Genomic DNA, 123,646 nt, shown 5'->3' with positions numbered 1-123,646 from the left:
GAAGCTCCATTCATAGTAACTGTGGCCTGCACTTGTAATCATTGTGCACACTGAGAATGTGTGTGCGTGTGTGTGTGTGTGTGTGTGAGAGTGTGTGTGTGTGCGACAACCTGTACTGGATATTTGCTTCAAAATTGCATTGATTCAGGAAGTCTTGTGTTTCTCCACATAACAATTAACATTGTTAATGGCTGTTCAAGAATATGCAGACAGTGAAAAAACTGTTGTTATTGTTAACTAAAACTACTAAAAATTGTTTTTAGTAATTGAAGCTGAAATAAAATATAAATATTAGATAAAAAACTTAAAGATTAAAAATGTTGCCTTGGTAACTAATTAAAAGTAATATGTATTAAAATTATAAAAACTAAAGCCATATAGAAATACTATAAAAAACTAATAAAAATAACAAAAGCACATAACAAAATAACTAATACCTGAACTAAAATTAAAATAAAAAATATAAAATCTTAATAAATAGGCCTACTATAATAGTATAGAAATAATACTAAAATAACAATAATAATGATGCTCGCAACGATGATGCTCATGGGTTCGAATCCCAGAAAACACACAAACGCAAAGCTTTATGCCAAATGCATAAATGTAAATAAATACACAGGAAAAGTATGAATTCTAGTTGACATTGCAGATTTAGAGAGGAAATCGAAGCGAATACATCTTGCCAGAATTTGATGTAACTGTCAGCGAAACAGACGGGACGCAGAACGGAAACGAACAGAATGTACGCTGGTTGTTGTATCAACTCACTTTGAGATTGTGTGACATTTCAGGCCTTTCCTTCTCTTTCTCTCTCTCTTGCTCCCACAGAATGGGGGTGTGCAAGGAGGGGAGGGAGCGTATCAGAGGGGGGTCTGTCTGTCTGCGTGTGTGAAGGCACAGACGGTTCAGTAGTAATGTGATGTGTGTCCCGAGGGATGTTTGATGGATTAATGCTGAGCAGCTTCATTGCGATGTACCACCTGATCTCACTCCCACCGTCTGCCTCTATAAAACCTGCCTGACTGCTGATCTCAGCTAGTCTCACAGTCTCTTCTCTCTCTGTCTGTCTGTCTCTCTCTCTCTCTCTCTCTGTCTCTCTCTCTCTCTCTCTCTCTCTCCCCTCTCCATCTCTTCCTCCTCTCAGCCGCCTCCGCTGCAGGCCAGGAGCTATCCAGTGCTGAACAAGTGAATTTTTTTTTTTTCAGCAGCGTAAGCGGGTGTGTGTGTGTGTACAGTAGCAGTCACACACACACACACACACAGTATTGTACCATCAGACATCTCTCTCCTCCTGCGTGCTCTTCATTTTTCCTTTATCTACAATCACTGGGTTTTTCTTTTAGTTTCTGGGACGTGGATCTTTTTTTACGTGACGGATTTCATTCGGGACGATTTTCTCCAGGGTTTTTTTGTCCGTCTGCGGCCGATGTGAAGGATTTTCTGCTGCGTCTGTGCGTGTGCGACCGTGTGTGAACCATGCCTCGCTCATTTCTTGTGAAGAAAATCAAACTGGATGATTTTTCCTCATCTCCCGTTTCAGCGTCTAATCATCATCACCATCATCATCCCGATGACTCCTTTACACGTTCTCGCTCAAACCTGGGCGTCCGACTCTGTGAAAATGGTGAGTATGGTGCCTAAATATATTGTTTACATACAGATACAGTAGCTTCACTATATGTGCTTGATGTTCAACAATGTTCCCAAATGGTTAGCCTATGAAAAATATCTGCTAGGGCATAATTCAGATTTGATGCTGTGTTTTTTGAACATTGTACGTAGTCCAACAGATGTTACATAAATCTTCCCATTCTGTCGCGAACTAATCCGTAAAACCCTCCATCCTTTCACCCCCAACCTCGTCCTCCATTGTGCCCCCCAGACTTTGTTTTTTGACTCATGCTGACACAAATCAGGTCACGCAGCGCGATCAGCTTATGCGAATAAAGCCGTACGAAAGTGTACATACAGGAGCTTGATACCAGTTTGTTGTGCGTAGCTCATGCTAACGCTAGCACTTTGCTTTGTGGGGCTGATGTGTTTGTCCTTAGCTGATACTGCCCTTGAGTTTCGGTCCAAACCCTCCCCCCCCACCCACCCACCAACAGCACTCTCTCTTTCTCGCTCTCCTCCCCCATCCTTCTTTTCTGCCTCATCTCACTATTTCTCTTTCACTCTCCTGCTTCCGGGTACATGAATCTAAGTGGTGGAGGAGGAGGAGGTAGGGTTTCAGCCATCATTGACGCCACAGGAGACATCCGAGTACTGTACTGTACAGCTCGAAGGACAACGAGGGAGATGAAAGGAAAGAGAAGCTTGAGGCAGTGCTGACTTTTGTCACATGATGCAGCAGCACGCACTCGCACAATAGGGCAAATAGCATCACGCACAGAGCAAGCCCAGCATCCCTGAGCGGACATGATGGGACAGGCTGAGCTAAACTGAGCTATTCTACAGAGACTAAAGGGAGTCCAGAGAGCTCTGTGTGTCCTCACAGACAGATTTCGGTAGCAGATGTGTGGCTCTCTCTGTCCTGCTGTGGTGTTTTTCACAGATAAGCGAGATAAGACATGAGGGATATCTTCCCACCTGTTATAAAAATTAAAAAAACACAACAGACTGTTTATCTGTTTTTGGGTCATTGTAAGATTATATGAACTTATAAGCTGCGCTGCTCCTTTTAAAATTAGGTTTATGCTTTTACAATATTGTTTTGTATTGCATTGTATTTTCATATGAAATCCCAAAATCGAAAGCATGCATTTTTTCTTCATTTTATAAATAATAATAATTTATTTCCCCTAATTCCCCTATCGGTTTTGTATAATAATTCGCAAACAGTTGCTGTAATTATTGTAGAAGACATTTTTCTTTATTCTTCATCTTGAAGGTCGAGCACAAAGAACAAACAACTCCATCTCGTCTGTCAGTCAATGGACTAACCCCCCCAAAAAATTTATCCACATTAACATTTCTGTTCCTACAAGTATTGTTGCATCTGCAAAATCATAATGAAATGATAATAATAATATATTTTTTCTTTTTATATATAAGAAAATTGTTTCTTATATTACCAAAACCATTATAATTATATTTGCAATATTAATCCAATTATATGATTAAATTTATTTTATTTTTCTATCACAGTTATATTCATGCTATTTGTTCAAACTGTGCAAGTTTTCATAATCTTTTTCTTTCTTTTTTTTCATGGCTAATACCACAGGTTTAGTTTGGTAGGGGAACAATACCTATTCTGACAGAAAATATAGTTACCAATTTTTTTTTATAATATTATATTATATTATATTATATTATATATTTATATATATATATATATATATATATATATATATATATATATATATCTCCTAATAACCTCTGAACAGCCTTTTGTGGACAGCACAGTTATATCCCCAAATAACATTCTCTCTCTACTGATCCTGTTGACTTTTTCCCCTGGTTAGCTCCACCATTATTGCGCATCGCTTTCTTTAATTTCACTGTATAACTCGCCCAAACTGATACTGCACTGCATAAAATGCCTTTTGGGTTTCCCTTTTAGCAAGCAGATTGAATTAGAAACATTTTGTCAAAGACATGGCACCTTGGAAGGGGTATTATGTCGGTGAAATTCCAATGGCAATAAACGCGTCTGAGCCCCACGGCTGCCAGAAATCCTTTTAGCAGCTACTGAATGACCCTCACGATGCATTAAGACTCGCTCTTCGCGGTCAGAGGGCTCCATAATCAGTTTAGAGAAGTTACGAGGGAGTTTATTTGTTTCAGCAGATAGAGAGGAAGCAAGACATCCTGTATTAAGGAGTATATTTTCATATTTGTAATATACTTCAATGTTTGAAACTATTTCAGGAGGTTTTGAAATCTGGGAAATAGTTTTGGTTATCTTCTAACAGAAGTGAAAATGCTTTGTAAAGTCCTGATTTCCTTAAAATGGTTTTTAAGGACCATTCATAACATCATCCTCCATTTACTTCCACTTTTAAAAGATTACGTTGTGCGTAATAGACAAATAAACACCAAACTCTACAGGAGCCCTCGGCTAATCTCATCAAAGAAAAAGAGAGTCTGAGTGGCTTCTTCATCTCAAGGAGGGAAAGAGAGACACTTGTGCTTCCACCACAGTTAACCTGCTTAATTAGCTATTAACCATGTTAAAACCCTCTGGGTCTCAATCACACACACACACACACACTTACATGAATGAGGTATGCAGAAGGAACTATGGAAGCCTGTTTCAATTGTGTGAAATAAAGTCATACTATGAAATATAAAGTCTCACTGCGAGACACAAATGTGAACATTAATAAAAAAATATGAGAAAATTAATGAATGAATAGATAAATAAATTAAAAAGTAGCCATTTTTTAAAAAATTTAAGCAAAACAGACTTCCATATAGCATAGCACAAAATATAGTCAAATTGGTTTCCAGTATTATTTTACCAAAGACTTTTAAACTAAAGACTTGCAACTTAAGGCAGATATGATGTGAGGTGTTTTAGGAAAGTCTCATGGAAACTTAAAGGTTCCAAGAGAGCATTTTCGCATGATGCCAGCTATCCCCAAATAAACTTTCAGTGAACAGTTCTTAAAAAGAACCTTTTTTTTTCTTCATGTGAACAACATTTTAATAATCTAAAGAACACATACACCATAAATAACCTTTTGTGGAATGGAAAGGTTTTATGATGGAAAGGTTAAAGGTTTTTGATGGAACCGTATTCGTTGTCAATAAAGAACCTTTGTTTTTAGGTGTGTTATTGTCATTTGTTGTACTTCTATTTTGTTGTGTCTGACAGTAAACTTAACATTGTGGGCCCTATCATACACCCGGTGCAATGTGGCGCCAGGCATGATGCAAGTGTTTTTTGCTAGTTTCAGCCCGACACAGTTATCATTTTCACGTCCTGCGGCACGTTGGTTAAATAGCAAACGCATTTGCGCCCATTAGTGCGCCCATGGGAGAGCTGATCTGAAATCGAGGCATTCAGGCGCATTGTTGGCGCGTTGCTATTTTAAGGTAACTGAAATAGACTGCACAATATTTTTTTTGTTATTTAAAGAGCACGTTAGCAATATCCGTCCACAACGAGCATACACTTTGTCCTGTAGATGGTCTGCTTGCGCGCTTTCACCTTGCGCACGAGCAGATCCGTTTCCTTGCTAGAGAAGCGTTCAATTTTCTGCTTGCAAATTCCGCCATGTAAATAGCGAATCCGCCATGGCGCGAGCGCAACTGGCTTTTAAAGGGAATTGGAGATGAGACTCTGATTGGTTTATTTTATGTTACTCCCAAAACACACCCATTACTCATTAAGAGAATAGGGACAACCCTTTAGACCATGCGGCTGGTGCGCCGACCATTTTTCCCGTCGGAAAACTAGCAAAAGTGGATTTGGACACGCCCTAAGTGCGCTTGCGCCGTGCACTTTAGACCATGCACTTAGATTGTTAAAATAGGGCCCTGTGTCTTTAGTGTAATCACATTCTGTGTCTTTAATTGCTTTACACCTGGACTTCAGAGAATCAGTGAATGAGTTAATAACCAGTTCATGTTCTCTGTCCTGCTGCAGGCTACATCCAAGATTACATCAGCTCTTCTGAGTACACAGAGGAGAAGCAGGCCGACATGAAACCGAGCTCGGATCCGCTGTACTCCCCCGTCAGCAGCGGAGGTGGGGAGTACTGCCAACCGGACCTGGAGCACCCGGACAGCCCTCAGTCTGGCCTCACGGCCCGCGGATACTTCAGCAGTGAGAGCGAATCTCTCAGCGAGGGCTACACCATGGATGCGTTCTTCATATCTGACGGCCGCTCGAGGAGGAAGGGCGAGGTCGCGGAAACGAAAAATGTTGAAGCAGAGGAGAAAGAAATGGCCGGGGCGAACAACGGAGGTCCACGACACACCTGCAACGAGTGCGGAAAGACCTACGCCACTTCATCCAACCTGAGCAGACACAAGCAGACCCACCGCAGCCTCGACAGCAAGATGGCGCGCAAGTGTCCCACCTGCGACAAGGTTTACGTGTCCATGCCGGCGCTGGCCATGCACATCCTCACTCACGACCTCAAGCACAAATGTCACGTGTGTAGTAAAGCCTTCAGTCGGCCCTGGCTGCTGCAGGGGCACATGCGATCGCATACGGGAGAAAAACCCTTCGCCTGCGCCCACTGCGGGAAAGCCTTCGCCGACCGATCCAACCTACGAGCGCACATGCAGACACATTCGGCCTTCAAACACTACAGCTGCAAGCGCTGCAATAAGACCTTCGCGCTGAAGTCCTACCTGAACAAGCACTACGAGTCCGCCTGCTTCAGAGGCTCCGGAGACGAGGACGAGTCTGGCTCCGAGAATTAACAAGAGAAAAGATGAAGATGAGTTCACGCTCTCAAAAATCCCCCCCCCCCCTACAGACTCCCCATTCACAGACCCCACTATCCCTTTTTTAGAAAGCAATATTTTCACCAAGAAAAAAGCCCAAACCAACCCAATAATAATAAGACAATAATGAATAGATGCTGGATTTTTTTTCTTTGGTAAAAAAAAAAAGAAAAAAAAAGACCCTCTCATATAGACACGTACAATTATGAGGCCTGGCATGCAAATTTTTATGAACATAATCCTATTAATAACGATAGTAATAATATTTAGATTACTGATGTTTTATAGCAAATCATAAAAAAGACATAAAAAAAGACAGCAACAGGTTTGTGCTTTTTGAGAAATGAAAATCAATTTGTATTTTTATGCTGCTCTTTTATTTTGAATTCTTTTGCAACTGCCAACATAAACTTTTTATGAAAATGTGAATAACGACAGTATTTGCAAAAAAAAAGAACAAAAAAAAGATTGTAGACCTCTGAAAAGGTGCAAACTTTTGTTACACTTTTGGTATTTTATTTATAATTGTTATTTTTATATTCAATGTTTCCTGCAGTTTCATTATTTATTTGTTTATTTATTTGTGCCAATCGTGTCCTGTAACTGTTCGAGCAGAGCGACCATCACTTTTGTTTTACCATATGGAGGAAACAGCACTCAAGACAATGATCACCAAACATTCGAAACACGACAGGGACTTTCAACGACTTCTTTCGTGCATCTCTGCTCGCTCTGCTGGGCTTCCTCACATTAAAACAGACTGCATGTGCTCCAGATGCCTGGGGCTCCGCCCCTTGTCTTCCTGCTCCATGATTACCTCACCCAGAGGCAGGTATGACCTCTAACCTCTGCTCTGTCCAAGCTCTCAAAGCATCCATCATACAAACCTCATTTCTACCATTCCAGTATTGTTGAGTACTTATGTATTTATTTATGCACTATTTTCATTTCCCTATTTATTTAATGTGTATTTATTTATTTATGTACCTATCTATCTATTTATTTATTTATTTGGTTGACTATTCTCTGTGTTATCGGATACTGAACTGCCGTTGACCTTTTAAAATGCTGCTCTTTAATGAAAATCTTTATATGCATGATTCAGCTGTAGAGGGATTTTATTCTTTTTCGAGAGGGACGGTATGCAGTGTTTAAAAGCAGATGAATTCAGGTGATGATGCTTTGTTTAATGGGCAATAATTCTTCTAAGGTACAGCAACTTGTATAATCACAGCTGTCCTGTTAGCAGTCAATGTAGGGCAATAAACAGAAATCTCCTTAATATCTCAAAGGTCATATCTCATTTCGTCGTTTCTAGAACTCCATTTCCTGCTGAGACCATTCAAAATGTCTAGGGCTGCATCTGAAATCGCATACTTCCCTACTATATAGTACGTGACTAAACAAGTATGTCCGACACTTTACTATCCCATAAGGCCACGAGAGAGGATTTATGAATGGCGGTGACGCAACTGATGCAGTAGGTCACGTGATAAGGGCAACATGCCGAATGAAGTGCATCCAGATTACATTCATACCACACACATTAATACTAAATAGAACACACTTTTTTAGCGCTCACAAAATACTTAAATCAAAATAAGTACCTACTCAAGATACTATGCAATTTCGGATGCAGCCTATGTCTATGGTGTGTTTGTGTGACTCCACCCACATTTGTGACATCACAATTCATCTCATTGCTCAAATGCCAAACAATTTAGTATTCCAGAAATGTATTTTACATCTAAACACTAATAAAAACAAAGCAAAATCAATCCCGGAAGGTGCAAATCGAACAGATATTAAAACCCCTTTTTTTGTTGTTCTTACAAATTTAAATGAAATTTTAATAACAAAATCAGCAGCAATAAGCCTTTTTCTACCAATATTTTTTACTATTACTATTATCACAAATTTAATATAACTGTCTTGCATCTCAGTAGTTTTGAATGTAATTATAAAAAGACTAACCCACAGCATGACATATTTCAAGCATTTGGCTTTAGCTGTCCAAATAAATCCCATCATAAGCTGCGGCCGCCAGACGATGACATGAATATGACAGAGTTTCAGTGACATGTGAAATAGAAGTCCCAAATCCTAGACCCAGAAATAATGACCCCCCTGAAATGCCAATCAGGATGGATTATTCAGTGTTTGAGTGAAAGGAGTGCTGGGTTCAGGACAGAGATGAAACAAAATAGAGGCTTAATGGCAGCATTGATGGAAATAGCTGAGCATATGGCGCCAATGTGCCACTGCCTGTATAATAAAGATCTGAGAGATGTTAGGAGATGAAAGGATGAGAAGTGCAATCATAAAATGCGACGGTGTAAATCAGCTGTCTCTTTGCCGTCAGTCCTATGAAGCAGAAAAAGCGGAAACTGCTTGTTTCATAATGAAAATACATTTAGCACCATCATGAGGAATGAAACCTTGCATAAGAAAATATGCATCAGCATATATGATGCAGCTCATGTCAAAATGAATAGAGGCAGTGTCCACTCCCCTAAAGGGTTAACAGGTGTTGGTGGACAGACAGTAGTCTGAGAGCATAATTGAGTCTGAGTTTGACCTTGTGAGGAAGGTCGAGCAGCAGCAGCCAAAGGCTCTGTCAGCGTTTTGCATATTGTAAAAAGGACGGCACAATCTCAGTAATGGGCCAAAACCTGCGGGGAATAGATAATGAGTTTCTCCTCCCACTTTTCTTCTGCTCTTCGCCTCTTATCCACCCATTCCTGACCTCGTACACTGGAACGCTGTGTCCTAGCAGATTTCTGTATTGTATTTCACTCTCATTGCTGATGGACATCAGTGTCAGAAATATAATAACTACAGTTAAAATTAAAAATTAATACATGATCCCTGATACAATGATCACTATTTAAAATGTTTAAAGTGTTAAATATTCAAAATATATCAAATAAATTGATATATTTTATAGTACCTTGTTAGATAGGCCAATAGAATAAAATATTATGTACTATATACACTGCCATTCAAAAGTGTGGGGTCAGTAAGATGGGTTTTTTTTTAAAGAAATGTATACTTTTATTCAGTAAGTATACATTACATTTATCAAAATTGACAGAAAAGACATGTATAATGTTATAAAATATTTATATTTCAAATAAATCAATCTGTTTTCAACACTGATAATAATAAATGTTTCTTGAACAGCAAATCAGCATATTAGAATGATTTCGTAAGGATCATGTGACACTGAAGACTGATGTAATCTGGCAGCTGAAAATCACAGGAATAAATTACATTTTAAAATATATTAAAAACAGAAAACAGTTATTTTAAATTGTAATACTATTTCACAATATTACTGTTTATAATGTATTTTTGATCAAATAAATGCAGCCTTGGTGCACATAAGAGACCTTTATTAAAAAGTCTTACTTTTGAACGGTAGTGTATATAAAATAGAAAGAGATGTTATCTAACAGATATACTATGTAGAAATCTTTGTCATTTTAAATATTTGGAGCACATTTGGTGGCACTGATTCATTTCTGACCCTGATGGACATTCATCCTGCTTTTATTCCTCATCCCCTCATATTTCTGACACACCCACAGCTGTGAAGAATCAACAGACTATCTGTTATGAATTTCCATCTGGATATTTTCCATATTAATAAGGCTTGAATTCAGAGTCAGTTCAAATTATGCAAAGCTTGATGTAATGATGAGCTCTTCTAAAGGCTATTCCAAAGGACTACCATAATCTCTTTGTTTTCAGAAAAATCATTTTCCACAAATGTTCAGAAATGTGAGATAACTGAAGAGACTGAGAAAGTGAACGCGTTTTAAACAAATGTAAATATGTGTGTATATATATCTCAGCAATAATGAGACACCGCATGTGAGCCGATCCCTTTTGCTTTTACCTTTTCTGAGCCGTTTAACCCTGGACAGGCTGAACAGGATCAGGGACTTCATTAGCTCATTACCTGCTGTACTAGCTACCAGCAATATTAACAATGCTAATCACTCTCTCTCTGTTCACCAGGATCTACCGATATTTCTTTGTCTCTCTCTCTCTTTCTCTCTATTTCTCTCCTGTTATTTTTTTCTTCTTTTGTGGAAGTGCCCAGCCTGGCTGAACAATAATATGAAGTGCCAAAAAATTAAAGAGTTATTTCCATGACAAAAGCCTTCAGCATATGGTAGGCAACTCACAGCCCTCCATATGGTCCTTGAGAGATTTCAGATTGTCTCTCTTCTTTTCCCTTGCCTTCTCTCTCTATCTTCCTTCCTTCCTTCCTTCCTCCCTGTGTAAAAACATAAAGATTTTTCCACTTCTGATATTACATTTTGCCTGTTATGAAGGGTAAAGCCAATAGTGATGTTTATGAACAATAAAATCAATAGCACAAGCAGTCCGTTGTCATTTTTTTTAACTGACTTAATGTTTTACTTCCATTTCTCTCAAACACAGAGCATGAAATGTACACTGAAAGTGCTTTTAGATTCCTCTCACGGACCCCTGACCCTTGTTTAAAGCCCCTGCATTAGCAGAACTGTATATTCTGAGTTTCCAACTTGTAGTCTGGACTTCTTACAGTTAGACAGACATCAATTCTGATCACAACACAAGAGTCACAGATCAGAATGCCTGAGCGACTTCTTCCTGTGCTCCTCCCTGACAACGCCCACCTATCTCACCAATGGCGCTGCTGAACTGGGATCAGCCTTCCCTGCATGCATCAGTGCTATAACTCTCACCGAAAGAACATCCAAACTGTAATCAAGTCAGCAGCTAAAGTCACTCTGAAACCTGACGCACAAGCATCTGTCCTGGAGCTGTTAAGCCAGTCCAAGTCATTAAATGTTAATGAAACATTGATTTTATGTTACACTCTGGCCTTACCAAGATGCAGCACTCAGAGCTGAATGAGACCGATTACTGATGCTGAGGGAGAGACACTGTCATCAGGATAGAGGAGGACTGATGTCCAAGAAACCAGAAACACGAGTCAGGCTCAACCATTATGTCCTTCACTGTCCTACAGTGTTTTAGTTCGGCTTAGTTTTCTGTCTGTTTGACTGATTTAATGGATTACACTGCTTGATATTGATTAACTGGTGTATTTAAAAATGTAAAGTCCGACTCTCCAATTTCTACTTTATGCCAAAACTACCATAAACATTGATGAAGACAAGCACCCCAGAATAGTCTAATAGAATTCGGGACAATGTATAGTTGATATTTGATTGGATTAATAATGTATTTTTTAATTAAAATCATATGTAATTTAATTAATCTTGAATATAATTGAATTAATCTTAAAGTATTCTAGTATTCCTTAAAAGTCCCCTTAGGAATACAAAAAACAACAACCTTCAGTTAGATTTCGTGTGTACCAGAAACATAAAAAAATTATTAGTTAATTTTTGAGAGTAAATCCATATAATAGATATGTATATTTATATATTATACTGTATATTACATTATCTTATTATATACTGTATCTAAATAAATTATATTTAGTTTAAATTAGATGTCATTGTTTATATATGTTTAATGTTATTTATATATTAAAGATAAAATTATAAAAATGTATTATTTCACTTATTACATTATATATTCTAATTCAGTAAACATAATCAAAGCTTAGTGGTTACAGTGCGCATTCATATATAAAATGTAAATTTTCATTTTCCTTCTGAAAGAACATATTTTCCAGGTTTAGTAGTGAATATCACCATGAATAAAGAGGTCACTGTAACTGAAGTGGCAGTGTGGTGATGCTACCATTAGATTTCATAAGAATAAATAATTAAACACTATCATCTGCAATATTGAACATGCAACCCTAAACCACTCAACTCTCAGAGCCCTGATAACATGCTGTCCTACTGAGCTTTACCCTTTACTGGCACATGACGTTAAGGTTTAACTTGCTATCATTGATCCTAATACAAGAAACAAGAACAAGTTCAAAAGAGAATCGCAGCGTTCCAGCACATTCAAGATAAAATCCATGTGGAGTCAACACACACAGTACGTGTAAGAGCAGTGTGTGTGTGTGTGCATGTGCTCTGGGCATGGATGCGTTTAGTAGGCTACAGTAGTTACTGATTACACTTTAAGAGATAAGACCACCTAATTCTCCCCTCACTTGTAGATGTGGCGAATGGAAATTGACCAACACAATGATAATGCTCAGTGGTTCTCAATCCTGCTCCCAACACTTCACATTTAAGAAGTGTTATTTGAAACAACTCATAGGTAAAATGAGTTAGGTAAAACAACGCATAGGTAAAATTATAGTAAAATACCTCAGAAGGTAAAATGCTCCAACAAGGCGTTAGAGTTTGGTGGTGAGAAGTACACCAGTCAACACCAGTCACCACCAAAATAAGTACTGTATTACTACCATGTGTTTTTGGACATGATGTGCCATATAAATGCCTTTTGTAAGCTGCTTGTTAAATGCAAAAATGTGAATGGTATGTGACAGTATCATCACTATCTGATGTAATCACTGTGCAATGGTACCACCATAGTCATTTTGTAAGGGACTAATAATGATATTTGTGCTGCATATTTGGATGTCAGTACTTACTCAGTATTGTCCTTTGCGTTCAAAACTTCATGGTGTGTGTGGTTTTGATACCTTAATATCAACAGGATTCTGAGGTTTGCCCGCCATCTGCTGGTGTTTATATTTCACTGCAGTCTGATTTAGAGTAACAATATTAGTATTTGCCATATATATAATTAATATTGTGCTTTAACAATACATGAATGAAAATGAATGAAATTCATATTTTCTAAATGTATGTTTTTGATTTAATCCATACATATATTTTCATGTTTATTTCATAACTTATTCCAGTGGAAGGACAGATCTCTGGTGACATGCTCATATAGATCTGACTTCATCCAATCAAAAACCAGTGAATAAAAGTCCCTGTCCTATTTTTTTTTCTTTACTGTTAATCCAGTTTACTTGGATGTACGTCACAATATGAAAGAAAAGATCTGTCACTATTTCCATTTCATTGTGGCTTTAACAATTTTGTATGAAATTGTTATTTCCTTCAAAACCCTATATATTTTATAAAACCTGATGGCGCACTAAATCAAATTAAAATAAGACAACTCACTAAATCATATTAGTGAACTCACCATATGGCTTTGTAACTGTGGAGTTGAACTCTAAATGGAGTGGACAGTTTGTCTTCTCACAGCACAGAGTGAATTATCATCTCCTGCTAGCAGTGCCTCATTATCCAGACTTTCTTCCCTTTGCTGATTCTTCTGTGTGTGCCAGCCTGACTGCTCTTGATGTTTTCTGTTGTTTGTGTGAAAACCCATCTGTCTGTTACAGCCTGCTGGCAGTAGGTCCAAACGTCCCTTCTGCTCCTGTCAGAAGAATCAGTTCACAGCATTTAGAGATCCAAATGTTCATTTTCCTTTCCATTAATGATCCACAGTGAGAGACAGAGTGAGCCGAGCTCCAAAAAACCTCACCTACTGTAGACAGATCTCATTCCTTCTCATGCCAAATGTCCAGTGTACTGCAGGGACAAATTTGCTGTAAATTGTCTTGGCATGTGGCAATGGCCTATGTTGTCAGGCCAACTTTTACACAAATGATTGATCATTTCTGGGGAGACTTTTTTGGGGGGCCAGCTGAGAAATAAAATCAGAAATGACAGAACAAGCTTCAGACGTCTTATACTAGGTGAGAAGTAGGCTATGTTATTTTTTTAAATACCTCATATTTTAATATCTTTATTGCCAACAAAAGTGAGGAGAAATGTGCATATATATATATATATATATATATATATATATATATACACATATACATACATATATATATATATATATATATATATATATATGCTCAGTTCTCATAAAATGTCCAAAATACACAATATGTACCGTGCATTGTCAAAGTCCCTTTGGCACTGCACTTTTACTGTTTATATAAAGCAATATTTGTCATAACTAAACATAATTTTCCCATCTCTGAGGAGAAAAAGAGACGGTAAACTAAGCTCATACATGGATCTTAAACGTTTTCCTCTGTATCTATATCATAGAAGCAACAAGTTCATTATACAATAAGTTAAAACTTACATTTTAGACACAATATTGCCAGTTACTTTGTCCATTTCTTTCTCCGCCAACGAAAAAAATTCAAGCGAAGCCGAAGCTACAGTCGTTTGTTTTAATGTTTTGAATCAGTAAGTTTTGAATGAATCGTTTCAGTGAATGATTCAGCTACTCATTATGAATCATTATTATGGATGAATCGGTTGAATGAAGATTTAAAATGACTCACTCAAATACAGTTGTTGATTTCTGCATGAATCTGTGTTATGAATAAATTATTTAATGACAGTCACGTAGGGCCTGTTTACACCTGACCACTTCGTGCGTTATCTCAGGATAGCTATCTGATTTATCAAAACGATTCCATTTAGGCCTAACGTTACACCTGGTCACATAAATGTGTTTTCCCAAAACGGATATAAAACCGATTTTCAGTTCCCGCGCTATATGCAAATTTAATGGAGTGAGTGCACGTCACCGAAAGCAACAGATATGACCTGCATTTTATTGATTATCAGCTCATTTCAAAATCAAAGACCGCAATAGAAAAGAGCGGCAACAGCACTGGTAATATAATTTCGCTTTACTTTTAATGAAGATGATTGTGTGTTAAAGGAGACATATCATGCTTTTAAATCGTTCCTTTTTACATATAAATCATACATTTGTAGTCTATATAAAGCGGAACTGCAATGCTTGGGTCTGAATTCCTCATTATTATAGCTCCACAGGCCCCTTTTCTACCCCTTTTCTGATGTGCGTCTGAGAGCAACTCGTTTTGGTGCGGTCTCTTTAAATGCAATTGAGACACTTCATACCCCGCCCCCTCTCCAGGTTGTAGCGGTGACACTCGGTTCAACTCCACCCCGTTCGGCCATTTTTGTAGTTTGATAGCAGAGATACGATTATCTAGTGGCACAGAAAGGTTTTATTTACACGATATTAACAAAATGTCAACAACGGAAGACTTGTCCAGCCAGCCTTACATGTTCGAGCCAGAGTCGGAGCCGGAGCGAGATGAAAATGAAGACGACGAACCTGCAGAACAACGTCTTCATATGGATGTATCGCAATGGTATGTTACTGTATTTACACATGAAACTTTGGTCTTCCGACCTTTTACCACCGTGTCGATTTATTTTGATTAATATGTGCGAGGGAGAGAGAGCAAGACAGCGTCTAGTTTGGAGACGGTGAAGTCTTGTTTACACTTTCGCCTGACTCCGAAGAGAGAGAGAGTGCGCGCGCGCGACAGGTGTGATGAACAATCGGGTCCGGTGTGCGATATTTTTTTTCCCAGGATGGTAGGGGAAGACTCATGAATATTAATTAGGGAAGTCATCCCTGATTGGTCTTAACCCCAGTGACGGGTAGGTTTAGGGCAGGGTTAGGGCAGAGCCATAGAGAGAGAGAGTTGCGACATCTCCATTGACTACAATGGCCCTGTCCCAAATGGCGCACTTCATGCGGACTTTCGGTCTCGTGGACTTGAATTGCGCGTGCTCGCTGAGTCTACGAGTCCGTAGGCCGTCCCATTCAGCATTTTACCGCTCTGAAGTGTGCTCAGCAGCGCCCCCTTTGTACCCTTGAAGCGGTCTTCCGCGAAGCCCGCATAGAAGCAGGCTCCACGCACTTTAACTACCCAGGAATCCTTGCGAAAGGCCAATCAGACAACGGATGGGAGGAGATTTCACTCATGGATAATTGTTGACATGGCTGAGAAGAAAATATTACGGTTTTTATGACCTAAATGTACATTTTACCAGTTGTTACCTACAGTTTATACAAACATTATGGTCATCATAAGTTGATGTGGTTGATGTCTCAAACATAATAATAGCACGTTTAATAATACGATCGCATTATGATTCATTAAATAAATAGAACCGAATGTCAGGGCTTTACTGAGTCATATATAAACATAGTATGAATATTGAAACCTGTAAATTGAAAAAAATTGGTTTAAATTATGTTTTAAAATTGTAATCTTAGTTCAAATGGAACATTATGTAGCCTATTATTATGTACAACTGTATACATCATTTAAATAAGCATGATATATCTATTGTCTAATGCCCAGGTGATATGCACAATATCAAAATATAGAACTGTAAAATTAGGATGTGTAGTTGACATGCAGATAAGACGTCGGAGTGCAAAAATGTGATTTCTCCTGTCCAACAACAATCAGGCCGTTATTTCCGGCGTGCCGATCGAGTCTGTCCCAAAAATACCTCTCAATGCGCCCTCGTGGACTCGCACCAAGGGCCCTATAGGTCTGCACTACATGACGTCACCAAAGTGTGGACTCTGAGGAAGTCCACAAGTCCGGAGTGTGCCATTTGGGACAGGGCCAATGGAACGCTTTTTTTACAGCAATGGCGGCTCGTGGAGCCTCTCAATAGTTCCCGGAAGTAGCAGCAGCGCGGTAGAACAGACCGTTTGTGATGGACTTTTATAAAAGGTAAGACGTTTAAAGAATACGTTTGTATCAGTACATCTGAATAAAATTTACTTGTATTAAAGCATGCTAGTTGATTATTGATCTCTAAATTAGTAGTTTTAGGGGACGTTATCAGATAAAAGATAGGTCATTGGATAAAGTTAGTAGCGCATAACAAACCACGAACAGCCTATTAATGGTTAAACCCGTTCTATTAATGCAGTTTTATCCTTTGTTGTGTAATAAGAGGGAAAGGCTTCTAAACAGGGGTTAAATATAACATTGGGGAGTGTGATATGTGGAAGTGATAAAATGAGAATATCTGTTTCATTCCTCATTAAATGTACAACAACAACAAAATCCTTATTTTAGATTGCATTTTTGAGTAACAAAAACATATGGGTGGAGTTTTTTAGACATTGTGTTTCTGCTGACTATTAGGCTGTCTATATTATGTTTCAGCTCAGCTGATTTTTGGATTGATGGGAAAGGGAAATGGAAGTTTATTTGTGAGATTAAAAACAATGCTTAAAAGCAGCAAGCCATTTTAAAAAACAAATCACACTAGACTAAATGGGGAATAATACTAAATACCACAACATGTAATATATACTACTACTGTATATAATTTGTCCCGTTTTTGTCTCCTTTATCTCTTTCAACACAAGAAGCTCAAAGGGATTCAGTGGATCATGAAGACTCCCTGCACTGACGCTGTACCCTCACCTTCAGTTTCAGCATATTTTCTCCTCTCTGTGTCAGACACCACAAGAACAACATAGAGGAAATGACAGACAACATGCTTGACGTGCAGTTTATTAGACATTAATAAATCCCATTGTGCTAAATCAATGCAAAAGTATATATAATATATAATATATATATATATATATATATATATATATATATATATATAGTTATATATATATAAACTGATGTAATGTATATTTTTGAGTCATGAACTTTGAAATACTTGAATACTTGAAAGCAGTTTTTACCAGTATTTGAGAGAGATCTACAACCCTTTGCACTCATCATTAAGGCTCCTCTGGACGATGCAGTATACTGTAATTACTATAATAAAATAACCAAATAAATAGATTTTTATAGATTAAAGAAATGTAGGTAATAAATTTATCAAATTATGTTAAAAGTAAATAATGCACATGGACACTAATGAAATAATGTGTGTGTATAATCATGTTTTGTTTGAAAATGTAATATTATACATTAATATATTATACATTAATATATAATATATGTATTAATTTATACAGTAATAAGTGCATGGGGTGCATAAGCATTGTAAACATTAAGATTAATGAAATATCATTTAATAAATTCTACATTTTACTTGTTTGCAATGGATTTAAGACAATTACCTGTTACCTGCAAGTCTCTGTCCTTGTGAAACCATAGTGAACATTATTTACGTGATACCTTTAAATAACATTCTAGTTTAAGAACAAAAAATAGTCAAGTCAAGTCATCTTCATTTATATAGCACTTTTAACAATGTAGATTGTTTCAAAGCAGCTTTACAGAGATACACGTGTAATGTATGGTAACAGAGATTGTTTTGGCTTTATAGCGGTTCTTTAATAAAGTTATTTTCCAGCTAAAGTTATTGTTCATTGATTCGCTTCCGTCGGAACGATCATTTGTTATTAAATTAGGGGCCGCTAAGACGACACCATTCTCTCTACAGACTTTAAACGCGAACCTAAATGAAATACTTGAAATACTTCAAAACAACTGCAACACGGTCTTTAACCAAGGTAACGTTAGCCAGAAATATGTTAACAAACGGCAGGCAACGCTGGTTGACCACTATAAACATTAAATACTAGCAGATTTTTATCTTTTAAAAATAACATTTCTGTAACTACAAACACATACTACATTCACATATCAGTGTATTATATACATATTGTAAATCAATTAATTTACTGACTACAAACTACCAGAAATCAAAGTTCTGCTCTCTAACTCCATCGATTTGAATTGGCGCTGAAGCACTTCCTGGAACTATCTGAGGTCTACGCGAATCACGTGACAACTAAGCATTTCGAACTTCCGTTGTCGCAACTCTCTCTCTCTACGGCTCTGGGTTAGGGGTAGATCATCAGACCCCCAGTGGCGGGTAGGTTTAGGGGTGGGGTTAGGGGTAGGTCATCAGACCAATCAGGGATGACTTCCCTAATTAATATTCATGAGTCTTCCCCTACCATCCTGGGAAAAAAAATATCACGTCCGGTGTGGTGAAGTATCCGGTCACTCCGGGCTGAGGACCCAATTAGTATGCCAGTAGTATGCCTGATCTAAATCTGTTCTCGCGATACGGTAAGGCAGTATCAGTGCAGTAATATCAGGTAAAGCTCATAGCACGATCATCGGATAACGTTAGCTGTATGCTATGCTACTATCTAAGCTAACTAAAAAACACACTAACAACGAGAAATGTTTAATTTCACAATCTATAGCTTCGGTTAAATACTAGTATATGAAACGTATAATAATCATCTACATTAGACGGTGTAATGAAGCGTGTGGGTTATTACATCCAACAACCGAACATTTTAACTTACCCTCTTGTAACTTCTGCATCCTTTAGCTTGGACTACAAAATTGCAGCGAGAAATAAAAATGGCGGATTGCTCGAAGTGGTGGGCCGAAGTCAATGTCCTTATTTGGCAGTTCCGCTGCAAATACTGTGACGCAATAGTTCAAAAAACGTCACAGAGAACAGAAAAATCGGAACAGGTTGAAAAATATGACCAAAACAGAATATAAAGATATCAACGAAGCACCTGAAGAGAATAATGTCAACTTTTCTGTACTTCTAAACACTCCAAATATACAACTTCTGCAACTTACTTTCACTTTGATTTGCTATAGTTTGCACATTGGCTTGATGAATAGATGCTCGTCTGTGGTGATGCGTAAGCCTACGTTACAGTAGCGCCGTCATATATCTGTCTAAAACATGATATAGATGAATATCAGATGATGTCACCAACGTCTCCTCACTGACGTCACTCACTTCTAAAACTTGTCTGCCGCCATTTTGAGTACCTGATTCACGTCAGTCGCAAAGGAACTAAATAGCTATATCTTCAATATGTTGTGCGGTGGGGTGCAACAACAAAAAAGGAGACCCCAAAATATCCTTTTACAGGCGAAAAAAGACGCCGTAATTTGCGGGTGGGGCGAGTGGGACATATCCCCACCACTTTTGAAACAGCTCGCGGCACGAATGTACCAATACAAATAAACAAAACATCTCCAGTTAACTAGCAGAGCATTCATTTCGTTTGTTTGTTAAATAAGAGGCGATCTAGCGCTGAAATGTGTTGTTTCTGAAATCAAGTGATCAAAGTGCTCGTTGCCGCTGCGATCAGTGGCACGGATAACTGACTGTGTTTGTTTGTGGCTCGCGCACAGTCTTCACTCTGACGCACGCTTCAATGTGGAGAGACTCTCTATTCGTTCCGGTGAAATTACAAAACAAACTGAACACAAATTCATAGTTTTGATGAGAAAAAAAAAAAGTAATAAAAACTCGTTGAGTGTTTTAGCGCAATTTTCTGACCTCATGGGATCACAACACTAAGAGATAGTAAATCTTTTCCTGGATTTTTTTTGTGCGTTCCCGAGATTAGACCTTCCTTAACATAATGCCGAAAACCCGAAGTCTCTAGGTGGTCTGGTTGAGGAGTAGATAGAAGTGCAAGATTGGTGCGCACAGACAGAACAGAAATCATGAGTTAACAATCGCAATTTTGTCCGGTGGAAAATTGCGCTAAAAACCTATACGAGTGCGGATTAAAACCCATAACCTCTGACACGCTTGGCAAAAGTTCTGCCCCTGGACCATTTAAATACACACTTAAAATAGTCGGATCAGCATATAATATCATTGAATGCCAGGATTGGTAGTTCGGTAGCAGCGGACAGAGACTGTAAGTACATATCAGGTATCGCGTAGGGATCACACCCAAACGATATTATTTTTTGAAAGTAGCGTTTCTTTTCATGGCAGTCAAGGTGCGAAATGTTGTCTTTCATAGCCATTTACTGTATCCGTACGAAGCTGTAAATAGTAGCAAGCTAGCTAGTTAATGCTTGTCGGTACCATAGACAGTACTCGGTAGGTACTCAAGATGGCGGCAGTCAACTAGAAAAAGAGCGGATGACGTAAGAGGTCACGTGACTGATATTCATGTATAGCCTATAACACGCTCTCACACGTTTATTTTTTAGCATTGTTGGGAGGAGTACAATTCACATATGTGGTTTCAACAACCAGATGCATTTACACTTGTCCAGTTTCGTCTGGAATGCGGCCCAGACCTCCTCCTGAAGTGGTTTCTGCGATAGGATTTAAATCCGTCTCAAATGCGCTTCGGAGGGCATTTAGGTCTTTCCACGATCGGATAGCGCATGAAGTGGCCAGGTCAGGTGTAAACAGCCCCTTGTTGCCACCTACTGGTGTAACAATGTAACCGTTTTCGTGTTTTTTGTTGTTGTTTTTTTGTTGTTGTTTTTTTTTTTTTTTTCGGAAAGGATCAGTGTTGAATCACAGGATTGAATAGCACTCTTGGTACATCACACTCAGGGGCGTGTCTAGAGCATTTTCAGTGGGGGGGCCATGCTGGGCACTGCCTCCAAACGGGGTGGCCGCCAGTGACCAAAAAAAAAAAAAAAAAAAGCTAAATTTTACAGTATATTACGTAAATCCTATTGATTTTATTATTTTTTTAACTTGAATAAAGTTACTTGTAAACAAATGTAGTAATAAAGCACATTTTTGATTAATTTAGTTTTTTGTCATCCCTGTATATATCCATTAAGTTAAATTTGAGAGCCAGTGTTTATTATTTTTAGTGTTTTCATAAAACTAACAAGTTTATAAAATAAAAGCAATTTTAATAATGAGAAATTTTAAAAACCCAGAAGCAGAAACGATGTCAACTATTTTCTTTTAATAAGTAGTTTGGCCATTACAATACAGTAGTTTTATTCACAATCTCTTTCAAATAATAATAAATAAATAAATAAAAAATTCCCCCAACTGTAATAATTCAAATGGTTTGGCCAAAACATCATAGTGTTTCATTCAACATTTCTTTCAGATTAATTTACAAAAAAGCTGAGTAAAAGAGTTAAAGTTTTAGCACTGTAACAGTTCAAATGAAAACACCACAGTTTAAAAATAAAATATGGAACCATTACATTGTGCTCTGCTAATATATTAAAGAACAGTCTTTAGTTTAGAAACAATAAAAACAGTAGCAGAAAGAGAGGAAAACAGTCGAAAAAGAAAGAAGGCAGACCTCAACTAAAACAGCTGGATTTTTCTGTTTCGGTGGTGACCATAGACTGTAAAAAAAGATGGACATATTGAACTTGAGTCTGCGCAGTAGCGATCTCGGGACCAGACCTGCGCAGTAGTGAGCAGGAAGTAAAGCCGCGAAATCAACGCTCCGCCCTCACTCTCGCAGAATGCACTCAGGGAGAGTGGATTCTGCACACTTTTTTAAAAATTGATTGCAGTACGTCAAGAGGCTTGTTAAAATAATGTAAATACTATCTCCTCAGTCCTCCGAAGATCCCGAAAAAAATGTCCGTTGGTGCTTCAGTGACTACTTCGCTCAGAGAACCTGTCAATCACAGCTGCCAATCATGATGTTACACCACCGCATCACGTAACTAACTAAAAAACAACTTATTTTTGAAACAGACACTTGAACTAACATCAGCGTGATAAAAACGACAGCAAATGAAAGAAACCACCTTTGGAAAAAAGATATTTGAAGTGTAATTTAATTGTTTAGTTGGTCTCACGTCCCGTTGAATAACATGGGGAGGCGGGGCTTATGACCTATAGAGCTCGGGATCGTTGCGTCACGCCGCAATGCATTGTGGGAATCACGGTACGGAAGTAGATGTACTGTATAGTAGCGTATAGTAGGCAGTAGGTAACGTTGATCATTTGGTCATTAATTTAGGTTATTTTTTGGAAAATCGTTCAGTATTGCTGTATTGTGAACTGCTGTAATCGGTCTCATGATCGACAGGGCAAACGCCTCATAAATCATATGGGTCGCCGCTGGTCGTCAACCGGACGAAAACAGTGGATTATTGCACGTATAATAAATAACTCCTGAAGTGTAACAAACCCACATAGACAAGCTTCGTAGCTCACAGAATCTGACAAGTGTGTGTGTGTGTGTGTGTGTCACCACTGATGCTTGGTTCACGGTGCGAACGATTGTTTTCTCCGCGTTTACTTTGTAGATCTGCAGATCTTGCACTCATCCATTTGTGAACTGCAAGTGAGCCTCCAGTGACAAGTTTCTACTTTTCTAAAAGTGTCTACTTTTAAACAAACAATTCAAAACGAAAGAAAACAGACAGCTCTCTGCTTATGTAAGTTAATCGTATGCAATTTGCATTTCTCTCTGGCGCGTTCACTTAATTTACAGCGAAGATCGCCAATCAGCATCGTCAACCTCATCTTTGCAGCCGACTGTGACAAAAAAAACCCATTTGTTTATTAAACAATTAAAATGTGTGTGTGAATGTTGTTGCCGAGGGCACAGGAAATTGTAAATCCGGCTCTGGATCGGAGGTGTAAGCGCTCACTCCACAGACCAGGTAGGAAAATATCAGGGAAACTGAGGCTTGGTATAGCCTACTCCAGACTTCATATGGATCGATTCGCCTATAATCTAATTTTTTTTTTTTTAAGTAGCGTTGTTTGGCTTCATTATTAAGTTTGTCAGTATACGGTATAGCCAACTTTTTTTGTCACGGCCCATAACTTTTTCTCTTTCTTTCTCGGTGCCGGTGGAGACCGGTCGGCTACGCTATTACTTTATTCCGAACGCTTCTGCGTTGCCTCTAAAATGGCCGCCGTTACCCACAATGCATCATTCCATAACGTCTACGCCCGAGCTCTATACTAGGACCAGTCACCGGGGGGCGATCGAGACGTTTTGGCTTCACTTTTCAGGGCTTATGCGGCACGCTTGGTGGTGACTGGCAGCTCTTTGTTTGGTGTCTTGACTTCCCACACTAGATTGATAAAGTAAGGCCTTGTCAACACGGACACGGGTATTTTTATAACCGTGACTTTTTTTTACGCGGTTCGGCCGTTCGTCCACACGGAAACGCGGTATCAGGTCACTGAAACCGAACATTTTTGAAAACCCCTGCCAGTGCCAGGGTGAGGATTTTCAGAAACGCCGGTTGCAGTGTTGTCGTGGAGATAGTAAAACCGGGGTTTTTGCTTCTGATTCAGGCTTCTGATTGGCCAACGTGGCTTCACTGGCGCTGCACTTCTTTGAATCGCGAACTTCAGTAGAGTCTATAAACTGATTGGCCGTAAAATGAACCAATCACAAGACATCTTATAGGGGGGGCACCTGGGGTGGCCAATCGAATTTCAGGGGGGGGCGGTGCCGGGCCACGTAGACCCGCCCCTGATCACACTTACTTAGTAAAATACAACTTTTATTATTATTTTATTAATAATAATTAATTTAATATATAGGCCTAGCCTATTTATATATGTATATTTTATACATATTATCAATATCCGTAATTAATATGATTTATATAATTTTTAATGACTAATAGATATAGATACAAGATTTAAAGAAAACCTTTTAATTATAATACTCTGACTATTATTTTGTTCTGCTGATAAAACAGACAGGAAGGGGAAAAGATTAGGACCAGAAGGAAATATTACTCGCGCATGCGCAGACACAGTACTTCCCTGACGTCTGGTAAAACTTTTTCTGGTGATGTTTCAAACTCTGAGCGGTGTTTTCCGGAAGCACGTCGGTACCTCAAGCGTGAATCCATTCACGATTTTCAGTCGAAAAATGGGCAGTTTACGCAGCGAAAACCGCTCGATCCATTCAGACAACATCCAAGACGTCCATAACATCCCAATGGACGTAATCATACGACCCATTCCGCCTGTTTTAGACGAGCAGAAGGTCCAAAGCCTCATGACCAGCATAAAGGTTAGAATAATTAGTACTGACTACATTTAACGTTTAAATGTGCTTAATCAGTTTGTGACATTATATAAGGTCGCCGTAGAAAATGTTGTGATGCGATGATTTTCCAGGAGGGCTCAGATATCTCCGATGTGCCTCCCATAGACGTGCTTTGGATCACTGGAGAAAAGGGGGGCAATTATTACTATTCTTTTGGAGGCTGTCATCGATTTGCTGCCTATCAGAGATTAAAGATGAAATCCATACCAGCCAAGATCATAAAATCTAACATCTCAGACCTGCGCACCTACCTGGGAGCATCCACGCCGAATCTACTGTGAGTGATACGGCACTGATCTAGATAGATCTATATAGATCAGTGGACATACGACACGCATAAGAGACAAGCACTGAGGTTGGCAAACCTTCACTGACAGCCATCTGGATGATGTTCAGGCACATTTATCCTGGATGATTGTGTTTTCTATAACTCTGAAATGTGGATTCTGATGAAAATGGCACTGATGTTCCTGCAGCTTAAGTTTCAAGATGTGTCAGTTATATCTCTTAAGGTGTTTCATTCTTATGAATGAGCTATGAGTTTTGCATCATCCAAAACAAATGTCATATGCATATTTATATTCCTTTTGCCCAACATCCTTTTGCTTGGTCACTGTGTGATTCAGGTCATGATGACTAAACAAGTCTCCATTCATCTGTCAGTTCTTAGCCTGACCAGCAGATGGCAGCATTATAACACTGATGGATTAGAGCTAGGCTTCCCAAACTTTTTTTGACCAGTTATTTAACAACACATTCGTGTTTGGTTCTGTTATTGGTTAATATTATATAAAGGTAAACAAATAAAATATTTCATCTTTTTTAGTAAGTATTTTAAAACTATTATTTTTATTTTATTTTACTTTTCGGCCCCCCTCCAGTTCTCTTGGGGAAAACTTTGAGCAGAGTATGAGATTTTGTCCAATGTTATGTCCCCTATAGAGCTATTCAGTCACAAAATCAGTTTGTAGAACAACCTAAAGGCTATTTAACTTTATTAAATTAGCTACAGATCTTATTAAAAAAAAAAAAAAGCGAAAAATGTTCTGTTTGCATTAATGCATTTAATTGGTTAAAATAAAATGCAGATTTGTATTGTATGCTTCCATTCGATGCTCAGGCTTATCTGACCTTTGATGATTGTTTTCATTTTGTTACATTCACATTCCTATGCCAAACCACACCATGACCATCCGCAAGATGACCACAGGCATGTGTCTGTCTGGTGACCATTGGACTTGGTTATGTCTGTGCTCTGGACCAAAAGCTTTGAGATTGAGTCTCATGGGTGGACTAAGATGTCAGATGATTGTCTGGCACAGTCAGAGTCATAAGAATTTCAGCACATTTTAATAAAACCACAGCAAACTATGTAGCCTACTTAGTGTATTTTTAGATGCACTAAATTTCTTCACAGCATTTTTAAAAATTACAATTGATTTTTGTATATGCCAGTGGAGGGGCATGAGAATTTTAGGACGCTCTCTGAAGCTCATCTATAACGGCAGGACATGTTGGGGGTCATGTGTCATGAGAACTGGCCAGCGTTCTTCTCCTCTGCAGGCTGGAATGAAGGAAAAGAATGAATGCTCAGTTTTATTACACTGCTATATATAGATGGATTGAAGCTCACAGTCAGACTGGTGTAGAGGATAAATAGTGAAACCGCTAATCTGACATAAAACTGGTCTCAATTATTTCTACTTTCAGCTGTTGTCTGGAGGAGATCAGAGGACGGGCACCTCAGATTTTTTTCCTTGTAATGGCATTTCATTTCCTTTTGACCCTTGACCTTGGCCTAATATCCATAGCGAAAGGCCTCTCAGACTCTACAACAACAATGACTGAAGCTTTTGAACCCTAGAATCTCTGGCCGCAAAAATTGCAGGTGGCTCAGTCAATAATATAATAAAAATGACAAATTTTATTGTGTATTTCTGAATGTTGCAACAGTTTGTATGGAATGGCTTCATAATAAAAAAGTTTTGCAAATGTCAGCAGCTTCAAAGTTTTGCATATGTAAATCTCCTTAAAGGGGTAGGCAATTTTTTTCATAAACACTTTTTGTTATTCTGGTTGAAACTCTCTTCACATCCTAACAGAAATCAATGATAGAAGTGCTCTAAATATTAATATAATATAAATATTAATATAATATTAAATATTAAATGTACACATATATCGTCTGTGGAAGTCTCAGGACCAAAAATCTGATATGATGCCTGTCAACATATGTATTTCTGCGCACACGTCCCGTAAGGCTATGCAGAGTTGTAGAAACAGTGACTGAGCACCGCAGACAAACAGCAGCTGCCTTTTACAGTTCCTCTTGAACCAAAACAACGAGCTTATGCTGCTTTCATGCCATGTCCTCATGAGTTCTAACCGGAGCTGCTCAGATTCGGATTAATGTGTTTCTGTGTCGACACTATCAACACCAAAATTAATCTTCAACAGTCAGGTCACGTGGTACATGTAAGAGCTCTGTTGTTTATGTTCATTACTATTGTAATGTTATGTGCTTTGAGACATGAGGTCATTTAATGCCGTCTCTCATGACACTTTGCTGAATCTGCTCCCGCTGTATGCGTTCATGTGTTTTGGAGGAGGCGTGGCTTTGAGAACGCTCTGAAGGGAGGGTGGGATCTAATGCTTCAAAGCTAGCTTGCTATTGCTAGCCGCTCCAAAATTGCCTTACCTACCCATATTGGAAAAAACATTTGGTCCATACAATGATAGTCAATGGGGTCCAAAACAACATTGGCATAGAGTGCTGCAGTGATGACTATATTTCTGTAGGCTAACCTGGAAGTTAGCATCACCCTGGTTCCCTCAGCAAAATCCAATAGGAATTTTCCATTGGCTTTTGGATTATTGCAGAAAATAAGCTCATAAACAAAAGTTTATGATTCTTACAAGTTTTGTTCATCATGATGATCTTCCCAAATGAACACAACTTTTATGAATATTGAAGCCTAAATACAATCGCCATTGGTAAAAAGCTAAACGTAGACTTCTACGTCACATCACTAAGCTTCCGACAACTCTTTCAGTCTTTATTTAAAAAACACTTATTATGTAAATTTGAGGTATAATAGCTTGCAAGAGCACGATTACAAATACAACAAGGTTGTAAAAGCGGAATAGTGAGTAGATGAGTTTTCCTGTTTAGCTGATGATGTTTAATGTCAGCCTCTGTAGTCCCATTTAGCCGCTTGTTAGCAACCACCTTTTCCAAGACAAGTAAAAGCTTTTAAAAAAACACAAGAGGGTTTTAATGATGTATTTTATGACTAAACTGTGAAAATATCTTGACCTTGTGTTTACCACAGACCTTATTTCTGGCATTAAACCAAAAACCTATGACTTCAGGATAATGGAACCAGAATCGCAAGAATGCTAACTCGTTTCTTGGTTTTGGCTTACAAAAATACATCATCCCTGCAGTACTCTATACACAAAATATCTTAAAAATATCTTATTTTGTGTTCTGAAGTAAAAAATAAATAATGTCATATAGGTTCAGAATGACGTGAGGGTCAATACATAATAGCATTTAATTTTTGGGTGAACTATCCCTTTGAGAGATATTGTGTTACCTTGGGATCTTTATAGCAACAGTGTTCAGCTGAAGATCAACAGCTGCTGATTGCAGGAATCATGTATTTACAGTCGCATCCTTTGATCGTGGAGGAAGGTACAAGCCTGTGATTGGCGATTACTACCCTGTAGATCTCTGCTGGTAGATAACAGAGTTTATCCATTGGCGATATACGAGTCCCTGGGGTCCCGGCCCTGATCTTGGCCTCCCTTTGGGGCCCCTCAGGAAGTGAAGAGGGGGCCCCGGGCCTCGGCGGAACAAACCTGACTGACTGTAAATTTCTGGCAAAAGAATGGTCGCGTGTGAGAAGACTTCCTGTGGCTTCCTCACGGTCTGGAAAAAATGTATCCTTAGAAGTGCCCTGACACGCATAACCCCTGATTGAGGAGACACAAAGAAAGAGAGACGACACACACCCAATTTGGGAAGCGTGGGCTACACCTGCTGCTTTTTGGGGAAATAAAGGAAGCTGTAAGATTGTCTTTTACTTCCCAAAGATTTTTCATCCTAACTAGGAGGAGAAAGATGAACAATGACAGATGGTGGGAGAAGAAATGGTTCCAGGTACTTAAGGTAAGGTTTCACTTACATAATTTGTAACATCATTGTGAATATACTTAAGTTTGAAAGTCTCATGAATATTTCAACCTCAGTCACCTGTCATTGTACCGATGTAATTCCACTGCTCTGCTTTTGACAGGCGTGAGAAATCATCTCTCTCAGACAAATCCATTCTGTCTGAGGATCAAAAGGGCACAAGACACAGGCTTTGACCTGGAAGCCGATCTTCCCTCCTCTTGTTCTTGAGCGTAAGATCGTGAGTGTGAGATTCTGAATGATATTTTGTAGAACTTTATATTTATGCACATTACCATTATATATATTTTGCTGATAATGTAATTCTCCTTACTGACTTGTAATAGAGGAGAACGTCTCAGTTATGTATGGTAACCCTCGTTCCCCGAGGAGGGAACGGAGACGTACGTCAGAAGTGATTCTGACGAATGGGGATCTTGTTCGTGAACCTATCTACTTCAAGTGTAACTAAACGAGCCAATGCACAAAGGCATGTGATAATTTCACCAGCTGCTGTGCATTGCGGTGCGAGCATATAATGAGTGGCAGGTGCATCGCATCCTTGTTTTTTTCGCTGAGGAGCCGGACTTGTTACAGCGGAAGCTCAGCAACTGTGCTGAGGGGACGTACGTCTCCGTTCCCTCCTCGGGGAACGAGGGTTACCATACGTAACCGAGACGTTCCCCTAGTGTTTCTGACGAATGGGGATATCTACCAAAACGCCACCGCTACTGGCCCTTCCAGCGCTCTGCTTGAGCCTCCTAGCCTGACCGCAGTGTCTGGGCAGAAGTAGGAGCTCTAAGCAGAGAAGGTCAGTCACTGCTGTTCCGCAAGACCCACTCAGTGTGACTTATTGGATAGCGCTGGGAAAGCGTGCCCTTGGGAAAGGGAACGCTGCGGGAGCCACATCCTACCCCGGAGGGCGGCACTGTGACGGTTACACATATGGACTAGCCAAGCAGGATAGTACAACATATGGCAGTCTCTGGGGTGGTTCTTGCTTAGTTATAGGGGGGAAGAACACAGACAGAGCGGGCTCTGTCGAGGGAAAGACATGGGCTCGTCCGTAGCTGATCGTGGAGGAATACACATATGGGGTTGCTGCAGGGACCGCTACATATGGACACCCAGCCTAGCACAGGTTCCACAATGCATACGAGTGTAGTCCTGGCGTCAGATGCTCCGCAACGTCTGACTGCCGCAGGGGTGACGGAGGAACTCACAGGGTTAGCCATTTCTGGGGAACACCACTGGAGCAAATAGACGCACGTATCTGGCCCAGTGGGGCGGGAGTGGCGTTGCAAGCCGTCACTAAGAACGGGTCCTTTGAGCTACTGGCCACTGGGGGCAAGTATACGGGAAGATGCCGACTCTACATGGAGGTTATAGAATTTAGCGAATGTGTTAGGTGTCGCCCAGCCCGCAGCTCCACATATATCTGTCAGCGGTCGCCTTAAGCCAGCGCCCAGGAGGAAGCAACACTTCTAGTTGAGTGTGCTCGCAACCTGAACAAGGCATGTCTTGGGTCTGATACCACTATCCAGTGGGCTAACCTCTGCTTGGAGACAGCCTTTCCCTTTTGCTGGCCTCCGTAACAGACGAAGAGCTGATCTGAGGTCCTGAAGCTTTGCGTTCTGTCCACGTATAACCGCAAGGAGCGGACGAGCGAGGCGTGATTCAGTCTCCTCGCTCCTCTCAGGAACCTGACGATCAGGTCATGCTTTCCCAAACACGGCAACATGCACTTTGAGGGTGGAGGGAGACAGCCTTCGCTCCAGCCCATCTTGCAGGAAAGAAAGCATGACTCTGATCGGACATCCTCGGGGGTCTTCCCGGTGGGAAGAACACCATTCAACGAACAGGTTCCACTTCAGTGCATAGAGGCGCCTCGTTGAGGGGGCTCTAACAGAAGTGATGGTGTCTACCACCGCCTGAGGTAGGTCACCTAGAACCTCCACGTCCCATCCAAGGACCAGACATGGAGTTTCCAGAGGTCTGGACGCAGATGCCATAGAGTGCCCCGTCTCAGAGAAAGCAGGTCCTTCCTCAGAGGAATGGGCCAAGGAGGGGCTGTCGCGATTAAAAACGACATGGCCTTTTTTTTTTTTTTTTTTATGAAACACATGCATGGTTGAATCGTTCACAATAAGAAAATATAGAAAATATGTGAAATTGTTTTATTTTTTTGTCCTGTTAATCTTTCACATACAGAATTTTATTTATAAAAGACGTGCAGAATGATTCGTTCATAAACGTCATCTTACGTAAATTTCTTGTTGAATTGAATGCAACAATTTACGCAGGAATAATTTACAAACAAATTATGTATGATAAAATATAATAGTAAAACAGGACATTGACATAGACTTCCTTCATTCTCTCATAGGCTAATGGTAAGAGAGTCAGACTGGTAACACGAAGGTTGCAGGGTTAAATGCAGAGGACAGATTCTGAGTATAGGTTACCATACTGGCCTTCACATGTCACTTTGTCTTAAAATGACTTAAAAACTTAATTTAAAGTCCATTAAGTGTGTGTTGGTGCTCCTGCTGTATGGTCTTGTTTTGTATGTCAGAGTCCAAGAGTTATGGAGCAATAGGACATGAATAGACTTCCTTTTCCTGTACAGCTTTTGGCAGGATCCTACCATTGACCCTTACCTGCAGGGGTCAGTCAACATTTCCCTGAATAGCGTCTGATTTCACACTGTGGATCTGCACGCTGTACGAATCCCCTGCTGACGCTGCAGTCCAGGAGGGTTATGTGATGACATATACTTGCACTCTCACACAGGGAAAATTACCAAACCATTTCAGCATATTTGTAGAGTTACATGCAAATGAATAATGGACTTCTCATCCCCTCTGGATGACTTACATTAGACTTGCAAATGCTGGGAAGAATTAGCTGTCCTGAAAACACGTTTTTTTCCTCCCCCCCCCCTCTCTCTCTCTCTCTCTCACTCTCACACACACACACACACACCTCCATCACATGTGGCCACAATATGAGTCATCAGACACTGACCCTTAGTCATACAGCTGAAATTCACATTTGTTATAAATTCAATTGTGTATTTCTCTACAGCAGCTTATCAAAGGAATATTATTAAGAGATTAAAACAAGTTGAGCTCAATCAACAGCATTTGTGGCATATTTTTAATACAAACATCTGGGTTACAGCGAGACACTTACAATTGAAGAGAATGGGGATAATCTGTTAAAATACTCACTGTTTCATTAGTAGCCACAATGACAATGTTACCCTATCCACTGTAAAATGAAAATAAGCTTTATAGCTCAAATAATGTCTAAATTTGAACAGATTAATTAATATGATAAAATTATATGATACAAATTTCTATTTTTAAATCCTCTAAAAATTGGCCCCATTATAAGTGCCTTATTTAACCTCAATTTTTTGCAATTTATTTTAAAGTGTCTAAATTATTTTTTGTGGTAATACACATTATCCAAAATGCTGTTGTTATTAAACCTGGAATATTCCTTTAATATAATGCCAGATTATGGGTTGCATTATGGAGGAGGAGTTCTTAGAGTTATAGCATAGTCTACCCCCACTTCCCAACACACACACACACACACACCTGCTCTTCTCACTCAAATGCATGAACCCTATACAGCCTAACCAGTCTCTCTCTCCTTCCTAAACAAGACTGTTGGTTTCTCATGCCATAATATTGTTGGTCCTGTAAATCTGTGTGTTCAGCTGCAGTCTTACCTCACTTATTCATCCCATCCAACTCATATGAGAACACTGAATCTGCCATTGCATGATAAATACATAACATAGCAAAGAATTGGGGATGTTTTAAATTTAACATATAGGTTACTGAAATTATACAACCTAAAAATTATTATTTTTTTAAAACTATTTTTTTAATACTATTTACATTCAATACAATTTATTTCTAAAAAAGATAATATTAAAAATACTATTAAATTGTTCGGTGATTGTTTGGAACATTTATATTAGGGATTTAAAAAAAAAAAGTTGTAAATAAAGCAAAGATTACTGTAGTAAGCCTATGTTTTAGAAAGCACACGTTCAGTTTTTATTCTTCAAAATTGCACATTTAATTAAACGTGTTACTTGCTGTTTCTTTGTAATTGTGAAATATACTAGCAATTTCTGAGAGGATATTGCTTCTACACCATTTCTTTTTTCAGTGATGGATCGGCAGAGCTTTATTGATTATTGCCCCCTGGGCTTGTAAAAACATTGTGCAGGTGTTTTGAAAATGTCGTAAGTGTCGTAGATGGTGGGAGGGGGTTGTTGGTGCAGCTGAGGGGACAGAAAGTCCCAGGTTTAAGTGACACTGGCATGTTTGTGAAAGCTGCTCCAAGTGACATATTACGGGCCATGGAAGCACAGAGAAAATAAATGAGACAGAGAAAAAGGGTCTGGAAGCCATTTGCCACTGTCTCACTCTCTCTTTCTTGGATCATTCTTAACATCTGCCTCATGTTTATTTACCCAACACCCGCTTCTGGCTATAAACAAACCATCTCTGCATGAGCTCAGCCCCTGCAGAAGCTCATAGCCTCCAGCAGAACTTCTGCCCCTCGGCCACAAACCAAACCAACAAACATAATTATGTGAATTTAATTTTACTTGTTATCTTGCTGAGGACATAACCTGTGAGTTATGCTGGAGTAAAACTGTGCTTTTAGCTGTTGTTACGCTGTCAAAACACAGAGTTTCTGACCAAGATCCAGTTCAAAATCCCAGTCAAAAGGCCCAGATAAGGAATATTCATTTACATAAAAATGTATTTGTTCCAATAAAGCACTGTTAATTATGTATATTGCAACAGAGCGATTATTGGACCAAATGAGAATGGTCACATTGCTCGGGCATATAACCTCAGGTCAAAGATTAGAGGTCACAGGTTAGTGAGTACATAAGCCCATATGGATGATTTAAGGTCTTGCATTCCTTTGCACTGAAACAGTAATGCAGTCAGAGCATGATTGTGAAGCAGTGAGACATGTTTTTTTACATGACAAGGCTAGTCATGAATTATGACAGGAAGGAAAGTGAAAACTTAAATGAGTTAAACTTAAACTAAATGTAATGTGTGAACTAGAGCTGTCAAATCGATTAATCGCAATTAATTGCATCTAACATAAAAGTTTGTGTTTATTTGATATGTTTGTGTATATACAGCACTGTGTAGTAGAAAACTGAGAAAGTGAGCAAATTTGAAATATATGTAAATATGAAGTGTGTGTGTATATAATAGAAGAAAAAGAAGCCAAAAATGATGAAGAAAAAGAGAGTGAGAAAAAGAAAAAGGTTGAGAGAGAGAGAGAGAGAGACCCCTACTGTTCTTTATCATGGCCTCGTGCTCTTTGAGCCACTGAATGAAAACAAACCGCAGCGGGTCTAAAACTCTCGCTTAACGAAAACAGTAATAGCCTGATTTTGAGTGCAAACTAAAAAAATGTAGGTAAAAGTTTGTAAAAACAAATGTAGGCCTAGGCTACTCTCCTGTTCGGGTTGACTTAAAAAACTCTATTCGCGGATGAATATGACTTTTTAAATTTGTTTCTCAAATTCTTATTAAGTTCATTGCAACGACAAGTGTTTGTGTAAATAAACATGTTGGTTTTTGCAGCATTAGCAGTGCATTTGCCAGGTTGTTTGTTGCACGTTCATTACAGGCCCACTGTTGTTTTAAACGCCTCGCTGTCAAATGGCCGCGCAATAAAAGCAGTAAATTCAGAGGATAATCACCGGCCATGAGTTAGCCTACTTGCAGGTGCAGCTTCTGTTTTTTTTCCCCATTGAAGGTTCATATTACTCCACGAGCTCTTAAAAGTCTATTTTCTTGATCGCTTTCCATAATAATAATGATAATTAATAATTAAATGCAAAGTCTAAAACGTGTTAAATAAATGCCATCTAATTGTTTAAACATTTAGGGCAGCAATTAAACAGAAGTTTTCAATTTTATTGGATTTATTTTATTTTATTTTACAGTAGGCCTACATCTAGACACAACATACAAATAAAATAAGTTTGTACGATTATAAGTGATGTTAAAACTGAGGGGAAACAATCTAGCAACAAGGAACATGACAAACGACATGAAACAATATAATACAAGACGATGAATAAACGAATTTAATTAGGATTTAATATTATAAATATAAATTGGAGATTATAATTACATTTACAAATAAATCGAAACACAAAACCCTTAGCCTTTTACTGTGGAAAAATACCATGATATAGTGATGGTACAGAAGAAAATACCATGGCACCAGGCTACTGAAATTCAGCCCACACACTTGATTTTCAGGTGTCTGCGTTCCAGTGTAATTATGAATTTAAGAACTGTGTAATAATAATTAATAACTAATGTACTTACTATAGGGGTAGGGTAGGATTTGGATTTGGGTTAGTTGCATTTAATAATGCATAATTTATATTTATTTACACAGTAACTATGTAACGTGTAAAAACAACAACGATGTAAAATAAAGTGTTACCGAAATTTATTTAATGGTGTTTACATGGTGCTCCAAGGTACTTCATAGAATACCACGGTACTGCCCTAGTACTGTAGCCTACCTGTCCAAAGTAAGCCTACTTGAATACTTTATGGTTTTCTTTATCATTTAAACATATGTCTGTCCTTTGAATGTATTAATTTGTTTGTAAAACGATTAACTATTAAAATTAGGTATTTTGTGCTCAAATATGATTTAGCGAGTGTGTGAGAGACAGCTTTGTTTATTTGCATATGACTGACCGCTCCTCCCTATAAAAGACCGCGCGCACTTCTCCTGCTTTAACTGCTCGCGCAAGGAATGACTATAAGGACGCACATCAAGAGGATCTTTTAACATGTTATGAGGTCGATCAACTGCTGAAAGTAACATCAGAGAAACACACATCAGGGTTTGGCGATGCAGTGTTTGTGTGGCTAGTGCTTGACAACAAGCCATAATTTCCTTTTGGATACTTTGGATACTTCCCTCTCGGTTTCATCGAGCTCTTGTCCAAACATTTTTTTAGTGATGGCATTTGCCATGCTGCGGCCCATAGCGACTCATCTAGCGTACTCGGATGTTGCCATGATGTCCGAGGATGAGGAAAACCGCAGCGAGAGCGACGGCAGCTCGGAGCAGAGCTACGGTTGCTGTCCCAGTGCGGAGAAGCGGCGGCGGGTGACACTCAAGTCCACGGTGGGCGGTGTGGTTATAGTAAAGCAACGGAACGCAGCGAACGCGCGGGAACGCGATAGGACGCAGAGCGTCAACACGGCTTTCACGGCGTTACGGACTCTTATTCCCACCGAGCCGGTGGACAGAAAGCTGTCAAAGATTGAGACTCTGCGCTTAGCCTCCAGTTACATCTCACATCTGGCCAATGTGCTCCTGATAGGGGATGGAGGAGAGGACGCGCAGCCGTGCGTGAGCGCGGTGTACAGCGCGCAGGGCGACAGCGGAGGAAAGCAGCCGCGCACCATATGTACTTTCTGCCTCAGCAGCCAGAGAAAAGGGGTAAGAGACCATTCAAAATTATGATCATCATGGGAGATAATGCATTTAGTTACTGATACTGTCTGAAAAGAGCAATAATAATAAACATTTATCTTTGTAATAGTAAACATTTATGGATGGCAAATGGGTAGGATGTGGGGATATACACACCTCAGGAAGTGTGAAGGACCCTTGAAATGTAATACAATGAAATTAAAGAGAGAAATTTTAAGAATGAAACAATGTATAGCCCTAAAATAGTCCAAATTAACTTTTTATACTTTTTTTTTACTTGTGCATACCCCCTTGATAATACATTTGGTCACATATTTGGTGCCAGAAGATAATAAAAAGTGTAAAGTGTAAAATCATTTAAGCTCCCTATCAAAAATTATAAACCACAACTGAGTTGGTTATTGAGTTGGCCCAATAAAAAGAAAATGATAGAACAGAATTGGCCAAAATATCAGAAGGATGGCCTAGATTATATATTTGTTTGACCTGACATTAATATAACCTTTTGTTTTGTCTATGTGTGCTTTTGCAGGTAAAGGACGGGACTGACTGCGTCCGCATGCGGGGAATAACTTCATTGCGCGTGACACGCCGGTAGCAGCGGCAGCAGCGCGTGAGATGAAACCGCCACTCAGGGAGCGCGAGAGGTGAGCGAGATTCCTCGCGACGGAGATTTTCGGAAGACTCGCCATTCAAACAAGCGTTGGTTATTGTATTTGTACTTTTCTGTGTGTTTTTGTACAGAGATACGAACATTTAAAATGCAGTGCATAAAATATTTTTTTTTTTTCCTTTTTCGTTTTCTTTTTTAAAAAGAGAATTTATACATTTTATACACAAATTGTGAGAACACCATGGTGAAATAAAATATATATTTTTCAAATTTCAAATGTCCTCTGTCAGTTATGCGTGGATGGCACAAGAAAAAATAAGCACTTTTGTAAATGTTTTGGGTTGAAAGGATTTGTCTTTAAAATTTCATTTCTCCAAAAAATCTGGTGACCAATAGAATACGGTCCTTAGAGTTAAGCATCAATTAAGTTTTCATAAATTTATAGCACAAAAATCAGCTCAGTGGGACTTTAACATAATGACATATAGCCTAATAGTATGGATGATTCAGCTTCTATATCTGTTATAGAGCATTTATAGTGATTTTTGTTGGCTGCTGCTTTTCTGGGTAGGCCTATGTATCCCTTTCCTTCAGGGTTAAAAATACAAACGTGTCCAGAACAAATACAACCAAAAGATGGAAGAACAGTCATGGGCCCAGGGATTTAGGCAGGGCTTCAAATCAATCAGAAACTAAAACATTAATTCAAATTCAGATAAAACTCATTAACTATTAACTCCTCTCATTCTCTATGTGGTCCTTTTGTCATTGTTTAGTATGTAACTTCTGTGAAGGACAGAAACAAAATGCTTTTTTAATTCTCTTATACATATCTCTCATTCTGTCTCCATGTGTTTTGGAGATCTGGGATGTATTAGTCACGGTAAATACTACCCTTCGGTCAGCATGGGGACCTGCTGCAGCTGTGCATCTGTGAGCTGCATAAATCACCATGAGGGTCAACTTGGAAGGTGGGGTGGGGGTAATATAGAGCAAGGGAAAGTGTAAGAGGGGGGATTGATAAAGAGAAAGCAGGGTCGAAGGTCTGGGTGAGGATTAAGCATCCAAGCTCTTGGATGAAAGTCATAGGTTACTGTACATACAAGTTGAGTGGGTCAAAAATAGATCTGTACAATTGTTAATAACCTGATTCGGTGAACTTTATGCCGTTAATAAAAAAAGACTAACATTGGCTGAACTGGCTGAGAAAGGAAAACCTTAAATAACCCAAGAGACAGCAAATATGTTGTGTCTGATCTCTCCTCTACTGCTCTAGTTTTAAAGCTGTTGTTCCATCCCACATGCAGCGATCAGACCGAAGATAGAGACATTCATTCCACCAGAGCTATACACATGCATGTTTCATGCATGTCCCCGTGGGGGGGGGGGGGGGGGGGGTCTAGGGTTTTAAGCAGACGAAACAATATTAATGGATATAAAGAGCGCTATCCTGAGCTCTGCCACTGCACCACAGATCACATTTAATATTTTTATTTACAGCCCGTAACACAGAAACAAGTTATTTAAAATAACTTAAATAGGAAGCGTTAGCTTCAGAAGGGAGCAAGACCAAAATTACAAACAAAAGAGTTCTGCCTTGAATGTAAAACCTTTAACTAAACTGCTTAAAGAAAAATAAATTAAAAACAGAAATATAGGCTATACTAACTGGCCAAAAAACAGGAGAAAAAAGCCTACAGCTTCTATTAGAGAAATAAACACAACAACAGTTAAGGTGGCTATAGGCTTAGCCTTTGTTCAATTTTATAAATGTGCCTAAGGCACTGGAGTGCATCTTATTGTCAGTGCAAGTTGACATGCATTACATTTTAAGCATTAAAAAACAAAAAGAAACAAAATATAAATGTTAACCCACACTTAAACTACAACAAGCATAAGTGTTGGAGTAACCCTCAACAACCACTTAAATCAATGACACAAGGTAGAAAAAAAATGCAGTGGTCACATTCAACACCAAGACTGAACACAGCAGCAACAGAAATCTGGAGAAATATCATTTTCAAAAACTTAAATGTTGGCAATACTAGTGGATCCAACTTTTATCACTTTTTTGTAGGCAAGACAATAAGGTTCATGCCTATACAGAAATTACTATATAGAGAAATATTACATGGAGTTAAAAATGTGACAACTTTCCCCCTAATACTAATAAATTCTGAAATTCTAAATTAATTTGTAATGAAAAGATTTATATTAAATTAGAGACACATTTTCACAAGTGCACTCAAGACTTTTGAACCCCACTGTATATGTTTAATGATAATGAATCGGTTCAGCAAGTGTGCAGTGATGATACTTCAGTGTTTTGGCAGCTGGTTCAGTCTGAATTCCCCTCATAAGATGCAGATCCGCAGTGTCAAACGTGTGACTGATGTCTCCCAGCCGTATGAACTGCAGTAATCTTACTCTCTCTGCTGGGATTTCATCATTTCACAGCAGATTCTATAGCATTAACTTTGTCTTAGCATTATCTGAAGTTTCATAAATCGAGTTTGATTTGATTTCTTTTGGTCTTTCATTTGGCTTATTAGAAGCATTTCATAACAAAACCCAAAAACCTCTTTCCTGTCAGACCCCAAACCCTGACATTCGTTTATTAATGACTGAGTGGTTGCCTAGTGACACTTGTCCCAGAAGGAAACTCTCTCTTCTGTATTTTGGCAAGAACACAGAGTCTACATCCAGTATATGGATCCACACACACACACACACACACACACACACACACACACACACACACACACACACACACACACACACACACACACACACAGGTTTGACAGACAGGTCAGTAAATGGTTGAGGAAGACTCCCCAGTACTTGTGGGTTCATGTAAACTCCATTACCATTCATGAATAAAAAAGAATTGTCTTTTTCCGGTGTGTGCATTTTTGGCTCATATGTCCGATGTGAGATGGCTCCCCAAGGTTTCTGTTTTGCAGGAAGTTGTCACGGGCACACAGGAAAGCAAAACATGCATGTCCAACCCTACCGTGACTGTCTCACCGTGCCTCTCTCTCTCTCTCTCTCTCTCTCTCTCACACACACACACACACACACACACATACACACACACACACACACACACACACACACACACACACACACACATACACACACACACACACACACACACACACACACACACACACACACACACACACACACACACACACACACACACACCAGCCCAGCAGATGGATGATTCCCAGACACCATAATTCACTGACAGGACTGTATCCGGCCAACAAAGAGAACTCTGACCTCCATGGTAATTATATCAATACTGAAATAAAAAACATGATGTGTTTCTAACCAATTCTGCTTTGGGACCCTTCTAACTGCAACAAGGGTAAGTAAAATACAGTTGCTTTAGAAAAATCGACTAATGGATTTGAGTTCACAGGGGAAATGAAGAACCATACATATGACAAAATCAGGATAAAATAAAAACAAGTTTGAATCATGAATAATATAAATAATATAATATAGATAATATAAATCTAAAATATTTTTTAATATATATATATATTTTTAGCCTTTAAGTTTTTTTTTTTGTAATATGACACAAAAACCCTTATTACTGCGTGTTGGTTACACCACACTGACATTGATTTGCCAGACACATTTTTTCAAATATTAATAATATTTTAAAACACAACTTTCACTGCTTATCTTTTTAAATAAATAATAATAAAATATTATGCCAAACTATAAAGGCAAATGTTTTTTTTTTTCTTCATGAATTTAAGCATTTTAATGAAACTATTCCTTTTTAAGAATAATTTTTGAGCTTAAGCAATATACATAAATATTAATAAAATACATTAAAATTATGTAATTGCAAAATTCATCATCTCAAGCCATTTTTTTGTATAAGCTGTATTTTTATTGTATTTTAAAATATTCTTGAACATTTCTCCAAACTCAGATCACTGCTCTCAAAACAATTACAACACAGTGATCTGAACGCGTATCTTGTCATTGTAATTGGAGAGGAGGAGAGAGTTTAAAAAAAGGAGAGAGCAAGAGTAGAATGCAAGGAGAGGGAGAAGAGATGGGTAAAGTGGAGGGAATTTGTGTAGTGGAAAGATTGTAAGAAGACATGAACAGAAATGAAGCCCTTACAAAAAACTAAGTTTATTCAAGTGTGCTATTATATTTAACTAAATATTAGAAAGTAAACTTCAGACTACTTTTTATGTAGTTTTCAAAAATATACTTTTCTGTCAGTATAAGTACTTAAAGTGTAATTTTAGGTACAGTATATTTCTAAGTATATTTGGCCTATACTTGTACTCATTATTTTGATCGAGATATATTTAACAGTATAGTTAAGTATTACTAGTCCCAGACTAAAATGCATGTTTGAGCTGTTTTAACTGAAAGCAACTTACATTGACAAATATTAAAATCATTTTTATATGTTTGTACCATTGTTTTGTCTCAAGATGCACACCAGAAATGTTTTTTTCTTCTTCTAAAGAACATTATATATAAAAACGACTTAAATGTCTAATCATAAGGTCTAATTCTGGCTTAAGCATTGTCTGTGAAACCAGGCCTATACGTTTGATGTTAAGTTCACTTAAATAAAACATAAATGTATACTTGCAGTATAAAACTACTAAACTAGGTTACTGAGAGAATACTTCAAAATGTACTTTCATAAACTAAACTATCAGTATACCAAGCCTATATGTTCACTTGTAGTTGCAGCACAAACAAAAAAATGTAGTTATAAACTAGTTGTGTATTCACAGTTTACTATTACATTTAAAGTCTACTTAAGTGTAATAGTCTAAAAAGTCTAAAGTGTAGTATAAGTTTATGTACTAAAAAGTGGGCCAATTTAGTCCCAAGTAATATTGAAATAGTACACTTACAAGTATACTACTAGTCCATTGAAATTTACTACATAAAATATACTTAAAATAATACTTGAACCAAGTTTGAACCAAGATGACTATACATTTGTTTTTAATGGAATAAGAGCATTGTTAAACTGGACCACCAACCACAGTGGAAGAGGCTTGTGGAGATGAGGCAGAACCAAATTCCACATTTGCAATGTTTTTATTATTTATTTATTTTGCCCCCATAATGCATGATATGATGAAATTCTCTGGCCAGATGTACAGTGAGGAAAATAAGTATTTGAACACCCTGCTATTTTGCAAGTTCTCCCACTTGGAAATCATGGAGGGGTCTGAAATTGTCATCGTAGGTGCATGTCCACTGTGAGAGACATAATCTAAAAAAAAAAATCCAGAAATCACAATATATGATTTTTTTAACTATTTATTTGTATGATACAGCTGCAAATAAGTATTTGAACACCTGTCTATCAGCTAGAATTCTGACCCTCAAAGACCTGTTAGTCTGCCTTTAAAATGTCCACCTCCACTCCATTTATTATCCTAAATTAGATGCACCTGTTTGAGGTCGTTAGCTGCATAAAGACACCTGTCCACCCCATACAATCAGTAAGAATCCAATTACTAACATGGCCAAGACCAAAGAGCTGTCCAAAGACACTAGAGACAAAATTGTACACCTCCACAAGGCTGGAAAGGGCTACGGGGAAATTGCCAAGCAGCTTGGTGAAAAAAGGTCCACTGTTGGAGAAAGTCATGTGGTCAGATGAGACCTATATTCCACTAAACGGTCATAATTCCACTAAACGTGTTTGGAGGAAGAAGAATGATGAGTACCATCCCAAGAACACCATCCCTACTGTGAAGCATGGGGGTGGTAGCATCATGCTTTGGGGGTGTTTTTCTGCACATGGGACAGGGCGACTGCACTGTATTAAGGAGAGGATGACCGGGGCCATGTATTGCGAGATTTTGGGGAACAACCTCCTTCCCTCAGTTAGAGCATTGAAGATGGGTCGAGGCTGGGTCTTCCAACATGACAATGACCCGAAGCACACAGCCAGGATAACCAACGAGTGGCTCTGTAAGAAGCATATCAAGGTTCTGGCGTGGCCTAGCCAGTCTCCAGACCTAAACCCAATAGAGAATCTTTGGAGGGAGCTCAAACTCCGTGTTTCTCAGCAACAGCCCAGAAACCTGACTGATCTAGAGAAGATCTGTGTGGAGGAGTGGGCCAAAATCCCTCCTGCAGTGTGTGCAAACCTGGTGAAAAACTACAGGAAACGTTTGACCTCTGTAATTGCAAACAAAGGCTACTGTACCAAATATTAACATTGATTTTCTCAGGTGTTCAAATACTTATTTGCAGCTGTATCATACAAATAAATAGTTAAAAAATCATACATTGTGATTTCTGGATTTTTTTTTTTAGATTATGTCTCTCACAGTGGACATGCACCTACGATGACAATTTCAGACCCCTCCATGATTTCTAAGTGGGAGAACTTGCAAAATAGCAGGGTGTTCAAATACTTATTTTCCTCACTGTAAATAGAGGCATTATCAGCAAAGTTTAGTGATTGCAGTAGCTACTGAAAAAAAAATAGCATCACATAACTGAAATATTTATTTTGGCATTTCAATAAACTTGGACTTAAATCTCTCTCTCTCTCTCAGTTAAAATGATAAACTCAAACATTTGCAACATTTTACCTCTCAAGCTTTGAGAAGGAAGAAGGAGGAAGCATCAATACACACACTTACTGACTCACATTCTCAGTCTCTCTCTCACACATTGTTTTTTTTTTTTTTTTTTTTTGTGTTTAGGAGTCTGGAAGCGGAATTCCCTGAGTTGGGAATTGCTGGACAATGTAAACGCTCCACAGCTATCAGCGCGGAATGCCGTCGAGCAGAAGATGTGACCCTCCCAGACATTAACCGTGCAGGGGTCAGTTTCGGTATCGTGCTAGTGATGCTTCCGAAAGAAAACAATCAAACAATAAGACACCCACACAGCAGGAGGGGTGCAGTGGGAGACAAGCCATCATCATCATCATCATCATCATTATCATCATCATCATCAAGCATCATCAAAGTATTTTTAATAAGGACCATGACAAAACTGGGTCAGTGGAGGCAGCTCTTGCCCAACAGCTCAGTGGAGGCAGCTCTCGCGCACACACACATACACACACACTTATACACACACACACACACACACAGGGTCCAGGGTGACGTATCCATGCCAAAATAATAAGACTCATAATATCTGATATGAGCAAAAACTATTTATTCAAAACCGTAGTCATGCATTTCAAAAATCAGTCAAAAGAAAAATCTCTTTTTGTTTGTAGTGATGCAGTAACAAGATTTTATTACAAAAACTTTAATATCTGATATAGGAGTTTGCAATTGTTATACTTAACTGAAATATACACAGTATTGTCATTATAATTGTTAACGTTATTGTTAATTACGTCACCAATGTGTGTCTATGTGTATACAAGTGCATTTTTGTACTGTGTTTTCACATGGGAAAATCTCCCAGCTGTGGAGGCTTTGAGAGTCTGCTGTGTATTGATGGAACATTTGGGGCGTTCCTCTGTGTGTGTGTATGTGTGTGTTTCTGTGTGTTCAGAGGTAACGATCATCTAGAGGAAATCCTCAATCAGACGCCAGAAAAAGTGCTCTGAACAAGCTCACTGACAGAAACATAGACCTTTACAGACACACACACACACACACACACACAGCTGTGGCTGATAACAACCTCAGGGAGCTGCTGCCGATTGCACAAAACACCCACACACCCACACAGATACACTAATAGTCAAACTACATAATAAACCAATATTTCCATGACTACAAACACATTACTATACCTGCAAACAGATATAACTCATCTACAGCTTTTTGCAGTTTCATTTTTATTAATTCTTATTTAATTACGTCAGTCTCCTTTCTTGCCATTCATGTACAATACACTCATGTCGAATAATAATTCGTTACATTGATATAGTGCTTTTCTCAGCACTCAAAGCGCTTTACATGTTCAATAGTTGAACATCTCCGGTGTCCATATGTTAAATTCCATAAAAAGTCACAAAGAGGATGTTGTAAAACAGGCCAGTACCAAATTTAACAGTAATTTATTTTCTGTTTTCACATTTTTACAGTGCAATCAGTGCAAACAAGATAATTATCTGCCACAGCAAATTACACAAGTAAAAAGTGCCAGTGGAGCTGAACTATACAGTGACTTGCACTATATATTATGTGGAAATATTTACCTGAGCATGACGGACTTCTAAAGCTGACCATAATTTGTAATTAGGCTTATATGGCAATATTGTACATCATTTTTGAAAATCTCAAAAAGACGGGGTGTTTTCAGTGCTGTTGTGGTGAGACATGTGGTTGTTATCATGGGGAATTTTTAGAATGAGCTGCTGCTGTCATCGTTTTAGATACAAAACAAGGCCTTTATCATTGGTTGCAAAAGCTGTCAGGGTGTGCGGTATACATGTATAGGTATAGGGTTAGGGGTAGTTTCAGCCTCAGACGTCACGACCACGGACCGCTGAACGTCTGATGCATATGGCGCACTTAACTGGAAACACTTCAGGATTTTTGAAGTCGTCACCTGATTGGTTGAATTCTACTGGATGTCCGGGAGACGCGCGTGTCATGTTCATTAAAGATCCGCCTGGAAACAAAGATCACACCCTCTCATGAAAGAAAAACGCTGTCATGTTTACAACTGTGACAATGGGATCATCTAAACGCTGTATTTTCAAAAGTGTGTGAATGTAAAGTTCACGGCATAGACTCTTTAAGTACGTCCAAGAGTTTTACACACCGGTCTGTTATTACATGGACATTGAACAAAACAAACTGTGACTGGTTGCTTTACATGTCAGTCAGATGGCCTCTGGGCGGTCCTTGGCCAATGATAGCTGCTAATTCGCCAAATGTAAAACAGTTGAATTGCCCAGAGAGTTGCATACTTTGACCGAGAGATTAAATCTGTTGATCAACAATGCAAAAACCCTCTGTAGCTCGATTATAACTGCATATTTAAATGTATTACAGTCACTTCCTGGCCCTATTCAAAGATACGCCGTGCTTCCGAATGTGCTCCATATGTGAAAAACTGTATGTGAAAAGAGTCTGAAAAGAGCATGTCCAAATTCATAGTAGGCTATTTGTAAAAAAAAAGAAAGAAAAAAAGTTTGGGGTAAAATGAGAATGATCAAATTTGGGGGTCTGTGGCATCTAAAAGATTGAAAACCCTGGTACAGTAGTATGTTGGATGCAGCATATGCACTGCAGTTGTCATGTAATTTTAGAACTACCACTGTAAATATTGTGAAAGAATGATAACTATAGCCAAGAATAAACTGTAAATTCACTCAAAATTGTACAAGCAGATGCTATATAACCAAACAGATGACCAGAACTTTGGGTTGGAGAAGACACACTTCATATAATGTGCAGAAATCTTTGTATAGATGCAACGAAGCCAAGACTCTCCTCCTTTTTCACTTCCCCCTGCTGTCCTCTCATTCATTGTGTCCGTCTTGAGGTAGCACAGGCATTGTTTAATCCAGATGGCGTAATCACAACCCTCTCTCGCTGTCTTCCTCTTCCCTTTCATACAGCCTCCTATTAATATCCTGATCCCTCACTATCCTGTCAGCAAGAAAAGGAGATGGTGAGAGGGAGAGAAGGAGAGAGGAAAAGGAGAAAAGCATAGGGGATCCCCAACATGAAGAACAACAGGATGGAAGAGAAAACATGTCGTACGGTCAGTTACGGGCAGAAGGGTCTCTGCGTCCAGAAAGAGGAGAGGGCTGAGTTCCGGACTGAGGAAAAGCAAGTCCACCGTCACACTTTCACAGACAACTTATTTACTGCAGGGGAAGAGCAGCTTTACAGCTCTGTGATTCAGCCATTTGTGGCTGCAAATGGGACTCAAAGGAAAACAAAGACTTCAAAAGAGCAGGACAGAGTGAGTGAGAGAGAGAAACAGGAGAAGATAGTGGTGAAAAACTTTGGTGAAATATCTGTAACTTCCACCACAGGAGCAGGTGGCTCTCTAATGTCAGTCTGCATGAGCAAAAATTCAATTATAGCTACATTAAGAATGTGTTTATTAAATAATACTTCCATTAGTTCAACATAATGATGACTGTAACGTTCCATTGTGATACAAGTGCAGACTCTGCAAAGTGCACCACTGACTAAACCCAATTTAAAGTTGTTTTTTTTTCCAGTCTGACGCTGTGAATATACTCATTTTTTCCAGCTCTTTACGTGCGCAGCAGTTTCTAAACTGTCAGTATTTCCATTATACCATCACATTACATTTAACAGAATTAGACTCGACAAACATGTCAAATCTGCCATGATGTGATCAATTCAGTTCTCACTAGTGAAAACATATTTATGACTCTTATGAATTAAATTTCCCTGTGTTTAATAGCCTTTTTATATTATTATTTTTAACCAATTGTTGTTGATTTGAACAACAACTTTCAGGGGCTGACCGTGATAATGCTAAAAATATATAATGGGTTCAAGCATGACAGAGAAGGTATACTGTTTTTCTATACATCTTTATTACAAGTAAATAAAAGTATAAAAGTGTTTTAGTACAGAAAATTAGGCATTATGAACTTAACAGAAAGATATGGATAGATACTTAAGTCAGTGATGAAATGGTCAAATTTGCATAGCATGAAAGTCAATGATTGAGTTTTAAACTGATAGAAATGTTTGGTTTAAGTCAATTATCTTTTACTTTTATATTGTGTTTAACGTAAAACCTTTTTTTGTCATCGTGTCACAGTAGCACTAGAGGGCAGAATTGAGACATAGACTGTATGAGAAGACAAGATCGTTTTTTTTTTTTTTTTTTTTACTGTTCAAGCAGAATCTCCGAGTCGTTTCAGACTTATATTATTTCTGTTTCTAGATGGAGTGATAAGAAACAGCTGTTCCCCATCATCACTGATGGCTACATTTTACCCACGGTAAAGAACTAAGAATGGGAAATCAAAATATTTTAGGTAAGTCAAAATCAGTCATTATTTCAGAATATTTTGCTTCAGCTCATGAAGCTTTTTTACTCCCCATTTTGAAACATAACTTTTTTTTAAATAACTAATAATACAATATTCCATATTATTTATGAATAATATTCCACTGAAATGTATTTGTGTGGTGATTTTATGTGCTTCGTGGATGCTTATTTACGCTGTAAACAAGATGCCTGATTTAGAGCCACAGAAGGGAAGATATTTTCACTTTATAGTCTTGTTCTCTTTTCTGTTAATGAAATGGGGTTTATGAGTTAAGTAAAAAAAAAAAAAAAAAAAAAAAAAAACCATTTGTTTCTGATATTAAAGTGCCTAGTTTTACAAAATAATTGAATTCAGGGGTTTTCCTGGGTCAAAAATGTTCTTCAGAGTTGGCCGAAAGGCTGTCATCCTTTCTTGCCCTGGATTGCATAGCATTGTTAGAAAAAATCCTTCTTTGCTAGACCTGATACATTTTGGTATATAATCATCTCAATGTTAAAAAGTAGAATTAAAAAAGTAGCATTAAAAAGTTTATTTTAACTAATAGTCTAATTTTCTACCAAAAGCCTATAACTGAAAAAAAAAACATGAATTAACCATGAGCAATACATTTGTTACTGTATTTATTAATGTTGTCAATGTTAGTTGATAAAAATACAGCTGTTCATTGTTTGTTCATGTTACTTCACAGTGCAAATAAAACCTTTGTCTCTTTGCTCGTTCTCTCTCTCTCAGTTAAAAGGATAGTTCACCCAAAAATGAAAATTACCCCTTGATTTAACACCCTCAAGCCTTCCTAGCAGGGCCGTAGCTAGAGGATTCGGGGCCCCCTGAAAAAATATTGATGTGGGCCCCCTCCACCCTCCACCGATAACATATACTGTACAATAGATGAGTATGGAGGCCCACATATAACAGAAGATGGTGATGTTGTTGTAAAACCTTTATTTTAAAAGTTAAATGTATATAAAAATTACAACTAATACAAATAAATTGTTAAATAATAATAATAAAACCAATTTTTAAAAAGTAGCACCAAAATAATGTTTTTTCCACCATCAGTCTGTTATACTTCATAAATCAAAAAGTAAACATTTATAAATTGACAAGAATGCAGTCAAATTTAAAAAATAAAGTCATTTATTGTCTTATTTTTTAATAAAGATAATATTATTAAATAAAGCTAAAATGTATTCATTCAAGTGCAGTGTGTTGTATTCGTGTTTTCTTGATTTAATAAATACATAATCAGCCGGCAGGTCCGGTGCATAATGCAATGCGTCGTGACTCGTGTCAATTATTTAACTATTTACAATAGTGTAAAAAGATAGGAATTTTGACCACGTAATCATTCGGTCGATTGTGGTGCGCACCGATAGGCTAATGGAGAGTGACAGTACCGGCAGGCTGTAGACGGTAGTTTTCTTATTCCCAGCGAAATAACAATACAACCTGTCTTTAAGAACGTCTTGATCGACTGTGATACAACAACTCTCCTGGCCTCCCTTTCCTTCTTTTCATAGAGTTTCTGGTACCCTGATTTATGTTTTCTTTTCCCCGACATTTTGTCAGTCAATCTCCTGCCCTTCCACCAAGTTCATCGTTAACTTCAGGACCTGCCGCCTCAACTCTGATTGGTTCTGTTCACGAGCTGGGGTGGGACTTACTATTTTATTGGGTCCATCTGATGTTTGTCACTGACTGAATAATTAATAAATACTTTAGATCGGGCTAAACCATTTATAGGGAGGTAAGAGATATTTGGAAAAAATATTTAACCAAATTGCATGTTTTTGTGGTTTTCATTTAAATCTCAGGCATACAACTAATATAAATATTAGAATTTTTCATACAACAGGGGCCTATATAGTATAACTGCTGGATTTTGTGGGGCCCCCTGGGCAGTGGGGGCCCCTATAATTGTCACCACCTTTTACCCCACTAGCGACTGCTTCCTAGGTGTATATGATTTTTTTCTATCATACGAATACAATCGGAGTTATATATTTTAAAAAAAGTCCTGGCTCTTCTGAGCTTTATAATGGCAGTAAATGAAGCCCAAAAAAGTGCATCCATCCATGATAAAAGTAATCCATCTGGCTCCATGGGGTTAATAAAGGCCTTCTGAAGCGAAGCGATGCGTTTGTGTAAGAAAAATATCCATATTTATAACTTTATCAACTTACTAGCTTCCGGCAGACGGCCTATGCAAGTCGACTTATGCCAAAAATTAACACTTGACGCGATGTATGACGTAGGATGATGTAGGAGTAGCGTAAGCTTGGACGCCTTTCACTGTTCAAACAAACAGGGCTGGGCAACAAACTCAAGCTCCGCCGACATTTCATTTAAAAAATTCTCATTTTAGACTTCTTATTCGTGACCGTTTTATTGTTTTGCTCTATCCTCTGCGCTTCCGCGTTCGTCAGTGCATCATGCGTCAGGTTAAGGGTTACTTTTTCGCAGTAAATCGATGCGTACGGCCTTCTGACGGAATGGGATATTTTTTACACAAAACACTTCAGAAGGCCTTTATTTTTGAAAGAAGTGTCTTATGCTCAGAAGACACTTCTTTCAAAAACAATTAGAAATCTTACCATCTCCAATCTTTTGAATGGTAGTATATATCTGGAAGTCACATTTTAAGATATAAAGCCACATTTGTAAGAAATTAATTATTAAAATAAGGTATCATTTCTTTGTTACATACAAAAACTATAAAGCCAGGTCTATTTTGTGGAACAAGCATGAAGTCTGAAGTTTTTTAACATTTAACCGTGTTAAACAAATTTAATTTCACCATTTGTCTTTTTGAGGCCATCTGTAGAGCTTATGTAACCCCACCCCTTTTCAGCGCTGCACCCGTTGTGTTCTGTCTTTCGGTTTGTATTTCCAAAGCATGAAGATAAGATCTTAGTCTTACGGATTTATGAATGTTTTAAAATCTTCCCAGTATACTGACTTTTGTTATGACATCCGCTTCATACATTACAATGCTCATGATATCTTTCATTAACTCTACAATAAGTAAATCCACTTCACCAATTACACTTCAACAGCAAAACCATAGAAATATGCAGAGCTACCGCAAAAACGGAAGTTCTAACACAAAATTCTAAAGATGGCTATTAGGAAATATCTAAGCTCTGAATGCATAATAGTAAGTCATTTTATAAGTTCAAACAAGGATCCCAGTACTACCAAAATGGAACTTTTTTTTGCTGATGTGAATTGTAAATATCTTGAGAAATACATCTAGTTTGACATTATGTATTGGTCCCTCTTTGCAGCATTGCTGTTGTTTGCAATGGCAGCATTGCACTGTGGGATATCAGAAAGCATGGACTTCATTAAGGGAAACTGTAACGATGTCATCAGACTGCCTTGTAAAGCTACTAACCGAACAACAACGTACCGTTATGTCATATGGTACAAAATAGAGGTGAGTTACCTTGATGGCATTATTAAAATGCTTGTGTAGTTTGTCAGTTTGTTTTATTTCTACCAATGATTGTTTTAAGTTAAAAAGAATGGTTAGCCAGCAAACAGAGCATTTCCTTTGATGAGAAAGCTGGCAAGTGAAACATTTTGAACTGGTTGGTCTGTCCAACCAACCAACCAACCAACCAGAAAACACCACACCACAACAAAATCCCCTAACACAGCTGTGTCTGTCTTTATAGAGTAGGTCTAATCCTATCATCAAGAGAAAAAATGGAGAGGATACAATCTTTACTAACTTAACATCTGTTTCTCTGGGAGAGAAAGAGACCTTGGAGATACATAACGTGCAGCCTTCAGACTCGGGAGAATATAAATGCTACTTGGCTGCAGATGTTGGGGGTCGAAATGATGATTCTTATATTAGATTGAATATCTCAGGTAATTTAGAACCCCATTCAATCTAGTATCTATTTGACTTTACTATTGATATTTTTTATGTTGGCGTCACCAAAACCAAACCTCTTCTTATTAAATGTGTAATTGCATGCGAGATCTCAGAAAGCTAAGTATTAATAAATGTTTCTCTTCATTTTCAGAATGTTTGCATGTGACCACAGTTTATCCCTCTACCATGATCCCTGATGATCCTTGTCCTGCTGTAGATGATATAACTGTTAACTGGGCTGTGCTCTGCCTTTCTCTCTTCAGCATGGCCAAAATCATCCTTTGTATTGTAACTGTGGGGGTGAGTATAATAGCAGCTCCAATCGATGAAACAAATTACCTTTATTTCACATTCCCCGCAATGATTTCCAGGAAACGTACAAACAGCACTGCGCAACACATGCAAACAACTCTGGAATTAAATCAATGCTGGCCCACGTGATAATATCAGATCATTTTTGAACTTGGGGTTTGGATCATTAAGTTGTTTTGTTTTTTTGTTTTTGAAGAAATTAATACTTTTATTTAGAAAGTACAAATTAAAAAAGATTTCTATTTCAAACAAATGCTTTCTATTCATCACAGAATTAGCACAGTTTCTAGCAAAACATTAAGCAGCATTCTTTTGAAGGATCATGTGACACTGAAGACTGGAGTAATGATGCTGAAAAGCTTTGTTTTAAAAATAGAAAATCTTTTAAAATAGAAAACTTTTTTTATTGTAATATTTCACAATATTTCTGTTTTTATTGTAGTTTAATCTAATAAATGCGGCCTTGTTGAGCATGGGAGACTTCTTTCAAAAATATTTTAAAAATCTCACCACCCCTAATCTTTTGAACAGTAGTGTATAGCCTACAAGGAAGTCACATTTTGAGATATAAAGCCACACTTTATAAAGCTCACAGACCTGCAGCGAATATTTTTTATTATTATTATTTTGCACTTTTCTTCAGAAACTGTTGCACAACAGGAAACAGAGATGGTGAGGCCTATAAGTCAGCTCCCCTCGCTTCAAACGTATCCCCCTCGCTTACATACACCCACCCCATCACAGGAAATAATGTTTTTTTCTTTCTTTCTGCAGAACCCTGTGATGGTGTTATAGCAATAAGATTGTAGACTGTGTATGCACCACCTGATTGTTTTAGCAAACAATGACAAACCTTTTGATTTCAGTGATTATTGAAATGACATAAACCACATGGCTGTTTGCTAAGTGTAGGCTATGTGGGAGAGTGTTTTCTGAAGCCTGTCTGATGTAATATTTCCTTTCACAGGTGTGTGATCGAGTCATATTTAGCACAGCAAGAAGAAAACAGGAAGTAAGGGGAAGCGAGACTGGAACAAGGTCAAGCTGGAAAGACTGAGATTTCCTTACGAAAAAGACGTTTATTCAAGTGTTCTATTAGTATACTTTTTTTAAACTAAAAATATTTTATATACTTCTCAAAAATATACTTTATGTACTTCTCAGAAATATACTTCAAATTACACTTGTACTTGACTTATACTGAGAAAAAAGTCCAAGTATATTTTGCCTGTACTTCTGTATCTTTTGATCAAGATATACTTAAATGTATAATTAAGTATTCAAAGTATACTTGGCTTGTAGTTGTGTTAACACTTTTGATCGAGTAGCCTATTAAATATACTTTTTTTTAACATAGTTTTCCATATACAGTCTTATGAAACTTACAATGTTTGAAAATATTGATTAGAATATTGATATAAAACAGATATGTTTCTAATTCTGCGTATTTGAATTTTTGTGTAGGCTAGTCCACTGGTAGTGTATAGAAATTTACTTTAATTCTACTTTTCCCCACCATTGACTGAATTGTCCAGCTATCCATGTTTTCACTGTTATACGGTAGGGGGCGCTATGACACGTCATCTTCTAGTACAGAATCTCCGGATCAAAACACTTGAGAAGAAGAAGGTGAAACAAGTGATAGAAGATGGCTCACTCAAATGGAAAATAACGTGATCATCAAACATTAAGCAGCGTGTAAATCATAACTGCTTAATATTACCAAATGAAATGAAGCGTAACCCATGAAGAGAAAACGACTGTGAAGCTTTGGGGGGGTTGGACTCGATCTGCTCCATTTGTGTTTTGATCATCGTTTTGAATCTGATCAAGGCGTAGTCTTTGACAAAAATTCGATTTTCTCAACTTTTTTGTTTAAAATGTTTATCAAATTTTTATTTTGTCTTTATCAAACTTACCGACATTCAAGTGTTGATAAAAAAGGATGCATGAAGCTAATAAAATGTTTTTAAAATTAAAGTTGTGTTAAAGGTATTTTTCAAGTATAATAAATAATATCTACATTTGAACATAGTAGTATACTACAAGTGCAAAAATAGTATATAAATAGTAAACTATAAGTATAATGTTATGTTCATTTAAAGAAAACTAAACTAGTAGTTTACTGAGGCTACACTACAGTGTGTATTTTCATAAACTAAAAAAATAGAACTACTAGTATACTTATAAGTTCATTTGTAGTACAGATGCATTACAAATGAGAAACCTAGTTGTGTACTTAAAGTTTACTACTGTTACACTTATAGTACACTTAAATGTATACTTTTATATAATAAAAGTGGGCCAATTTAGTCCCAAGCAGTATTGAAATAGTACACTTACAAGTTTACTACAAGTACACATTGATATTAGTATACTTACTACATAAAGTATACTTAAAAATATACTTGAACATTACTTAAAGGGGCTATATGCAACTGTTTCCCCAAAATAAACGTAACAATAGCCTTTTTATTTGACCATGTATGACTCAAACATCTCCTGATGAGCATACTGACACCTTGTCAGCTCACAGTGGGTGCACCTATAAGCCTGTATCCTATTTTTCCTATTTTCTGTCGGGTCGGATTTTTCGCGCGCTGTCTGCGGATGTGACGTCAAGCGCGTTCATGTTAAACGTTTCAGATCACTCTGCCACCACCGCTAGTCAGCAAACAAACTTAGTTTCTCAAACAATATATGTATTTGACTGTTCTTACCTCTGTAAACATAATGTTGACTTCTTTGCAGCGGATGACTTGTGAAGTGTGCACGTACGAGAGCGAGCAGAAAGGAAGAGCAGTTCCGTTTTTTGGCCACAGGTGTCAGTCGCGAGTTTAAATTTCAGAAAAAAGCATATAGCCCCTTTAAGTACACTTCATAAAATTAACTTGAAGTATACTTCTTTTTCGTAAGGGTTCACAAAAAAGCTGATGGGGTCTATTTAGTTTTACGCATCTGCTAAAACAGTCCAAGCCTGTCAACGATTACAAGGTTGTTGGCACAGTTAGGTTGGGTTGATGGTGTTTGTTTCATTTCTGTGTGGTTTTGCTATTCTTAATTATTTTTTATAGATGGATTATTCCTAGGGGAGGAGGGACGGCCAAAATGCACACGGTTGCATTTTGTTTGTTTTTGCATTTTTTCCCTACATTTTTAAATTGTACATCCTCGGTAAATATTTTACTGTCAGTAGCAAAATTATGTACTTTATGGATCGCAAGAGTTAATATGTCTTCTTATATATGAATAAATTATAAATAATATATGGATAAATAAGTTGGCAGTAGGCTAAGTATGTATTTGTAGATATTCATATAGCCATCATGTTATGGACAGATTCATATTTAACATGTTGGCTTAAAATAGTTTGAATTCAGTTCAATTCATATGTATTCGGTATTATGAGGATCATAGCTAAATTGCTGAGAAAACTTTTCAGTTCAGTTCTAATCTAATTCTGATACTTTCACTGGAATTCTTTGTCAAGGTTATGTAACCAGATTTGAGGTTTCACAATTATGCCATTGTAGAGAAAAGTAGAAGTGATACTGAGACACAGAGAGAAATGAAAATGAAAGAAAGAAACGCAACTAGCCTAAATATCAGGGCCCGTATTCATAAAGATTCTAAGAATCCTCTCAGAAAACTCTTAATTTAGCTTAAAAACTTTTACGTAGGAGTCTTAGCTTAAAAGCGATTCGGGACCGATCTGAGAGCAACTCTGAGTAAGGAAAAGACAAAAACTTTTATCTTAGTGAGGAGGCGGGGTTGACCCTGTTGCTATGTATGACACAATCTTTTGAAGACTGTGATTGGTTGGTTGACCAAGAAGGAAAAAAAAAAGTGATTTAGGGTCTATTCTAAGCCTTCACTTTGAAATTACATGCGTATTTTTTCCTATTTGACTGTTCTCTCAGAGTCACACACACACACACACACACACACATTATAGGCCTATATGTGTAGGCCTATATAAATCCTTTTTTTATTTTCCATGCTGTTAATTTCCTATAAGGTATTTGATTGCTTAGAATGATAAAAATTGTTCCACTCTTTCCAATTACACTGATTGTTGGCATGTCTATTTAAGTGGTGGTTTGAATGTTGGTTTTAATGTATCAAACATGGAATTTTCCCAGTTGCCAAATATCGTAATGTAGTGATTACTTTCATTTCTGGCGCTATGGCATTTCTGCGCTGTGCTGGAGATATTAGCGTGTCTCTAAAAAGATCTGTCACAAACATGATCCCTGCACGATCTAATCTATAGCGTCTTATTAACTCACTGTCATCCATTGTCTGCAACACATTTCTTCTCCCTCTTCGTCTTTCTGCCATTTTCTCCTCTGCTAAAGAAACTCCTAAGCCTCTTAAAAGTCCTCGTCCGTGCTCCTAACAATTTTAACCTTAAAACCTCTTTTAAGGGTTAAGATGCTTCCTGAATTACTTTTTTCTTTACTAGGATTTTTTCTTTAATTTTAAGAGTAAACGCCCAAATTTCTAAGAATTTTCTTAGAATTTTGTCACTATGAGCTACTCTTTGCATTAAGATTCTTTATGAATACGGGCCCAGGGCCCGTATCCCTAAAGATTCTGAGAATCCTCTCAGAGAGCTCCTAACTTAACCTAAAAATTCCTTGCCAGGAGTTTTAGCTTAGAAGTGATTCCAAAACATTTTCAGTGAACTCTGAGCAAGGAATGAATGGAAAATCCTAGCTTAGTGAGGAGGTGTGGTTGACCCCGTTGCTAGGTATGAGTCATCATTTCAAAAGCCGTGATTGGTTGATCCTACAAGTTTGATGAAAATGAACTTTTGGTGATAATGAGCAAAGGATGTACCCTCAAATCAATAAACATAATTATACACTCTAATCTTATGCAGACTGTAATTGTAAATAATATTTCACATTCAAGAAAATATCTGGAAAATGAATAGTAAGCTGTAGGGGTTATAGCCTAACATTAGAATCTAAAATATGTGAAAACTTAAGCTCATTAACACCCTGTTCAAATAATGATTTGTGTCTTATTTGCTCATATTAATATCCTAGCTGGCATATTTTGTACTTTCACTCCCATATGGACCCCATTGAAAACAAGATGGCCTATCTCAAGGGGCTGTCCTTAATGAAGTAGAAATTGCAACGTTACAACTCAGTGTGGTCTTAACGAGGGTAACACGGCTCAGCTTTTATCAATGTCTGTGATTGCTGGCTGGTCTATTTATGAAGGCTTGTTAACAAATATCCTACAAACACAGAAAATGGAGAAAAAAGGACATCTCTCCTGCCTCCTCTGTTGGCCATTTTGTGCAGCTGCTTAGGGGAACTCCTAAGCCACTAAAAGTCCTCTTCCCTGCTCTTAGCAGATCTCGCCTTAGGAGCCCTTTTAAGCGCTAGGAATCTTGAGGAATAGCTTTTATATTAACTGGGATTTTCGTGTCACTTTTAGGGGAAATTCTAAGAAAACGTCATGACTCTGAGAATTTTCTTAGAATTTGGCCGCTAGGAGCCACTTTTTGCACAAAAATTCTTTAGGGATACGGGCCCAGGAGTCCAGGTTTTGGTTAGTTAAAAAAAATTGTGTTACATATTTATCCCTTTTTTCTTTACATCCTGTTTGTAGACCCATTTGTGTGTGTGTGTGTGTGTGTGTTTTTACTGATACAATTATGCATATGCATACCGTAATACTACCAAAGGAGGTGTTCATTCACAATATGTACCGGATAACACTTTACAAATATAACTGTATTAAATTGCGCAAACAATAAAATTAGTAAATTCTAAAATGAACGTTTGTGTTTTTTGTTGTTGTTATTCGAATCGACCAATAAGATCGCACTTCTCACTTCCGGGAATGAACTAGCACCATTTCAGTTCTGCTGCAGAAAGGAGAAATCTTATAGAAACATAATCATGCTGTACATCTACTTTTTAATGTGTAAGTAGAAAATGCATTTATTCTTACATGCACACCGTCATTTATTGCATGATTGCAAGAAAGAGAAACACGTAAAAAGAACAAGTAAATACTAAAGTGAAAGTAACCTACTGTATGTTTACATGAACAAAGTTTCCTTGTTCGCGTATCCAAAACAAAAAAAAAGCTACAGAATGATCTCGATCGAGTGTTTTCATACAAGCGCAGCCTCTAATAAATACATTAAATGATGTTATAATTTCTGTCCAGTCCATCTGGTTTACTTCTCAATGTCGAATGAGGAGCAACGCTGGATTAAAATACCATGTAAAGCTAACATTGAACAAGGTGTAAAGTACAGGAGAATCACCTGGTACAAGGTTTGTGTCCGACTGTCTTTTTTTTTCAAATAGTTAGTATTTCAAAAAGCTGTTAACAGTAGCTGCAACCTGCAAATCAATGTTTCCTGGAGCAATGTGTTATTAAAGCAAGCTTATTTTACAGGTTGAAGAGGGTTCTGATGTGCTGGCTGGACTTGTTTTAAAGGATCTGTTAAAAAACATTACAACACTCTTTAAGTTTGCACATCATTCCTATGAGGTGGGGGAGGACAACTCTCTCCTGGTCCCTGGTACTGCTGAAGAAGACTGTGGTGTTTACAGATGCACCTTGTGGCCTCCACTGGGTCATTACATTCAGGAAGGAAATACAGAGTATTATGCAGCAGGTGAGAAGGGGAGTGGAAGTTATTTTGATTAAAGATTACAAGGGTACGCAAACTGTATAAAAAAAAATAGTGATGTGCATGCACTGTGAAAAAAAAGTTGCTGCCTTAAATTTTTAATAACAATCAACTTGGACGTTTAACCCTTGGGCTGCATTATATATTTGACACCGTTGAGTGCGTTAAGGGACAAAAATGTCCACTCTAAACACTGCCATAAAACTATTATATATTATTATTTTTTTCCACTTTGACTGAGTTCAATATTTTAACCAGCATCAGTCCTCATCATACATACCACATATTTATTTAATTTCAGGATTTTAACCCTTTAAATTCCAGTTTTGGTGACGGTACCCTCAATTTTTATAAGAGGAAAAAACACAAAAATGTAATTATTTTCCATATAGTAAATGCAAATTGAAAACCTTGGCTTTGGATTATCACAGTCTTGAATATGTAAAAGATTAGCAGCAAAAAAAATGTTGGTGCATTTTTATTTTTTGTGCTACATCAGATTAAAATAAAAAAACCCATTCAGTGCATTAAGGGACAAAAATGTCCACTCTAAACATTGCCATAAAACTATTATATATTATTATTTTTTTCCACTTTGACTGAGTTCAATATTTTAACCAGCATCAGTCCTCATCATACATACCACATATTTATTTAATTTCAGGATTTTAACCCTTTAAATTCCAGTTTTGGTGACGGTACCCTCAATTTTATAAGAGGAAAAAACACAAAAATCTAATTATTTTCCATATAGTTTTCCAAAAATTTTGGTGCATTTTTATTTTTTGTGCTACATCAGATTAAAATAAAAAACCCATTCAGTGCATTAAGGACAAAATTGTCCCCATTGAAACCCATTAAAATATCCATTTTTGAACCCACTGTCATAATATTCTAAAATCATAATTTTTATTCAAATACCCTGTCATCACCAAGCCTTGGGGTAAAATATTTACTTTTTACTGTATTCAACCAGTTGGTACCAATTGTCATACATCTGACATATCACAAACATCATGCAGTATTGCAAACATTCTCCTGATTTCTACTAGGTGACTATAACCTGTGTCTGTCTCCCTACACATCAAAATCTCTAGAAAGAAAGCAAAACTACAAGATCACCATGAACATGAACTTTTATTTTTATCATCTTGTCGAGTGTGAAATGGCCGCACCAAAGGCACAGCTTTATAACTTTTGCATCAACCGCACTTGTATAAACACCGATTTCTCACTTAGACTATTGCAAAACAAAGGTAGACTTTGTTTTGGATCCCTCGCAGATAGATCTTTGTGTTGCCGCAAGATGAAAGTTGTTATGTCTAAGGACTGACTGCATGGCTGTGCTTGTGCCTACGTTGTCCTATGTGAGAAATTATTAGTTACCTTTGAAACATAGACTGCTAAAAAACGAAGCCGTGTCAAAGGTTCATGTCTGTGCGTAAATTACGCATGAATCAAACCGAAAGAAAACAATGCCGTGAGAAGCGCTTTCTCTCTCTCGTGCGCGCGCGCGCTCACACACACACACTCACACACACACACACAGAGAGAGAGAGAGAGAGAGTAAAACATGACTTTCAGGATATTGTGATTTTTGTCACTCGCCTAAACACCATGCATTACGGCCCTACACACACACACACACACACACAATTTTTGTCAACGCAGACACACATCGCTCTCAGACATCCACACATACTCGGAAACATAATTTTTAGATCTTTGAACCATTCAAATCCTTCATGCACAGTCAAGTGCCCCTATAGTGGAAACCAGGAAAATGGCGTGCATTTCCCCCTATAGGGAATACACATGTAGTGACGTCATCTGGTAAAATACACTATATAATGCAAATATAATGCCTTTGCTTCAAAATGAAAGAATGTTTCAACATAAATCATGATTTATGTATTAATGACGGCCCCGGCTTTAAACGACGTTTTAATGGGTGTCAATGGGACATTTTTGTCCCTTATGGTACTGAATGGTGCTATTTGTTCTACACCGTGTGTGTTATACATATTTTAATTTTTTTTTTCAAAATTTGTAAATTTATGCAAAAAGTCACAACTTTGCCAAATTACATACCATTGGCATTAAAACAGCCAAAATGGTCAAAGAAATAAAAATGAAAAGGACAAAAATGTCCCTAATGCAGCCTAAAGGCCCTTTCACACTGGAATCGTTTTTTCGCCGCAGCACATTCGCGTTCGGTGTGAAAGCACTCATTACACAAACAGCTGATCAAAAAATAAAACCATCGCGCAAATTATTCGTGCGTAAAAATCGCGTCCAGTGTGAAAGGGCCTTAAGGGTTAAGTAATTTCAAGTTAAATTACATTAAGTTGAATCTTGTTTAACATATAAAAAAGCTGAAAATTGCTTAACTTATTTTGATGAGTTAAAGCAATGTTAAAACATATGTTGTCATAACTTATTGATCATATAATTTTTTACAGTGTGGATAAATCATTTATAAATAGCATATTGCTATATTCCATAAAAAGGAATGGTTAATTTTGAGTTCATGGTGACATGAAGCCTGAAATCTTAAAGGGATAGTTCACCCAAAAATGATAATTCTGTCATAATTTACTCACCCTCAAGTTGTTCCAAACCTGTATGAGTTTCTTTCTTCTGCTGAACACAAAAGAAGATATTTTGAAGAATGTTGGTAACCAGGCAGTTGATGGGCCCCATTGACTTACATAGTTGTTTTTTTCATTTGAAAGTTAATGACTACGGAGTCCCCCTAGTACCACTTTGTCAAAAAAATTAATTATAACTAGATTAAAAAGTTCGTCGAGACAAACTTTAAGTTGGCTTGAGAAAGCTGGACCAGAAAGTTTGAAGAAGTTAAAAGTAGTTTGGAGTTTAAAGTAGTTTCAAGTTTAAATTAGTTTAAAGTTTAAATTAGTTAGAAGTTTAAAATAGTTTAAAGTTAAAATTAGTTTGAAGCTTAAATTAGTTTAAAGTTTAAATTAGTCTAAAGTTTAAATTAGTTTGAAGTTTAAATTAGTTTAAAGTTTAAATTAGTTTAATGTTTAAATTAGTTTAAAGTTTAAAGTATTTTAAAGTTAAAAAGTTGTTGGGGGTTTTCTAGTGGGTTGCTAAGGTGTTCTGGGTGGTTGCTAGGCAGTTGCTAGGGTGTTCTGGGTGGTTGCTAGGCGGTTGCTAGGGTGTTTTTGGTGGTTGCTAGGGTGTTCTGGGTGGTTGCTATGGTGTTGCTAGGTTGTTGCTAGGGTATTCTGTTTGGTTGCTAGGGTGTTCTGGGTGGTTGCTAGGTGGTTGCTAGGGTGTTCTGGGTGGTTGCTAGGGTGTTGCTAAGCGGTTGCTAGGGTATTTTGGGTGGTTGCTAGGGTGTTGCTAGGCGGTTGCTAAGGTATTTTGGGTGGTTGCTAGGCGGTTACTAGTGTGTTCTGGGTGGTTGCTAGGCGGTTGCTAGGGTGTTTTAGCGGTTGCTATGGTGTTGCTAGGCGGTTGCTAGGGTGTTCTGGGTGGTTGCTAGGGTGTTGCTAGGCGGTTGCTAGGGTATTCTGGGTGGTTGCTAGGCGGTTACTAGGGTGTTTTGGTGGTTGCTATGGTGTTGCTAGGCGGTTGCTAGGGTATTATGGGTGGTTGCTATGGTGTTGCTAGGGTATTCCAGGTGGTTGCTAGGATGTTGCTAGGTGGTTGCTAGGGTGTTTTGGTGGTTGCTATGGTGTTGCTAGGTGGTTGCTAGGGTGTTCTGGGTGGTTGCTATGATGTTGCTAGGTGGTTGCTAGGGTGTTTTGGTAGTTGCTATGGTGTTGCTAGGGTATTCTGGGTGGTTGCTAGGGTGTTGCTAGGGTGTTCTGGGTGGTTGCTATGGTGTTACTTGGTGGTTGGTAGTTGTCACAGATGGTTACTATGGAGTTTGTATAGTTCTTAGCATGATCTTGGTATGATTTAGCACTTAACTAATCGCTATTAGCATGTAGCTATTCACTGCTAGCATGTGTAGCATGTTGGAAGTGCTGTTTGCTAGCATGAGTCAAAAGAGCCAAACCTCATCTCTATACAATGTTCTGATACAGAGATATAGGTCTTGCAAAATGGTTGCTAGGGTACTCAAGTTTGGTTGCTATGGAGTTGCTTGGGAGCTGGGAGCTTTATACGTACGAAGTTTAAAGTGGTTTGAAGTTTAAATTAGTTTACGAGTTTTTGAGTTTTGAGTTTATAAGTTTAAATGAGTTTAGAGTTTAAGTTTAAATGAGTTTAGAGAGTGTGTGTGTGTATGTGGGTTCACACACACACACACACACACACACACTCAGAGTTTATGAGTTTAGAGTTTATAAGTGTATAAATGGATGAGTTTATAAGTGTACACGTTTTTGAATTTGGTTTGTAAGTTTAAATGAGTTTTGAGTTTATAAGTTTAAATGAGTTTACAGTTTATAAGTTTAAATGAGTTAAAGCTTAAGTTTGAAGTTTAAAGAAGTTTAAAGTTTATATTAGTTTGAAGTTTAATTTAGTTTGAAGTTTAAAGTAGTTTAAAGTTTAAAATAGTTTGAAGTAGATAGATAGATGAGTTGATTAGTTTAATTGAGTCTCAATGGCTTATATATTATATAGAATGGCAGTTTGAATTAGTCTTCAAGGTATTTTGATTTGAATTTTCGTCGGTTGGCCAGTTTGAATCTAGATTTGAATTTTTTAGAACTCCCCAATGTAAGTCAATGGGAGTTTTTCCGAGTTTTGATCGGCAATATTAGGAAAACCGTAAGTCCGATCAGTCTGAAAAGATATAGCAACTCAAGTCAGAATAGTCTGAAGGTCTGAGCCGAGTTTGGAGTATGTAGAGTTAAAGCTCTAGGAGGAGATAGGGGATAAATTTTTAGTAAGAAGAATAATAATAATAACTAGAATGTACATTTCCTGAAGAAAATGTGAAGTGGTGCTTGCAGTGGCAAAACTCGCCACTCGGTTGCTAGGGTGTTGTACATGATTGCATACGAGCCAACAACCATGTCTGCATGATGTTGTGGAGCTGAAATATGGCTTCTATATGTTGCAATATGGTTGCTAGGTGGCTCTAAATGGTTGCTAGGGTGTGAATACACAGTTACCATGGTGATATTTACAGACTGTTTTACAACCGAAACTAATGAGCCAACCCCCATCTCTATACAATATTCTGATGCAGAGATGTAAGTCTTGTAAAATGGTTGCTAGGGTACTCTGTTTGGTTGCTATGGAGTTGCTTGGCAGCTGCTAATGATGAAACTGCAAAGGCTTTTTGTCAGTATGAATGATATAAACCAACTCCCATCTCTATACGATGTTCTGATGCAGAGATAAACGGTTGCTAGGGTACTCTGTTTGGTTGCTAGGGAGTAGCTTGGCAGCTGCCAATCATGAAACTCCAAAGGCTGCTTGTCAGTATGAATGATATAATCCAACTCCCATGCCTCTGTGACATACAGAATGGAAGATATCCCTCTTTGAATTTTGGTTGCTAGGGTACTCTATTTGGTTGCTAGGGAGTGGCTTGGGAGCTGTCAATAATGAAACTACAAAGGCTGCTTGTCAGTATGAATGATATAATCCAACTCCCATGCCTCTGTGACATACAGAATGGAAGATATCCCTCTTTGAATTTTGGTTGCTAGGGTACTCTATTTGGTTGCTAGGGAGTGGCTTGGCAGCTGGCAATCATGAAACTCCAAAGGCTGCTTGTCAGTATGAATGAAATAATCCAACTCCCATGCCTCTGTGACATACAGAATGGAAGATATCCCTCTTTGGATTTTGGTTGCTAGGGTACTCTGTTTGGTTGCTAGGGAGTGGCTTGTCAGCTGCCAATCATTAAACTCCAAAGGCTTCTTGTCACTATGAATGATATAAACCAACTCCCATGCCTCTGTGACATTCAGAATGGAAGATATCCCTCTTTGGATTTTGGTTGCTAGGGTACTCTGTTTGGTTGCTAGGGAGTGGCTTGTCAGCTGCCAATCATGAAACTCCAAAGGTTTCTTGTCACTATGAATGATATAAACCAACTCCCATGCCTCTGCGACATTCAGAATGGAAGATATGCCTCTTTGGATTTTGGTTGCTAGGGTACTCTGTTTGGTTGCTAGGGAGTGGCTTGTCAGCTGCCAATCATTAAAGTCCAAAGGCTTCTTGTCACTATGAATGATATAAACCAACTCCCATGCCTCTGTGACATTCAGAATGGAAGATATCCCTCTTTGGATTTTGGTTGCTAAGGTGCTCGACAATGGTTGCTAGGGAGGGGCTTGGAAGTGTTGAGGTGATTCATGATTGGCTGTTTGCTGCCCTGAGTCAACTGAGACCACCCGCATGTTTCTATGACAATTCAGTCTGGAGATATCTCTTTGAACTCTTTCAATGGAAGTCTATGGAACTTGTTGCTAAGGGGCTGTAAATGGTTGCTAGGGCGTGGCTTGATAGCTTCACAATGATCCTGAGAGACTGATTGGTCGTCTGAGTAAAATGAGCCCTCCCCCTTGTCTCTATGACACTGTGATCCAGAGCTACGTTCAATACAAAGTCCCTATGCAATTTACCATAGTAGGAAATGCATGTGTGTTTCACGGGACGTTCCTTCCCCATAGTAAGTCAATGGGGCAACTTTGGGCATCTCCTGCCCCCCAGGGGTGCAACTTTTACCCCATTGTGAGGTATGTTCTTACAGAGCCTGTCAGCCACTTCAAATGTGGCAAATCACACGTTTCTGCGAAATCCTCGCTCAGAGCTACGTGTGGTCAAAGTTCGTCGCAATGTTAAGTCAATGGGACTTTTTTGGCCGCTTTTTCGCCCCTGGGGCGAACACCGCACCCCCGATCGCTTATAAAAGTCATAGCACACCTCTCCTCAATGAGCCAGTCGATTTGACACCTCACTCAGGGGTCTGAGACAAACGGTGCGGGGCGAGTTACGCGCCAAACTTTGTCCAGAATAATAATAAAAAGAATAATAAGTATGAGCAATAACAATAGTGATGCCTTGCTTTCAGCAAGCACCACTAATAATAATAAGTTTAAGTACAATATCAGAAAGTTGGCTCTCTCAAGCCAACTTAACTATCTCGTGGCCTCAAGATAGTAACTCGTGGCCTCAAGATACTATCTCGTGGCCTCAAGATATATATAGTATATATAGTATACTATCTCGTGGCCTCAAGATAGTATCTCGTGGCCTCAAGATAGTAAATCGTGGCCTCAAGATACTATCTCGTGGCCAATACTATATATATCTTGAGGCCACGAGATAGTATCTTGAGGCCACGAGTTACTATCTTGAGGCCACGAGTTACTATCTTGAGGCCACGAATTACTATCTTGAGGCCACGAGTTACTATCTTGTGGCCACGAGGTAGTATCTTGAGGCCACAAGTTACTATCTTGAGGCCACGAGATAGTATCTTGAGGCCACGAGTTACTATCTTGAGGCCAAGAGATAGTATCTTGAGGCCACGAGTTACTATCTTGAGGCCACGAGATAGTTATAATAATTTTTTTTGACAAAGTGGGACTAGGGGGGCTCCGTAAATGGTTACCATCAACAGTCTGGTTACCAACATTCTTCAAAATATCTTCTTGTGTTTTAGGAGAAGTATTATAGGAGAAGTAGGCCTACCATGATATATTTGTTTCATTTCCATAGTTCCCCTTAAATGATAACCTAGATGTGATGTGAAACTTTTGTGTGTGTGTTTGTTTTTGTGCTTAGACTGCATAAAGCCTCAAGTGCAAGCGGTAAGCAGCAAGAAGGACACACAGTCTTCCAATCATCAATTCATCATAGTCGGATGTGTGCTGAGTCTGATGGCTTGTGCTGTTATCATGTTTCTGAACCTCAAAATGATTAAGAAAAATAATATTATGAAAAAACTTGTGCAAACTGATGAAAGTAGACTAACTGTTTTTTTGTAAATTAATTTTGCATTTGTTCAAACAGTAACTGTTTTAATGGAATAGCATCTTACACTATCAACAATAAACTAAATATTGCAAATGTACCATATGTTATTAAACTGATATTATTAAATCAATGTACAACAATCAAGTAGCATTTTTTCCTGTTTTTAGTGGTTACTATAACTGATTTAAGCAATTATTATTAATAGTCACCTTCTGTGATCATTCTTAATAAACAGCAAGTGTAATGATGATGGAGATGCTGCTCTAATTTTACTGAACTGAATACTTACTCTCAACACATAATTTCAAATTCATTTTAATTTGTTAAATTCACTAACTTCGTTAGGCGGTCATAATTGCAATGGCATGGAAACAAGCCAATCATTGGATTTTCGCTTTTATCTCCCTCAGCGTGGTCTCAATAGGCTCAAAGGAGGCAAAATATGCTACACTTTCTTTACCGACTGGTGTTGCTGAAGGACAGTGTTACTTTAGTTAGGAAGACGAGTAAACCATTTGATTTCATAATTCTGTAAATCTGAATTCCTTGAAAATCAGTGTATACACAACTACAAAAAAATTGTTCACCTGCGTTTACTGTTACTGTACAGAAGCCTAGCCTATATAAGGGGGGAAATGTTCAGCTTCCTACCTTTTTTAAAATCTGATGTCAAAACAATTTACAAGTGCTTTTTAATGGTTTGAGTTGTATACTTTGCAATAAAACAAAGCAGTTAAGATGATCCTGATCTTGACAAAACCGCAAGACAACATTGCGAAACCCACACAATTTTTTCTGGAGTTTTCATAGAAAAAGTGATTCTTAAGAACTGTGGGAAGCAGGAGGCAACTTCAGAGGAAACACGAGCATCACGCATTTCACCATAAGATGATGATTCGCTTGACAGTGTTGGGTGAGTAAGATATCGCTTTCTTCTACTCGTTATTTTACTCACAGCTTTTTAGTTCATTTTTAAAGGCCCTTACAATTATTTTATTTGTTCCAAGCTAAAAGCAGTAAATGGCAACAATCATTTTACGCAATAACTCCAGAATGTAACACGTGTGTATTTGGCTACAATAGCCTATCTGTATCCTATCTATAGCCTAGGCTTTGACAAAAACCAAGCAAGCAAAGTTTACCTACGTCAGGCTCTTTGTGCTCTTTATTTTATCCACAGTGTTTTTGATCTGTAATGTCTGTTCTAGCGTTGAGCCTTGGTATAGTGGTCGGCAATGATGAACTCCCCTTCACCGCAGATTGCGGAGCTGATATAATTTTCCCTTGTACTGCCCTTCAAAACTGTAAGAACTACACTTCTGTTACGTGGTACAAGGTGAGTCATGTATCGTCATATTTACCACTGCCTACTTTCTCAAACTTTCTTATCTAATTTGATGAACACCTTGCATGTTTACGTGTCTGACCGCATGGCTTGAAACAAAACGCTGGCCTAATTGGTTTTATAGTTAACCTTGTGAAGGCTATTGTCTAATTTTACTCACACATATGAGCTTAGGGATGGGATGAAAAAAAAAATTTGAATTAAGCTTTTCAAACGAAATGTTCTTCAACAAATCTTAATGCGTCTGCAAAACACGAGAAACGTCTTGTCTTGCATTTACATAGAAAAAACAACGGAACATTTCGAACGGCCTTTAATGTCTGTGGCTTTAAGCAGGAAACATGCTGACATGCATTTCCTTTACACCCATTCCTCTTCATTTTACTTGTAATTTGATCTGTGCATGCGATAGTGAAAGATATGGAGAAAAGAAATTGGCCTACATATGCCCCTTGACCTAAAAACAATTAGTGTGCACCGTAAAAAATAGGCCTATATCAATAAGTTGACGACATATGTTTTTACATTGCTTTAACTTATCAAAATAAGTTAAACAATTTAAGATTCATTCAATTATTTTTTTGTCAGTTTTATGTAATTTAAGTTCAAATGACTTAAAAATCCAAGTTGATTGTAGCCTACTTAAAAATTTAAGGCAGCAACTTTTTTTTACACTGTTTTCAATTTCTTCAGACTATAACATGTATTGGGATACACAACTACATTCTTTACATACTAACTAGTATTCATCACAAATCTATTCTAATAAAGAGCAGAGCTATTATATGAACTCACTGTTCTTTTTCTCTCTTTTTAAAAGTTCTACAATAACAGCAGTGACAAATCTACAATGACAATCCTCAAAAAGTCAGAAAATGTCATTCAAACTGCTAAGCACAATGATTCTGTGTCACTGGATAAAACCACATCTTTGGTTTTAAGGAAAGTTGCTCCTTCAGATTCTGGGATCTACAAGTGTTTAATTAGAGCCAAGGCTGGAGGAAAGAACTGTCACACGTCGTTTAGACTGAATATCTCAGGTATTTCACTTTTAATAAACAGAGAAAATGAACACATTTTTATTTTTGCATAGTTATACATACTGTATTTTGGTTGTGAAATGGTGTGTATACACAAAACATACAGTTTTGGCAAGTTTCCAGTATCTAAATAATTATGGCTTTTCATATGGCTTTTTTCAGAATATTTTTTTACTTGTTGCTCTTTCAGTCATTTTTTGTGCATTATTTCATTTGTTGAAGATAATTTCTGCTGAGATAAAATAGATCTATTTGTCTCCCCAGATTGTGTGTCAACACCTTCACCCATTATCGTTGATTTCTCCACCACTAAGTTTATTAATGGGTCATGGGCAAACATTAGCATCCCAGTGACTCATGTGGATGATTCAGAGCTCTTTGTCTTCTGGGGCTGTGTAGGACTAGCTGTGAGTAAACTTGTCCTCAGTGCTATGTGCATATGGGTAAGTATTTCTAAATAGCTTATTTACCTCATCTCTTTTGGCATTATTTTAATTATTAGAAGTAATTAAGTAATTCAGCACTGCAGCAGATGTATCCAAACAGACAGTTCACTAAGGTTATAACAGTATTGTGCTGAATCAATGTCCTAAATTATAGCAAAAATTTACTTTGGAAGCCTGATCCTTTTGCTGTTAATGTGAAAAATTAAGTTTAAGCTATAAAGGTAATTAGATGTTTCTATTTTCAGGTTCTTGTTGAGTTCAGACAACTTAGAAGAAGAAGACAGACCTAAGATCAACCATTGTTTATCATCACCAATCATTTGTTTCCATATCGTCCATATAGACTTTCCTTACAGTCTGCTAACCTGTGGACAGATCATTTGATGTTTTATTAATTTATTATTTTAATAATTTGAATTTGCCTGTAAATAATACCTTTAATGAGACAGTCATGATGAAACCGTATTGTTGCGGTTCTGTTCAAAGCACAACTGATCCGTGCTTTGTATCCGTTATATTTATTTCCATAAATGAAAATTATTTACTCAACCATATATTGCTCCAAACCCGTATAAAAGAACAAGAGTTTTATCACACTCCAAAAATCAAAAGCATCATAGTGGTCAATTTTACTGTATATTCCAAGACTTCTGAATCCTCATACGACAGCATTATGGGATGGCCAGACTGATATTTAAGTCATTATTCACTCTTTAATCACATAATTAATACAAATAATAATTTATTTGGAATGAAAAGGAAGGGTGAGTAAATAATGGAAGAACTTGTACATTTTAAAATCATTTCTGGGTGAACTATATTCAGAGTGAAAAGGGTTTTCACATCAATTTCATTTTATCCACATTTAATACACTGTAAATAAATAAATTATCTTAATAAATTTTCAATAAAAAAACTCTTCATTCTGGATTTATAGTATACAAGTGTTATTATAGTATTATGTATACACTATTATAGTATTTATTCATATTTTGAATTAGCTCTTACTGTAAAAAATTAAACTGTGATTTTTATGGTAAAAAAACAGCAGCTGTGGTTGCCAGAACTTTACCGTCAAAAATACGGTAGCAACGTTATTGGTTTTACAGACTTAACTTAAAATTTACAGTAATAAACTGTATTTTATTGTCTGATATAATGTGAATTTACCGTCCTATTGAAGTATTAATATCTGTTTTGTACCATTGTAATACAGTGATAACCACCAATCACAGCAGTGATGAGAGTCACATGATCAATCAAAGCTCATCACAAGCAGCTCTTCCACAATAAAGTTAATACTAATATATAGAAGCTGCACAGTGTCATTCACACAAAAATTAAACACCATCTCAGTAACACACATGAAATTTTAAAAATGCAATAAACATTAATTTAACAACATTAAATGTAACATAAAACCCTAATGTACATAACTGATTAGAAAAAAATGAAGAAACAGTTATTTCAACAAAAATACATCAAATGTGAAGTGTCACAGGGAATTTAAATTTACGTTTTTTCACTGTAAATTATACAATGAGTTGTTCTTTTTCACTTTCAAAAACTGTAAATGTAACTGTATTTTACAGTAAAATTACATTAAATGTACCATTAGATCTATCACAGTTATTTACCGTATATAGTACGGAAACTTTCTGTTAACCAATTAACAGTTTTTCACTGTATCACTGTCTTTTACCGTTAAAATTACGATCATTTTTTATTTTAGTTTAAATTTTACAAATTTTATTATGCTTTAGTCATTTTTATTAATTTTTAATATAATATTTTGACAAATATAAATATATATATATATATATATATATATATATATATATATATATATATATATATATATATATATATTTATTAGGGGTGTAACAATATATCGTGTCACAATATATCGCAATACAAAAATGCAACAATATGTATTGTGAATAGTTCTGAAGGGGGTGGATTGGAATCCACTGCTACTTCAATGTATATGTAATGAGTGATTATAATCAAGCTATTAATCAATATTTTTCCTTCTAAACATCAAATGAGTTGAATGACTTCTCTGGATATTTTACTTTGTTATAGAAGTTACCAGTGTGATTACTGAAATGTTCTTTTCATGTATTCTTTAATGTCTGTATTTGATATTTGAATGCAGTAACAGTGCTTGCCTATTTATCCCGGCTTCCAGAAATGAAATGGGGACATGTTTTGTGTTTGAGAAAGGTCTTCAACGTGTTAAAACATATAGGGGCCATTAAAGTCTATAGTTTAAGGGACCATTTCGCAGTTAAAGCTTATATTTTCCATTTAGACTAAAATATCCTATCCTGAGAGAAAGAACTTGTTATCTTGATGTTTTGAGACAAGACTCCTGTTTATAGTTAGAGCCTGGCCAAATCCAACCTTGGAAAAGATGTGTGTTGGTGTGTGTGTTAGTCTTCTTGCTTACAGGTTAAGAAACCACTGGCATTGTTGGAGATTGACTGAGTTGTTGTTCGAGACATGCTGGCACCCAGCAACCCAAATCTGTGACCTGGAAGGTCACGACGTGTCTAACTTCAGGGTCTGAGTGTCAGCTGCATAATCTATGGAGATATGCTTCAGTCTATCTGTATATGTGTGGAAAAAACTATGTTTATCTATTTCTTAGCCAATGAGAATCATTCAACCTGTAAGCAATGACGTAGCTTAGACCTTGGAAATGGTATAACTGCTGTGATCTTTGTAACTGTAAGCGGGGCGGCCTACAAACTCCTGTGTGAGTCTTGAAGCTGACTTCTGCTGATGAAACTGCAAACTATCTTCAGTAAAACTTTTCTTAAATTTTTTATAATTCTGACTCCGGGTCTTCTTTAAAACATCTGGTCCTTGGGTCCTAAACTGTTAACCCCTAACAGTTCACCCAAAATAAAAATTACTATGCGAGAAAAAATGTCAGTACTACATTAAAATATTATATATAATGTTGAATATAATGTATAATAATGCAATAGGGGAATATCTGTGTAAAAAAGTGGCCTACATTATTTTAAATGTATCTAGTCAGTGACAGAGAAACATATTCGTCTAAAATAACTCTGTATTTTCAGCTTCAGAATCATGAATATTTTTATTCTGGTGTCACTATTGTCCTGTGCTTTGGGTTTCCAGCACCAAGTCCAAGAATATTCATTTATACACACAATGTAATATCAAATTTATCAGTTTAATAAACAGTAAATATTTTGTTAACCTTTTATCATATGTCTTGGAGTATCGCAATAATATCGTATCGTGAGTTCAGTATTGTAATATATATCGAATTGTGACATGAGGGTATCGTTACACCCCTAACATATACATATATATATATATATATATATATAAATATATATATATACACTGTATATATATATATACACTGTATATATATATATACATTTTTTTTTTTATATTATTATTTAGATATTATTATTTGTATATATTTTTTATTTTATTTTTTATTTCAGTTTTAGTCTTTAGTCTATTTTAGTTCTATTTTAATTTACAAAAACTGGTAATTTTAGTTAAAAATTACAATACAGCTTCTTACAGTATTTAAACAAATTATATTAATACATTTGTATCTGTATTACTGCATTAAATGGATGAGTAATAGGGTTAATGACCTAGATTAAGCGAGTGTTGTTGTGCGTGTTTTACTGAAGAATTTTTTTTTTTGGCATGCCAAGAGCACCTCTGGTACACCTCTTGGCTATAATTGAATCAGATTGTCTGTTCCAGCTTGATATCACTGCACATGTGATGTGCTGAGGAGATAAGCCATTGCCAGCTCCTTTCCCTCACAAATCTATATCCCTCTGTTCCAGAAAAAAAAAAAAAAAAAATCACACCTGAAAACTTTCTGCCACTTCTGATGGCATTAAAACCCAGGACCAATCCACCTAAATCCACCTGCTCAATTTCTTCCCCCAGGTTATATCTATATCAGAAACAAGGATTTAGCTGCCATATCTCTCGGAGACCAATGCCATCTGCAGATTACTCTATCTATTTAAAGGAATATTCCAGGTTCAGTACAAGCTCTACTGACAGCATTTGCTTTTATTTGTGATTAGGCTTCTGTGTTTTGCACCAGTTCTTGTAAATGTCATACTCAGCTAAATCTAAACTATCAACAACAATATTTTCAGCAGCAAGAGAGAAGTTGTTGGCCAGTATAGATGGCAGCTAATTCAATGCCTTAAATTCATTCGATTAATTACGTGAATGTGAAATGATTTTATATCTCCCTCTTGTGTTGACTGATGAAGTGATGCGTTTTTGTAAGAAAAATATCCATATGCATAACTTTAAAAACTATATAAACGGGCTTCCGGTAACAGCTGTACGCAAGTCTAGTTCGGCTGAAGAGTGACCTCTGACCCTACGCATGACGCACTGATGAACGCGGAAGCACAGAGAATAGAGCAAAACAAAACACTGGTCACGAATTAGAAGTCTAAAACGATAATTTTTAAAGAGGAATGTAAGAGGAGCTTGAGTTTATTGCCCAGCCCTATTTGTTTGAACCGTGAGCATCTGCTCTCACCTAATGCCGAGTTCACACTGAACTATTTTAGGCCCGATTTTCGCTCGCTGACAGGTTTTGTGAGATCGCCGACAATTGCCGAAATCATAGGCAAATTGGTGCTTGTTTACGTGAGTGACAATCACGCAGTGTGAATGATCAAAGACGCGGTCTGAGAGAATCGCCGACGCCCGTGAGATATTTGGCATGCTAAATATCTGGACCTGTCAGCGATCCTGCTGTGTGAATGTGTTCTGACTGAAAACTACATCGGCGATGACCTACAGCCAATGAGAGAGCAAGAAACAGGACACTGGGATGTTCGGGGAGGAGTTATAGACCAGAATATCAGTACTTTAATAGATATATTTACAATTAATGTTATATCAAACATAAACAAAGCACAAACATTTGCTTGACCAGCAGCAACAGCAGCACAATGAAAAATTATTTACCCCCACCTCTCTTTGCAGTACACACAATCCTTGCTTCCCACATCTCCCCAACCATTTCCTCCTGCATAATCTTTTTTTCTTCTCCTTTTCGCTGCAAATCAGCGCACAGACAATTTGGATCGCAATCTTCTTGCAGGCTATCATTTTTAATAACAATATGCTATGCACGAACGCTGCTGACGTATTTCCAGAAGAATCTCAGCCAGCGTTTTTACTTCCGCATAGCGTGTTCTATAGCGAAGTGTACTAGCGGCAAAACTTTCATAAAATTAATTTTCTCAGAAACGGAGACAACGATTTTAGAAACCGATTCACTAGTCGGATTTCGCATGCTATGAGAGAATACTCACCCTCAAAGTTGTCGACGTAGCTCGAAATATATAATTTAAAGCCCTTCTCTTTCTTACTCTTAGGTGTGACAGCTAACTGCCTCACAATATTGTTAACATCATTCACGTTAACCGCTTGAAGTTCTTGTAAACAGCGAGTGTAATTTACCATTATCTTCGAATATTTTTGTATTAGTAGTACCAAAAACAGCTTCCGACGCACCACCGGATGTAACTGGGCGGGCTGAGACAAAACGCGGAAGCGATTTCAGTGTAGCGCGAGAACTCCGGTCTCACGCACGCGTGATCTTGCGTTATATCCATTTTTTACAGTCTATGGTTATATCCTTATAACTTCTCACGTGTGTTTGGTTGCGAAACGTAGTTTGCGGACCAGACAGAAGTTGTCAGCGATTCTTTCTTTTGTAAAGTCTTGCAGTGTGAAAACCCCTGTCGCCGATCCATCGTGCAGTGTGAACACACCAGCAACTGAATGCTACCCCAGAAAGTCATGCAGTGTGAAAAGAACAGTGACCCGACTACTTTAAAAATCGTGCAGTGTGAACTCGCATAAGCTTACACTAAGACTAAGTCATACACCGGAACTCGACTCTCGTGAACGCGCAGACGGCTGCTATCCATGAGCTAGTGATTACAGTTTATAAAGTTATGGATATTTTTCTTACAAAAAACGGATTGGATTACTTTTATGATGGAATGGATGTGCTTTTTTGGGCTTCAAAATCTCAGTTACTCCCATTATAAAGCTTAGAAGAGTCAGGATATTTTTTTAATATAACTGATTGTGTTTGGCTGAAAGAAGGAAGTCATATACACGATGGCTTGGGTGAGTAAATTATGGGATAATTTTTGGGTGAAATAACCCTTTAACAACATTGCTGCTCGGGAACAGGGTCTTATAATCCTGGGATTATGATAGCGGGTTAAGTGAGTGTTTAAAAGCCCTATGGAAGAAGAACTGATGTTCTTTCTCTCAGATCACTGTCATAGGATTTCTGCCAACTCTCATGTACTCTCAAGTAACATTGCTGATGTGTGTAGAAACCCAATGACCTTCCCCCTGCCATGGAGGTGGTGTTGTGTGTTCAAGGCACAGAATATGCAGAACTATAAATTCTGGATTTTGGCCATTATTGACCCCTGTGGTTGTAAATTATAATTTGCTTTGGGGTTTGCATCAGAGCATAAATGATGCAAATTACATATGCTAAACTCCAAGACACCATCTGAATCATTGTGTACATCTTGCCCTCCAGCACCAATAATTAATGTCCAGAAAGTGTGAAGGCAGGATCATTAACATCATTAGCTATTGGCCCTCATTGATAAGTGATAAACATTCCTGTGTATTATGTTCTTATTTCCCCCTCCAGTATTATTACTGATTACTGTATTGTCTCTTGAGTCTCTAGCAGGCTATGTACAGTATTAGCCTTAAGGGGTGTTCAACCTTCAAGTGCATCATCTTTGTAGCTCATCTGTTAGATCTAAGTGCAAGCAATACTAGGTTATGGGTTTGATTCCCTGTCATTGAATGTACCTATAAAAATATCTGCCAAATGAATGTTCACAGCTAGTTCAATATATATATATACACACACACACATATATATACAATATATATATATATATATATATATATATATATATATACACACACACACACACATACATGTCAAGTGTATTTTTTATATATAGTGCTTTTCACAATACAGATTGCATCAAAGCAGCTTCACAGCATTAAACCAAAATAACACAACAAGGTTGTTTCTAGTGTAAATTTATTGATTGATAAAATTAAATTAATATCCCCAAAATATCCCCAACTGAGCAAGCCAAAGGCAACAGTGGCAAGGAACCGAAAACTCCATCAAGTGACCTAATGGTGTCCTAAAACTCCATCAGGTGACCCAATGGAGAAAAAAAACCTTGGGAGAACCCAGGCTCAGTCAGGGGCCAGTTCTCCTCTGGCATTTATGAACTAGAGGCCAGATTGTAGTTTGAACAGTAAGATTTAAAATGTTAGTATATGAATGCCTGGCTGAAGAGATGCGTCTTTAATCTAGTTTTAAACTGGGAGAGCGAGTCTGAGCAACGAACAGTATCAGGAAGGCTATTCCAGAGTTTCGGAGCTAAATGTGAAAATGCTCTCCCTCCTTTGGTGGATCTGGATATCCTAGGTATGACCGAAAGCCTCGAATTTAGTGATCTTAAAGAGCGCGATGGATTATAGGGTGATAGAAGATCCGTTAAATTGACTGGAGCTAAGCCGTTTAGGGCTTTATAAGTCAGTAGCAATACCTTGTAATTGATACGGAACTTTATAGGTAACCAATGCAGTGATGATAAAATCGGTGTTATATGATCATATTTTCTTGATCTAGTAAGAATACATAGGCTATGTATACACACTAGGGATGGAAACGGTTAATCGATTATCGATTAATTGTGACAAGAATTTACTCGATTAAATTAAATTAATTGTCGCTAATTGAACATTACAAACGTGACACGAGATTCTCGCGGGCGGCGAGAGACCGACACAAACCTGAGGCGGCAAAAAAGAAACCAAACATGAGGCGGTCAAAACGGAGTAGAGTGTGGGAGCATTTCAAATTTGAGGCGAAGGAGGACGAAAAGTGCCACCATTGCGCATATGCTTCAGTTATTGTGTGTGAGAGAGATCTCAGGACTGGTGGGAGCATATTGGCTTTAAATATTGGCTTTAACGAGGAGCAGTGGGTCCGAAATTGTGTTGTGTACAAGTACAACAATATGTTGTGTCAACGTTTGTCCACATTCCTCTCCTACGACGACACAACGTTTCGTTGGGTCATCCGTCCCTTTGCAGATGCGCGTCGGGGTTTCTCTCGTCATTAAACCGCGGAAACGTTGCCTAATGCCTCAGAAAATCCGACCTGCCTGTTTACATGACAGTCGCATTTGCACATATCCAATTTATTTCCACATATGAATGAGGCCTGAAACCGATCTCGATATATCCGAATGCATGCGTTTTTTTCCTGTTTACACTGTCATAGAACACATCGGATCTGTGTCACATGTGAGCAAAAAATCGGAATTTGGTCACATTTCATTGACAGTGTAAACGAGGGACGCCCTCTAATTTTACTGTCACCTTCCTCAGGGATGATTTAAGTTGTGTTCAGTTCTATATTTGAAGTTTCCAGGTCTAGCAATCTTACTGTTACCTTTCTCAGACCAAGGGGGATTATAAGTGCTGCTGCTGCTAAAGTTTCAGGTTTTTCATTCAAGTAGTTTACCAGATAGATTATTATATGTATATAGGCTTAATATTGTAGGCTAAGCCTACACATGTAGATTTTTATTTAAAATGTATTTTATGTTGCTTAATGTTTCACATGCAACAGGTGAGCCAGTGCACAATTATTTTTTATGTATTTTAATTTTCTGTAGATAATTTATTTTGTTAAACTACATAAATGCCATTATCTGTACCGTATCCCAGCTGTTACAATAAAACATCAATTGAGCAATATAACATGCATTTTTATTCAGTAGCCTATAAGCAATATTTAGCTTTTTATGTTAAAGACACTATTGATACCGTGAGAAATTTACATTCTCAGGAAAATAGCCGCTTATCAGTTAATCGTTAATCGATCGATAAGGTCAATCAATTAATGATTAATGAATTAATCGATAATTTACATCCCTAATACACACACACACACACACACACACACACACACACACACAGTGAGGAAAATAAGTATTTGAACACCCTGCTATTTTGCAAGTTCTCCCACTTAGAAATCATGGAGGGGTCTGAAATTGTCATCGTAGGTGCATGTCCACTGTGAGAGACATAATCTAAAAATAAAAATAAAATCCAGAAATCACAATGTATGATTTTTTAACTATTTATTTGTATGATACAGCTGCAAATAAGTATTTGAACACCTGAGAAAATCAATGTTAATATTTGGTACAGTAGCCTTTGTTTGCAATTACAGAGGTCAAACGTTTCCTGTAGTTTTTCACCAGGTTTGCACACACTGCAGGAGGGATTTTGGCCCACTCCTCCACACAGATCTTCTCTAGATCAGTCAGGTTTCTGGGCTGTCACTGAGAAACACGGAGTTTGAGCTCCCTCCAAAGATTCTCTATTGGGTTTAGGTCTGGAGACTGGCTAGGCCACGCCAGAACCTTGATATGCTTCTTACAGAGCCACTCCTTGGTTATCCTGGCTGTGTGCTTCGGGTCATTGTCATGTTGGAAGACCCAGCCTCGACCCATCTTCAATGCTCTAACTGAGGGAAGGAGGTTGTTCCCCAAAATCTCGCAATACATGGCCCCGGTCATCCTCTCCTTAATACAGTGCAGTCGCCCTGTCCCATGTGCAGAAAAACACCCCCAAAGCATGATGCTACCACCCCCATGCTTCACAGTAGGGATGGTGTTCTTGGGATGGTACTCATCATTCTTCTTCCTCCAAACACATTTAGTGGAATTATGACCAAAAAGTTCTATTTTGGTCTCATCTGACCACATGACTTTCTCCCATGACTCCTCTGGATCATCCAAATGGTCATTGGCAAACTTAAGACGGGCCTTGACATGTGCTGGTTTAAGCAGGGGAACCTTCCGTGCCATGCATGATTTCAAACCATGACGTCTTAGTGTATTACCAACAGTAACCTTGGAAACGGTGGTCCCAGCTCTTTTCAGGTCATTGACCAGCTCCTCCCGTGTAGTTCTGGGCTGATTTCTCACCTTTCTTAGGGTCATTGAGACCCCACGAGGTGAGATCTTGCATGGAGCCCCAGTCCGAGGGAGATTGACAGTCATGTTTAGCTTCTTCCATTTTCTAATGATTGCTCCAACAGTGGACCTTTTTTCACCAAGCTGCTTGGCAATTTCCCCGTAGCCCTTTCCAGCCTTGTGGAGGTGTACAATTTTGTCTCTAGTGTCTTTGGACAGCTCTTTGGTCTTGGCCATGTTAGTAGTTGGATTCTTACTGATTGTATGGGGTGGACAGGTGTCTTTATGCAGCTAACGACCTCAAACAGGTGCATCTAATTTAGGATAATAAATGGAGTGGAGGTGGACATTTTAAAGGCAGACTAACAGGTCTTTGAGGGTCAGAATTCTAGCTGATAGACAGGTGTTCAAATACCTATTTGCAGCTGTATCATACAAATAAATAGTTAAAAAATCATACATTGTGATTTCTGGATTTTTTTTTTAGATTATGTCTCTCACAGTGGACATGCACCTACGATGACAATTTCAGACCCCTCCATGATTTCCAAGTGGGAGAACTTGCAAAATAGCAGGGTGTTCAAATACTTATTTTCCTCACTGTAGCCTATATATATAGGCTATATAGTGAAAATACAATTACAGATATCAATAATTATAGTTTTTAAAGCATTTTAACTAGTGAAAATAGTATTACAGATATCTAGAAATGTATTTTTTACAGGTAAGACTAGCTATGGTAATGAGTTTATGAATATTAATGAGAACTGGATTTCCCATACTCCTCTTTTAGCACCAGTATAGGCCAAAAATGGAGTAATAACATCCAGTCAGAGAAACGCCTCCTTGTTTATTTATTTATTAGTTTGTTTTTGTCAGTTTCCACAAATCCCTTCACTCGATTGGGATGTTCTCTTTTATTCTGGACGGCAAGGGCAGTGACTGTAACATCGAGTGTGTTTTGCAGTATTAAACACCGATTTACTCCGAAAATTCTTCAAAACGAACACAAAGAATGGCCTTCTCAGCTGCCGTAGTTGTAACTCTTGCGTCATCAGAACAGCAGGGTGTTCAACGCACCACCGTTTCCGTTTAAAATAGGTTTTAAACTTTTTGTCGAGGCTGAACGCAGCCCAGGTCAGATAATTTGTGTTGTCGTTTTTGTCTTCAAAACGACATTTTTTTTTGTTTTCTTCACACTTTGTTCTAATGCATCAAATGAAAACACAATACAACCAAAACGAAAAATAAAACATTTTTGTAAACATGAGCTACCATTTGTACAGTTAAGTTCTCAAATTTTTTTGAGTATCGTACCCCCTAAGGCTTTTAACATCATTCTGTGTACCCCCTCTCTGCAGTCACACCTTTTTCAGTAAGGGGCAGTATTTGCCCCCTTAAATTGATTTTTCCAGTGCATTTTTTACCTTTACAAATTTCATTATAATAATGCTTTAAATAAAGAAAATATTCAATAGAGAAATATGCAATGATGGTAAAAAACGAAGTGATGCTTTTAAATATTAAATTAAAACCGCCATTAGGTGGCGGCAAGTCACTGTCTTTGTGAGTCATAAAGTCTTTCATTCATTCATAAGGAAGCAAGTGGCTGTAATTATGAATGAATAATTGAAGCATTTACTCTCACGATTTGTTCAAAGTCGCAGATTCATTCACAAACACTGCTGTGTGCTGCTGCTGCTATGGCTTTTGTGGAGCTATTATTTTGTTGAAAAAAATACTGACAATTCTGTGTTTAAAATTAACATCACTTAATGCCTTTCGTTTGTTGCACTGTTGTATAAAATCAATGTCACATTTGCAATCGTGTGGATATTCGATTAATGTGATCAACATTAAACACAGGAACTCACACAGGGTATGTTTTTGTATCTAGGCTATATTTGTTCATGCTAAGTGCTAAATCCCCAATTTTACAAAGGTAGACCTACATGTTCGAGAACTGCAGCTATAGCGCGATTAGCCAAGGCAGCATTGTTGAGTGAATGCAGTCAGTTTTGACTGCAAAAGATGTCATGTATTTACAGCATTTTACCTGCTAGAAATACATGCTCAGTTTTAATGTTATTTTAAGGTGGGGTAGAATTAAATGAACGCAAAACTCAGCATTTTGTTCGTGGGAAGACTTCAGATATATATATATATATATATATAAATATATATGCATATGCTTTAATGTATCCAACAAATTGTGGAATGTGTCATTAAGAAATTTCTCAAGATTTGGCAGTGTAGTTCTTTCTAAAATACATCACTAGAGGAAGGCCAAAGCATTTTAGTCCAACAATAGCAAACTGTATTTACACTGCTCATTGCACTGCTCAGTTTTTCATTTGATCCAGTGTTTTATGAATTCTTTGCATACAGGTAAGGTAACCATTAACTGATCATTCATTATGGAAGGACTTTGATCATTTTCTCACTTAATAGTTCATCTTTCAGGACACAGAGGTGTTTATTCAGTACAATATAGTGCAGAGTTCTACTGACTTGCTGTACTAAAGGGTGGGAGGGAATACTAAAAAACAATTTACTAAAAAAGTTTTTTATATGATAGAAATAACTGTTCTGAAAGAATATATATATATATATATATATATATATATATATATATATATATATATATATATATATATATATATATATATATATATATATATATATATATATATTGTATTATTATTATTTAGTTTTTCACATTGTTAAGAAACAAATGGTAAAAAACTATTTTGAAAAATGATATTTTATTCATATGTTATGCTACGTCCTGTGTAGTGGACTGTATCTATACACTGTATCTAATGTGCACATTAATGTGTTCTCGGAGCAACATTTAAATGAAAAAAGAAGTGTAATAATTGGAGTAATAATTAGCAACATTTTAATAATAATATCTAATATTTCATAGGAATATTGATGTATAACTTATCTCCCAAAATGCCTGATAAACATGATTTAAGTCCTGGTGTGCTATATATATAAATTTTAATGTGATTTTCAAAAAACGCATTCTGTATGATGTATAAGCTCGTCTCCTCATAGGGACCTAAGTCCCCACGGTTACATGCGTACATGATCCCCTTACACTAATCCCAAATCCACCCATTACAGAAAACTTTCTGCATTTTTACATTTTCAAAAAATATCCCTTAAATTATTTAAAAGACGTTTTCCTCACGGGGACCAAAAATGTCCCCACTACATCAAAAAATTCTGGTTTTAATATCCTATGGGAGTTCCAGAACCACACAGCTTCATGTTTTCCACAAGAAGGAACAGAGAACACATGCTATGATATGCTTATTCTTTTATTTTACTTTTTTTGCAGATATTTGCTGAAGCTTGTGGCCACAGTTACAAGTCAAGTGCTAAAGCTCATGCGCTTAAAGTGTTAATAGAGTGGCAAGCACAGTCCAAATAACACTGCAGTGAGACTCAATACAAAAAGGTCAGCTAAATAAGCAGAATATTAAACTTAAACCACTTTGTAACCATAAAAAGCTAAACTATATTGCGGTTTAGTGGAATAAGAGGGATATTTGGTCAGAGTCTTGTGGGCAGCATTCTGTCACACAGTGCAGTTGTGCTTTTGGCAACCTGAGTTTAAATCCTGCTTTTCTGATCCTGTTTTTCTCTCTCTCTCCCCCTTCAGAATAAAAGGCAAAAACACCAAAAATGAGGGATATTTGGTGTTGGAACTGACATGTTCTGTTGGCTCAGTCCCCAGTCACATTCCACCGCTGAAAGGTAAAAACAGAGAAATTTGAGACTAACTGATCCACACAAGCTGACTGTAGCAGTTGGGCTGAGTTTGACTGCATATTGATGCTGATGGCAGAAAGTCCAAGTCTGATTCTGACAACTATAAGCAACAAAGCTGGACACCATTAAAGATGAACAGATCCAGTCATATGTTTAGGATGCGCCCTGATTTATTTAATGTCCCAAAAGCAAGTTTCACCACATGACTGTTAGTAAGATTTCACTTCAGCAACTTTGAACACAAGCATTTACACACCGTTATCAGACAGAATGGTCCGAACATTGTCACATATACCTAAAATATACTATTTACACATTTTAAACATACTGTACTGTGGGGTCTAAAAGTGTAATACCACTAGTGAAAAGGTTATTCTATATCTTTATTATAATTCTTTTTATTTGGTTTGTCCTTTTGCAGTCAAGCTGCATGGACGCCACAAGTTTGTTTAAAACTCAATGATCATGTGATCCAACATAAATTGAGATGATTCAACAACCTGTTCTCATGAGAACACATGACTTTTTTTTATTTGATTTGTACAAAAACGTATGGTTTATAGGAAAAATAAAGCAAGTGGTTCAAGATGCATACAAATTCGCCACAAAAATTTGCCAAAATGCAAAATATGTATGTATTGATATGAGAGTGCCTTGGCTTCAATGAAAGAACATGTAGAGTCACATGATCAATGTGATTAATTTACTTATTTGATTTATCACCTAGAAATAATGAAGATTAAGTATTTATTTATAATTATGTATAGCCATTTAATTGATAAAATTTCATTATAAAACTAATTCTAACAAATTAAAATGAAATCCATAAACTTATCCCATGATGGGAACCCTTTTATATGAAGCACCCAACAGAACCCTTTAAGATTCCATAGAATGAGAATCTGCTTTTTTTCAGCAAGACATTCAATCTACCCTCAAGCTCTCTGATTTTCTTACAGCACCTGAACCTTCCAGGTTTAAAGCTTTCCTTTCATACCCTCATCTCAGTATGTGTGAAATTATTCTGACCACCAAGCTTTTGGCATCTTACATCAAGGTAGACGATTTCTTGACACATCCAGTCTTTGCTTCAAATCAGGCATTCTTTACTGACGTCTAAACTGGAGACTGGCAGCCAAAACAGCAGAGTATCTCCTTAAAGGTCTTCCTCATTTCCAGGCTGCGGCAGGCGTAGATGAGGGGGTCAATCACAGAGTTGCACATAATGAGGACCAGGTACGTGGTGAAGTGAGACATGTAGCAGAGGCAGAGCGGATGGTGCGGACAGGACACCAGCAGAATGAGGTGGAGGAAAAAGGGCGCCCAACAACACACAAACACCCCGAGGAGGATGGAGATGGTCACGGCTCCCTTCATGCAGCTGTGTCGACGCGGGGCCGGGTTGCCAGCAGCAGCTGCTGCTGGGGGTAATGCTGCGATTCTCTGGACATGAAGTCTGGCGAGAAGAAACATGTGTACGTAGAGAGTTGCCATGAGAACCAGCATGGCAAAGAACATTGTGATTAGACACACGATCACGGTCTTGCTCTCCGAGTACACTATAAAGACGATCCCACAAACCACACACACCAGCCAGATCGCGGCGATGGCGACCAGCGCTCTGCGTACGGTCACTATGCTGTGGTAGCGCAAGGCGTAGAAAATCGTGACGTAGCGGTCGACGGCAATGGCCAGAAGGTTGCAGATGGATGCCACAAGAGAAATGCAGATCATCGAGTCAAACACATTGTCCATCAAACGCACAAAATAGTCACTGGCCACCAAAAGGCGACTGTTTAGTACTGCGATGAAAATGGTCTCCAGAGAGTTCGATACACTTACCAACATGTCCGCAGCAGCCAGGCTGCACAGGAAAAAGTACATTGGAGAGTGAAGGTTCTTGTTTTTGACCACAGCCGAGATGACGAGGATGTTCTCCAGGAGACTCACAATACCCAAGGTGAGAAAAACCACCGCCTGGATCTGGACCTGCTCGCACAGCGCCCCTGCTGGAGGATCCACAGTACTGCCATTAGGAGGCAGAGACGTGCTGTTTGCAGGTTGCTGCCCTTTAAGAAACTGCAGGTTTGAGTCGTTCATCAGGATTTGTGAAGATAAAGAGACTGAGAAGAACAGACAACAGATGAGAGATGGAAATTAGAGTGGAAAAAAAGAATAGGCTAATAAAGAACAAAACTGGTTCAGATGATGTATAACAATAAAGGAAGCTGAGAGCTGCAGATGTAGTTGAAGAATCAGATGTTGCGGTTTCTTCGAAAAACCTCTGCTGCTTGTTTGTTGGAGATGCTCCTGTAGAGATGCTCTGTGATTCAGTGGCTCGGAGTAAACCGACTCTCTCACAGCCACTGACTGTACGTCAGCAGATGCAGCCTCCGCCTGCTCTTTGTGTGATTGCTTAAGACTTTAAATGAAAGATGTGGGTACAGACACACATTTATAGTGCATGGCAACAGGCAGGTATGTGCTTTCTTTGATCCAAATTATCAAATCATTCATTTATTTTCCAAAGATATCTTTCAGGACAAACACACAAGGACTGTCACGTATTAATGTTTATATGTTATATTAACCCTCTAATACATTCATTGTGTGTGTTATTATTGACAATATACATTGAAAATGGCTAATGAAAGCTGTAAAGCACCAAATACCTAGAGAGTCCTGAAGCGTGTTTAGGAATCAGTCCGTTGTAAAAAAACACACTACTTTTAACTGTAAAGGAAAGGAACTGTAAATGTAAAGGAACATAAAGGAACGAGAGGAGTTTCTAAAGGTTGCAGTTCTTGTATCTTCAAGTCTCTTCTCTTCTCTGCTCTGATAATGTGTTTTTCGGTGTGAGGACAAGACAACCTGTCACTCACATGAGATCACTTAGCAAACATTACAAGCAAACAAAAAGCCATTTCACTCGGATATACGTCACAATAGGAAGAAAAGACTAGGCTATCACACAACATCCGTTTCATGCATGCTGACTTTAACACTAAAACACTGCTCATGCGCAAAAACAGTCAAATTCATCCGTCTGGTGCATTTTTACACAGAAAAACAATTACAAAGCAGTGCACTGGAAACACACACAAAAAAGGTTGGGAGAGATTCATGTTTTTTTAAACATTATTTTAGATTTTTTTTATTTCGATTTGATCTTTTATATATCAGAGGGTTAATGCGTTATAATAAAACTAATTATTTCGTTTGAGCTCTTGCATGGAAGTGATTTTGTAATATCTTGATTTTGCTGACTTGTTTGTGCACAGCTGTATTAGAAATACGTGGCTTCACTTAAAAGAGAAATCTGTTCTCTCATACCATGCAGCAGTATCCAGGTAACTGTATGGTATTTATTTTACTGACAAAAGCTTTTACTTGTGAAACCTTGAGGAGAGACACATTACACTACATGAAAAACTACAGGAGCCAAGTGAATAAATGAATAAAGTGAATAAAGTTTGAGCAAATATTGTGTGTTTGTAAGAGTAGTTTTAGTGTGGATCCATGTGAAGAGTCATATTCCCACAGGATATTGATTGATTTGTTTCACACCTCATCACCTGCTTCAATGACTTCATGACAAGTTATAGACCAGACTGTTTCACATGGTGCAGTTCACACTCCAGCAGACAATCATTTATCAATACTGACTCTGATTGGTGCCTTGTCAGAAAAAAACAGGAAGAAAACATAAGCTAAATGTATCAGTTAATCTAAGAGTAGCCTACCAAATTGTTGACGAGAGTAAGTGAATAAATGAACCTGACCATTAAACTAATATAGCCTACAGAGATTCAGTCAGAATTAATGGAGCTTTGGTTTGAGAAGTGTATTAATTTTTTTAGACATTTTTATTATATTTATAGGGTTGGGAACCGAGAATCGGTTCTTATCCATAACCGTTATTGTTTTTGAAAAATACCGGAACCGTGCGAGATTCCTAATTTACGAAAACGGTTCTGGTGTGATGTGTGGGTGAAGTGCTGGGAGCTTATCCATTAATAGCGACGTCTCATCTCATATTAAAATAGTAATGAATGCACTGAAAAGCCCTCGCCTACTCGAATACGTTTTGCGTCAGAGAGACGCAGAGCGAGAGAGAGAGAGAGAGAGAGAGAGAGAGAGAGAGAGAGAGAGAGAGAGAGAGAGAGAGAGAGAGAGAGAGAGAGAGAGAGAGAGAGAGAGAGAGAGAGAGAGAGAGAGAGAGAGAGAGAGTGTGTGTGTGTAAAGACAGTAGAGCTGCACGATTAATCTTTAAAAGATCTCGATCTCGATTCAAACACCCACGCGGTCTTATTCCTAAATGACAAAAACTTCACACCGGAACATTCAAATCTGTTTGCGCTGTCGCTGACCCAGAAAGGGCAGTTGTCAATATATATGAAACAGTTTTACTTTCAGTCTTTTCAACCACACAGGCTATCGATATACAAATATTCTGCGTTTGTCCGGAACCGAAACCGGAATCGTAAGAATTTTTCCCGGTTCCGATACCGGTTCCACTCAACGATTCCGGTTCCGGTTCCCATTTAATAAAAATTAAAGTAGCCTATTATAATAACAAAAAATAGTAGGTAAGGGAAAAATGCACAATCCTTTTTGTGTTTAGGCCTATTTCTTATAGTTGTCAAATGAGTTTAACAGACTGGTAATGTCAACAAAATCAACATATATTCATTTCTGAACATTTCTGCATTCTCTAGGATAATTTGGGATCTCTTCTAGCTTATTGTATCTCCCAACCCTATACTCTCCACTGGATAAATCCATCAAGGACAAACCAGCCTCAGCAACATTTGAATATTTAATCTGAATATTTAACTAACTACCGGCCCATGAGTACAGCCAGGTCAGGGTTAGAATACTAATGATGCTTAAACTCAGTCTGAGCGTTCACTACATTGCCTGTGGAATACAAATCCAGATTCAAACTACAGTTTTAGGCCCCTTGAAACCAGCTCAACAGGTGGGTGGGTGAAGCAAGAGGAGGTGTCCAGGTCACATTTTACCCCAAATATAAAAATAGCCTAAATCATATTTTTCATTAAGAAAAATAATGTCTATTGTTAGGATTGTTAATACATTTTGAAATTGTACAAGATAATTATAAGGGCACAATATAAGATTTTTGGATTAAATTTACAATATCCCAAATGTTTCCAACAATTAATAAATCCAGAGAAATCAGCTATTTTAACCATTGTAAAGTCCCGTCACCGTGTCATTATGTTGCCTGTCAATGATGTCATCCCCAGCTCCACCTGAATTGATCTGCTATGGGTAATTCGCAGCAGCATGTCTTACTTGCTCACAGCAGCGTGTCGTGTGTGCATTGGCCTTAGCGAGTCTTGTACTTGCTCTGCAGTAGCAGCAATAAAAGCAGCAACAGCGTAGCAGATCTATTCCACAAAAACCACAAAAAAAGTAATACAGCATTTACTCAACCATACGTTTTAAAAAGAATTGCATGCCATTTAGCAAAACAAGTCATCCAGCTTTTATTAATATATTCTTATATAGATCTAGCTTAATACAATGTGCAACAAGCGTCTCATACGCAAGTATCTTTATAACATAACTTTCACACGCTCAAATATATATTTAGTATGATTGTTTTGACCAAGTAAAACAGTGCTGCGTTACCCCACAATTTTAATTAGTCTAATAAAGTGACCTGTATTCAGCATTGCAGCTGTTTCATTAGAATGAAATTGCTTTCCATCGGCTGTGGAGGTGAAGACGACACCTTCCACGATTCCATGCTCATTTACGGCATCATCAAGCTACACCTTTGTTAGTGTTTTGAATAAGTGACCTCTAGCGGCAAAATTTACATACTGTGCCTTTAAGCTCATTTTATCCCGTTTTTATTTTACCCCCAAAATGCAGTTTTATTCTCATTACTGTAACAAGAAAAGATATCTGCATCTGATCATCACATTACAATTATTCAAATTCTTAGTGTTAAGCTTTAAAAATGTTTGTACTTTAAAAATGAGTTTTTCAAGTTTAAACGCGATTATTACTATTATTATTCTAGAATGCAAATAAAAATTAACAATAATAATAATAGTTACTGCAGGCAGAAAACAAAAGAATAGGAAGAATATCAGCAAAACTTGAAATGGCTCAGCGATTTACTGCAGAGCAAGTACTGAACACAATCAAATATTAGTGTCACTGTCACTTGGATCTGGTGAAGAAGCTGTCAGCGATCAAAATATTGATTTGAAGATGTTGAAAATGATAGTTTTGAGAATATGTTTGAGATCGCGAATATGAGCCAGTTGCTGAATGTACGGGGAAATGAGCTCTGACGAGGACAGTGATGATGGTATAAAACATCTGCTCAAACTGAACCCGTCCAAGCTCCAAAAGGTAACAAAATATGCTTTATTTTATTCTTCTGAAATTTCTTCTCAAGAGTTTTTTTTATTATCGCGACAGGTAGAGATCCACCTACCTGTGTTAGATATAGATTTGGGTCGCTAAAGACCAGAATGTAATTATGATTGGCAAAACATTCATGCATTTAAGAGTTAATCACATTTTTTTATTAAATCATTGTAAAACAGTATTTTTATACCGTGGAACACTGGTGACAGGAATCAATTAAAGACTTAACCATCTTCACATCACGACTGCCTGGACATTCTTTATTTCTTACAATCCTCATAATACACTGTGGTTTACTCTAATTCTCAGCCATGTAAATTCCTGTTCGTCATTGCACACCTGTCAGAACGTGTAGCAACAAGAAATGGGGGGAGGAATATAACCTTTGCTCAGGAGTCCACTCGTGTCTTAATCAAATCCCCCCTGACTTGCACCTCTCTCTGACTCATGGAGCACAAAGTAAACCTTTCGTCTCCTGGGGACATGTAATATTTCATGAACAGGAAATCTTTGAGGTTCTACTGATATGTCCATAGTGTTATACTGTATAACAGTATATTCAGTTTCTACAGAGGTGGATGTTTTTGTAACTGCTACTTTGGAATTACAGCTAGGTTTCTGAGTTAAGGTCTCTTGCAAAATAACTTTTTTAAAGAGTGTGGCTCAGTTTTGTTCTATCATTGAGTGTTTTTGTTCTTGAAGTGGAATGGCTTCGTCATGTGAGAGCAACTGTTTCTTGATTTCATATTTTTGCAAGCTATTGCAATCACTGTGCAGATTTGATGGCGCCCTAGAGACACTATTTCATAAAGGATAGGTTTAAGGCCCTTCTAACATTACCCATATTACTAAATTTCACAATATTAAAACCCTCTGACAGCTGTCGCATAATATAATAAGAAATAAGAAATTTGATGAGTTGTTCACCTGCAATTTCTGCATCATTCAGCAATTTAATCACATTTACTTTATTTTGGCTATTCTGAGTCTGTGAAAGAATAAAATTAGGTTTGCGTTAAAGTGTGTTTGCTAAAACACAGTTATAAAACCCAGAAAGACTGACTTTAAAAAGGTTTTTGCATAAAGTCTCAAATTTATGTGGGTGTATTTAAGTCTCTTCACATTATTTGTTAGTTCCATGACCCTTGCCCAGTATCCACACACAAACCTACAAAAATACAGATCCAGGCTAAAGACTAAATGTTCTTTCTGAATTAAAGCCGCTTGAGACATTTCTCTCGCACAAATCGCCTTTTCTTTAAAATACTTTAAGTAGTTTAAGCAGCAGTGCATGTGCTTTATTTCACAGAGCCTTTAAAGATGCAACTGATTTGCCCTTTTCAGTATTTTCAGATGATTATGGTTATGAACTATTCAACAATAAAATCTACAATCATTTTCATGTTTGCTCTCATACTTACACAACCTACCATTTAGCCAGTTTTATTTAAATGAGCACATATCACTTTTGGGAGACAGAGTTGATAATTTGTCCACTAGAGGGTGTAAGAGCAGTACATGGGGCAAAATGAGAATTTGGGATTAACTGAAATAAAAAATAAATAAATAAAAAACATTATATACATATATATACTTATATTTATATATAACTTATTTCAGCTAGTTACATTTCTTATTTTTTATTTTAAATTTAGTTTAAGTTGAAGAACTATAATAACTAAAACATAATAAAAAAATACTATAGACATTAAAACTAGAAAAAAAAGAAGAAAAAAAAAACTGGTCTCTAAAATGAACAGTTATAGAGTCTGGTGATCTTTTTTAATGTTTTCTATGTTTTTTTGTTGTTTTTTATGGCTTTATTGTTAGTTAATAAAAGACCACATCAATGTTCCAGATACCATCATGTTAACGCTCGAGGATGCATAACCTGATCTTAAATATGACCAATTTTCCTATCTCATGAGTAGGAGATTCATTCTCATGTGTGCCCTTTAGAGCAAAATAGATGTTGGTAAATATATGAAGACAGCCATGTCAGTGACATTCAAATAAAATGTCATTGTTTTTCAAGGAAAGCAAGCATGATATTGAGTCATGCTTCGCCTCCTCTTCTGGTCTATTTTTCTTCGTACTGGGCTTTTATAAATTTTCCCCCCAGCAGATTCAATGAGTATAAGGATTTGTATTCCTAATCAAACAAATGATACTGGCTAAAAGGGTCTTTGTAGCATAATAAGAGAAGATAATGATGGTAAAATTGGGGTCCATCATCACAAATTTGTCACATCGAGGTCTTTCTTGGAACACCTTTGCTCCTACGTTTATGTTCAGAGAAGTGAGTTTTCTTTTCCCTTTCTCACTCAGACCCAATTTACCCAATCTGATTCAGTCCATTCAGGTCTAAAGTCAGCACATGTAGGTTTTTCACACTCACAAGTTGCATAACTAATGAATGTACTCAAACATCTACCTTATACAGTGAGGAAAATAAGTATTTGAACACCCTGCTATTTTGCAAGTTCTCCCACTTAGAAATCATGGAGGGGTCTGAAATTGTCATCGTAGGTGCATGTCCACTGTGAGAGACATAATCTAAAAAAAAAAAATCCAGAAATCACAATGTATGATTTTTTTAACTATTTATTTGTATGATACAGCTGCAAATAAGTATTTGAACACCTGAGAAAATCAATGTTAAAGGTAGGGTAGGTAGGAATTGTCTAAAAAACTTATTTTCCAAATTTGTTTAAACTTTATGTATATATCAATACATAATTAAAATGTAAGTACTCTGAAAAAGAAAGTATAAAAATCGAGTGTCTGTAGACCTCTCACGACTGTTTTAAAGACAGCTCATTATTTCCATTCACTCCACCCCCTCCCTTCTGGGCTCCTTCCAAAGCCACGCCCCCAAAACACATGACACGCGACTCCGACCGCTGAACTGGAAGACGCATTATTTACCTGAGCCGAGCGGAGAGGAAGGAGCACAGTGCATGTAGTGACATCATGTCAGAATCACATGTAATAAAAAAAATCTAACTTTATCATTATGAATATAAACAAATAAGATGTATTTTAGTACTCACTATCAAGCTAGCATATTGATATTGGTAAAGTTTAAAATATTTTTTGATTCGCTAACGAGCTAGTTATATCTATAAGGCAAAGCTAAAAACAGGTTGCATTGCATACACGTTTTTCCATTACCATCAGTTACACTGTGATGAAGATGAATTTCGTGTAAGATTCATAACATATATGGTGTTCTGCATGTAAGAGTTTCCATGATGAAAGCATTGTTGACTCTGATGAGGACTACACTCCAGAGACAAGTACCGCATCGTCAGCTCGAGGACAGGTCCGGGGTCGAGGGCGAAGCAGTGGAGGTCGTGCAAGAGGCCGTGCAACTAGGGTCCGAGGATATTGACGCGTTTTATTCAAAGACTTTTTGTTCGTTACCTTTTCTAGTACTGTCTTCCTTTTTTGCCTTGTTTGCCTTCGCTAACTGCATATGCCGGTAATGTGAATTTTTGATTGCTCTTTCTCTGCCATTGTTTTGCTATTCCTAGGTTCCGTGCCTCTTGAATTCCTCAAATCAAACGGGTGCGCGCGCATATGGGCAGATCCTGTGTGGCAAAAGGGTGGTTGCCATGGTTGCGAGAGAGCGACAGTCGCCTAAGCCAATCCTTTGTTTCGTCCCGAATGGAAATAATGAGCTGTGTTTAATGCAGATGAAACGGTCTAGAGTCACTCGATTTTTATACTCTTTTTTTTCAGAGTACTTACATTTTAATTATGTATTGATATATATAGAAAGTTTAAACAAATTTGGAAAAAAGTTTTTTATAAAATTCCTACCTACCCTACCTTTAATATTTGGTACAGTAGCCTTTGTTTGCAATTACAGAGGTCAAACGTTTCCTGTAGTTTTTCACCAGGTTTGCACACACTGCAGGAGGGATTTTGGCCCACTCCTCCACACAGATCTTCTCTAGATCAGTCAGGTTTCTGGGCTGTCGCTGAGAAACACGGAGTTTGAGATCCCTCCAAAGATTCTCTATTGGGTTTAGGTCTGGAGACTGGCTAGGCCACGCCAGAACCTTGATATGCTTCTTACAGAGCCACTCCTTGGTTATCCTGGCTGTGTGCTTTGGGTCATTGTCATGTTGGAAGACCCAGCCTCGACCCATCTTCAATGCTCTAACTGAGGGAAGGAGGTTGTTCCCCAAAATCTCACAATACATGGCCCCGGTCATCCTCTCCTTAATACAGTGCAGTCGCCCTGTCCCATGTTCAGAAAAACACCCCCAAAGCATGATGCTACCACCCCCATGCTTCACAGTAGGGATGGTGTTCTTGGGATGGTACTCATCATTCTTCTTCCTCCAAACACGTTTAGTGGAATTATGACCAAAAAGTTCTATTTTGGTCTCATCTGACCACATGACTTTCTCCCATGACTCCTCTGGATCATCCAAATGGTCATTGGCAAACTTAAGACGGGCCTTGACATGTGCTGGTTTAAGCAGGGGAACCTTCCGTGCCATGCATGATTTCAAACCATGACGTCTTAGTGTATTACCAACAGTAACCTTGGAAACGGTGGTCCCAGCTCTTTTCAGGTCATTGACCAGCTCCTCCCATGTAGTTCTGGGCTGATTTCTCACCTTTCTTAGGATCATTGAGACCCCACGAGGTGAGATCTTGCATGGAGCCCCAGTCCGAGGGAGATTAACAGTCATGTTTAGCTTCTTCCATTTTCTAATGATTGCTCCAACAGTGGACCTTTTTTCACCAAGCTGCTTGGCAATTTCCCCGTAGCCCTTTCCAGCCTTGTGGAGGTGTACAATTTTGTCTCTAGTGTCTTTGGACAGCTCTTTGGTCTTGGCCATGTTAGTAGTTGGATTCTTACTGATTGTATGGGGTGGACAGGTGTCTTTATGCAGCTAACGACCTCAAACAGGTGCATCTAATTTAGGATAATAAATGGAGTGGAGGTGGACATTTTAAAGGCAGACTAACAGGTCTTTGAGGGTCAGAATTCTAGCTGATAGACAGGTGTTCAAATACTTATTTGCAGCTGTATCATACAAATAAATAGTTTAAAAATCATATATTGTGATTTCTGGATTTTTTTTTTTTAGATTATGTCTCTCACAGTGGACATGCACCTACGATGACAATTTCAGACCCCTCCATGATTTCCAAGTGGGAGAACTTGCAAAATAGCAAGGTGTTCAAATACTTATTTTCCTCACTGTATGTGCTGTTTTGTAATATTTTGTACTGTCTATTGTTTAACTGTATTCTTGTTGCAGCTGTTTTGCTGCCTATAGGCAAAAATAATGTTGAGAGATGCAAAATTAGATTAAAGCAATAAGATTTTGTTATCTGGTAAGTAAACATTTCTTGTAATTCCACAACAACATTTATCATTCATTTAGTAATGTTTTACCAAGAGAAAATACAATACAATTTAAAAAAAAAAAAAAAAAAAGACAGAGCCTTGAGGTTCAGCAGACATCCCAGTGCTTGAGAACTCACTCTGCATTCATTGGCCAGTTTGAGAGATTTTGGTTTAAGAATATGGGAGGGGAAAGTTTGTGTAACCTTAAAGGATAATTCCAGTATTTAGCACTTTGAGTCTCTTTTCTGGTTTGTTTTGGATGAACTAGAGTGGTTGACACAGAAATTTTGACGATGGGTCTGGTCTCGACTTTTTGACTCGTTTAGAATCGCCTTTGACCGCTTCAGAGTGGCTGGCTACGGGCATGCACGAACATGTCCTTAAAACAACCATTAACGTTCGATTTCAAAACTCTGCAACTCACCAAGTGGTTAGTGGTGTTCGTTGACGATTAAAAACAAATATATCGGCGAAATGTATGATTTCAATCCGTGTTATTTGCTATAGTGGAACAATTTTTTCAGATACCTCACAACCGCATATAAACTTCCGCTCGATATTTGAGTCTGAAGCGCAGTAATATCAACGAGCAATGATTCCTCCAACAGAAATCAATGGGATTTTACAAAATGCCAAATAAAACACGACAGAAACTGTATTTCGCTACGCTACTTGTTTTGGAACATCAACGAACACCACTAACCACTCAGTGAGTTGCAGAGTTTTGAAATCGAACGTTAAGGGTTGTTTTAAGGACATGTTTGTGCATGCCCGTAGCCAGCCACTCTGAAACGAGTCAAAAAGTCGAGACCGGACCCATCGTCAAAATTTCTGTGTCCACCACTCTAGTTCATCCAAAACAAACCAGAAAAGAGACTCAAAGTGCTAAATACCGGAATTATCCTTTAAAGGCACACTATCCAAGATGTGTACCTTAATATAACAGCTTTGAAATAATTTCGATGGTAAACAAACTCGTAGTAGGGCGAATCATCCCGATAGCAGGGGAAACCGCTGGCAAAACCAGCAATGCAGGTTTGAGAGGTGGCGCCCCGCCAAATCTTGCGAGAATCACGACTTGCTTTACGGCACGACGTCACATACATCAACAACATATGAAGCAGCCTCTATGGAGGACACTAGCACACATTTCAGACGTGAATCATGGCAGAGTCGACGAAGAAAACAAAGAAAGCGCGGTCAGAAGAGTGCAGAGACGGCTCTGTGTGAGTGGTATTTACGACAGTAACGTTAAAAACAAGAACTCCACAGCGACTCTAGGGGTCGCTGTTTGAGAAAAACGGAAACTGCATAGTGTGCCTTTAAAGCTGATTTCAGCTCAATATGCACAGGAAACTGTAAGTCAGCTATCTGGTTTAATTCCCCTAAAAAGTTAAAACTGTGGCACTTTTGAAACATGCTGTTTGTATGAACATCTCAATGCTTCAGGTGGGCATTCTTGAACACATGCAGTATCAGTATCAATCTATATATATATGAATACAGTATAAGGGTTTAATCTGTTGCTCTGGCTAAGTCCTGGTCCTGCTGAGGCTGCACATCATTGAGCCCTGCCTGTTTGATTTAGTTCCACACAGAGCCTCAAAAGTTTTTTCAAAAGATGCAAGAAAATATGCACCGGACAGCAGTTAATGATATATTCCCAGGGGATCAAACATTTTGGCTAATAAATAGGCTACTTCTATAGTCAATAATCAATGAATAGCTACAGAGAAAGTCAATAATCAATTATTTGTTTGGAAACACATGCTACAGCCCCATTAAGTAACCTAGACAATAGCTGAATTGTACAGAACAATGGCACAAAAAAAAAAATCTGAATCTTCTTTTTGCAATACTGCTGCTGCTAACAGGATCTGAGTCAGCCGGAATGAGTAATAATCTAAACTGCAGGGTCAGACAGTACATTTGTCCTTATGTTGCTGGTGGTAGGATGCCATGGTTGCCTACCATTTACCATGAAAATACCATAAGTGAACGCAGCATTAAAAACAGTGTGTATTATAAGAATGACGTGAGATCCCCGGTATAGCAGAATAGTGTGGCTCAGTGTGTGTTTCCAGGGAAAGAGTATTAAATTAAAAATAAAAGTTTCATTCACTGATAAAAATTATTTGTCAACAAAACAGAGAGCATCAAGGCTTTTATCATTAATGAAAATAAAACTCACAAACATAAAAACCTCAAGCAATCAAAAAAATCTTTTAGATTAATGAAATAAAAACAAAATGTGACGTTGTGGAAGGAAAATAAATGTCTAAACACCACCTGCCCTTAATGTGCTCCACAATAAAAAAATAAAAAAGGAAAAATATTTCCCTGAAGTCCCGGTGTATTTGATCACATTTTATTCATATTAAATTGTTATTGCTTTAAGATTGACATGAAACGGATGTCTAATATAGTACTATATACTATAGGATACTAAGTAGTATAGTCTTTTCTTTGCCATATTGTGATGTATGTCCGAGTAAAAGCAGCTTCTTAAACAAGAAAAAATTTAGGGCGGGGCTTGATTTTTGTCCATCGGGAATTGATGGGATTGTTGGATCAGTGTGGTTTGCTATTGTTGTGATCTCATGACAGGTTGTCCCACCCTCATCCCAGTAAACACGTCATCAGAAAAGAGATGTTGTTTTAAAGAGGAGGGGTAGTTATTTTTAAGAAAGATTATGAGGCCACATAAAAAAAAAAAAATGATGCACAGATAAATCATTAACAATAAACACTGCTATAATATATATATATATATATATATATATATATATATATATATATATATATATATATATATATATATATATATAAAAAAAAAATATATATATATATATATATATATATAAATAAAATGTACATTAGGGTGTTTTAGGTTGCATTTTATGCTTTTAGTTAATGTTTACTGCAATTATTTATTGTCATGTGTAGGCTATACTAGCCTATACCATGATTTTTTTTTGTAAATAGTACACTATTTACAGTCTATATACAAATATTAGTCACATACAGTTTATGAATAGGTCACTTATAATGAACTTTGATTCATCACATGGCCCTAAAGCACCTTATGATAGCTATCAGTATATTTCAAGGTCTAAAACATATTTGGTTTAGTTAAGTAGTGTGTTTTATCAGTTGAATGAAGTACACAGGCACTAAAATGCCATCGCATAACATCTGCACACATAAATTCATGGCACACAGGCACAGTGTACCATGCATTACAGTCTAGCAATAGCAAAGCAAACCAGAAATATAAGAGGCCAATTAGGGATTGTTTTGAGTATTACCAAAACTAATAGCCTACTATAAGCTGACTAAAAGAAATAATTTAATACATTTTGATTTATATGCAGCCTACTATTATAACTAAGTGGAAACCTATATACAAATATCTTACTAATACTGGTATTCAAAAGTATAATGACTCAGCATTAGCCTACAGCAAACATCTCAAGAAACGTGAGGTCAAATTAATCATCAGCACGCGGGACCTATAACCTTAACCCTTGACCTGTCACACTGCTAATATCAAAGCTTTACAAACACTTCTTCAGTTCACACAGAGTATACATTTAATGCTTACTCTCTCTTTGTAGTCTGTGTGAAGCAGAACACTTTGCTCTTCATCTTTCTTGGCGCTGTAGACCGACTCACGTTGAAGGCTAAAGTCGAGGGGTCTTTAAGGGAGTTAACGAGTAAGCCAATAGTTAATCTTCTCCCGCTGTGCTAAAAAATAATAAAACAAAAGTAATAAAGTTGGAGACCAAGCGACAGAGCCTCAGCCTGTCCCAGTGCAAAGACAAGGAAAGGAAAAAAGGTTTTATGCCGCAATGGACTCTGCAAAGTTTTCCAGGAAGCTCTGGTGCGCGCGCAAACAGCTCATTCTTATACTCGCCCCGCTACTGCTGCTCCCGCTGCTCTTCGTTGTGCCACCAAAGGTAAAGAGCTGTTAAAATCAGTCACCTTATGCTATGGCCTTTTGAACACAGAGGATTGTTAATTATGCGTTAGAGCAGCAGAATTGTCACACAGCTGATTAAAATTGTGTAAATATTCGCAGATATTGACCTATTTCAGAAAATATTATTTTCTATCAGTAGACGAAAAAGAGCATATGAGCACCTATTTCTTAAAGGGATAGTTCACCCAAAAATGTAAAATCTCAAGCTAATGTTGTTACAAACTTTCAAAAAATGTATATTTAGGGGTACAATAGATTGTCACTGGGGCAGTACCCTTAAAATGACATCTTTATACTTTTTTTTTTTACACCTAAAAAGTGCGTATTAGTTTCTTAGAGTAGCAATATGTACCTTAAGGTATAGACTGCAAAGTCATCACCACTGTCAAGGCCCAGAAAGGTATGACATTGTTAAAATAGTCCAAGTGACTACAGTGGTTCAACCTTGAATTTATGAAGCAACCAGAATACTTTTTGTGCGAAAAATCCCCCCAACCCCCAACAATTTCTTCTCTTCCATGCCAGTCTTTTCTGGGTTCTACGTCAGATCACCAGCTCAGTATTGGCCGGCTCCTGCATCAGCATCACACGCATGCATTGTGGTGCTCACATGAACAGCGTCAGAGACTGACACGGAAGAGAAGACATTGTTGAATAAAGTCGTTATTTTTTCCTTTTCTTTTTTCTACGCACAAAAAGTCTTCTTGTTGCTTCATAAAATTAAGGTTGAACCACTGTCACATGGTCTATTTTAATGATTTCTTTACTATCTTTCTGGGCCTTGAAAGTGGCAATTATGTTGCAGTCTATGGGGGGTCAGAATGCTCTCGGATTTCTTCAAAAATACCTTAATTTGTGTTCCAAAGCTGAACGAAGGTCTTACAGGTTTGGAACAACATGAGGGTGAGTAATTAATGACAGAATTTTAATTTTTGGGTGAACTAAACCTTTAAAGGTACTGCTCTAGTGACAAGCTTCCATTGCAAAAAAACAGTGAGATATTTCTCAAAATATCTTCATTTGTGTTCCACAGAAGAAAGTCATACATGTTTGAATTATAGAATGTAATTTCTTTTTGGTTGCCCCAAAATTATTTGAACACCTAGGCATACAAAACTGCCTTAACATCTTTGACAAAAGGTGAACATAATTTGAAAGACAACACAAAGGCACTATTGAAGCAGAAAAGCAGAAAATTGAACAAAAAGAAGTTTATGTTTTGAATGATGAAGCGATATATTGTCCAAAATTAAGGCAAAAGCTTTCTGTTCATAATTTATGAGATTATTAACAAGCCACTGTACACTTCATCCTCCAAGAATGATCTGATAAATAATGAACCAAGAATGAGTTGGTTATAAGTGATTGCAAAATGGCTTAGAAAAGGGAAATTAGTGAGAAAAGGTCTAGCATCATGCCAATGCCATATTTCATAGTGCCTTCTAAAGGTGTCAGAATATGATGTATCTGTAATACAATGCAGGACTTTATTTAAAATATTTAATATATGCCTACAAGGACTTTAACTCTTAGACAGGTTTAAACTAAAATGAATGTGCTGCTCTCTGCTCTGAGAATGTGCCTAGTGAAAATTTTGCTCACGCATATTTGCACATACATCTGCTTGCCTACAGAAAATGAATTTCCATTCAGTCACAGTAATCCTTATTAACTCATCCCTGTATCTACACATCCATCTGTTTCTTTGTCCAGGAGGGCAAATGTTTGTATGTGGTGCTTCTGATGGCAGTGTACTGGTGTACCGAAGCGCTCCCGCTGGCGGTGACTGCCATGCTTCCCGTGTGCCTCTTCCCCACCATGGGAATCCTGCCTTCTTCGAAGGTCTGTCCGCAGTACTTCCTGGAGACTAACTTCCTGTTCCTGAGTGGTTTAGTGATGGCATCTGCTATAGAGGAGTGGGGTCTCCATCGCCGTATAGCCCTCAGGGTGCTGAAGATTGTAGGAGTGAAACCTGCCTGGTGAGAAAGATTCTGTCTTAAAGAGGACTTATTACGCTTTTTATTACATTTTCAACTTTCTTTAGTGTCTAATGTTGCTGTTTGAGCATGAAAGGAGATGTACAAAGCACAAAGTTATTTTTTATTTAAGTAAACACTGATTCTGAACTCCCTGAACCACCTCGATTGTAGTCTTGAGTTTTCTTCCAGGAACGTACACGTCACAATATTCCTCATTTAAATAATTCCTGCCCAAGGCATATGAAAAAAAGGGGGCGAGGCCTGGTTGAGTTGCATTAGTATTGTGTTGAAATTCAAAGTGGTTGACCAATTGCAACACACTAATCCAGCCGACCAATGAGAGCACAGTGCGCTTTTCAAAATGAGGGGCTTCAGAGAGAAAGGAACTAAACAGGGCTGCGTTTTTTTAAAGCATCGTGAGCTAAGTTGATCGTGGAGACCATGGTACCATTGGTGCCAATGATTCTGCGATCTGCTTAGGCTTATGATGCTTTTGAGAAACGCAGCTCCTGGTGTTTCAGACAGACTGGGGAAAGAGGTGCTAAAACAATGTAATATGTGAACAGTAATGTGTTTTTTTTAACATTCAAGCATGAAAACCTATTCTAGTTGACCCTAAAAACAAAAAAAAGCGCATAATAGATTGTCTCTAAGTTTTAGCAATTGTAGATGGTAAACACGGAAATTTGATCTTTTACACAAATATAAAATCTGGTCATTGACTCAAATATCTGTGTCAGAAATCAATTCTATTAGTCGGTACAACATTTGATAAATCGGAAACAATGCAACAAAAGTATTTCTGCTTATTTATATAGCTTTTCTCATCCCACATATTTATCTTAAGTTTTCTCAGACACAAAAACTGAAAGTAAAAAGTAAAACGTAATTTAATACTGAATGTGTTTCTGCGAATAAATTGTAGTATTTCACATCGTGATATTCTTTTCACAATGTTTTCATACATAACATACTTTTTATACTTTATTGATTGTGGAGTTTTTTATCTTTATTTATTGGACAGTGTGTGCAGACAGAAAAGTAGTTTTGATAGAATATAAATTCTACTGTCAGTTTTATAGGCAATAAAATTACTTTTAAGCTTCACCATTTGACACAGTTTTACTTTGTACACAGTATATACTGTGAGGTCACATTTTATTGCACTAATTATTGTAGGAATGGTTGCGTAATAATACATAAGGTATGACTCTACTTTTCTTTCTTTCCTATCCAGGCTGATTTTAGGCATGATGATCACTTCCTCTTTCCTGTCAATGTGGTTGAGTAATACAGCCACAACAGCCATGATGCTGCCCATTGCTAACGCCATACTGGAAAGTCTGTTTGGAAATCTGGAGACTCTAAAAGAGAACTGCAAGGGCAAGCGGGACCCAGAGGGTTGGTAGAGTGGGGAGAAATTCATATTCTGTGTGTTGCAAGCTAGTTAGGAAATGAAAGTTTTTATTGAATGTAATCATGACATCAGCATACAATTTAGATTGATTTGGTCTGATAATATTTATTTTATTATTTGTGTGTGTAATCAACCTGCACACATGACAACATGATATAGGCCCTACAACCTGAATGGAGAACTTTGAACTGAACAAAGCTGCTTCTTTTTTTTTCTTTTTTTGTCAGTCAAGATTTCTTTAATGTTTAAAGATACTGAGAAGCCTACTTTTATTTAAAAATAAATATATATATATTTTAATTCTAAGTTATAAAAATAAAACATTCCATTGCAGGTGATTCTCAGGTGAAGATGCATGTGCTTCCTTTTGAAAAACAGATACTAACCACGGATGACAGGTAAGTGAGAAGAATTCATTTGTGACTTTCTTTGAACAAGAACTTGAAGATTTGATATACCTAGTTCAGTCATGAAACTCTAGAGGGCGCAGTCTGATGACTATTTAAACATTTAAATAGTCTGGTTCAGTGTTTGCTGTAGGCTAGTCCTTCAGCTTGCTACCAGAGTTCCTCTGAAACCTTCCACCTCCCCCAGCTCCACCTGCCTAGATCTGCTACAGGAATTATGTGTTTCTATTTATACAGTAGCAGCATATTTAGCATGTCTGTATTAGCAGTAATGATGGGAGAAACGAAGTGTTTCAAGACTTTTAATTAATTTAACCAATTGCTTCGCAAAATGATTCATGCTCAAAACTCCACACACGCTGGTCAGAACAGTGTAAATGCAATGAAAACCCAGCCCAAATATCCATAAAAGCACCTTTTACAAACCAACTGCAAATGTTTTATTGTAGGTGTAATCTACTAACAAATCATCTAATACCACTAAAAATGATGTGTCTCTATAATTATTAAATTGTAGGGCTTGTTTTGTTTGTTTTATGTAGAGCTTGGTTAATCAGACCAGCAAGAGACTTAACTACAACTCTTCATTTTTAGTTAATTTATCATGTCATTAAACATCTACAAATGTATAAAACTGATCTGAGATCAGGTCAAAATCATATAGACACTAGTTTATGGGTTCAAAGAGATCACAGCAAACTACTGAAATCACATGACAGTTTGATGCCACTGATCTATATATCATATAGATTAGCTTCGATTTAGTCTGCCAAGGCCAAATACATTAACATGCTAAAACTGTTACAAGAATTGTAATAATTGAAATAAATTTACCATGAAAAGTTCAACATCATCATCAGTATAATGTGACTTGCAGTTATTGCAGTAACAAAATTAGTGTAATGATAGTCTGGAGTTTTGTAAGCTTATGAATGTTCCTACGTGAATATGAAAACTTGTTAGATCATCCTTTCATAACCTTAAATATTAAAGTCTGAGTCATTACTAAGAGATTCAGTCCCCTCTGTAACCTCACAGACCTGACTGGACAGACAGATCAGAGCAAACGAATCTGGAAGTGGTCAGAAGAGAGTCGGAATACCAGATGAAAGTGTGGAAAGGATTTCTGATTTGTATACCTTATGCTGCAAGCATTGGAGGAACTGCAACCCTCACTGGCACAGCCCCCAACCTGATCCTGGTGGGTCAGCTCAAGAGGTACACCATTTTTGCATTCATTCTTTTATTCATCTATTTACCAGATGCTTATATTCAAAATGAATTGCATAAGAGGAATACAACATGAGCAATTCAACTTAAAAGTGAAAAGTCCTCATGAAAAAAAGTGCTGCAATACAAAGTTCCAAATTGCTTTGAAGAGCACATGCAGGCTAGACACAGAGGCACAGTGAAAGAATAACAAGAAAAACTACTATAAGTGCTCATGGAAGAGTTGTGGTTATTTTGTGTAGTTATGGAAATGTCTATAATGAATATGTCCAGCTCCAAAATACTTAATTGGCAGAAAATTAGTCTTTTGACAGCGCAATAGCTATATGATTTTTTCAGTTTCAGTGCTGGAAGACACTATAGTGTCCCGCCTCAGTTATTATCTGCAGTCATCTCCATTAACTCTAATGAAACAATGTCAAAGATGAGAATCTTTATTCAGGCCAGGCTCCAGTTTACAGAATTAAATCAGCGCTATCCAAATGAGTGCATTAGCTTTAATTAACGCTAATATGAATACATTTCTCAGTGCCACTAAATGGACTTCATTTGTCGGTTTATTTTCTTGGCTCACTTATAGTTATTCATAGTCTGCCTTCATAATGATTACTATGTGACACACAATCTTGCACTTAAGTAAATAAAATAAAAACCCTGTTGAACAGTCGCAGTGATTGTGCCATTTATGTACTGCACTGTTTCAACTAATGTACTAACAAGAATTTTGGGTGCCACGTACTTTTGACAAAGCTGTTTATCCAAGTAATTAGGTCACCAACAACAAGCCAGAATGGAACATAGTTTGGTTTCCATTCACGATTACCACAGAGTTTGAGATGGCCGAAATCCCAGCTTTAGTTTTCCCAGGCAAGACCAGAATAATTGTACTTTTGTAGCAAGCAAAGACATTGCATGAGATGTGACATGAGATATTAGCTTAGATCAAATTGAGAACATTTTAATGAACATATTTGTGGTCTTTTCATTAAATTAAATTAAATTAAAAATTATTCTAGGATCAAATCTGCAATGTTCATAATGGATCTTGTGTGCTTTTGTTTGACCTTTTCTACAAAGGCATTCACATGATGAGTGTCACAGATTTACCCAAGTAACCTTAGAAATAGTACAAAATCTTTCAGTTCTTCGTCATTGTCATAACTTTTTTTCAAAATCATTCTATTTATTCAAATCAAAAATTCAAAAATCCAGATTTTTTGGTATATAAAACGTAGCTAAAGAGTCTAAATGTGCTGCCATCAGGACATAAAAATCTGAAAGTGTAGCACCTGCTGTGGGGAAAGACTGAGAGCTAGTTTAGTGGATGTAGTTTATTGCAGCTGTTGAGCTAGTTTGTTCATGACTTGCATGTAAATGATGCATTGTAAACCAAAATTGTGAGTCTAGAATCAGATTATACCAAATAGACATTTAACTTTTCTTGCTTTAACTTATTGGCTGGATAAGCATGAAGACCTCAAACTGAACTGACTGTCCTGTTACATATAATTCTGTCATGAAGTGAGAGATCAAAGGTACTGTTTTGTTCAAATAAAACCAATGCAGTGTTGTGGTTCAACCTTTATCATGTTAAGTGATAGAGTCTTTGTTAAAAAGCCTTAAGGTGAGCTGTATACAGTATATCTCAAATGGAAACTTACTTACTGAGAGATTAATGCAGTGTATATTTGTTTTAGTTTCTTGCATACTTCAGATGTGATTAGATTAGGTTTTGTGAATGTAATGCAGTAACTCATTTGGCTACAGCCTCCAATCATTTACCATATTTCATCACTGATGTTTAATCGGCTAAGAACATGTCTCATAATGACTAGACAAAAAGGAGAGACAAAAGAAGAGCTGAGGTTACACAAAAACACGCTTTACAGCTGATATGATCACCATTTTTTACTTCTGCTTTGGCCGGCCTTTAAATGAAAAATGTATTAGAATAAATTAGAATTAAAAAATAAAAAAGCCTTATCTTAAAGTTGTGATAAGGACAATAAGTTAAGCAAAAAAGATTTATATATAAAGTGTATAAAGGCCTACTTACAAACACTAAGTATAGCGCAAGCGCATTAGTGATGTTTTTTTCAGCGTCTCTTTCTGCAGGTTACTTTGATTAATGCCAGTAGGTGGTATGACCGCCTTTATGAGTGAGTCACTGAATCATTCACTTAAACGAGTCATTCGAAAACGAAAGCGATTATTTCAGGAACGGATACTAGCGTTTCTGCTGTGGCGTCCGGGGACCCCCAGAGGGCCCCAAGGGAGTACTAGGGGGTCTGTGGAAAATAGTTAAAACTATTTTCATGAGCGGAGCAAAAAACAGTCAAACTAATTGCAGTGTCTTGCCATGTTTGTATCTGTAGCTACTTCCCTGAATGTGACCTCATAAACTTCGGCTCATGGTTTGTCTTCGCCTTCCCGCTCATGCTCCTCTTCCTCTTTCTGGGCTGGATCTGGATCGCTTTCCTCTATGGCGGGATCAACACACGGTAAATACGCAGTCTAAATGTAGAAAATGACACATGTATACTACTAGGGCTTTTCAATCTTTTATAAGCCACATGCCCAAAAATATGATCATCCTCATCATGCAAGGGACCCCATCCTAAAATTATAAGGCAGCTATATGTTTGTATGTATAAAGACCCAATTTATACATGAAAATTAATATTATGAATGTGTAAAATATTATTATTATTTTGTAAAATACTGTATTATTATTTCTATTACATTACATTATTATGTTTTTTCCACTATTAATTATAGTACTGTACTGTTAGATGTATTTATTTATTTTATTTTGGTTAAATTACTCAGTTTAATATATATTTTAACATGTTTTTGTCTGAACTTGTTACAGACCCCGTAGTACTCTCTTGGGCCCCCAGTTTGAAAACCCACATGCCATGCCATGCCAATGTACATGTACTACTGCCTGTTTTTTTCTACACAGACTTTGTATTAGCAAACATGATGAACGGGCAGCCGCAGAAGCAAAAGCACAAGCTGTTATTGATGAGGACTATAAGAAACTGGGCCCAATAAAGTAGGTTGTGGAGCATTTTAACAACCTAAACACTTGTACTTCCCTCTGTTGTGCTTTCTGACATTAATTAAATTAAAATATATTCTTCCCCTCTCCTAGGTTTGCAGAAGGATCTATCGCTTTCTTCTTCGTAATTTTTGCCATCCTTCTGTTCACGCGAGATCCGAAGTTTGTAACAGGATGGTCGGTTTTCTTCACCAAAGGGTAAGACCCATCTCAGTGACAGGCAGATACTGAAAAATGATGGGCTTATTATGAGTCAAAAGAAAAGCAAAGTAAACGCACACCTTAAGAAGTGCAAATTAAAAGGGAAACCTTGATGCAAAAAAATAAATAACTGCACACTCTCTTAAAGGGATGGTTCGGAGTAAAATCAACCTAGGGTCCTTTGCTCCATGACCTCAAGCCAAACACCCCCCAGAAGCTTTTTTTCCCTTGGTCGAACATTATTAAAGTTAGAGCTTATTTTGAGATATCAGCCGAATGGCTTAGTGCAGGCGCTAATTGATCCAAGGTTTTATCTCGTAAATTACCCCACTAATAATGCCCGGAATGGTACCAAACTTCTACAGTAGTACAAATAGGTTCTGTCCTCATAAAACGAGGCATTGGAAAGTTTGTAAGTACATCAGGAGTTTATTTAAATAACACTTGCCTGATGGCTTATGCTACCGCTAACCCGGACGTCAAGGTCACTTCCGAGATTTGGGAAAAGGACGTAAAAGTCCTGGCAGAAAGCGATGCATAAGGATGTAGTGTAACGACGCCCAGTTTCAGGAATGCACTAATATTTTGTTGGTAGTACCAGTTTGCAACAATTGTTAGTTAACAAACTGGTACTACCAACAAAATATCACTACATCCTTATGCATTGCTTTCTGCCAGGACTTTTAAGGGCTTTTCCCAAATCACGGAAGTGTGTAATGACATCCAAATCATCATCCAATAATGAACTAATTAACAATTACACTCTCTTAACAAAAGTCTGTGGGCCCTATCTTGCACCCAGCGCAAGTGCACCCTGACTTTGTACATCGACGCATGTATCATTCCTATTTTGCACCCGCGCACAGCGGACTTTTCCCTCCACAGACGCACGCCGGTAAACTAAGGAGTGAACTTGCGCTTGCGGTGTAGTGAAAAGAGGAGGCGTGTTCCGGCGCAAACGTTCCCTGATGCTATTTTGCAGGTTTAGAAAACAATTCCGCCACAGACCAGGAAAAACCTAGTCTAAAGTCAGTGGCGCGTTGCGCATGTTATTCATATGCTATTTTAAGGGCGCATGCTTGGCCATAATCAATGTAGCGTGTGCACAACGCGCATACACTTTGATTCTCTCATCTACACAGAAGCAGCAGTTTTCATTTTTGCAAATCATACATTATTACAAGGAAAAATATAACACACGAGGGAAATCATTGTTGTGTCCATGAAGATGTGAAAAAATAGGTATAAATCTAGCTTACACATTTACCCAAATTATTATACGCTTGTTTAACCGAAGCTAATTTGGGTGGGTTTCTCCCATCCCCAATGTCACTTCTCTATGTTTTACGGCCTTGACGAGAACGTCGGTCTCCTCGGCTGTGAACCGCTCCTGGCGTGCACCTGGCAAATCCGCCGTTATAATAGCAATCCGCCATGGAACAAGCGCGCCTGCTCTTAAAGGGAATGTGAGATGTCGCTCTGATTGGTTTATTTCACGTTACGCCCAAACCACACCTATGAATAATGAAGCTACTTCAGATCAACCCATTTTAGATTTGCGTCGGGCGCAAGAGTCATTTATCCCGCCGGTATAATAGCAACAGCGCCCAAGACCCGCCCACAAAGTTACTTGCGTTTCGCGCTTGATACTTGCGTTTCAGATCGTTAAAATAGGGCCCCAAATGAGAAAAGAATGATAAATGCAGAAACAGCAATTAGTTAATTATTGGATGATGATTTGGATGTCATTACTCTGCAGTGTGCAGTTATATTTTCTGTTGTATTACGCATTTTGAGTGTCACATTTAGACATATTAAACATATTTATTCCATCCTCCATTATGTAAAGGTCAAATGCATTGAATGTGTGCTAACCTGTGCCATTAAGATTTGGTCTATTGTTCATGATGAAAAATTAATGCAATTAGGAGTTACTGCTTTAATTGTTTTTATGGGGGTTTTTTTTGGGGGGGGGGGGGATTCTAAGATATAGAAAAAACTAGTACTGCTTATATTAGTCAATCATTGAAATTAGTCAATCAGTCAATTAGTCAATCATTGAAATTTAATTTCAATGATTGACTAATATAAACAGCACTATTTTATATATATTGTAGAATTTGTATTTTTTTTAAAAGAAAAAGATAAATTAACGCGGTAATTCCTAATTGCATATAATGTATAATATATACACACACACATACATTTTCTGTAATGTTTAAGCAGGTTTACAATTGTTTATAGACACTGGGTTTTTTTTCTTTCGTGGTCCATCACACTAATGCACTTAGACAGAGAGGTTCAAAAATATGGACCAGTTGATCTGCTCGCTCCCACTGAGCTAACCTTTCTCTATCTGCAGGATGTCAGTTCATCTTGAGTCATCCCTACAGTTAAGACCCAAGATAAACTCACAACTTAAGGAGAAATAGAAACAGAGAGAACATTATAATGTGTATTGTGCATGCGTTATTCAACACCTATTTGAGAGGAACATGACTGAAAGCACGCTGTTTCTAAACATGAGATGATGAATTGGTTAGCTGGGACTGGGTTATGGCAATTACATTGATTCAGTGGTTCATATTAATGTGCTGAGATGTGAAATCAGGATTGCTGCTGGCATTAATGTCTTGTCTGTAAAATTGTTTTGATTTGACAGCATATCATATTTCCAGCTGTAAATTATTTAAAGGGGAAGTAAGTTTTTTTTTTCTATTTTATAATACTTACAACTATAAGTAAGACATTTGGAAGTTGATTATACATTTGTTAAAGGAAGAATTCATGTTGTCTGTAATGTCTTTTTATAATCCACAATGAACATTTGATGGTCATCCCCGTTGGATGCAGTCAATATGAAGCTAGTATTAAAGGTGCAGTCAGTAAGTATTCACCCTAAAAGCATCAGTGGTCCATGACTTAATTCTCAGTAGAACATTTCAAAACAGGAAAGCTTTTTTATCTGAGGGTAACACTGAATAATTTCACTTTGTCCCAATGTTGCTAATTGGAGCTTGAAATATGCAACACTGAATGATAACTGCTTCTCCCTGAATGTCTGTGTGTTTATTTCCCTTCAGCTATGTATCTGACGCTGTTACTGGAGTCATCATTATCTCCATCCTCTTTTTCTTTCCATCCCAGCGTCCATCTCTTCGCTGGTGGTTTGATTCAAGAGGTCAGTGGGTGGTTTATTGATTTTCTGTTTTGTCAGCTGAGAGATTGAGTTTGGACTATGAAATTATAAACTTTAGCAATCAATCAATATTATTAATATTTATATAATAAATCATGCCCCTAAGACATAATAGGTTTATATTAGGCTTGAATTTCGTAAATTGAGACACTGTTTTCTGTTGTGAATTTTTAGCAGGCACAAACATTGTCGCTACATTCAGTTACCTCAGTAACTTTCCAGTTGCACAGTTTATTCTGCCAGTCAAAAAGGTTTCTAGAAAACGTGTGAGTGTGGTTAATGTTGAATAAGACGAGGAATGTTAATGATTTAGATTAGTGCGTCTAGAGAGATCCAGCAGAGAACTGTGTGCAGAGAGATTATATTAATCTCACACAAATCTCCCAAGTTATTACCTTTCTTTTACACTGTGTACATTTCCATAGTCTATATTTGGAAAATCAGTTTCCTAGTTTTCAATAATCCACTTTGCAAAACAAATCCCTCTCTAGTTGAATATTTTTAGTGGCTGGTGATAAATTGTGTGTGCTCAAATGAAAATACATATATTTCTGCCACTTTAAACTGTTTCTGGAGGTGGAACACCATTGTAAATTGTACATTTATACATTTGCCAGAGGCTGTTATCCAGAGCAAGTTACATTCACTGTTTACGTTTTATCTTTGTACTAGTTTTCTTGTAAACTGAACTGAACCCATGACCTTGTTATTGCTTGGCCAGTTGAACAACAGAAAAAAAACCTGTAGAATTATTATTGTCACCAGCTTTGCTGAGATGTCTTCTATGGCTTTCTGTCTGAAGTGTGAATTTGTAAAGTGTTTTGTAACGTCATATTTTTTGGCTGAGCACATTCAACATGTTCCCTGTTGTTTACCTATAATAGGTTTTTGTGCTGAACTTTAGAGATTGATTCAGCGTAGTACTACTTTGTACTTCAGGTTAAATTTACACCACATGTAAAACATGAATATTGTGATAGTATTATTCTCTGTATAGTAAGAAGTAAATATGCTGTTTAAAACATACTTGTATAAATCCCTCTGTTGGTCATAGGCTGCATTTTATATTAAAGGCTGTGAAAAGTGGCCACCATCAGACATTCTGGAGTCCACATTACCATGTTGAGGATGAGGATAATGTCTTTATTTAATCTGCTGTCAGATGCTGCAAAAAATTTTCTTTCCTTGTGCAGTTCAAAAGATGTAATCAAATTCAGAAATCAAACATATATATACAGTAAACATTTCATTTGATCAGTGGCAGAGATCGTCAGTCGGCTTGAGGTCATTTTAATTTCTATCTCTGTCTCCAGCCTCAAATACTCCATATGTGCCCCTGTTGTCATGGAGAAGAGCTCAAGAGTGTGTGCCATGGAATATTATTTTGCTGTTGGGTGGTGGATTTGCAATGGCCAAAGGCTGTGAGGTACCTCATTATCTGCTTTTCGCTGAATTACAAGCTGGAACTACATGGCAAAAAGGTTCTTCTAATGCAGTTGTATTGTTGATAATTCACTTGAAGGCAATGTTGAAATTAGAACAGATGTACAAAACAAAACAACCTTACCTTGACCTAAACCATGAAGATTTTTTTTTGGCAATAGGAGTCAGGGTTAGCAGCATGGATAGGAAACCACTTGCAGCCTCTCGCCCAGGTCCCTCCCGCAGTCGCAGTCATGCTCATCACAGCCTTCATCGCCTGCTTCACTGAATTTGCCAGTAACACGGCCACCATCATCATCTTTCTCCCTGTCATCGCTGAACTGGTACAGACAAACTTAAAGCACAACTTTGTGTTACCAGTTTGTTGCTATGTGTGATTTACACTGTGTATGTATATATAATATTTGATTACAAGCTGGAATGTAGGAATTTACTTCAAATCTACTTAAAGTACAGTTAAAGGTACTTCAAGTATATCTATATAGTATAGGTATTTCAAGTATAAAAATTAATACCAAAATAGGAACATAGTACTATACTTAAAAGTGCAAAAAAAATATATAAATAGTTAAGTTCACATAAAGAAAACTTACAAGTTGCAGTATACTGAACTAGTTGTTTACTATGTGTGTAAACTATGTGTGACTTACATAAACATTAAGCATGTATAGGTATGTATATATAATATTTGATAAAAAAAACCTAATATTAGTTATATTATCATAAATTATTAAGTGTATTTTCTATTTTAATATATTTTACAATGTAAATTATTCATGTGATGGCAAAACTAAATTTTCAGCATCATTATTTCAGTCTTCAGTGTGACATGATCCTTCAAATTCATTATAATATACTGATTTCAGTTCAAAACAGTTTTTTTTTTTTAGTGAACAGTTTCTAAATGTCTTTACTTTCACTTTTGGTCAATTTAACGCATCCTTGTTAAATAAAAGAATTAATAACTGTAATAAAAAATGTATCTTACTGACCCAAACATATATGCTGCCAAATTGTGATGAATTTGATACTGTACTGTAGTACTGTAGATACTGTAGTATTACATTGTGACATTACATCAACCAAATACTTTATTTTCAGGCCATCCGTGTGAAAGTCAACCCACTGTACTTCATGATTCCAGCAACGACTGGTTGCTCTTACGCTTTCATGCTTCCGGTGTCCACACCTCCTAACTCAATTGCATTTGCCTCCGGACATCTTATGGTCAAGGATATGGTAAGAAGACAACTACAAAAACACATTAAAATCATTATATCATTATACACAGATTTTGTTTTCAGTTGCAAAATAAGATGTGTGATGTTTACAGGTGAAGACAGGGTTTGTGATGAACATCCTAGGAATTCTGTGCGTGTCTCTTGCCATGAACACATGGGGTCTTCAAATGTTCAATCTACATGTGTACCCTGATTGGGCAAGACCTTTGAATGCTTCCTTAGCAACTGTGGCTACACATACTGTATCAGCTATGAATATGACAGGCTAGAGAACAACTACAGAGATGGACACCCTTACAAAAATATATATACTTCAAGTTAATTTTAGGTATACTTTATGTAGTAAGTAATATCCATGTACTAGTAGTATACTTGTGTACTATTTCAATACTACTTGGGACTAAATTGGCCCCCTTTTTTAGTATATAAAAGTACACTTTGATTTGTATCAGTAGTAAACTTTGAGTACACAACTAGTTCACAACGTTTTTGTTTGTACTGCAACTATAGATATACTGATAGTTAAATACTTGTAGCACATTTTTTAGTTATGAAAGTACACTTTGAAGTATACTCTCAGTAAACAACTAGTTCAGTAGTTTTACACTGCAAATATTCCTGTAAGTTTTTTTTTAAGTGAACTTAACATCAAACTTATAGTTTACTATTTATATATTATTTTATGTTCCTCTTTAGGTAATTTTTACCTAAATAGGAACGTACGTACACTACCAGTGGACTGCACAAAGATTCACATATACTCAGAATTAGGAACACATCTGTTTTCTTTATAAATCAATATTTTCAAACAATGTAAGTTTATAAGACAGTATGTAAAACTATGTGAAAAATAGTATTTATAGTATTTACTCCTCAATCAAAAGAGTAAACAACTACAAGGTATACTTAGAATACTTAATTAAACTTTTAAGTATATCTCGATCAAAAGATTGAGTACAATATAGTCCAAATATACTTAGACATTTCTGTGAGTATAAGTCAAGTATACTTAAGTGTAGTTTTAAGTTCTGAGAAGTACATAAAAAGACTTAACATAAAGCACATAAATCTTATTTTTAGTTTAAAAGAAGTATACCAATAGTACACTTGAAAAAAATGTTGTAAGGGCATCCATGCATACATACACATTCAGTCCAGATTCTGTGTATAGATATAAGACTAAAAAGAAGTGGAAAAATTGCTTAACTGAGGGATTCCCACAGTGGATGGATCAACTCCACACAACCTCACTTCAGCACTGCTCTCTTGTGCCTTGATGCCACTTCACCAATTAGGGGCAGGACATTTAAAAATGTTTTAAAATATATCATATTTATGTAGTTTTAAACTGATAGGAAGCATGTTTGAAATTTAACATGTTCTCAATGAAAATCTCAGAAATCTTAATAAATAATCTTCTGTATATGTAGATTGTAAGTTTGTTGTATTAATGTCAAATGTATGAATGTAAATTTTATTGTATTTATGTAAAGTATGCAAGTAATTAATAATTATGTATCATTTCTATGTTAAATGTTTATAATCTTGTGTTCATTATCCATAATTCCTAATTAAAGCTTGAATCCAACAAAATGATGTAGAGTTGTTGACAAACACAACAATTTTTACAGACTTAAAACTCAAATCCATAGAAAGAAAATATGAAAATTGCCAGCACATAAGAAAATATAGTGGGATTGTGGGACCAACCAAAAAGCCTTTTTTAGAAAACTATATGAGAACACAGTTTTAATACACGTTACATGAAAGCCATTTGAAACCAACAAGCACAGCACTTACAGACTTCCCTTTTAAAATGTTGTTTTTGTACATCTTCCTTTTAAGGTTCATTAAAAGAGCAGTTTCTTTTTTCTTCATGTCATGTGATGATAGCGACTTAGCGGTGTGATCTGTGTTTGGGTCTCATGTGAATCTGAGCAACTGTATGAGTCAGTGTACATGTTGTGTTCAGCATCCAGCTCAGAGTCATAGGATTGGGTGTACAGTATATATATGGGTGTATTTGGTGGCAAGCTCAATATGAGCTGACCAGTTTTGCTTTGATGATGACCGACCTTTTAATGTTGAGATAAATCCATGATCTTCTTCAAGCCTCCTTTTAATCGACAATAATGATGCCCTTAAGAAACTACCGTCTCTCGTTGTTTTCCCTCAGGTATGTCAATATGTTCTGTCACACTTTATATTACAGTGTGTATATAGTATTATTGCTCTACATTTAGTTACATACGTGTGTAGGTGTTGATTTTGCTATAGCAATTCATTACAATACCGTGTAACGCTGTGAAATCAGTTATCAAAGTTGCTATACTTGTTTGTCTTTATTTTTGAATTATTACTTAGATTAGGGGTGGGCGATATGGCAAAAATATCATATCACGTTTTTTTTCAGGAAAATCACGATTCACGATTTTATCATGATTCTTTTTATGTTGGTTTTACTATTTTGTGACTAAGCATTATAGCCAATCTAATGTCACTATTTTAAAAACAGAGCCTTAGGTAACAAAATATATATAAAAAAAAAATGGCAGACAGGGGAGAAGATAAAAATATTTGTTATTATTTTTTTTGTTATTAAATATTAAAGGCAGGGTAGGTAGGAATGGTCTAAAAAACTTCTTTTTCAAATTTGTTTAAACTTTATGTTCATATCAATACATAATTAAAATGTAAGTACTCTGAAAAAGAAAGTATAAAAATCGAGTGTCTGTAGACCTCTCAGGACTGTTTTAAAGACAGTTCATTATTTCCATTCACTCCACCCCCTCCCTTCTGGGCTCCTTCCAAAGCCACGCCCCCAAAACACATGAACGCGCGACTCCAACCGCTGAGCTGAAGACGCATTATTTACCTGAGACAAGCAGAGAGGAAGGAGCACAGTGCATGTAGTGACATCATGTCAGAATCACATGTAATAAAAAAATCTAACGCTAATTGCTTATGAATATAAACAAATAAGATGTATTTTAGTACTCACTATCAAGCTAGCATATTGATATTGGTAAATTTAAAATATATATTTTTTGATTCGCTAACGAGCTAGTTATATAAGCTAAAAACAGGTTGCATTGATACACTTTTTTACATTACCATCAGTTATATTGTGATGAAGATGAATTTCGTGTAAGATTCATAACATATATGGTGTTCTGCATGTAGGGGTGGGAGATATTGACAAAAATGAATATCTCGATATTTTTTTCCAATATCTAGATATAGATATTCAGGCGATATTTTTGCCATCCTTCAAAGAAATGTGAGCAAACTGGCAAAGAAGGTCCAGTTGGTCTTTTGACTTGCTGCATTTGACCTATATTATTCTAGGCTATAGAAAAAACAATAAAGGAGCTAACTAAACAGAATCTGTGGCACCCCCTACTTTTTCCACTTACAAAAAAAAAAAAAAAAAAAAAAAACTTAACTAGGCACTTCTTGCAACAGTGATTATTAAATCAAACAACAATATTGTTGATGATCAATTCAAAGTAAAAAAAAATTAACATTTTCAAAACGGTATAAATCCATTCATTTTTCCCCCAAAACGCTATAAATCCATCTTTTTTTTTTTTTTTTTTCTAAATTTATGGTTTGTCTTTTTAAAAAAGTTTTTGTCTTTTATTTTTCGTGTTTGCATTTATGAGGAAAAAACAATATTACTTGACAGTTCTCCATTATGGACGCGAGCGCTCTGAAAGCTGCACTGAGACTTTCAAACTTTAACAGAGACCTCAAAACAGAAAGCACAAAGCCTTTCTTTAAAACGAATTTCGTTTTGTATTAATTGTATCTTAATTTTAATATATTTTTTTTTCATTAATTCATTAATATTTTCATTCCTGCATTAAATACATAAAGTAAATATAGGCTATCAATCACAACATAAGGTGCTTGAACTGGAGATTATATCATCGTGAACCGAACCGTAGCCTCGCCTCACAGGCCTAAAAAATGTGGAATATATTTACAGAAATCTGGTTCTAAACAAAACCATCCAAAACAAAATAAAACTATGTAGCCTAAATGTGCATTTCTCCGGTGCATGCGTTCACTAGCCTACTGCGAAGATCGCGAGTCAAATATCGTCAACTTCATCTTTGCAGCCGACACAGAAATTAATAAACAATTAAAATGTCTTATTGCAATATTTTACACATTCATAATCATTACTTTTGCTGGTTCTTTGAGGCAGCTTTTTAGGTTTATGGCGTTTTGGAAAAGAGCTCTTCACGTACAAACACCGTTTCACCAAGGCACAGCAGCCCTTCAGCACATAAGAACAAAAAGAGAAAAAGCACGGACTTACTAATTACGAAACTTTGATGTGGTTGAACAGCTGAAACAGTCACAAATTCCTCTGCAACTCAAACATTCGAAGGAAGAGAACAGCATTACAGTTTTCAGCGCGTCCTCCTTTGATTGCTGTGTTGTGACTGGAAAAGTGCATGCAGGAGCACATGCGCAAAATGTAGGTTTGTAAAATGTCCTTTTGTAAAATAAAAATAATTTTAGGGCGAAGCAGAGGAGGTCGTGCAAGAGGCCGTGGCGTGTAACTAGGGTCCGAGGAAGTAGAGGCTGAGGACGGGGTGGTCGCTGGAAAGCTACGCTGATATTGACACGCGTTTTATTTCTTTGTTTATCCAAAGACTTTTTGTTCATTACCTTTTCTTGTACTGTCTTCTTTTTTTTGCCTTGTTTGCCTTCACTAACTGCATGCCGGTAATGTGAATTTTGATTGCTCTTTCTCTGCCATTGTTTTGCTATTCCTAGGTTCAGTGCCTCTCGAATTCCTCAAATCAAACGTGCGCGCGGCCGCGCGCAAGTGGGCAGATCCCGTGGCAAAAGGGTTGTTGCCATGGTTGCGAGAGAGAGTGACAGTCGCCTAAGCCAATCCTTTGATTCGTCCCGAATCGAAATAATGAGCTGTGTTTAATACAGATTAAACGGTCTAGAGTCACTTGATTTTTATACTCTTTTTTTCAGAGTACTTACATTTTAATTATGTATTGATATATATAGAAAGTTTTAACAAATTTGGATCTTTTTTTTTTTTTATAGTCCTACCTACCCTGCCTTTAAGATCAAAGATACACATTACACATACACAACTTAAGGCGAGACACTACAGGTGAATAGGGTAAAATTTTTAACTAGCATATATCACCATGAAACTTTCACAGTTGATTACCTACATTAAGATGAGAAAAAAATGTATTACAAGTTTTCTGTAACTTAATGTTTAAATATGCAAATTAGGCAATATCTAATCAAATATGCACTAATTTGCATATATTTAAAAAAACGAAATCTGAGTATTGGATAAAGCCAGGTTAAAAATTATTTTTTCAATGTGTTCACATATTAGATGGGGAAAAAATTACAGAGGGATTTATGGATATATACTTTTGTTATCCTGTAAATCAGAAAATACTGACAATGGCCTTAAAAAAATGATTTTCGCCCTGTTTTTTGGAATAAAATGTTATATAAATCAGGCTAGGAATAATATATTTACAAATCCCTCTGTAAAGGTCTTCATAATATAACTAGGTACAAGACTGGAAAGTTTGGTGTATATAGGTGCTACTGAAGTGGAGATTTCGGACTTGGAGTATGAGAGAACAGTCATTTTGAGAAAACGGGCTTTAAAGATTTTTCATCAGCCAATGAGATTGCGCATTCAGCCCTTTTACTTTCACGATTGGTTGCTTATAAAAAGGAAATGACCATATTTGGATCCGACAGGATTGTACACAAGAGAGAGAGCTTCCTAACGGTGCATGTGATGACAGGCTGCCGGCAGAGATCGCGGAGCAGCATGTTGATTAAGAACGCAAACTTTTGTTGAATTTATGAGAAATCTACAGACGCAAACAGACAAAGTGTAATAAAATAAAGACCTAAATGTGTATTTCTGACTTTTTTTCAACACAAGTCTGAAAGAAGACATGTTATTGAAGACAAATATCCAAAAATCTCAAAATTGACCAGTAAAAAAAAAAAGATGTTTTTGCCTGCCGTGTCTCGCCTTAATATACAAATTAAATAGGCTAAACAGTGCTTTATATTTTCAGCTACAGTAGGTGTATTTAACAGTAGCATTGAAGAAAGTAATTAAATGAACAAATATGAAAATAAAACAAAACAGACTTCACTGTATAAATTATACATTGATACTTATTATATCTACTATTAAAGTTATCAGTCAAGGGCAGTGAGTGATTTTCTCTTTGCATTGTGTTGTTAACATTAAAGGGATAGTTCTCCTAAAAATTCAAATTATCATAATTTACTCTCTCAAGTTGTTTTAAACTCGAATATCTTTCTTGCTTCTGTTGAAAATAAAAGTTATTTGGAAGAATGTGGGTAACCAGTTGATGTACCCCAGTGACTTCCATAGTATATTTTTCTCCTATGGAAGTCAAAGTCAAAATATTAATATTAGAAAAATATTAGAAAATATTAGAAGGAAATTAATACAGGTTTGGAAAAACATTAGAGTGCGTAAATGATGAGATCATTTTTATTTTTGGGTGAACTATCCCTTTAAGGACAAGCGGCAACGTGTTTACTATTACTACTGTCTCTTTAAGAGCTGCGCACGACGCGTCTAATATACAAGCATTTGACAAGCAGATTTTCTCTCAATTTTCTCAAGTTTGCTTTCACTTTAGACATAACCGACTTTGTTTATGTAAACCTTGTGTGTAAGCACAATAAGACTCGAAAGATAACTTAGTCCAGTATCCAGGCGCTGGTAGACAGGCTTTTAGTGCATGTGAGCTTCACATGTACGCGCTGAGAAACGCACACGTTAGAACAGCGCATCAGCATGCGAATTAAATGTTTAACCGACAAGGCATTAAAACACATGCAAATTGTGAACTTTTGTGAACTGCAGTGTCCCGTTCCGCTGCTTTAACATTTTATGTGAATATACGTCGCGTTGTTCAGTATGTTGGGACAGAGGCGCCAGAACAGATATAATGCACGATTCTACGATATTTCTTCAAAAGCAGATCGTGGAGACATTTTAATCGTCCACGATCAAAAATCGTCATATCGCACACCCCTAACTTAGATGTACATTTCCCCACAAAATTAATATTCTTTCTGCATACCATTCCATAAAAATCGTTTACAGCACCTTCAGGCTATACTGACTCTTTCTCATAGAGAGACAAATATTTTCCCTTCGTCTAATTTCTCATCTCTTTTCCTATTTATGTGTTTGTGTGTGTTAGAGCCTCAGTGAGGAGCGTTATGGAGATGCTCTGGTTGTGCTACTCTTCTCCAACTCCTCAGAGTTCAGGTCATCTGCTCGCTCAACTGGTTCTCTGTCTCTTAATGGCTGCCGTGACTGCCTCACTACTTTTCCACTGGCTCACAGACTTTTTGAAATATGACATCCAGGCGGCATTTGTTGCAGTTGGTATCTATGCCACAGCTGTGTTTATCCTGTCATCTCTCATCCATCCGTTCCGATGTGCCTTCACACTAATCTTCCCGACACTGTTTACCCGACAGGGCCGTAAACTGCTCTTGTCCGCATCTGTGATGGTTGTAGTGCTCTACATTCTACCCAACATGGCTGCCAACATTGCAACTCTAACACATGTTGTGAAATGTGCATCAGAAAAACTCTCTCAAAGTATTTTAAGCAGCTCAGAGCTCATCAACACCATCAAGGGCGATTTAGTCAGAAGCGCAGAGCAAGAGAAAAGCAGTTTAACACTACGTAATTTTGATCAAACCACAAACATTAATGTCTCAGAAGTGAAGGGACGGTTGCATTTCTTGAGTCAGCGAGTGCAAGAGGATTTTTCTGAAGTTAAAAGTCAAGTACAGGATCTGAAGCTGCTATTCAGCAGAATCTTTGCAGCTGTTTTTGTTCTGTGTTTGTTGACAGAGTCGGTCATGTACCTTCGCTCTTATTTGACGTCTGTAAGATTTGACAACACGTATATCACAGGTGGGCTCAGGAGGAAAGCAGTCGAAAAAGGGATCGCGGTTGAAGCAAAGGATGTGAAAAATGGAGTAAACTCCACCAGTTTCAGAATAACTAAAAGGGAACTTTTCAAATGTCTGGTTCCTGCCCTGGGGATCACTCTGTATCTGTTAATGACAATCTTTTTGATAGTGCTGGACCATTTCTTGTATTACTTGGTGAAATCAGGAGGCCCTTGGATTTCAAACATGCCATCCACCAACATCAGCATCAACGTCAACTTCAAGGTAATCCACTCCACCAGTTTCTCCTTAAAATACGGATATACTGATGCAATATAACAAAAAAATAAAATAAAATTGCATTCCTTTTCAATTTCTACCAATGTAAATGTACAAAAAGTAATTAAGTACTAGTGTATATGACAATTTTGTACATCAGTACTTAACTTATTGCATTTTGATATCCAGGCTCCTGCTCAAAATACATATTTTAAGATCTCTCACATATACTGTATAGAGCTTTAGAAGATTTGAGCTTAGTCTGTCATGTTTATTAATTATTATGAGACATTAACTAATTATGCGCATAAAGATCTTACATGTAATTTATAAGCTAAATACGAATTCCATTTACAATAAACCATCTCAAAATTCGTTAGTATAGGCCCAACACAAGCCTAGCTATTTTATGTTTTGTCGAATGTATGGCTAATGAAAAACCTCATTCACAGGCTACGCCATTGTATGATACTTATGCCTCACTGATGGTTAGTTTAAGGGGTGGACCTTCATATTTTTCATAGAAATCAGGTTTCAGTATGAATCACATTGTATGAATTCCCCCAAAATTCTTTGAATGTAGTTAAGTGAAGTAGGCCTACACGTTTCCCAAAATGAAAATACTCCAATAAAGAAAGTAAATAGTTACTGTTCACTTTTGTGAAAAACAATAACCCTTCTCTCTTCTCTTCCCCTTTATTTCTAATCATCTCAGGTTGAAACAAATGTGGTCCTTTGTCAGCTCTTTAACTCAAAATGTATGATAGAATATGTCAACTTCAACAGACCTTACACAGCCCTCATTCACTCTGATCCAAACATGTGTGAGGCCCAATCCAGTAAGCTGAACCCAAGTGTAGTGATGGCGCTGGTGTTCCTCTATCTGTTCAGCTACACCCTGCTGCCGCTGGAGGTTTACGCTCGACGCCTTCGGAGGAAAGTAGCGGCTTCTTTTTTCCAGCAGCAGGAGGAGAGAAGGGTTGAATTCCTTATGAAGAAAATTCTAAGTAAACAAAAAGAAAGACAAAATGTTTTCTTTATAGAAACCAAACATCAAGATGTCTCTGGGATGACAGATCAGTTAAATAAATAATAGGTGCCTACATTTTTACTGACTAGTGCATACTGTATTATCATATTAATAAATGTACATATTCACATTTGTGAATCAAATATTTTGTTGAAATATTTTTCCTAGACTTCGCAGTTCTCATGTACAAAATAGGCTATTAAAGTTACATTTTTATATTTTATGGAAAACTGCAGTATTCATTATTAATTATTTATCTGTCCACATCATTTTTTTTTTTTTAAATATATGTGTGCTCATAATCTTTAATCAAAATAATTTCCCTCCCTCTTGCAACAACATATCTTCTCTTCTGGCACGAGGGTGGGATAACCTGTCACTCACATCAGAACACAGCACCACAGCAGGTATGACGTAAATTTGTAGGCCAAAACACGGAAATAAGTTAGCATTGTAGCACTTCCGGTTCCATCATCCCGAAGTCAATTGTTTTTTAATGTGGTTGAAATAAGGTCTGTGGTTAACACAAGCTCAAGATACTTTTACGTTTTATTCTACAACATAAAATAAATAAGTATTACCCCATTCATGATTTGTTTTAGCTGCT

General features: G+C 37.3%; 9 protein-coding genes across 11 annotated transcripts; 8 read left to right on the top strand and 1 right to left on the bottom strand.

Moving 5' to 3' along the window:
- The first annotated feature begins 910 nt into the window (after nucleotides 1-910).
- scrt2 (scratch family zinc finger 2) lies at nucleotides 911-7,699 on the top strand. Its single transcript, XM_084086358.1, has 2 exons — nucleotides 911-1,627; nucleotides 5,600-7,699. The coding sequence occupies exons 1-2, from the start codon at nucleotides 1,480-1,482 to the stop codon at nucleotides 6,382-6,384; spliced, it is 933 nt and encodes a 310-aa protein (XP_083942484.1). The 5' UTR covers nucleotides 911-1,479; the 3' UTR covers nucleotides 6,385-7,699.
- A 17,015-nt stretch (nucleotides 7,700-24,714) lies between these two features.
- On the top strand, nucleotides 24,715-25,292 carry srxn1 (sulfiredoxin 1 homolog; the record flags this gene model as incomplete). The annotated part of the gene is made up of 2 exons (XM_084086365.1): nucleotides 24,715-24,975; nucleotides 25,083-25,292. Exons 1-2 carry the CDS (start codon nucleotides 24,751-24,753, stop codon nucleotides 25,290-25,292), a joined length of 435 nt encoding a protein of 144 aa, XP_083942491.1. The 5' UTR covers nucleotides 24,715-24,750.
- A 10,518-nt stretch (nucleotides 25,293-35,810) lies between these two features.
- tcf15 (transcription factor 15) lies at nucleotides 35,811-37,605 on the top strand. Its single transcript, XM_084086364.1, has 2 exons — nucleotides 35,811-36,724; nucleotides 37,251-37,605. Exons 1-2 carry the CDS (start codon nucleotides 36,239-36,241, stop codon nucleotides 37,314-37,316), a joined length of 552 nt encoding a protein of 183 aa, XP_083942490.1. The 5' UTR covers nucleotides 35,811-36,238; the 3' UTR covers nucleotides 37,317-37,605.
- A 9,191-nt stretch (nucleotides 37,606-46,796) lies between these two features.
- On the top strand, nucleotides 46,797-54,493 carry LOC311065688 (uncharacterized protein). 2 transcript variants are annotated; one of them, XM_084086360.1, is made up of 6 exons: nucleotides 46,797-47,240; nucleotides 48,207-48,300; nucleotides 51,603-51,754; nucleotides 51,996-52,194; nucleotides 52,353-52,501; nucleotides 53,481-54,493. In XM_084086360.1, exons 2-6 carry the CDS (start codon nucleotides 48,279-48,281, stop codon nucleotides 53,568-53,570), a joined length of 612 nt encoding a protein of 203 aa, XP_083942486.1. In that variant the 5' UTR covers nucleotides 46,797-47,240; nucleotides 48,207-48,278; the 3' UTR covers nucleotides 53,571-54,493. The 2 variants fall into 2 exon arrangements, with proteins under 2 accessions (XP_083942486.1, XP_083942485.1); XM_084086359.1 differs by having other exon boundaries at nucleotides 46,820-47,104.
- Nucleotides 54,494-58,318: 3,825 nt separating this feature from the next.
- On the top strand, nucleotides 58,319-67,241 carry LOC311065690 (uncharacterized protein). The gene is made up of 4 exons (XM_084086363.1): nucleotides 58,319-58,459; nucleotides 58,709-58,818; nucleotides 58,943-59,165; nucleotides 66,903-67,241. Exons 1-4 carry the CDS (start codon nucleotides 58,435-58,437, stop codon nucleotides 67,103-67,105), a joined length of 561 nt encoding a protein of 186 aa, XP_083942489.1. The 5' UTR covers nucleotides 58,319-58,434; the 3' UTR covers nucleotides 67,106-67,241.
- Nucleotides 67,242-67,849: 608 nt separating this feature from the next.
- Nucleotides 67,850-71,394, top strand: LOC311065689 (uncharacterized protein). 2 transcript variants are annotated; one of them, XM_084086361.1, is made up of 5 exons: nucleotides 67,850-68,007; nucleotides 68,303-68,430; nucleotides 69,260-69,479; nucleotides 69,744-69,922; nucleotides 70,171-71,394. In XM_084086361.1, the coding sequence occupies exons 1-5, from the start codon at nucleotides 67,983-67,985 to the stop codon at nucleotides 70,213-70,215; spliced, it is 597 nt and encodes a 198-aa protein (XP_083942487.1). In that variant the 5' UTR covers nucleotides 67,850-67,982; the 3' UTR covers nucleotides 70,216-71,394. The 2 variants fall into 2 exon arrangements, with proteins under 2 accessions (XP_083942487.1, XP_083942488.1); XM_084086362.1 differs by having other exon boundaries at nucleotides 67,921-68,007; nucleotides 68,275-68,430.
- An 11,946-nt stretch (nucleotides 71,395-83,340) lies between these two features.
- mc3r (melanocortin 3 receptor) lies at nucleotides 83,341-99,523 on the bottom strand. Its single transcript, XM_084086357.1, has 2 exons — nucleotides 99,201-99,523; nucleotides 83,341-85,934 (listed from the first exon to the last, which is right to left on the bottom strand). The coding sequence occupies exon 2, from the start codon at nucleotides 85,909-85,911 to the stop codon at nucleotides 84,928-84,930; it is 984 nt and encodes a 327-aa protein (XP_083942483.1). The 5' UTR covers nucleotides 85,912-85,934; nucleotides 99,201-99,523; the 3' UTR covers nucleotides 83,341-84,927.
- On the top strand, nucleotides 99,175-116,085 carry slc13a3 (solute carrier family 13 member 3). Its single transcript, XM_084086354.1, has 13 exons — nucleotides 99,175-99,555; nucleotides 101,292-101,557; nucleotides 102,795-102,958; nucleotides 103,309-103,372; nucleotides 104,420-104,599; nucleotides 106,987-107,112; nucleotides 107,577-107,669; nucleotides 107,769-107,873; nucleotides 110,960-111,057; nucleotides 112,389-112,501; nucleotides 112,680-112,841; nucleotides 113,620-113,757; nucleotides 113,852-116,085. The coding sequence occupies exons 1-13, from the start codon at nucleotides 99,448-99,450 to the stop codon at nucleotides 114,026-114,028; spliced, it is 1,794 nt and encodes a 597-aa protein (XP_083942480.1). The 5' UTR covers nucleotides 99,175-99,447; the 3' UTR covers nucleotides 114,029-116,085.
- On the top strand, nucleotides 115,798-123,265 carry ocstamp (osteoclast stimulatory transmembrane protein). The gene is made up of 3 exons (XM_084086355.1): nucleotides 115,798-115,935; nucleotides 121,025-122,015; nucleotides 122,725-123,265. The coding sequence occupies exons 1-3, from the start codon at nucleotides 115,892-115,894 to the stop codon at nucleotides 123,100-123,102; spliced, it is 1,413 nt and encodes a 470-aa protein (XP_083942481.1). The 5' UTR covers nucleotides 115,798-115,891; the 3' UTR covers nucleotides 123,103-123,265.
- Nucleotides 123,266-123,646: the final 381 nt, after the last annotated feature.

This window comes from Abramis brama, assembly GCF_963993115.1.
Source record: "Abramis brama genome assembly, chromosome: 16".
Taxonomy (NCBI): domain Eukaryota; kingdom Metazoa; phylum Chordata; class Actinopteri; order Cypriniformes; family Leuciscidae; genus Abramis; species Abramis brama.
The sequence above is the reverse complement of the archived record's forward strand: the minus strand, read 5'-3'. Positions and strand labels throughout refer to the sequence as shown.

Excerpts from the sequence above, each read along its gene's own strand:
- scrt2 (XM_084086358.1), top strand. The coding sequence starts at position 1,480 with ATGCCTCGCTCATTTCTTGTGAAGAAAATCAAACTGGATGATTTTTCC. Across the intron at positions 1,628-5,599 it reads CGTCCGACTCTGTGAAAATG|GCTACATCCAAGATTACATC; the intron begins GTGAGTATGGTG and ends GTCCTGCTGCAG.
- tcf15 (XM_084086364.1), top strand. The coding sequence starts at position 36,239 with ATGGCATTTGCCATGCTGCGGCCCATAGCGACTCATCTAGCGTACTCG. Across the intron at positions 36,725-37,250 it reads TCAGCAGCCAGAGAAAAGGG|GTAAAGGACGGGACTGACTG; the intron begins GTAAGAGACCAT and ends GTGCTTTTGCAG.
- LOC311065688 (XM_084086360.1), top strand. The coding sequence starts at position 48,279 with ATGGGAAATCAAAATATTTTAG. Across the intron at positions 51,755-51,995 it reads TCATATGGTACAAAATAGAG|AGTAGGTCTAATCCTATCAT; the intron begins GTGAGTTACCTT and ends CTGTCTTTATAG. Across the intron at positions 52,502-53,480 it reads TTTGTATTGTAACTGTGGGG|GTGTGTGATCGAGTCATATT; the intron begins GTGAGTATAATA and ends TTCCTTTCACAG.
- LOC311065690 (XM_084086363.1), top strand. The coding sequence starts at position 58,435 with ATGCTGTACATCTACTTTTTAATGT. Across the intron at positions 58,819-58,942 it reads GGAGAATCACCTGGTACAAG|GTTGAAGAGGGTTCTGATGT; the intron begins GTTTGTGTCCGA and ends CTTATTTTACAG. Across the intron at positions 59,166-66,902 it reads TACAGAGTATTATGCAGCAG|ACTGCATAAAGCCTCAAGTG; the intron begins GTGAGAAGGGGA and ends TTTTGTGCTTAG.
- LOC311065689 (XM_084086361.1), top strand. The coding sequence starts at position 67,983 with ATGATGATTCGCTTGACAGTGTTGG. Across the intron at positions 68,008-68,302 it reads GATTCGCTTGACAGTGTTGG|CGTTGAGCCTTGGTATAGTG; the intron begins GTGAGTAAGATA and ends TGTCTGTTCTAG. Across the intron at positions 69,923-70,170 it reads TCAGTGCTATGTGCATATGG|GTTCTTGTTGAGTTCAGACA; the intron begins GTAAGTATTTCT and ends TTCTATTTTCAG.
- mc3r (XM_084086357.1), bottom strand. The coding sequence starts at position 85,911 with ATGAACGACTCAAACCTGCAGTTTCTTAAAGGGCAGCAACCTGCAAAC.
- slc13a3 (XM_084086354.1), top strand. The coding sequence starts at position 99,448 with ATGGACTCTGCAAAGTTTTCCAGGAAGCTCTGGTGCGCGCGCAAACAG. Across the intron at positions 101,558-102,794 it reads GTAGGAGTGAAACCTGCCTG|GCTGATTTTAGGCATGATGA; the intron begins GTGAGAAAGATT and ends TTTCCTATCCAG. Across the intron at positions 113,758-113,851 it reads ATCTTATGGTCAAGGATATG|GTGAAGACAGGGTTTGTGAT; the intron begins GTAAGAAGACAA and ends TGATGTTTACAG.
- ocstamp (XM_084086355.1), top strand. The coding sequence starts at position 115,892 with ATGATGCCCTTAAGAAACTACCGTCTCTCGTTGTTTTCCCTCAG. Across the intron at positions 115,936-121,024 it reads CTCTCGTTGTTTTCCCTCAG|AGCCTCAGTGAGGAGCGTTA; the intron begins GTATGTCAATAT and ends TGTGTGTGTTAG. Across the intron at positions 122,016-122,724 it reads GCATCAACGTCAACTTCAAG|GTTGAAACAAATGTGGTCCT; the intron begins GTAATCCACTCC and ends TAATCATCTCAG.